The 144,179-nt window shown below is 41.1% G+C and overlaps 1 protein-coding gene across 1 annotated transcript; it reads right to left on the minus strand.

The window, feature by feature from the left end:
• Positions 1-16,495: 16,495 nt before the first annotated feature.
• DTWD2 (DTW motif tRNA-uridine aminocarboxypropyltransferase 2) lies at positions 16,496-115,261 on the minus strand. Its single transcript, XM_075410725.1, has 6 exons — positions 115,131-115,261; positions 82,733-82,823; positions 77,178-77,272; positions 53,452-53,641; positions 21,562-21,690; positions 16,496-17,715 (listed from the first exon to the last, which is right to left on the minus strand). The coding sequence occupies exons 1-6, from the start codon at positions 115,259-115,261 to the stop codon at positions 17,545-17,547; spliced, it is 807 nt and encodes a 268-aa protein (XP_075266840.1). The 3' UTR covers positions 16,496-17,544.
• Positions 115,262-144,179: the final 28,918 nt, after the last annotated feature.

Genomic DNA, 144,179 nt, shown 5'->3' on the forward strand with positions numbered 1-144,179 from the left:
TGGGTTAAAATTTTATGTGAAATAAAATTACATTGAAGAGAATGTCTGAATAAATTTTTCTTTTGGCCATCACGCTCATTGTCTCATTGTCCAAAGAGGCCTGACAAAGACACAGGGGGAAAGTCAGGAGAAGAGGAGAAACAAGTGTTCTCACACATCATCCATGTGTTGAGGTAGCTGGATCCTGTTATGCACATCAGTAGGGACAAGTATTTCCTACTGTACTGGGTATGCGCAGCAAGTGGAGTTGGCCAAGCCCAGAGAGGACCAGCAGCCACAGCAGGAGAGCTGAGGCTTTCACTGACCTCACTGAACAGACAAAAAAACTACCTCTCAAAGACTTTGGTAAATATCTACACTCCTATATCTAAATTCACCAAGTACTGTGCATACCAGTTGCATCTCCACTGCAGTGGACTTGGGCTCCTTTAGAGTGCACCAGTTGTGTCTGTACTGCAAAAGCGAAAGCTTTTGTCCAATTTGTCTGGAGCTTGTGAGCTTGAAGAACTTCCTCACAAAGGGAAGCAGACACACACCAAAGCCAAGGCCTGATGTTCACCAATATACAGATGACTGAGGGACAGGGTTTAAGAGAGAAGACAAAAGAGCACCAACACGACCTTACAAACTCACCCACACACATCTATAACACAGCTAACAAATCCTGAGCTGGCTCTTCTGTTTTATATCACAGTAAGTGGTCTATAGAAAGTCATAATCTGATAAAATGTCAGTTAACATACATGAAGGCCAGAGGTCCACAATGGCAAAATTAGTGAGATCTTCCTGAAGAGCAAATTTAAAATGGAACAGCTTATAGAAAACAGATGCCATGGCAGCACACAATTGTATACTGCGGTTTTAGTTTAAGATACAGCCTTATGAACTACTAAATGTTGTAATCTCATACTAAGATGTGAGGTCTTTGGAGCAAAGAAAATGGATCTTTGAAAGCAATGTTAATAGAAAGCGGTTAGCACAGTAAGGCAAATGAAAGAACTAATTTATAAGCAATTAAATTCCAGACATTCAGAGAAGTAATTCTTAAGCCTGTCCAATCAAAAACTAGGCATATAAAAATAAGAGAAAGCATCTGATAATTTATTAGTTGGGAAAACTGGTACTCTGTTTTTTAGCAACTCATCAGACAAAAGCCAAAGGAAAGATATTTAAACACTGCCTTTCAGAGAGGTGGGTCAGCATATGCCCCAATTTGGGAAGAGGGTGTGTCAAGAGAGACACCATGGGGGCTAGCACGTAATTTCTAGCACAAAGGAGATGTTGAAAATCAAGGAAAAGACAACAGTGCAATTTGAAAGGCTCAGGAAACACAAGCAATCCTGAAGGGGTAACTGCAATATCTCATGCTTTTGTAAAGCATAAACTATGTTTGCAATTCATGATAATCAAAATTTTGCTATGGATAAATTGTGGCTTGAGTGAGAAACCTCTAGCAAGACTTCAGACCTGATCTCCGTTTCAGTGAGAGACAGAAGTCTATTAGGAGAAAAGGAAAAGGCACTGGTAAAAGTCACATTTTTTAGCGCTGAAATCAGTTTGCTGGCTTTTTTTTACTTCCCTGAGTAGTTTCACAGCAGCAAGCTGAAAGACGAGTATGACCTACACTACTCCACCAAGCATTTGCGGCTAACTGGACAGCTTACCAACTTGAAAAACGTGATCACAAAACAGTAGCATAGTAACGTTCTTTTAAGTTAAAAACTCTGTGTTGCAGCTTGTCTGAAGGACACACATGGCCAGCTACCACATCTCACCCATCAGGAAATACTATTAGTCTAACTAACCCCTTTGTATGGAGATGCAAGACACTCTGCTTCAGTTAATTTAGACAACAGATAAACACTATCAGTTTTTTAAATGCACAGCAACTATTAGGTAATGCCACTTCTATTAAAATCCCTTTTAACCCCTTCCTTCAACATTACCTGAAATCCTTTTGCTCATACCATTAACTAAAATCATGCTCAACCATGTACAGTTTGAGATTTAAGGACTAAAACATATTGACATCTTTTGTTCTAGCCCATATTTCCTAGGTTTTATTTGGTGAAGTTGGATCTGACCTGTTATCAGGAATTAGTATTTTTAAAATTAAATTCCTTAAAGGAAATCAAAAGCTATAGGGAGTCTGAATTACCGCTACTATTACTAAAACTGTGATTAAATTTCAGTGGGATCACATCTGCTCTTCTGAAATTGTGCCATACTGTTCCCTGCAGCCTTAAGAATCGATCACCTATGTATCACAGCATCATAGTGTCATTTTTTGTTAAAACAGACATTTGATCCAAGGAACACTGAAATATAAACATATCACAACAGTTCCATGTGTCAATGTGCTCTAAGTGCCATTAAATGTAAAATGTCTAGCATTACAGAGCATCATTAAAATATTTCTTGTCATATTAAGCACAGTTAATTAAAACCTATTATATCCAGGAAGGCACACTTCAGAAGACAAGCATAGTATGCAATAGCTATATACAATTATTTCTATTCCTAGCAAAAGTTGCCAGCAGAAATTATCAGCTTGTTTAAAAACAGCAAGCTGTTAAGACTGCAAGTGACGGGGAAATAGTGTAGTGGCATTTCAACCAGTTACCTTAGACGTGTAGTAGAATCAGAGAATATCTCAAGCTACAAGGGACCCACATGGATCATCAAGTCCAACTCCCTGCTCCTCACACGACTACTTAAAACTAAATCATATGACTAAGAGCTATGCATCCATACGTCCTTGAACTCTGACAGGCTTGGTGTTGTGACCACTTTGCTGGGGAGCCTGTTCCAGTGACCAACCACCCTCTCAGTGCTAAGGTCCAGTCTGAACTCCCCCTGACGCAGCTTCGTTCCATCGCTTCGTGTCCCATCACCGGTCACCAGAAAGGGGATCAGCACCTCGTCCTCCACTGCTCCCCTTGAGGAAGTTGTAGACCGCGATGAGGGCACCCCCCAGCCTTCTCTTCCCCAAGCTGAACAAGTCAAGTGACCTCAGCCGCTCCTCTTAAAAGTCTTGATCGCCCTCCTCTGGATACACTCTGATGTCGTTCTCATATTGAGGTGCCCAAAACTGCACACAGTACTCAAGGTGGGGCCACACCGGTGCAGCATCGAGTGGGACCATCACCTCCCTCTCTAGGTGAAACAGTCCCAGCTGTCTCTGCCTTTCCTCGCACAAGAGATGCTCTAGTCCTAGACAGATTTCTCCAAGGGTGACCCTAGAGGTGGAGGACAGCTGTGAACTCAAAAAGCTTAGAGAAAACCACTGCAGGCACAAACCACATTTTTCTAGCTTCACTGGACAACAGGCTTTAATCCCAGAAGGAACAACTGGGCCTATCATGCCATTTGGTAAAAGGTGGCGGTTGGCAAAGGGGCTGGCCTGCCTTCTCAGGCCGGCTTTTCTTCCCAAGGACTAAGGTCTCAGCGTGGTCCACAGCATGAAGCTTCACTGCAGTGGCATGGTCTGTGGTCTGTTGCTTGAAGCATTGCAATGAAGTGTAGCAGCCCTCCACGTGCCAGAAGCACTGGCTGCCCTCTCCTGCAGAAGCCCAGGCCATGACCATTGCTCGGGAAGCTGACTCTGAAGAGGTACAAGGCAGGATGGGGTGTTTCCCACACTCCCTGGGTCAGTCACTGACTGAGCTTTATGAACAAGACTGGATCGACGGGGTGAGGTCAACTGTATGAGTTTCAACAAGGCCAAATGCCGGGTCCTGCACTTGGGTCACAACTACCCCATGCAACGCTACAGGCTTGGGGAAGAGTGGCTGGAAAGCTGCCGAGTGGAAAAAGATCTTGGGGTGCTGGTTGACAGCTGGCTGAACATGAGCCAGCAGTGTGCCCAGGTGGCCAAGAAGGCCAGCAGCATCCTGGCTTGGATCAGGAACAGTGTGGCCAGCAAGAGCAGGGAGGTGATCATGTCCCTGTACTCAGCATTGGTGAGGCTGCACCTCGAGTACTGTGTTCAGTTTTGGGGCCCCTCACTACAAGAAGGACACTGAGGTGCTGGAGCATGTCCAGAGAAGGGCAACGAGGCTGTTGAGGGGTCTAGAGAACAAGTCTTACTAGCAGCAGCTGAGGGAGCTGGGGCTGTTTAGTCTGGAGAAGAGAAGGCTGAGGGGGAACCTTATTGATCTCTACAACTACCTGAAAGGAGGTGGTAGCAAGGTCGGTGTTGGTCTCTTCTCCCAGGTAACCCGCGATAGGATGAGAAGCAATGGCCTCAAGCTGTGTCAGGGGAGGTTCAATTAGATATTAGGAAAAATTTCTTTACTGAAAGAGTGGTCAGGCATTGGAATGGGCAGCCCAGGGAAGCGGTGGAGTCACCATCTCTGGAGGTTTTTAAAAAACATGTAGGTATGGCACTTCAGGACATGGTTTAGCAGGCATGTTGGTGACGGGCTGACAGTTGGACTTCATGATCTTCGAGGTGTTTTCCAACCTTCATGATTCTATGATTCTAAGCTAAGTAGAGCAGATGACAGTTGCAAGGGCTTAATGCCACAGCAACACTTTGGATGACATCCTCTGCTCATGCGAGCCCTGGGGAGCAAGTGTAGATTGCAGCAGGAGTGCCCAAGCCCTGTGCTGATGAAGGGGGTCTCCCTCGGTCCTGGTGGGGAAGGGCTCTGCTGGACCCTTCCAGGCCAAGAACACAGGCAACATGGCCCTCAGCTAATGAGCTACCCAGCTGCTTCTCGTGCAGCCAGAGAAGCCCCTAGCCAGGTCCAGGCTGTGACCTGACCCTTCGCCCTGTCGTGGGGACACTGGGTGCCTGCTGCACAGGGTCACAGGGAAGGAGACCAGCAGGCTGTCCCAGCTATGCCCACAGCATGACCACCAAGGGCAGGGACAGCCCCTGGCCCCAGTCACAGGCACCGCCACAGGGCTAGCATCCCAAAGGCCTTCCTCCTGTGTGGCCCCCCACTGTGGCACGGGGGGCCCTGCCACCCCCATGTCACATTGCCACCAGCCGCAGTGCAGTGTCACCACACCTGGGCAGGATCAAAGGGGCATCCTCCTGTGCCCCACTGCCAGCCTGCCTGGCTGTGCCATGGGGTCAGGGTGGGCCAGGGCTGCCCCACGGCGTGGGAGAGGACATCTTTGAGGGGCCAGAGGGATTAACTGGAGGGGCTGAGGGGGCAAGACGTGAGGCTGGATGAGGCTGCTGGAGCTTCTTTGCCGTAGCCCCAGCTCCTGGCAGGGCCTCGTTCATAGATGCATCTGCTGAATGGAAATCCTTCTTTGTCCTTCCTTTGCGGAGCAGAAACAAACTCCTGGGGAGACGAGAAGTGCCACAAACAGCTGGAGGCGCCCACCACTGTCAGGTCTTTTCATCTGGGGCAAAGGTTGGCTTGGTGGCCTGCGGAGAGCATGGGAACGCATTCTCGGTGCTTGAGGAGCACTGCAGAGCTCGTAGTCCTCACCCCCTGCAGAGTCAGTGGCAGTGGCACTAAGCAATGGGCTGCAAAGGTCTTGCAGGGGGTATCAGAGCCAGACTTTCACAGGGCTTTGGAGCACTGGTGTTCTGGCAGGCACAGGATCGATTCTTGCCTCCAAGGTCAATCTGGAGTCTTTTTGCCATCTCCGAAGACCCCAAGATGGATCCGTTGTGGGGTGGAAGGGGTCGGGAAGTGGTGGCATTCATAGTAGATGTGACCACCCCACGGGGCCAGGATGCAGGTCTCGCTCACATGCTCAGGGAACAGCTGATCACCAGCTCTGGGCTCAGGAAGGAATTTCCCCTCCGGGGCAGATTGGCGCTGGTCCCCAGGGTTTTTTTCCTTCCCTTGCAGAACTGAGCAGAGCCCCTTGCCAGGGCTTCTCTGGGCCATTTTGGCCAAGTGACAGCCTCCTGCTCTTGTAGCAATTAGATGCCTCTTTTACAGGATGAAGATGCCACTGGTGTCCCGGTCGAGGGTCAGGAAGAAATCTTTTCTCCTAGGGCAGACTGCCATTGAGCCCTGGAGGGGTTTTGCCTTATTCAGCCACTTTGAGCACAGCCCCTTGCCAGGGATCCTCTGGGTCATTTTGGTTAAGCTCCTGCCCGCTGTTCTTGCAGGGCAAAGACACTGCTGGTGCCCTGGATCTCTCAGGAGCTGCCACTTTTCAGCTGCCCCTCAATGCAATAAAAGAGCAGTTTTCTCCTGGATCTGTGTTCGTATCATGTGCGCGCTGCTCTCAGCGCAGGAGCCTTGTCCTGCAGCTACACATCTATGCTGCATTGGGTTTAGAATCACAGAATCATAAAATGCTTTGGGTTGGAAAGGACCTTTAGAGGTCATCTACACCAATCCCCCTGCAGTGAGCAGGGACATCTTCAACCGGACCAGGTTGCTCAGAGCCTGAACGTTTCCAGGGAGGGGGTCTCCACCACCTCTCTGGGCAACCAGTGCCAGTGTTTCATCACTCTCATTGTAAAAAATTTCTTCCTTATATCCAGTTTAAATCTACCTTGCCTTAGTTTAAAACCATTACTTCTTGCCCTGTCACAACAGGCCTTGCTAAAAAGACTGTCCCCATCCTTCCTATAGGAAAAGTACTGAAAGCAAGTTCCTTTAAGTACTGAAAGTCCACAATGAAGTCTCCCCAGAGCTTTCTCTTCTCCAAGCTGAACAGCCCAAACTCTCTGAGCCTTTCCTCATAGAAGAGGTGTCATCACAGAATCACAGAATCATAGGTTGGAAAAGACCTCGAAGATCATCAAGTCCAATCATCCACCCAACACCACCATGCCTACTAAATCACATCCTGAAGTGCCATATCTACACATTTTCTGAACACCTCCAGGGATGGGGACTCAATCACCCCCCTGGGCATCCTGTTACAATGCCTGGCCACTCTTTCAGGAAAGAAATTTTTCCTAATATCTAATCTAAATCTCCCCTGATGCAACTTGAGGCCATTGCCTCTCGTCCTATCGCTAGCTATTTGGGAGAAGAGACCAACACCTGCCTCACTACAACCTCCTTTCAGGTAGCTGTAAAGAGCAGTAAGTTCCCCAACCCTCTGATCATTCCTGCACCCGTCTTCCGGACCTGCTCAAACAGCTCCATGTCTTTCCTGTGCTGAGGGCTCCAGAGCTGGACACAGGACTCCAGGTGGGGTCTCACCAGAGCAGAGCAGAGGGGCAGAATCACAGATTGGTCAGGGGTTGGAAGGGACCTCTGTGGATCACCTAGTCCAACCCCCCTGCTGAAGTAGAGTCACCTACAGCAGGCTGCACAGGACAGCGTCCAGGTGGGTCTTGAATATCTCCAGAGAGGCAGACTCCACAACCCCTCTGGGCAGCCTGTTCCAGTGCTCCGTCACCCTCAGAATAAAGAAGTTCTTCCTCATGTTCAGACGGAACTTCCTGTGCTTCAGTTTGTGCCCCTTGCCCCTTGTCCTGTCACTAGGCACCACTGAAAAGAGTCTGGCCCCATCCTCCTGACACCCACCCTTGAGATATTTGTAGGCATTTGTAAGGTCCCCTCTCAGCCTTCTCTTCTTCAGGCTTAACAAGCCCAGCTCCCTCAGCCTTTCCTCATAGGAGAGATGCTCCAGTCCCCTCATCATCCTCGTAGCCCTCCACTGGACTCTCTCCAGTAGCTCCTCATCTTTCTTGAACTGGGGAGCCCAGAACTGGACAGAGTACTCCAGATGGGGCCTCACTAGGGCAGAGTAGAGGGGAAGGAGAACTTCCCTCGACCTGCTGGTCACACTCCTCTTGATGCACCCCAGAATACCATTGGTCTTTTTGGCAACCAGGGCACACTGCTGGCTCAATCCCCTCCCTCGACCTGCTGGCCACATTTCTCTTGATGCAGCCCAGGATACGGTTGGCCTTCTGAGCTGCAAGCGCACATTGGTGGCTCATGTCCAGCTTTTCATCCACCAGTAAGCCCAGTTCTTCTCAGCAGGGCTGCTCTTAAGCCCTTCATCCCCCAGCCTGTATTTATAGCGGGGATTGTCCTGACCCACGTGCAGGACCTTGCGCTTGGTCTTGCTGTACCTGATGATGCTGCAAATTTATGTTGCAAGTTTGAGGGGGTGGGGGGGACTGCAGGGATGGCTTCTCTGAGAAGCTGTCGGAAGCTGTCCCTGTATCCAACAGAGCCAATGTCAGCCAGCTCCAAGACGGACCTGCCGCTCGCTAAAGCTGAGCCCATCAGCGATGGCGGTAGCACCTCTGGGATAACATAGTTAAGAATGGGAAAAAACGCTGCAGTAGCTATCCAGGTACTGCACTGACATTTTGAATACCACTGCATATTAGAACACTTTTTAAGCTCTGCGACATTCACACAAATTTTACATGCTGCAGCAAAGTCCTTATGCCAGTGTACAAAACCATCATGATGGCAAGGCATAACCAAAAGGAGCAGCCTCTAGTTCTACCTAAGAGAGGCCTTCAACAGCCACAGTTGATGCAAAGGACAAATTCTAGCCTTATCAAACAGCACTAATGAAATAGATGAATAGGAATGGCAGAATTGATCCATTAATTTTTCAAAAACTCCTTTCAAGCATAAAACAAGTATGTTAGCACCACAACGAAAATGCAGAAAATAAGCAACCTTTCTAAACTCCTCAAAGATTCTCAGATAACGGTCATTATCCTCCGTATAAGTCTAGCAACTAGAGGCTGCATTCACAACTGCAGCATATTTGCACAACAAATATATTTGTTCAATAAATATGGAAATTAAAACACAACAGTTGGTATTTGCTATGCAATTCTTACACAAGCTAACACAGTTCACCCTTAAAAGATACTGGATTTCTATTAAAGCTTGCTTCTGATCCTTTACAGACTATTTGCACAAAGAAGTTTAACTCTTCAGGAAGCAGAGCAACATGGAGTACCTGCTTCTTCCCTATAGTTTTTCCATTCCTATCCATAAAATTTTGTCACCATGCTCTCTTTTGAAAGCCTGTTCAGTTTGCCAGGGAACTGGAGCCTGGGACTACTTTAGGCAGCAGTGACCATCCACTTGGTTCCATTTTAAAACACAGCATTTGTGACAGCTTCAGAAGCGATATACACAAATGCTCTTTGGGGTTCAATCCTACTGCACCTTTGGCTATCCTACAGGATGAAACTTATTAATACTTAAACATCAGCATTAAGACTATCATGCATTTTACATAGGATGTTTTGGTTCCAACGCGATTTCTTCATTGAGTCACTGGCCAGCAAGGCACTTGCTTCTGTCTCATCTGAATTATTCACAAGGCGTTCCCCGGCAGAAATCATCAACTCAACTGGAAGAATCATTCAACAGAACACTCCTGTCATATTTTATTTCTTCCCCTTTATTAAGTTCCACTGTTAATCAAAAGCACTGCATTTTTTTCCCCAAGAAAGAAATTGTATACGAAGCATTTATTCATGAACTCCCATCACCTGCCACACACTAGAAACAGCACCTTGGACTAAATGGTAAGAAATCTATTGTTCAGATGACAAAGTTACTAAAAATCAGTGAATAAACACAAATAGGTAGATACGAATAACATTTTGGTATAAATACAATTTGATATAAATAACTACCTGCCAAACATCTACTTCTAGGAAACAGTAATTTTCTCAGAATAAAGTAACTAATTGTAACTTTAGATCAACTTATAAAGGGGACAAAAAACAGCTGTTGCCATTGAATAGACACAACTCATAAATTTCAGGGGGCTGATGTTTCATTATGAAAGCTGGAGACATACAAAGTGCTGTAATACTACAACTAGGTTTCCGTCTTCTATGGTTGCTGGAGGCAGAATATACTCAGTATTTTACAGGCAAAACACCAAAGCTAACTGTAAAACTTGCAGTGAATTCAATCCAAATCACTAAAACTTCACCCAAAGCTTCACAAAGTCGAAGTTCATACCTCTGCAAAGGGCAGTACAGGACCTTTTTTTTGAATTTCAAGAGAATATGAAGACTGACTTAGTTCTCTGAAAGGTTATAGCATTCACATCACAATTTTTCTGACTAGAAAGTGCTAGGAAGTCAGAGTGGACGCAAATTACAGGGTCTAAACTCTCCGATTCTCTAACTCATACCTCTTTCCATATCCAGCCCAATTCCTCCAGTAATTACTCCCCCGCTTTTGAATTTTAGAGCTACCTCAGAAAAAACAAACAAAACCAGAAACACCCAATTCCCTGTCCCCATACTTTGTTATCACTCTGAATTAGGTATCATTTTCTCATATACACGCTATGAAAACAACAGTAATTCAGATCAGTTCATGTTTGAGGTAAACAATGCTGCCAGGTAAGTGAATGCTTCTTCTGTTTGATTTTTAAATATGTTTAACTTCCTCTTGCTGTAAAGTCCTTAAAAAACTTAAAAGAGGACATCTCCTAAAGAAAAGGCTGCATCCATCCACAGATTCACAATGGTAATACACAGTATTACAAAAATTTTGAGCTATACAATAATCATGCCCCTTGCTCTCTGTCTTTGAAGTGATACATGCCTCTAGAGACAGAGAAAAGGATCTGTTCTTCTGTTCCCTTGAACAGAAGGGCTCTGATTTCCCTTGCATCTTGTGAGGGGCACATAAGCAAGGACCTCCCGTTACCTGCTCTTAGGCAAGGTGTAAAATCTGGTCCTTGAAAGTTCCCTTTCATATTTGGTCCTTTATCATTGGACAGACAAATACTGACTTTTTTATTTTCCGCATTTCAAATAAACCCCTAGTGAACAGTAACTGCAACAGACATTTATGTTCATGCTGTATTCTCCTTCCTCATACCAAAAGCACATAATGCCCCAACAGTGCCAGAACAGTTCTGCAAAATACCACCTCCATGTCACCAGAGTGACGACAGGGTCAAAAAGGAAACATGACTGCTGTCTGAACAGAGAGGCAGGGATGATTTAGTTGTGCAGACAGAGGTGTAAGTTCAGCCTGCACGGCTAAAGAATGTGAAACTCTGGCTGATCACAGGGAGACCAGTGACACAAACCCCAGAGGGGAGAACTGCTGTCTGCCTGCAGGGAGACAGGTGAACAAAGCCAAGCAGACTAAGAATCGCACAACTGTTGCAAGATCAACCGAAGTATGTAGTATGTAGTATGTATTTTGTCAACTACAAATACCTGTTCAAAGAAAAAGAAAATGTCTTTTAATAAGACAAGAGTCACAAACTGTAAAGTGTTCAATTATTTTTACTAACACCTGACTACAAGCACTTTCCATTAACAAATCCATCATCAATACAATCCAGAATGGAACAGAATGACCAGTAAGATTCCAGTTCTGCATAACTTTATTACACTCAAATAGAAAAAATCATAGACACTACTCCATAGACACTCTTAGTGAAAAAGAAAATCTACATAACCTTTCTAGGGAAAATTATATAAATGATCTGTTCATCTAAACTTAGTATTCCTTACAACACTGATTCCATATTTGGCATACACCAGCACATCTAGCACTGACCTAAGACATCCTATGTAATCCCTGAAAAGAATAGGGAACTTGATCTTGTGTAAAATTAAAATCCCTTAGAGGACTACTTCAAGTATAATAAAGTACTGTAAGTTGATAAATTCATATACTACAGTATCACTTTTTCCTCATTACCTTCTGCTAGTAATTACAGAAGAGATTCAAATGTAATGTAAGTGACCTCAATTCTGCAAAAGCTTAATCACAACCAGCATATGACCCATTTCTCAACACATCCATTTAATACTGTATAAAAAAGGCAGATATAAAAAAAAACCACAAGAAATTTACTACTGCTTTTATGTACACATCTGCTATACATATCTAACCCTTTTGGCAACAAAAGGAAAATACAGAACTACAATCACTGACTTTTTTTCCATAGAAATTTAATTTTACTTTCAAAACCTATTTAACAGATGGTGATACCTTATAATAATTACTTATGTATTTTGTAAACACAGTATCTATATTTACATGCTTTTACATATGCAAATGGTTTATATATTATTAACTTGCTAAATATTCTAAGTTGCTCTGTGCCACTAACACACAGACAAGTAGATAAGTCTTAATGTGTTTTAAATTTTTTGTATATACTCTTTGATACACCCATTTATTGAGAACAAATCCCAGTATTTAAGCCCAAAAGAAGATTTCATATGCCACATAAAGTTCCAATTTCAGTTCAGCTATAAAAGCTAAAATATGTTACCTGTCCTTACAGACACAGTAGGCCACAGCATAGCATACGGTCTGTTACAGCTAATGAGGTTTTTAATTATTACTTACATGGGCAGAGAGAACTCTGAAAGCTACTTCCATCTGAGCATCTGCTGCCTCTTACATCCATGACAGAAGATGTGCAGTATGCACGGTCCAGCCATATCAAGTGGTGAATATACATCAACTTAAGCCATAACTCTGCTGCAAGCATTGCTGCCCCACAGGTATAGCAATTTTTCTGTTGCTAAGCGATAGAAGTACCTTCTCACACAGAAACTAGTTAGCATCTTCTATGAAATACAAAGGGATCCAAAGAAATGTTTAGTCAATCTTAAACCAGTAAAATAAAGCAACTGCCCTAGGACATACTCCACAAACAAGTCAAACTATTACAACAACCCTGGTATTAAACAAACACCAAGCCATAGTGATGAATATCAAGCTTTATAGCAGCCATACCCTAGCAACAGGACCAACTTTTACCTAAGTCTCTTATTCAACTTCTTAAAACACAGACCTTTCTCTCCTTCTCCCCTGTTTCTTTCCCTGGCATCTGTCCCCCTGTCCCCCACCACAAAATCGGGAGCTCTCAGGACATGAAGAGCCAGGGCTTTGGACGGACTGTGACAAGGGAGACAAGGAACAAGCCTGATACCTAAGGGTGTACAGAAGTCTCTAAAGCGCAGGTTTTGTAGCAGGGAGATGAGGAATGCCTGCTTGAGAACAGAACCAGCTTTCATTTTGGCAGATGGAAAAAATGTGGGCGAGGTACAGGATGTTCAGATTGTTACTTCTAGTAGGGTACTGAGCTGGAGATTCAGCACTTGAGGGATAACAGTGTGGGAAGATGTGCATGTCTGCGGGGTAGCAAACAAGCATCAGCCACGACTGCAGCAAGGGATTAGAAACCTCTGAAACTGAAATGCTTGAGAAACTGCCACAGCAATTAGTCTTCATGCAGATTTGAATGGATAACAAAGGATCCTTTTCCTTCAAATGGTGTAAGAAAAGCAACATCTCTTCATTAACTGACAGAATGGTGTTAAGAAGGCACAAAAAAGGACTAGGCTTACCTCTTTGCGACACCAGCACATACAAACAAATTCAGCTCTGTAGAGACACAGTGGCACATGATCACAGTGAATCAGATCTTTTATTGCTTCGAAGCAGAATCAAATATATAATTTATGTGCATTCATGTATGTATGCATAATAAACACAAACCTCAGGAGAAATGTGTGAACCACTATCCCTTTTAACAAGTTGCTTTTAATTAAATTTCAAAACAAGCAGGGAAGTTGTAGAAAATAATGCAGCATAAGCAATTTTTTATCTAGTGTAACAGTGGAGAAGAAAACCCTTGGTCTTAAAACAATATTTGCCCCTTTTGAAGTTAGTTGAAAAATTTTTCTTTTTAGTTAAAGAAAAACAAATAAAAGAGTAATTTCTCGGTAGTATCATAGAATCATAGGCTGGAAAAGACCTCTAAGGTCATCAAGTCCAATCATCCATCCAACACCACCATGCCTACTAAAGCATATGCCTAAGTGCCACAACTACACGTTTTTTAAACACCTCCAGGGATGGGGACTCAACCACCTCCCTGGGCAGCCTGTTCCAATGCCAGACTATTCTTTCAGTAAAGACATTTTTCCTAATATCTAATCGAACCTCCCCTGATGCAACTTGAGGCCATTGCCTCTCGTCCTGTCGTTAGTTACTTGGGAGAACAGACCAACACCGACCTTGCTACCACCTCCTTTCAGGTAGTTGTAGAGAGCAATAAGGTCCCCCCTCAGCCTCCTCTTCTCCAGACTAAACAGCCCCAGCTCCCTCAGCCGCTCCTCCCAAGACTTGTTCTCTAGACCCCTCAACAGCCTCGCTGCCCTGCTCTGGACATGCTCCAGCACCTCAATGTCCTTCTTGTAGTGAGGGGCCCAAATCTGAACACAGTACTCCAGGTGCGGCCTCACCAGTGCCGAGTACAGGGGCACGATCCCCTCCCCTGCTCCTGCTGGCCACACCATTCCTGATACAAGCCAGGATGCCATTGGCCTTCTTGGCCACCTGGGCACACTGCTGGCTCATGTTCAGCCAGCTGTCGACCAGCACCCCAAGATCTTTTTCCACTCGGCAGCTTTCCAGCCACTCCTCCCCAAGCTTGGAGCGTTGCATGGGGTCGTTGTGACCCAAGTGCAGGACCCGGCATCTGGCCTTGTTGAAACTCACACAGTTGGCCTCAGCACAGGAGGTGTGTGGAGGGCTGTGTACTTATTTTGAAGGACTTCTAGCTTTGTCTTTTTTCTCAAGCTTTGTCTTGCAGATTATGAAAACATGGAGACCTAACAATGCCCACTTTGTGGAATTTTTACATATGTTCACATGTTCAAAAGCCTGCTATCTACGTCATCAGTTCCCCAAAGTATGACATAGTGGCACACGGAAGACAGATTTCATTTTGGTAGCAATATTTGGAAGTCCAAAGAGGACAAGGACAAAGGACTAAACATCAGAAGCAAACACATCCCTTTCTTTTTAATCAGTATCTTGTTAGACTGGTGTGTTTGACTCATTAATCTTTTGGTAAGTGAAAAATGAAACAGATTGACCATCACAGCAAAAAATAAAATTGCAAATGAAACTCATTCCAATGAAATTGCTTGCAAAGAGTACTACTTCATCACGCACAACTTTTGTCGAAAGTGTTTGGACTTTGAAATACCCATTTCTTCGAGGTAATGTATTTAGAGGTAAATTCTGAATCCAGAAGACCTGAAAACAAACTTTCTAAACTCTTCCTCTTATATTGTGTATACTTTCAAAGCCATGCAAGCTGCACCAAAAAAAGCGTTAAAAAGAAGTATTGTCTTCTGTGCTTAGTAGCTTTGAACAACTCTGAAACTGAACTTCATATGACTCCTGTGTTGCATGTAAATTATCACTATCTTATAGCCGAGATGTGACATACAAAAAACTCAAAAAATAAAATGCCTGTAGGTTTGCAATGAACTGTTGTTCGTCTCTTCAGCAACTGGTGTATAGTGATTGATCTAGTACTGTACAACACAGGAAATTAGCAATTAAAGGCTTCCATGCATCCAGCATTAGATCCTACAAACCCTGTTAACCACTGGAGCAAAATCAGAAGAGCCAGAGGAATCAACAAAACTAAGAAGTGCTTATTGTAAGTTCTATGGAATTTGTCCTTTGCTGAAAAACATGAGAACTCTGCACAGATTGCATGCACAAGAGTATTTAGTGTAGGATTATAACTCAATTAAGACAACTGTTTCTCTGATCCAGTAATTCCAAGGCATTTTGCAGATGTCTGAATCCCAGGCTGCAATACAAATTTCCTTCTGTTCTCCACAATATAAACTCACATTTTATGAAAAGACACATTTAGACTTCTGTCTAGGAAAATAATCTTCACAATGTAGGTTGAAAGATACACTACTCTTCTAGATGAATCTAAAATAATGTAAACTAAATTAGCACACACAAACATGAAATATGAACATTGTCTGTATATGAAAATATGGCACTAACAGCAAAGCCTGATACCCTTGTTTCCTTAAGGAATGCTTGGACCAGAGCACAGGTGAAACAGATTCCCAGCCCCGCACGAGCCAAGCCACCCCCAGAACCAGAGATGCCGTCACACACGAGGCTGTGCACACAAGCTGCACGAGACTGCAACTTCAGACTCCAAGCCAGCCTGGAGATTGCTGCACTGTGCTTTGCTACTGCAATAAACATGCCCTTTCGCTGTTCTAACGTGAAGAAAAATATATCTATACTAACATTAAGCACATAAGACTGTTTTGCTTCAGATCTGTCAAAACTAATTCAGGTTTGCCGAATTTAGTGACAAGATACAGGATTTATCTAGGCCAGGAGAAGAGAAAAAGGTTATATAAACTTTGCTAACATAGCCAGACAAATTAAATTGTTAATCCATGCCTAAACAAAAGTTCACTATTAACTCAGGGTTAACTAAGGCTTTTTAGCTAATCTCTGACCTAACTTTGACCTCTCTTGTTAATTGCAGAAATGCTTTCAGTTAATGTATTGGTTAGCTGTGTTTGCACCCCCCACTTCTGCAGTTTCTTGCCTTGCAGCTCATAAATTAAAGACAAAATATCTTTTTCTAAGACTAATTAGGACCCAATCAGCTCCATGCTGTTACCTAGAGTGGAACTGATAGTAAAGACAAACATCAAACATTTTAATCTGTTTCATAAAGGAGGCATTCATGAACATGAAGAAAGGAACATCAAAACCTTTATTTTTTTTCCTCCAGATCATAAAATCTTACTTCACAAAGATTGTAAAAATACCCAATTCTTCTGCTGTCAGCGATTCCCATAAGAAAGAGGTACAATTATATCACTGTTAGAAAAGAACTAACTGAAGAACACATGTAAATCTAATGGAACCGCAATCATGTTAGTAGGTTGTATCCAGACATAATCATTTCTCATTGCATCATACTTCTTACAGGGCTGTTTACACTGAGCTTGTTTAATTCCTTTAGTATCATAACCATTGTACATCAGGGTATGGGTATGACATATGCATATCCATGAAACGTCCCCTTCTGTTAAAGAGTAGTTTTTGCTCAAATAAAATGAAGCACCTGAGTTATAATTCCAAAACACATTCCTCTACATTCACTTTTTAAAGTCAGAAGTGTTCAGGTTCTGGTAAAAATATATGCAGGCTTAACTTTAAAACTAAGTCTGGGAGAGAAACTAAACCCAACGGCATTGTAAAATGTATATAAATTTACAAAAAGCAATTCTAATAACGTAAGAAATCAAAATCTCAAAGTTAGAAAGTACTATACAAATAGCATGTCCTTAGTTCGTCTGAACTAAGTAATATAAGGAATTACAGTTTGAAAACCTACTGTAATTAGATTCTGAAGTTAAAATGCTCAGCAGAAATTCAATGTAATTCTAAATGCTGAAGCCTTACCGTTCCATTACATTCATATTCCTGTCTTCTCGTACTGATAAAAACTTCTCCAAAGTAAATTTATCCAGTCATATTGAGGATCATACTTGTCACCCAAGAGATAACACAACTCTAAACTACGCTCAGAGTTTTCTTCTTCTTTTCTATAGGAAATGAGAATGATCTTCTATCATCTGAACAAAGGCACCTGGCCTACTGCAAAAATGAAAAAGCTTGTCCATTACTGCTTGTCACATTGGCAGATAAACTCTTGCTTATGAAGGGCCTAAAGTTGTTTTATTACATTACAGTCAACCATTTGGATTAAATACAGATTCATATTGTTTTGCTAGCTGCAAATAAATTCCACTGTACTGTCAGTACAGTTTTCTTATATTTTGACATTATTCACCAAAAGCTCCATTCTTCTGAGTTTGCGCTTATTCTTTGGTATTGGTTTGTCATATAAGCCATTTTTGAGAAGATGCTCCTTGCTGTGATGGATCTGGGCACCATGCTGAAGCTGGAAAGAGCATAAAGCTTGAAGTGGACGGAGTATAGTCTGCAGAAAGATGAAGGGGTGGGGAGAGACAAAAAGCCCAACCTTTTAGTAAGATATTTTAGAGACATCAATTGTCCCAGGTTGGTATTCAAGGACTACTTAAAAATCATGACAAAATATAATTTTTATGACAGATGCTGATAAAATATAACCTTTGGAGGCACAGAGGGCACAGCTGAATAAAAGATGTACTAAAAAGAAGCCACTCAGTAGACATTAGTCCACCTACCTGCTGTTGTCCCTTATTCCTTCCTTGGACCCACTCAATCCTGACTTCTGCCCCAGCTACATTACTGTAAGTTATGGCTTTAAATTGACTTTAGCAAGGACTACGATCATTTACTGCAGCTCAGCCAACAAGCTGTAATAAAGTACCTAACAATAACTAAGCTATTTGTGCTTGCATGAAAATACCCTGAGGCAGCGTTTTAGAAAGAGAGGAAGGACTCACGACCAAGGCAGCTGGACTGCTCTCCTGGAGACTGAACCGTACTACTGCTTCTGCCCAGAGATATTATGCAGGACTAATGAAGCTACACAAATCAAATTTATCTCAAGTTGTTCCTAATTGGAGGTTCTTCATTTTCAGGTTGCCTGACTCAGTGTCACGGGGCCTCATGTTCAGATGCAGTCAGCAGGAGCTGAGTTTCTAACAAGGAAAATGTGACTCTTCAGAGCGCACAGGAAGATAAAGTGACTTATAACAGGCATCAAACTAAGTGCCCATTTTTAAGTTCCAAGTTCTTGACTTCCATTTGCCATTTTATATGCTGGGAATAGCACTCAATTAATTCAGAGAGGGTATAAAAAAAGTGCACAAATGTTTGTGAAACTCTTGGCTATAGCAACACTTATAGAAGCACCTTTGAGAAACTAATGATTTTGTCTTTGAAAAGTAGGCTGGGACAATTCTGACTAGTAGAGAATAAACAGAATCCAGGACTGGGAATTAGTCTAAGGAACTAACAAAACATTCACACTGGACCTGAATAAGACAGAAGTCCTAATGAAAGAAAAATATGCCAACATTGTCCTAGCACACTAAAGGAAAAAGTAAACATACAAAACCCACTTTAATTTCAGTATTTCTAATTTTTTCATGGGTTTTACTTCAACAATAAATAATTACCTTCTTTTAACATAAAAGCATATGATAGCTGCACTGTCATAAAAGATACACAAGTTTCTAGAAAAGTTTCTTTACATAGAGGTGCAATTTCTGAGCCATATTTTCTTGTGTGCATACATACTTTGTCCCAGTCTGGTTCTAAATGCAATTGATTTAATGGTGGGGTGACTCTCTGTTGTCACAGAGGCAGACACGAGTGTGGCATAGTCTACATTATGCCAACTGCAGAAGCAATTTTTGACCTGAGAACCTTTTTTAGTAGGTGGAGGTCAAGTATCAAAATACTCATCTGATGCAGAGGTATATGAGCATCCCAGGGTGGCCACTAGAATGTAGTGAATACATGCATGGACTTTAAATCTCTTTTACAGACCCTTCTGTACTACATCCTGGGCACACAATCAGATTGCAGACCTGGGTCTACGTTGCAAATCTACTCGTAGGTCTTTTTCAAAAAGCTTATTAAATTGATATTACTAATGTCAGCAACAAAAGATTAAGAAGGACTTGATCTTAATAACCTCTTCCATCATAGACTAGTGGGATCACAACTTGCAAGGAAAAGGCTAATGTCCAATTAGTATTCGTTGACCTGGGATAAGTCCCAAACTCCTCCAGTGACACGTAACAGTTGTGGGCTGGCTGGTAGGAAGACGTAACCCAGTGGGTTGCATTCCATGGCTGCAGGAGTGCGGGAGGTCAGTGGGACAGGCTTACAAAAGCATTTTATCTTTGAGGTAGCCATGAGGGGGTACTCAGATCATCTCTGCCACCTAGTTTTTGCAGAAAACAACTTACTACTTTCCATGCAGTAATATACTCAACTGCTTGTCTCAGGATTAGATTTTGGGGTTTTGAGAGTCAAAGATCACCTTGCTGCGCTTTGACATCTGAGGATCATTTAAAAATACGGATCTGTTACAAAAGATAACTGTTATTTAACTCCAGATAATATTTCAAGACGAACCTATGCTAAAAGGAAATCAATCCTACCTGACTGCTAACTAAATGAAACTTCTTGTAGTCTAGCATCAGTTATTCTCAATGGCATTTGTCAGTCCAGTAACTTTAAATTCAGACCTTACCTGAAGAAGTTCATCATAAATTTAAAGGTAGTTAAATACTTTAATATCCTATCTAAGAGAGATGGAAACTTTACTGATAATAATCTCCAACTGTTCTTAAGTTTCTCACTTCTTAGAAATACTTTCCCTTTTTACCAAGTTGTATCCAAAGGTATTTTACAAACTCTTATGAGCCTCAACTGATAGTACCTGTAGAAATACTATTCCCCACTATTAGAATATGAAAAGACTGGTGAAAAATTCTGAATGTTTCTATGACACTTTTATTCTCAACTGAAGTAAACAAATATTATAAGGTGTGTACACATATACACCACCTCATAACATCTATTATATGATGTACAATTTAAAATTAATAAACTCTCCTGACTTTAAGTGGCTTCAGGTTTTATATATTATTAGGAAAAAGCACAGGAAAGTCAACAGAACAAAGCCTTTGAGACCTACCATAAGAATTTCATCCCAAACACTGCTTGCTTCGTTTTTCAGTACCAATGAATCACTAATCGACTAAACAATCATCATGCTTTTCTGACTTCATGAAAATTAGACATCAGAGTGTTCATTGGCTATAATCTTTGCCAAGTTTACTAATATCTTCATTTGCTACAAAATACTAATTACACTTTAGACTAAGTATAATGTCGGTAATGTAAGAGTGCAACATGTAAATTCCATACATTACAGCAACTGAACATTTGTTAACAGTCAACTGTTAATTGCAGTTAATTAACATAGTACACAAAACAAAGTAGTTTTCAACACAGTATACTTAAGAAATACCCAAAAGAAAATTGTTTAAAAAAAGAAACTCAATCTAGCATGTTACATATGTACAATTTAGTATATTACATGACCTGGTACACAGTCTATGACTTTAAGTTCTGCAATAAGAAAAGTCAAGTGAACTTAGACAAACAACAGGAACAGATAACTACAATAGTTCATCTCTGCATTACTTGCCCTGCAATATGCACAGTAGTGCTTCTGTTCGTTTTGGGCTAAATCCTAAACTGTCATCTCTACAGATTTTTATTCTGTATTGTGGCAAGCAGAGCATACATTTGGTGCCTTATAAATCAACTTTTTTAAAAAAAGTAATGTACTTTTACATTGTGCAGGTGAAAAGAATCTGAGACACTCTTCTCCACATTTAGAAGTACAAAAAGAAGTGTGCAGAAGATTTTTAGCCCTGAATCTTGCCCAGGTTTATCTTCAGACAATTCTTTGTGGCAAAAGAGCCAATCTAATTCCATTACAGGATAGAATAAGAACCACTGTATTAGAATTCAACATACTGAAAAGAGGAACAGCAAAACAATCATTGAACACCTTTGCATCTAACACGTTCCCTCAGCAATCTTACAGCAATGTTGAATAAAGAATAGGAAAACTATAGAGACCTTTGGAACACGACAAGAAAGAGTCACAGCAACATGAACATACTAGAGCTAACAAATATCTGAAGAAAAATAGTTTCTATAGGTACATTCTTGTTTTAGTTTGCTATGCAACAAAACCATTACAAGGTTGTCAAGATTTTGACTATCAAATGTGACATTAATAGCAAAGTACCTTCGCTGTCCCTGTACTATTCATGAAAGAAAAACTCAGGTGTTTAAAATTACATACCTCTTGTATACTTTTATTTTTTTCCATGATAGTAAGAGCAACAGCTGCACATTCAAGTGTAGACAGACAAGTGTTTGTTGGCTGTGTACGAATTACGTATTGACTTGAAATGTTGGTTTTTAACTGCACCTGAAAAATAGCAAACTCTACTAAAATAAACAGGTCATTATAGCACAGAGGACACTTTTTCCGTACACTAATTTTAGCAACCACTTTCAGTTGCCATAGATATCCTATAACAAAACCAGAGGTTTTCACCTATTTCACCTTGTTTTACTGCACACTCTAAACACACATATGATCCTGTACAATGTACAAGGACTACACAGTCACTATTTACCTTGGCTAAATATTATTTGTCAAGTTCTGGATGAAGACTTTTAGAAACTGCATTTATTCATACAACGTATTAGATCACTGATTAGAACTATTTGCTTACCTAATTAATGTTTGAAGATGATTTATTGGCTCTGCCTCAAGTGATAACTACTCTATACTATCTCACAAGTTCAACACATTTAAGAAAAAAAAAAATAATTCAACCACTACACTGCCTGTTTTACCATCTCCAAAAGTTTTTCCTCAGTTTATAAACAGCAGTTGAAACATCATGTAATTTACATTATTAGACCTGTGTGAAAAATCAGACGTTATTCCTTTATTCGTAAAATTTCCATCCCCACATATGTTTAAAATACAATTTGCCAAACAAGCTAATGTTTTAGCAACACTGTCACTATTCTCAATCAAAAATTATCAGTCCCTTTTTCAAAAAAGTGCAGTACAGTACAATTATTATAAGGAATTATTATAAAACAGCAAGAAAATTTTCTCATTTTTTAATCTCAGGCCAGAAATTGTCATTTATTTTTCCTTCTTCTCAAAAAAAGTTAGTCATTGTTCCCCATCACCATCATAAAATTGCTCCCATCCTGCTTGCCAGAGGTCTTTCAGCATTCACAGAATCACAGAATGTTCGGGGTTGGAAGGGACCTCTGTGGACCATCTAGTCCAACCCCTCTGCCGAAGCAGTGTCACCTACAGCAGGCTGCACAGGACAGCGTCCAGGTGGGTCTTGAATATCTCCAGAGAGGAAGACTCCACAACCTCCCTGGGCAGCCTGTTCCAGTGCTCTGCCACCCTCATAATAAAGAAATTCTTCCTCATGTTCAGACAGAACTTCCTGTGCTTCAGTTTGTGCCCCTTGCCCCTTGTCCTGTCACTGGGCACCACTGAAAAGAGTCTGGCCCCATCCTCCTGACACCCACCCTTGAGATATTTATAAGCATTTGTAAGGTCCCCTCTCAGCCTTCTCTTCTTCAGGCTGAACAAGTCCAGCTCCCTCAGCCTCTCCTCGTAGGACAGATGCTCCAGTCCCCTCATCATCCTCGTAGCCCTCCACTGGACTCTCTCTCCAGTAGTTCCTCATCTGTCTTGAAGTGGGGAGCCCAGAACAGGACACAGTACTCCAGATGGGGCCTCGCTAGGGCAGAGTAGAGGGGGAGGAGAACCTCCCTCGACCTGCTGGTCACACTCCTCTTGATGCACCCCGGGATCCCATTAGCTTTCTTGGCAGCCAGGGCACACTACTGGCTCATGGTCAACCTGTCATCCACCAGGACACCCAGGTCCGTCCCTCTCCACAGAGCTGCACTCCAGCAAGTCCGCCCCAAGCCTGTACTAGTGCCTGGGGTTGTTCCTCCACAGGTGCAGGACGTTGCACTTGCCCTTGCTGAACCTCATCAGGTTCCTCTCTGCCCATCTCTCCAGCCTGTCCAGGTCTCGCTGAATAGCAGCATAGCCTGCTAGTGTATCCACCACTCCTCCCAGCTTTGTGTCATCAGCAAACTTGCATCCTGAGCAGCAGAGCAGAAACATAGCCGCACTTTTTCTTAACAGGTGACAGCCACATTCTTCATGAGTCTCTCTGCAGAGGCTGAGAGAAACCACCCCACGCACTACCTGCAGGCACACTGGCATCCTTCTCGGACACAGACAACAGTGCCTTAAGGATGCTTTTTGCAGGAGCTAGGAATAATTCTGTCTGCTTGTTTATACCCTTAATTTCTTGGGGCTGATGCTGAAAAAGTTTTAAGATCATCAGCATTCTAGAGAAAGGAAAATTATTCACGACTGCAAGACAACTAGTATGGAAGAAAAGCTGCTTGCAGTCTGCCTTACACCGTGGAGCAAAAAAGTCTGTAAGTACAGCTCTCAAACAGCTGACATTGTATGAAAGGGCAACTTTCTATTTCTAACAGCAGCAGTAACCAAATTTCTTCATTCCCGGGAAGAGTGAGAGAGGATAAAAACAAGTGACCATGTCCATTTTTCTGAAAAACGGCATGTTTGCTGGGATAAGATGAAAATACCACAGACTCACAGCACAGTGTTGGAGATCAGAGGAAGAATACCGGACCAGGACAACTCCTTGCTAGTTTGTCTCTTAGGCTTCTTTCAACAAACATGCTTTTTACCCTACTCTTTACTCCAGAGAGGCACATTATCTAAAAAAGACATCCTTAGTCACCTGAAATACAGTCAGGGTAGCCCCTGTTTATCACAAATTGGATAGACTCACCAAATGACTGACTGTCTATCATAAACTGGGTACACCTACTTAATCAATAAAACACACAATGAGGAGCTCTACCAACTTAAGAGCATAAACTGAATGGTAAGACAAAGCCAAAATAATGCAGAAATCAAAACGAATTAATACAGTTAATACATATTTCAGACATGGGAAGAATATATTCTTGAAAAAAACACTGCCTAGATATACGAAATATTTACTGTTCTTGAAGGTGATTTAGTAGGAGGACAACTTCTCTCATTTTCAGGCAACAGGCCTCAAGCTTGCCTTGCCTTTTATGGAGTTCATAATTTCAGGTAGAATATTGCAACTGCCTCACCAAAGGTTCAGAACTACCTAGACAGATTAATTCTTTCTCTGTCACCCGAGTATCTCAAATCCAGCTGTCCCTCCACAGTTAATGTAAACAAAATCAGATTGTCTGCGCCTGACATTACACTTCAAAACCTCACAACCAGTATGCATAAATACCCTACTTAAGTACATTTTAAAACAACAATCCTGATATTTTGTAACCACATCTCCACAAAATGGTAAAGATACTGTGACACAACAATTAACTTTTTTTTTTTTTTTAGCAAAGTAATTTGCAAATTTGGAATACACTTTGGAATAATTTCAGTTATTAACAAAATACAGCAATGTCAAGTTGAAAAAACATCAGCCTATTTAACATCACTCACCAAAATAAACAATAGCATAAGACAGCAGATGGAAACTATCTCAACCAATTCAAGCTAGAGAGAGGAATTTAGATAAGCTTAATGCAATTACTCACTGGAATTTAGCCAAGACACTGAAATGAGCCTATCTATTCTCTTTAGAAGTGCAAGGGAGTTTGGGGGCTTAGTTTCAAGCCTTTAGAAGCATGAAGCAACACATACAATCATGCTTCATCTCTGTGTGTAACTCAACACCCAAAGTTTCCAAAAGCCTGAATGTCAGCAATTCTCAGAAACTGTTACGTTAACTTAATAAACACTGGTTTCTCTGCAAAAGCACTGCCCTCTTAGCAAATGCTATAGCCTCTGAGCACTTACAAAGGATTTGAGTCACAGTAAAAGAAGTGACCCTTTAGTATTTCTCAGGGCTGAGTTCTTCTTCCATGGCCCTCTTTGGAGATGCCTGAGGCAAGTGACGACCCAGCTCATCCTGTTCAGCTGTTCAGAACTGATGGAAGCAAAAGTGTTGCCTTGATGGAGCCAAACACCTGCTGTTTGAAAATTTAAAAACTTACGTCACTAAAGGCAGGCAACGTATTTCTGCTCTTATATTAAATATTAGGACTGGAGTTCTTGCAGAAACCTCTAAGTGTTATACTCAGTTCCCTCCTTAACATCCTTACCTTATCTTTTTACCTTTTCTGCACTGATTTCTTCATCCTTACTTTTACTAGCGTTACTCTCCAAACAGAATCCAGCATTATGCAAAATTATATTCGGAAAATAGTGCCTCCCCAAGAACACAGAACAGCTATAAAATATAGTACACCTGTCTCACAAGGCACACTCCAGAATTCTGTAATTTGTTTCCTGCAATTAGACTACAGGTACCTCGAAACAGCCAGAGGAACAACATATCTTTCTGTGGCTTCTATGGAACGCCTAGTATTTATTTAAGATCCCTTCCTTTAAACGTCACTTCCTCCACGCTCAGGAGCGGTGCATCCCCCTGAGAAAGAAATCTAGCAAAGGAGGCAGGGGACCTGCATGGTTGAACAAGGAGCTTCTAGCGGAGATCAGGTGGAAGATAAAGGTCCATGGAATGTGGAAAGAGGGACAGGCCACTTGGGAAGAGTACAGGAATGTGGTCAGAGCGTGCAGGGATGGAACAAGGAAGGCCAAGGCCCACCTGGAATTGAAGCTGGCAAGGGATGTCAAAAACAACAAGAAGGGCTTCTTCAACTACATCAGCAGCAAAAGGAAGGCTAGGGACAATGTGGGGCCGCTGCTGAATGAGGCGGGTGTCCTGGTGACGGAGGATGTGGAGAAGGCAGAGCTACTGAATGCCTTCTTTGCTTCAGTCTTCAGTGCTGAGACTGGCCCTCAGGAATCCCAGGCACCAGAGGCAAGAGAAGAAGCCTACAGAGAGGACAACTTTCCCTTGGTCGAGGAGGACTGTGTGAGGGATCGCTTAAGCAATCTGGATGCCCACAAATCCATGGGCCCCGATGGAATGCACCCACGAGTGCTGAGGGAGCTGGCGGATGTCATTGCTGAGCCACTCTCCATCATCTTTGAGAGGTCCTGGAGGACAGGAGAGGTGCCCGAGGACTGCAGAAAGGCCAGTGTCACTCCAATCTTCAAAAAGGGCAAGAAGGAGGAGCCAGGCAACTACAGGCCGGTCAGCCTCACCTCCATCCCGGGAAAGGTGATGGAGCAGCTGACTCAGGAGTAGTCAGCATGGATTCACCAAGGGGAAATCATGCCTGACCAATCTGATAGCTTTTTACAATGGCATGTCTGTCTGGATAGATGACGGGAGAGCCGTGGATGTTGTCTACCTTGACTTCAGCAAGGCTGTCGACACAGTTTCCCATAACATCCTTCTAGGGAAGCTCAGGAAGTGTGGGCTGGATGAGAACTAGCTGAATGGCAGAACTCAGAGTTGTCATCAGTGGCGCTGACTCTGGTTGGAGGCTGGTAACTAGTGGTGTCCCCCAGGGGTCAGTACTGGGCCCAGTCTTGTTCAACTTCTTCATCAATGACCTGGATGAAGAGTTAGAATGTACCCTCAGCAAGTTTGCTGATTACACAAAACTGGGAGGAGTGGTAGATACACCAGAAGGCTGTGCTGCCATTCAGCGTGACCTGGACAGGCTGGAGAGATGGGCAGAGAGGAACCTGATGAGGTTCAGCAAGGGCAAGTGCAACGTCCTGCACCTGTGGAGGAACAACCCCAGGCACTAGTACAGGCTTGGGGTGGACTTGCTGGAGAGCAGCTCTGTGGAGAGGGACGGACCTGGGTGTCCTAGTGGATGACAGGTTGACCATGAGCCAGTAGTGTGCCCTGGCTGCCAAGAAAGCTAATGGGATCCTGGGGTGCATCAAGAGGAGTGTGACCAGCAGGTCGAGGGAGGTTCTCCTCCCCCTCTACTCTGCCCTAGCGAGGCCCCATCTGGAGTACTGTGTCCTGTTCTGGGCTCCCCACTTCAAGACAGATGAGGAACTACTGGAGAGAGAGTCCAGTGGAGGGCTACGAGGATGATGAGGGGACTGGAGCATCTGTCCTACGAGGAGAGGCTGAGGGAGCTGGACTTGTTCAGCCTGAAGAAGAGAAGGCTGAGAGGGGACCTTACAAATGCTTATAAATATCTCAAGGGTGGGTGTCAGGAGGATGGGGCCAGACTCTTTTCAGTGGTGCCCAGTGACAGGACAAAGGGCAAGGGGCACAAACTGAAGCACAGGAAGTTCCATCTGAACATGAGGAAGAACTTCTTCCCTCTGAGGGTGATGTAGCACTGGAACAGGCTGCCCAGGGAGGTTGTGGAGTCTGCCTCTCTAGAGATATTCAAGACCCACCTGGACAAGGTCCTGTGCAGCCTGCTGTAGGTGACACTGCTTCGGCAGAGGGGTTGGACTAGATGGTCCACAGAGGTCCCTTCCAACCCCGAACATTCTGTGATTTTGTGATTCCTCTTTTACATATGGTGATAGTATACTTAGAAAATCTGAATTTCTGTTTGGGAATTAATTTGATCAGCTCTCAGAGAGTGAAGTAAGCAAGTACCATCCGTCATCCTGCTTAACATAGCCAGTAGTCATTGTTCATATGTACTGTCACTTCAATAAGTACCTTCCAGAAAAAAATACCATGAGCCATTTTTTAAAGGAACTCATAAAGCACAAAAAAACCCAGAAAGAGTACAACTGTCATCTCTCCCATCATTCCAGAAACTAAGAAAAAAATGCTTTTAAGATACTGAAGAGGAAGATTATTCTGCACAATCTCAGACACAAAAGGAAGTCAGGCATGGGAAAGATCTTTCACTCAGTATCCAGTTGGCAGAAGCACCTTTTACCTGTAAGCCAAAACAAACTATTTTCTATATCCTATAGAAATTTCATGCAGTTAAATAAAATTACCTTCGTGACAGAGAAGACAGCCTGAGTAAATTTAGTCTCAGCATGCCACTGAAATTTAAATCAGGAATATAAATAAGTTATTTTGTTCAAAATCTTGGCTTTAATCTAGAGTGACATCTTAAGAGCACTCTGTTTCTAAATACTAGAGGGAATAACTGCCATGCAACTGTCACAAATGGATAGCATGAAAGAGTACACAGATGTCACAAAAAACTCTGTCCACTGTGCATGTCTTTTGATTAAATATTTAGACATGCCCATGACATTCCTGTGTATGTTCCATGTAAAATGGTGGAAAAAGTCGTAGGTCATATTGTGACTTTCAAGTAAACTTGAAGCAATTTGTTCAATTTCTATGAAATTACAAGATATTTTGCACATTGTCTCAGAAAATTTCCAATGAACCGCAAAACCTTTCTCTTTGGGTATCCCACAAACGCTTCCTCTCAGGCATTTTATGGCCTCAGGTTAGACTCCAGAGTCTTATCACCACAACAAGTCTCAGGATATCTCACTGCTGCTGTGATGGGAACTGCATTAAATATGTAATGTTCCATCTTTGTAAGAGAAGTGTAATTGCTTCTGCTGCACAGCGGCTGTGTGTAGGTCCTACCTACTTAGGCTCCTTTCAGCATGTGCAGAAGAACTCTTTCACAGGTCAAAACTAGAAAGCTTCTTACACCCTTATAAAATGCAGCTGTGTAAAAGCAGCACCCAGAATTTCTTTCATCAAATATGCCATTAATGTATGAAAATGCATTAAATGTCCATGCACTTTCAAGAACAGCCTTTCTTTGTTTCTGGAACCAAAACAATTTAAGACCCAGATTTTACTGCTGTGCGGTATTACAAGCTAAAGATAAATGGTCCAGAAGAAATCAGTAAAGCTACTCACTGAATGACATAAATGTTCATCCCCTGAATAAGATCCTACATGATGTCTTTTTGTTACTTGACTATGCCAAATGACACCTCTTTCAAAAACAATAACTCTGTATTTCATTATGTCTCTTTCTTGTTACTGTATAAACAAGTTTGAAAGAAAAATGATAACCTGTAATTTGATATATAGAAAAATATTTGAGAATGCCACAAGTACATTCTGGGAAAAAAGTATTTTTTAGTGTTTCATAACATTCTGACCTTTCTTTTAAAATATTTTTTTAATGAGGGTAACTCTGATCGTACAGAGTATTTCTATTGTGTTCCTTGCTTTCACTTTTACACATAGTTGATTGACCGGGAGAGAAATTAAATAGCAAATGGAATGTGTCCTTCACAGACTGAGATTCTTACATAAGATTCCTACAGAAAACTGGGGGGGGGGGGGGGGGGACACGGACACGCAAAAGAAATTCAGCAAAAAAACCTGCAGAAGTATATGCACTTTCTCCACCCAACTGCTGCCAAACTTTAAGTTTCTAGAGTGCTCCTACAGTGCCTCAGCCAAATTGTTCAATAGAGATTTTTTCCCAAGAGTTGGGCAAGGAAGCAATGAACATAAAAAGGAAATACTGCCTTTAAAAGTAAACCAGAATAAACAGAAAGCTCTTATGATCATACAAGACAACATTACGTTTTCCAGACGCAAAAAATTGTATTAAATGAATCAGCGCAGAAATAAACACTGTAAACAAAAAACATTATTGATAGCCTCATTTATCTGCAGAAGACAAGTTTCTCACATAGCAAGCTTCCCACTTTGTAATCTAGCTTGTGTAAAGACTGGAGAATTTGATACATAAACATGAAACTTCCATTTATTACACAGTCGAAAGAATTGCAACTGAAATACCTACTAAAGTTAAAAAATAGCAACCAAAATAGACATCTCACTTTTCTAAAAGTATCTGTAATCTAATGTATGTGCCTGAACTGATCACCTTTACACATGATACTCTATGAAGTTAAGGTAAAATTCAGGTTCCAAAGCACAAATTTTCTTGCAGGAGAACTTGCTAATTCAAAACACTTAGTGTCACACATGCAGATTGTTCTGAGAAAGTCCAACAATTACCTAAGAATTCCTTAGGCTACGTATTCCTCTCTTTAATGCACTATGACATCAAAGATCTACACAAAAACAAGGAATAGTTCGCAGTGGCCTCCTTAGCACCTCATTTGTTTTATAGAACTATTTATAACAGGCCCTTCTTCTGCATACACAATCATGTCTGAATTCTTTTTACCAGGAATCTCATTACAGTTTTTGTAAGAACTCAAATTTTTAGCATCTTCTCAAAGACGCTAAGAGAATTCAACAGTTTAGCGCCTGTCACATCTTGCAAAGTCAGTAAATAGGTCTCTTCTTTAGATTGTCAAATAAGGTAGTAGAAACACCTGCAAACTTTAGAAGTATCATCAAAGTAAACATTGCTTTTGAAAGTTATTTCAGATGCTTATGCCCACTTGCACAGTTTGAATCCTTAATAATACATACAACATGGAAGGGGTAAAATTACAGAATCACAATGCTTCAAACCATTTCCCACTATGTTTGTCGTCACTCACCCCATGTACCCACTTACCCCCATACATACAGTATGAAATAAGTGACCATGCCAAAAAGAAGTTTGGAAAATAAACCTATGTCTACCTAAGAACCTCTTTTTCCAAAGAAGAAAACAGGATTTTCAGGCCTAATAGAAAAGATGTAAACAATAAGTGTATATATATACATAAAAAAGAAGTTCTTTCTTTAGTACTGCTGCTCTGCGAAAGTATCTAACTTACTACATTAGTAACACGAACTTTTACATTCATGAAAATTGTCATCAGTAGAAGTTATCTAAAACGGCACTTTCTAAGATGCCAAGACCAGGCTGCTGACAGTAACAGATAAGTCATCAGCCTCCAGTGCTGGAAGGAGACTGAGAAAGTCTGTATGTATTTATCCTGCTTCCCTGAAAGACAAGACGCTGAACCTGATGTCGGGAAACAACCTGAGCTCGTTAAATCACAGTGCAACTTTAGGCAAGTCACCCTCCTTCCATGAGCTCCAAGGTCTCCGTCGGTAAGATGATATTTACCCAATGCTGCAAAGCACTTTGAAGGCTGAGGGAACACATGATGGAGAAGCAGGAGACAAACCAGAAACAGTTAAGTGCTGTTACTGAAGATAAGAAAAGCTTCGTCCTTCTGATATTTTTGTGTGATATATTTCCAAAAAAAGCTACGGGAATGACAAGGGGAAAAAAGTGAACAAGAACTATGCCAACCTTTCTTACATATAGGGATGAAATAAAATCAAGGTTCCCTTCACTATTCCCCCTGTTTCCTGTATGAATATTCAAAAGCACAGGAAGCACTAAAAAAAAAAAAAAAAGGCCTTCCTATCACTAAAGAAAGTAAAAAGTAAAATAGTATGGTCAACAGTTAAAATATATAACTGAAATAAAGTCCAAGTGCAGACAAGTTGTAGTTCTAATCGAAAATAGTAGTTCAAATTCCTGTAAAAGAAGGCAGCATAAGGCTGACCCAAATGGCTTACATAAAATTAAGAGCTAACAAACAGTGAAATCGTAAGGAAAGCAAAGTCCTAACAGCGAAGGCAAAACAAAAGATAGGACAGACCTAGTAATATTTGGACTATTTATTCTGCACAAATAATTGAAATACCATCTGGTTATGGTCTCCGGTTCTGAAACTCCAGGTTTTTTGCCTATAATTAAGCAATGACATAGTACTGCCATGATGTTAAGTAAAAGTAATTATATTTAAGTGTGAGTCATACAGGGCATGCCTGGCACTTCATAAAATGACTATGCACTTCTAGTTAATTTCATGCATTGTAATGTTTTTTTTTATTTAGAGAAAGAAAGATCCAGAAATTGTTTCTGGTAATACCTCTCTTACTCTGTTTACATTTCAAAAATGAATGTCAGGTAACAGATCAATATTTTATGCAGCACTATTCTTTTAATAATTAATACAACAGGAAAGTGCTGCAAGTAAATTCAGTCAGTGAGCAGAGTACAGATCTAGAGAATGGGGTCATGAAATGAAGTAAGAAAATTTAATTACTTGTATTGTCACAACCATTTAACTTTTATTACCTGCAAATATCAGAAAATTGAAAAGGAAAATGAAATACTTCAGTGTCAAAAAGTAGCATCAATGCAATGACATTGTTCTGTGGAATCTACCAATTAATTATGCTTTCTCTGGTTTCTTTTTTTCTTATTACATGTGAACAGTAGTAAGCACTTTCTTGGAAAGGGAAAAGGCAGTGTAAGCAGCCCCTGAGAGGAACTTTGGCAAGGGCAGAATGGAACATGTAAAAGAAAGACTAAAACAAGGAAAAAGCCTTCAATTAAACTAGTTATTTGAAAGCAAGTTCAACCACAATGAAAAATGTTTCTAGTTTCCTTTTTATCAAGTGTTCATATCCCACAAGAACCTCAGCATGTGCACAACAGTCAAAAACCTGCAGTTGCTCCTGGATTGTTCTAGTGGCAGGATATTCACATATTCAGCAAAGAGTTGAACACGAATTACAAAAGAAATTGCAAAGAAATAAACTAAAAACAAAGTTTCTGCCCAAGAGTGAAAACAGCATACACTTCTGACATCTGGCAAATTGCCTGAGACCTTTCAGTCACAAAGAAAATGTCACTGTATTGAGAGGTAATAAATACATACTTATGACTAGAAAAATGTCAAAGTGGACCAGTGTCACTGAAATTAACCTAAATGTCAGAAGGACAGACTCCTGTTGATTGCTCAGCATCATATCTCAACTGTACATGGCATCTTGACCCAAGGTAATTTCCATTTCTCTCCCTCTGATCTCAGTCTTCTCAACAGCAATTTCTGCCAGTCCTAACATAAACTACTGTGCTCTTTAGGGTCCAAAATATTTCCTTGAGTGTTTCAGGTGTAATGAGACAGCAGCTAAACATCAAACATTTCAGAATAAGGAACAGATTTTAACAATTATCTTTACCTTTCAAGTCATTATACAGCAGAAGATATGAGCTACTTACTTCATGAAAACATTTTCTTGCTACATCAAAAATTACTCGGTTTAAAAACTCAACTCAGAAACAAAGACTTACTATCAAAGTTCTGAGAGAGTTCTACACCCTGCAGATAACTGGGTTCTCCTTTGGTTATTAGTAAAACCACCAGTGTCACTCATCTACAGATGAAAAACATTTATGGAACAAGCCAGTGGAAACAAGGCATTTTTATTCCATTAGTATGAGGATGCGTGGTCGAACACCTGCCACTTTCTGGGGCCTGCATTACTACTGCTTTCCCCACTGCAGCCACTGTTGGCTGGCCTTCATTGCCTTGGGTTCTGATTTGCCTCCTGCCCACCTCTGATTCATCACCTCTTTCCCTTGCAGAATTAAACCGGGCATTGCCCATTCACCTAGGTTCTATGACAAAATTTGGTATTTAATCACTCTCTTTTGTGCAAATTGGAAATTGTGGCAAATGAAAACAGAGATAGGAAAACAGAAAGCTAAAAGGGAGGACAAAAAAAGACTGTAATAAAATGTATTTACTACATGGCACTGCTTATTATTTGGTCCTCATATATTCTCTTGGCTAAGTCCCATAGCTGTGTAGGATGAAAGAGCATATTTTCCTCTGCATTTCCTCAGCTCACTGAATAGGAGATTTTATAAACATAATTCAGAGAGTAAATATCAGACGAGGAACCAACTAAGACACAGCCAGATGACAACAGTGATTCCTGCTATGTTGCTTGCTCTTTTGTGCTAGGTTCTTTCTTTATGCAGATGAATGGATGTTTTTATACTTCTGTTTTTACATTAAATGTAATCTTCTCTCAAAGTGTTTAGACAGTTGCTTATACTTCTTAAATTGTATTAATTAATTGCACTGACTATATTAGAAGTAAGTTTTTAACCTCCTCTAGAAGGAATTTATTTAAATGGCAGAATACATATTAGAATAGCTGTTTGCCCCAGCAAAGAAATTCTTCTGATTTTTGGACATGCTTTCAGAAACAGACTGCTACTCCTTTTTTAATCCTCTAGGCTTGAAAACAGCAAATCCCCCAACAGAGTTTTATTATCTAAACATACCAGAGACCACAAAACCCACTTTCTGCTGAAAAGCACATCAATATAACTATTCACACACCTTTAATCATTACAGTTTGTCTATCAACTCATTCATGACTATCCACCATTACTGGAAAAATAAGAGACTTAATTTCAGCTTCTGCTCAACTGTGCATGTTGCGCATTTTGTATTGATAATTCCAGCATTGCTGCAAGTTGACTTGCTGGCAGAAGACCCCACTGCCAACTACAATTCAATGTCCTACACCTGTTGACACTTAAACCAGATGCCAATTTATCTTTTCTTGTCTAGCATTTAATCTCTCATTTTTCCTCATGGGCTTCTCCTATCTGGTAACTCCAGTGGCAACACTAGAATTGAAAAGCAAGTGGATCCCTAATAAAACTGCTTTTTAAATTTTGTTTTTCTGTTCTTTTAAACAAAAAGAATAGCAAGAGTGTTCTGAGCCAGCTTGTTTGAAAAAAGATCCCTTACCTTGCTTTCCATACTCCAAGTGCAGTGCCTTTATTTCCTGCTGCTGATAAAGTGCTCAGTGAGGTCCTGCCAATAGTTTAAGCAACCCTTCACTGACTCCTGCAGAAGAAGGATGAGATTCTGTTCCAAAGAGTCCCTAGGATGAGAGCATTTCAAGCAAGTTGCTTGACAAAACTTACTCTTCAGCTCCCCTAAGCAACTATGAGTCCATGCTCGCTCAATAGAGGCAGCACAGAAACCATGAAGTCAATCCATTAAGTGCTACTCACTTTGCACAGCGTGAAGTTTTGACGTGAGCAACTAGGTAAATTGGCAAAGAATTCTTAAAGCAGATGGTGACATGACTGACTTTGGTGAAAGATCAAAACCCTGGAAACTCAAGCAGCAGTCTGTGTTGACAACTGCCCAGGCATATTACAAGACGGTCAGCGAACAATGGGAAAAAAAACAGAAATGCAGAATTGTTTCTTAAATATTTCATCACATTCCCTCCCAAATCGTAACACATGGATTTGGCTCACATTTCACATATACTGAGAATAAGGAACAGCTCCCCCTGCTCGATACATTGCCAAAATTCTCCTTCTTTGACTGGAGCTCAAGATAGCATATAACCTCGACACTGCAAATTTCTAGGACCTTTTTAGAAGACAGCACATCAACTATGAACTGCTAGTAACACTTCTAATTAACCAGTTTATGAGGTCATAGATCACAGCTTGTTGTCATCAGTAACACCTTCTGTAAACCTTTTCTTCTATTAAAGACTATGAAGTATTTTGAAGTTTTTTTTGAGCACTATGGTATTTTAAATCACCAATAAGCATTCTTAACAACCTGATTATATTGTTTGCAAATTGAAGTGTATTTAGCAGACTGTGCCCATCTTATGCATGGAGTGAGAATGTTATACAAAGGTCAGACAGAAGGGAGTAAATAAACTCAGCAGGAATGATCCTTCTATAAATGCAGTGCTGAGTAAGAATATTTGTGTGGTACCTGGAAACTTTGCAGCTTATTGCCACAAACGAGTTCATAAACAAACCGCCCTGAGGGTCTTGGCTCAAAAGCATTACGTTTATCTGCAAATGTGCAACCTATTTTAGTAGCTTTATGACGATGAATTTTACCACAGGATTCCTAAGATCCCATACAAACATAAGTAATTGGCTGTAAAAACAGGGTTTAAAAAAGAAAGCATTTGGTAGCATTTACCTCACCTATTAGTATGTCACACTTTTTTTCTAGTCTATTTATCAGTCCATTTCAAGCCCACAAAGCTGCGTAACAAAGAACACTTAATTCAGTTGGAAAAATGGGGGAAATTGAATTTAAGAGAATGTTTAATTACTCTGGGAAGAATTTGGCTAGGATGTCAGAGCTAACAGCCGATTTCTCATAAGAAGACATCCATAAAAAACCTCAGGCATTTTTTTTTATTTAAATGAGTTGACAGCACTTTAGTAAAACATTTCCAGCAACAGGGGCTCCCTAAACTCATCTTCCCTGGCACAGAAGTGAGAATATGTGCATGGACCTAAAAACCCGGTACCATTTCAGAGTAACCTGCTGACTGTTTTGTGCACTCAGCACCAGCCACTTGGAACAACCTGTCTCACAGGGAAAACCCTACACCTCACAGCTTGCCACTTACTACACATGTCTCCTCAGTCGTTCCCACCCTGGTTGCCTGAAGCAGTCTAATGAAGTTGGGGAGGCACCTTCCCACTTCACCCACAGGACAGAGGCACACCCTCGCGCTGCTCCCTGAGGCTTTCTGAGCTTGTCTGGAAGTCCTTACAAAGTGAGGTCCCAGCACAGACAGGAAGACCTACAACTTCAGCATTGTGCATTAATTGCCAGGGTTTTGGTCGCAGTTTTTTGGGGGGCAGCAGGGCACACCTCAGTGGGAGGAGGTGCCCTGTGCCAGACACAGCTGATTCCAGACAGATCCACAATGGACAGGTCCTGCTTCAAGCCCATGTCCTTGCAGTGGCCTGTAGCCTGGACCATCACTACAGGAAGACCAGGACTACTTAGCAGAGCCGGGGAGTCTGACAAACAGCCTCTGCTGGAGTAGTACGGCAGGGTTCTGCTTCCTGAAGCTTCCTTTTTCTCAAAACTTTTTTAACAGCATTAGCTAACAGTGTGGCTCCAGCTCACTCTTAACAGCTATTTTAAAGCAAATACGTCTCCCCTCCTTAAATTAGCCACAGAGCGCAGTACCAAAAGAATGAGAGCAATTCTGCCATCTGTAGACCGTCAAGCATTGCACAGAAGGTCCAGCCTTGCATTGGAAAGTCTGACTACACATTATTACCCGTAATACTTGTAAGAACCATTGTCTCCCACCTAATCCTCAGTTTAAGAATTCTGCAAAAGCTGAAGCACTCATGGCTTTGTGTTACTAAAATCAGCGATGAGGAAGATTTTACTGTTCTTCAGCCGTGTAAGAAAATCCACATAACTGGATTTTCCCAGTTATTTAGATGTCGTAATTTAAAAAAAAAATAATATGAGAAAACTTCTATATAGATGTAGAAGAGTTCTCTAAAATAAATCCATGCCAATCCACCCGCAGGGTCACATCAAGGTCATTGAAATGAAGTTGGAAACTACTTCAAAATCCCTTTTATTTTATCTGAGATTAAATGATCAGAAATTCCTTTTATTAGTAGAATGGTTCTGCATTTTAATGAAGAAATCTGTATTTAAAAAAGTTGAAATTACTTTTCTGAGACAACAAAACCTTCTAGACAACCACAGATCACAGAGTAAACCGTGTTTTGCTTTTGCTCCCATATGCACCTGTCTACCAGGACTTATGAAAAGCTGCTGTAATAAAAATAAAATTCTCCATACATAATTTTGTATATGAACTAAAGAGAGAAAATAAGAGTGATAGTCATCTACTCCCTGTTTCAGAGCTACAAGCATTTCTCATTCAAGGGACTTCAGCCTTTCAATTCCAAAGTTATCTGTTTCGCTACAGTTATGTGCATATCTAACTGTAGTAATTGCTACTATAAAAATATAAATGCTTAACCAAGTGCAAGCAACGAAACTGACCACTGTATGAACATGAGATTTACAACTTCTTCAATGCATTTTATCAACTCCCCTGCTTGCTTCTGACCTTGCTGAGGTCCATTCATTCTGTGTAACTCTTTTTCCCAGTCTACAAAGTGACACCGTCTCTCTCCCACTCTGAAACAATGAGCTGTTTGGACAGAAAGCAAACTCTGGAAGCTCACAGGCAATGTAAGCATGGATCCTCTGGTTTTAGTAACAAGAATTTTCTCTTGAGGTTCTGGAGTTAATCATGTATTCTCCCACTGCCTTTGGCACAACAAACTAGGAGCTGCTGCTGCCTCTCATTTCATGCTTTCTCACAAAGAAATCTGCATTTCAGCATTCGCAAGAGAAATTTTTGTATATTTTGTAGAAGATCTCAAACTGATCGCCAAGGCTGTAAAATACAAACAGGTAATATTTATAGTTGAGCAGGATAAAGAGACCACTCAGCTGGAACAGACTCCAGTACAAATAAATTCTGGACCAGGTATTACATTACATGTCATGGAAGTCAGTCTACTAAGACTGAATGTTGACAGTCCTGTATGAAGTTCATCTATCATCACATTTGATTACTACTACTCAACAGAATGTCAAACAATTGAAATTCCACTTCTAATTACACCTCAAAAAGGGAAAAAATCTAGTATTTCTGCACTGGACCTGCAGACTTTTTTTTCTTTTTGTAAAGACGTGTTCCAGGTGTTTTTTGTGATTTCAAAGCAGAAAGTATCTCATCCACAACAGTATTGCCTAGGAACATGCCAATTTAACAATTCTAAAGCTGTTCCATGCAAGAATCTGGTAAATGCAAGAACTACTATCTTATGTCCAAGTTCACAGGCTCAAGGACTGCAAGAAGGCCACTACTTACACTACTGAGCAGTTTCTTACATGAATATTTAGTAGCTGCTCAGTGGAATGAGAAAGACCATAGAATGAAATTTTAAAACTAAGGACCAAATTCTGCTATACTTTATTTGCACTACAAAATAGTAAGTAAACTCAAATAAATGTAACTGGTTTTACATATGAACAAAAGAAGCAAATTCCAGTCCTAATTTTTCTTCTTACGTGCTGAGAGCTACCTTTAAAATTTTACTTTTAAAAATGAAGCACATGTAGTTGTCTCCTTGATTCATAATTAACCCTGTAGAATCACCACTCCTGCAGAATGGCTGCAAACTGTCTTATCAATAGCAGGAATTTTCATGCAAAAATCTGAAACAAAGGAGTTTCTGTAGAGGATTTTGGCCTTATGACTTTCAGATGGTGAGGTCAAAAAAGTTTGCCTCAGCTTTCTCATAAGCTGAAGATAAAAGACTAATAAAATAAATAATTTTTCTAAAAATACAGTGATAAGGGAAGAGCTGGTGAAACACAGCTTGCATTGGAGTGGAAAACTAAAATAAAAAGAGGAATGTGATCAAGTACAGAATCTGGGAAATGACAGAAGTGACTTTTTAACTCAAATAGTCCAGTTGTCAAAACAAAAAAAAGACAGGAGACCAAGTAACACAAAAGACCATTGAGAAGTTTAAACAAAAAGAAAGCCCGGTTAAGAAGAGTCAGAAGTGCCTCTACAGATAGTAAACAAGAAAGAGCAAAATATTGGCTTTTTTTCTGTCCTAGACATAGTTTATACCAAACCTATATAAAGACAACAATAAAACAGAAAGAAGACAGAAGCTTCAAGTACATTAGCGAATCTGCAGAAGTGAGCTTTACTGTGCAGAAAATCTAAAATAAAAAAAAAAAACCAAAAAAAACAACAACAACAAAAAGACAACAGACTGTTCATTTTAACAAGTTTTAATACTGAAGGAGCCAACAGTAGTTGTATTTACATTGCAAAATGATGCAATTGGAGCCTCTTGGAAAAATGACTTCTTGTCTCTCCTCTCTATTGGGGTTTGGGCTATACTGTTCTCACCATCAATTTCTACTTCTTATTTACACTGACACCACCCATTTCAGGCCCCATTAAGTTTCAGGGCCTTGGTGTCAATCTCCTCCTGGCTCACTACCTCCTGTGTTATTCCGTCTTTTTACCCAATTTTTCTTTTTTTGCTTCCTCTTTCGGAGTACACATGGGGCAACAGAATATTTAATTTGCCAAGTATGGATTTATATCTGTCCCTAATGGGAAAAAAAACAACATAAACACCAGAAGCCTATAATAAAGTACACACGGAAATATTTCCTCAGAATGTTTTTCTAGCCTCCAACAGCTCAGGGGTCTCTAAGACTGGAAGGGACCCCTTGGCATTTAACAACAATTTAATCCTTGATGGATTTTTATTCCATGCTTTTGTCCAGTTACTTTCCAAACTTCAAAAATATACAAATTCCAACTGTAAACAATTCCACTGCTTCAATACATATGTGATAAACTACCATTTTTTCATCTGAATTTCTCACTACTTCTTTCTTCTGATGCCTTTTATTTCATGTACTGGCAAGCACAGTCAACAATTGGTCCATATTTACCCTTTGTGTGTCCCTTGCATTTATAAATCTTGATCATGCTGGACCAGTTGTCTTTCCAGCTGAAGTACAGCCCACTTTGCTGTTCCTATTATGCAACCCATCCCACACTTTTATCATTTGTTGGCTTTCTTTGAATGTCTTCTAGGTATTTGTGAATTTTTGAGGTGTTTTTTTTTTAATCAGAAGGGCTGTGGGCCTGAAAGAGACAGCATGCATGCAAGTAAGCAGATGTGCATCTAACATTAAACTTAATTTTTCAATGCTCTTGGGCACTGAACTGAGGTTTTCATGGAACTTGTTATTATAATCACAAAATCTCACTGCTGATGAGTATAGTACCCAGTTAAGAGCTTGCTTTTTAGAATTGCAACATTAGAATAATTTTTGGTGTATGCTTTCATTATCACTGATCTACAGTGAATTTCCTGTGCTATGCTGATGTCCAGTTGCTAAGCTTCATCGTCTTTCTACCAGTCTTCACAGCTGGGCCTTCTCAGTACCACTCTAAATAACATAAGTGATAAAATTTCATCATGACTTTAACTAGTAAACTCTGTATTACTTCAGAATATGCTGAATAGCATGGATTCACTGGGGACTCCACTGATGACATCTCTACAAACTGTAAAATAAGACTACAATCCCTACAAAAACACACCAGTAACTGCTTCCCAGTTTAATACTTTTTACGAGACAGTTTTTTCTTATGACACGTAGATTTATTGAGGGTATTTGGTGAGGGCATCTGCCAAAAGCAACCTCCGCACACTCCTTCAGTCAGATTGCTTCTGAAGGAGCCATGAAGCAGGTGGGTAAAGAGCTCCAGTAAAGTCTTGAGATGTGTCATATGTTTTCAACAGCTGCACTGGGCTAGCCCAATACTCCTTATTTATCCATGGATTGTCTAATTCTGTCCTTTATCATTTTTTCCATTAATTTATTTGGTATAGGTATTACTGCAGCCTCCCTAGATATGTGGAAGGATAAGCAAAACCATAGCCAATTACATGCAGTCCTAGTGGAATAATCAGGGACTGTGACAATCTTCTACCGTGGAGATGTTCAAACTTCCCGATGACCACGGTCTCGAAGTCTTCACTGTTGACTAGGTGAGATGGCAACAAGGCATGATTGTCCTCAGAAAATTGATGATTCTAGAACTGAACGTAAGTTGTGTGGCCAAAAGATCATTCTGGGATACCTGATCCTTTTTTTGAGACCTTCCTCTTCATCAAGTGTCCTGGAAGTTTAAAGCACTGGTAGGAATGACTTTGCCTCCTTAGAAGTGGCTGCCTCCACACATCATGATGTCTAACACACTGGAGATTAGCACTTTTTCTGACACAGATACGTTACTTGTATGCCAGGCATTTATAGGCATCTAGATCAACAACATAGATCCATGAAAAGTCTTTAAAAGTCACACCCTGGGCTCCAAGGAAGCTGGTCAGGAAAATAAATCCCATCTCATGGATGGAAAGGTGAGGATGGAGAGAGAGAGGAACAGCAAGAGAGATCACAAGCATAATCTTAAATCAGATATCAAAATCTCAACTCACTGGAGGACTAGTGCTTGGATCAGCACAAGCATATGCTCACAAACACTCACCACTACTCAAGCAAATCTAAGCACACAGTGGAAGCTGAATTGAACAGTAAACCTCATAGGTTAAAAATCTGCTGTAAGAAACCAGATTCTAGCTGACAATACCAATTTTCATGTAGCAAAGAAAGTATAAGGAAAATAAAATAGATGTGTCAGAAATTGTGAAGGCATGATGGGAAAAGAAAATGAGGTGTTGAATATTTGAATAACAGCAATGCTGTGGTGAATGTATAAACAGACAGGATGATTTGCTGACATTATGCTGCTGACATTATTATGCCCATTAACTAGTAGAGCAGTGCATCAACAAAGAACCAACAGCCCCAAACCATGCCCACTCCTGCACAAGCACGCATACCATCCAGATTTACAGTGAATTAAGCTAGATGCAAAAATTACACAGCCTGTGCAGATGGTAATATTACAACTGGAATACTCTAATTTCATGAAAATATACTCTACTCTTCTGAGATGTTTATAAAGTACTTTTGACTACAAAATGTCAAGTAATTACAGATTACTAGGTATAAATGTTATGAATAACACACGAAGAAAAAGCAAAATAGTTAAAAATGAACTACACTTTATGCCCCTTCCTGACTGTCTGAAATTGTATTTCTCTTCACTGTTGGCTAGATTGATGTCAGCTTAGAATTACAGAAAAACACCCACAGGTTTCACGCATCACCGTACATTCAATCTGAGGGTTTTTTTGATACTTGAATACCAACATATTAATACCTCCCCCACCTCAATTCTCAAAATCAAGTGTGGAACACTTTTCAGTATTTTTTAGGGAAGGGTAATTCTTTTTCTCTACAACTATACAGCATAAGCATAATGATCCCCAGGAGATTTTAACTGACTATTTAAAAAAGAAAAACAAGATATCAAGTGATAGAAGTAATCCATTCAGGTTTTGGATAGCAGATACTTGGATTTACAACAGCCCAGAAACAGTTATACATAAATAAAACTGATTCATGTTATTACCTGCTTCTGATAAGACAGTAAGTACTTGGGATAGCTTGCCTACATTTTTATATGTGTGCTTGTCACTAGGTTAATTTTTTCAGCCTTTTTTTGGTGCTGAAGGAGTAGACGGTCAAATGGGTTTATTTAGCCATCTGTTCCCACTATGCTATGCTTATCTCCCCATAAACAGAAGTAACTTCACCCACAGAGCTGTGATTGCTTCGTATAATATACCACCAGCCTAACTGTGCCAAGCACACCTGCTGTGCAAACCAGTTCGTTCTTCCCTCTGAACTAATTGCAGCCACTGCTCCAAGTTAACTTATCACCTTTGCAAACCACAACAGCTGTTGCAAGAAAACCTGCAGTGCTTACTCTACTGCTTGCGGCCTCTTCCACAGTTGTGGCTATCCAAAACATCCTGGGATAATGTGCTTCTCTAGAGGGTGCCAGCTCACCAAGTGCAAGACAAAATCAATGTAATCATATTAAAAACATAAAAGTCACCTTAAGCCATGCATCTCATAAGCTTCTGCTATAAAGTTTGTCCAAGCTCACGCTTTGTCATTTGTAAAAAATTCAGAAAATAAGAATGATTTCAGATCAAGGCATAAATTTAAATCCTTCTGATAAGGTCAAATATGTTAGATTCATAAATGTATTTCCTCTGGGACTTTCCCTAAGATCTCAACTGATATTTCTTCAAAGATTCTTTTCAAAGAAAAAAGTTCTGCTGACTGTGCTGTTGATTAAAAGAGCTTTTTATCGAAAATCTTTAGATTTTAACACTAATTTAAAGCAACAACAAAGTTTATTAAAATATCCTACAGTATCTTTAAAATCATTCAATATAGCAATTTGTATTACCCAAAATCAGTGAAGCTGTGAAGGAACACAATTAAATGTGATCTTCTAAATGCCTTCAATTTATTTTATCTTTGTAGTATATCTTGCAATTAAGAACTGCTGATCTCTTCATTAACAAAATAGCTCTTTTCTACCTAAAGAACATTGATTAAAAGCTCAAATCACCATTTGTTGAAGAACTTCAGTTATAACAGTTTCTTTTTTATTTACAGAAAATCCCTGCAGGAATCTTTTTCTCTCTTTTCCTTTAACACCCCCTTTCTTTAAATATTGTCTTCTCTACCTCATTGCCTTTCTGTGACAAAAACATGCCTTTTTAAATTCCAAATATAATGACATTCTACTCATTTTCCTCTTCCAAAACTGCGTTATCAACCCAAAGTTTCAAAACATGAACCAAAACCTCCTTATTCAGGCAGGGAATCACTTACAGAGTATTTCAGTATGAACTATACTGTAGGAAAATAGGAAATAATGTAGAAATAGGAAAAAGCCAGAAAAACCCTAGTGTTGGCCATGGTGTCTAGCTCAGTGAGAAAGATGAAACAAAACAGTCACCATGTGAATAAAATTTAATCTGTTAAGAGTGCTGGTGTTTGCTTAGACAGTTTTATTGTAAACTTTTACCACTTAACTGCTGATTTTACTTATTTAGAAGTCATAGTGGATTGTACAAGTACCTCTAGTTCATTTCAGCACAAATAAAAGCAAACTTAGTTTAATACACAGTTGTGTAGACAGTGCTTAAACGCAGCCTTTGCACTGCTCCATGCTCAGCTCGTGTCTTCATTGAGCACTACCTGTCTCATAGATGACTGCTTGCAGTTACAGCACAAGTTCTGACTGAGCACTGTACTACCACGATGGCACAAGCAAAGCTGAAATAACCCTCAAACCACTAAAGATAACCTTTAAAATTGATCTAAGAGACAAAGCCGGTTAGGTCAGACTTCAGCGTGAGCAAACATTTTTTAATTCCTGCAGGAAGCTACTTTTGCATTTGAGAACTCCAATAACATCATTAAAACAGCTCTATGTGATTTGTATAACAACAGGTATCAACTCACACATAAAATAAAAATCAAACTAAAGATTGATTTTAGCTCTGGTATAATTAATAACAATCAAACTATCCATCATAGTTCAAAAAAATTAATACACTTCTCAAATTAGTACTTCAAGAGTCACTAATTTTCATGTTGACTTAGAATTTAAACCCTTTAAAATAAGAGCTGCAATGCAATTCCAATAAAAATAAGGGTAGAGACAGCAGAATATTATTTTCCTTTAAAAAAAGATCAGTTAACTAGTACAGAGTATTAATACAGACGGGCTGTAACTGCAACTGTTGAAGGCTGCGATCCATGCAATGCAGAATTCAAGTACGAACAAAGAAGCAAATGTGCTAGGAATGCTTTTGATATTCCTGCTGTCTGCTCATATTTTTCCCCAAGAGCTTAGAGTATGATTTGCATCACTGCTTCATAACTCAATGTCTCAGAACTTTCTCAGAAACAAAGGCTGTGGCTCACCCCCGTGATAAACAATATCCGACAATTCACTTTTATGAAGTCCTGAAGCCTCTACATAGGTGCACACTGCAAGGGAGTGAAGGTACACAGTAGCCTGCCAACAATTAGCATCTGCAAGACTGATTCTTGAACGTTCAGGGCTATTGTGTAGTTACATGTTTTAATCCATGTTCATGTACAGAGGGCTCCAGATTAACACTGCCATGCTTACCTTTGCTCCTAGAGCTACAAAATTTTGTGCAAAACAAAACACTTTAAAATCCATAAAACCGTTATGGGCAAATTAAGTTTCTACCAAATCACATGTAGATGCAATTTATACCAAATCTTTCTGGTCTAATAACCTCCTACAGTAAGAGTACATATGTTTGTAAACAGCAAATGTTTTTTTAATTTCCTGTAGTACACAAATACATTTTAGTATCTTAGTGAAATCCAAATAGTCAAGTAAATCTACAGTACAGTAATAAACTGGGTTTTACTGGATTTTTTTAATACTTATTAAATATCAGTAGTTCTTACAAAATTATGAATGTTTTGGAACAACACATTTCACACAAAATCAAAGAACGAAAGAAGAAAGCTTAAGAAGACTATTAATTCTAATTGGACTTTTTACAATACCTATTCCAAACATGTAAAACACTAACATTCTCTCTGCCTGCCATTTTGTCATTAATATCATTCCCCCCTTAAAAAGCAACTCCTAGTCTTTAATGAAGAAATACTACCATTGTTTTAGAAAAAAATATGTATCCAGACAGATATGTAAAGACAAGTATAAGTATCAACTATAGTGGGAAAGATAAGAATATCCAGCAAATGTTTAATATATCAGTTTTGAATATTGAAGCTCATCTCTACAACCATCTAGTGGTACTACCTCACAAAGCAAAAAACACTTTGTGCAGCACAGTCAATATCGCTGCTCACTTTTCCAACAGTTTGTTGGCACAGTATCTTACTTTACTGTCACTACTTTATTTACTCATCCTACCACTTCAAAGTTGTTTTCAGTTCCATTTTGCATTAGGCAGGATTTCAGAATTTCAAAAGAATCAGTTGCATTTTAAATCATACATAATTTTTCTGTCTATTAATTTAAAAAAGCAAACATTTTATCAGCCTCGGGGGTATTAACTACATTTTACACTCCACTACAAGGCCTAAAACAATTTAGGGAGGTAAAATGACTAAATGCAGATGTATTTAGTCCATGTCCCTTTGACTTTCAGTAAATGCTCAGACCACATGAACATTTATATAGCTAGGTTCAATCCAGTTAGTACTTAACAGCATTGGCTTAAGCCACTGTTTGTCAGGATCATAACCACACTTCTACAGCACATGCTGTGATCACACACTGCTGTGGTAAGATTGCTCCTGAGATTTATATAAGACAGACTAGTTTAAACCGATTGCTTCAAAACAATCTCAAGGACATAAGCACATTCAGGAAAACAACCCTCTCAAGTGTAATGCAGATATAATTCTAAGACTCAAAGTGTCAACACTTGAAAATGGAATTAAACACTGGAGTCTCTTCAGACTTGAAGGGTGCATCATCTTTAATACTTGACTATCGTCTCATCTAGCACTGCAATACTTCTTGTCTTTTCATTCTGGAGAAGAGAAGGCTCAGGGGGACCTCATCACCGTATTCCAGTACTTGGGAGGGCAGTTACAAAGAGGAGAGAGGCTCCCTCTTCACAAGGAGTCATGTGGAGAGGACAAGGGGCAACAGGTATAAGTTGCACTCTGAGGGGTTTCATTTCAATATAAGAAACGTTTTTTACAGTAAGAACCACCAATCACTGCAATAACCTCCCCAGGGACACAGTGGAGTCCCCATCACTGAAGGTTTTCATGGTGTGACTTCACAAGGTGCTAATCTCAGCCAGGTTTTCCTTCCCACAAAAGGGTGGACCAGATGATATTTTGTGGTTCTTTCAACCCTGGGCTGTTCTATGATTCACAGAATCACAGAATCACAGAATCACAGAATAGTAGGGGTTGCAAGGGACCTCTGTGGGTCATCTAGTCCAACCCCCCTGCCGAAGCAGGGTCACCTACAGTAGGCTGCACAGGATCTTGTCCAGCCGGGTCTTGAATATCTCCAGAGAAGGAGACTCCACAACCTCCCTGGGCAGCCTGTTCCAGTGCTACGTCACCCTCAGAGGGAAGAAGTTCTTCCTCATGTTCAGACGGAACTTCCTGTGCCTCAGTTTGTGCCCATTGCCCCTTGTCCTGTCACTGGGCACCACTGAAAAGAGCTTGGCCCCATCCTCCTGACACCCACCCTTCAGATATTTGTAGGCATTTATAAGGTCCCCTCGCAGCCTTCTCTTCTTCAGGCTGAACAAGCCCAGTTCCCTCAACCTCTCCTCGTAGTGGAGATGCTCCAGTCCCCTCACCATCCTTGTAGCCCTCCGCTGGACTCTCTCCAGTAGCTCTTCATCCTTCTTGAACTGGGGAGCCCAGAACTGGACACAGTACTCCAGATGAGGCCTCACCAGGGCAGTGTAGAGGGGAAGGAGAACCTCCCTTGTCCTGCTGGCCACACTCTTCTTGATGCATCCCAGGATCCCATTGGCTTTCTTGGCAGCCAGGGCACACTGCTGGCTCATGGTTAACCTGTTGTCCACCAGGACACCCAGGTCCCTCTCCGCAGAGCTGCTCTCCAGCAGGTCCACCCCAAGCCTGTACTGGTGCATGAGGTTGTTCCTCCCCAGGTGCAGGACCCTGCACTTGCCCTTGTTGAACCTCATCAGGTTCCTCTCTGCCCAGCTTTCCAGCCTATCCAGGTCACGCTGAATGGCAGCACAGCCTTCTGGTGTATCTACCACACCTCCCAGTTTGGTGTCGTCAGCAAACTTGCTGAGGGTACATTCTAACTCTTCATCCAGGTCGTTGATGAAGAAGTTAAACAAGACTGGGCTTCTATGACTCAGGTCCAGCAGACTTTTGCAGGGGGTCCCAAGTGAAAGAAAATAACCATAGCATGAAGAAGTAGTCCAATACAGAGAACTGAAGATGTTAGTTATAAAACGTAAGAAAAAGTCTGAATGGAACACAGTAAATTTTCAAAGGTATGGTAAGGTCTGAGTATTAGAGACTTGGCAGTTTTCACAGTCCTTACAAACCCCCGCTCCAAATAATTACCTTTTATGATCCCATAAACTTTACCCATGGATACTTTCATTCTTGCTATAAGATTAAATCACTCAGATAACCCGAAAGGCCTAATAGAACATTACATACTTCTGAAAACAAAACAAGAAGTTGAAACCATCTGGATTTTGAAAAACAGAAGAATTTTAATGAGTTTATTTTTGAGTTTTTCTGTAATGATAACATACAGACCAGATTAATGGCTTCAATTCTAAAGGGAGCCTATAGGAAAGATGGTGACAATCTTTTTAGCAGAGACAGCAGTGACAGGATGAGGGGTAATGGTTTTAAACTAAAACAGGGTAGGTTTAGGCTGGATATAAGGAAGAAATTCTTTACAATGAGGGTTGTGAAACACTGGAACGGGTTGCCCAGAGAGGCAGTGGAGGCCCCATCCATGGAAACATTCAAGACCAGGTTGGACAGGGCTCTGAGCAACCTGATCTAGTTAGTGGTGTCCCTGCTCGCTGCGGTGGGGTTGGACTAGATGACCTCTAGGGGTCCCTTCCAACCCAAAACTTTCTATGATTCTATCCTCTCAGACACCTTCTGCAATCAGAAACAGGCGAAGAAGAATCTGGATGACTAGCAAGTCAGCAGGGTGTACTTTCTTCATAGATATGTTTCTTGTCAGGTGTTTCTGACAGGCATCTCAGGTGATGTTGTAGTTAAATCAGTGTGACCAAATGAATTTATTTGTAACAAAGAAGGTTAAGTAAGAGAAGAACTTACTCTGAAGTACTGTATATTTTCTGCACCTTATTTACTCAATGCTGTTCTTGGCAGGTTAAAACAAATATTTTAGTTCTACACATAATATAGATTCTTTTTATGCCCCCGCATTTCCATTATGAATATATAAAATTGTGCTCTGTGGACAAAACTAGATTTACTATCTCTCTTTTCATTTGTTACTACTAATGCATTCTGCTGGTTTATGCATGGCTATCTTCTTTATACTCATTTAAGTAGAAGTATGGTTCACAGGCAAAATGGAACCATAACACATGGAACAAAATTTCAGCATGAAGTTGTTTAAAGAAGGTATCTGGAAGATACTTTATTTCTAATACCTTTCCCATATGGAAATGGGACTTCACCTCATGTTACTTAATTCCCTTCATTATTCTCAAGAGTTATCTTGTAACCAACCGCTGTTTCACTAGCTGGTTAACTCCTGATTTAGTATTCTCAGTAATAATGAGCAAGGGTGAAGCAGAGAGAAATAAGTGTTAATAAGGAATAAGCTGAAATGAGACAAACACCATGACCAAAAAATCCAGTAATCATAGTAAAAATAAATGCAAAATATTCACTTTTTCTAAACACAGAAATACTGTCAATTTCTTTTATGTTCAGCTATTTTTGTTTCAACAGGTCATCAGAATCCGAATTTAGCTTACATGTTAACAACTGATATGACCAAAATTAATTTTTATAGCTCATAATACAGGATAAGAAATAGGTTCTACTACAGCAATTATTATTTGGAAATAGCAGTAACCTGTGCTAAGTAACAGCCCAGAAGCTACATCAAAGATGATGCCATCGAGGCGAAGAGACAGATAACAAAATGGATTATCTACACACAGTCCTCTCTCGTATCATAATGCTCTCACTGATCTGATCTGCCAAGAACACTAACTAGGGGCAGGCAAGAGGCAGCAGTTAAGTGCCATAAAGCAGCAATCACCTGGAATACACTCAAATAACTGATCTTTCAAAACATCAAAATCCACTACTGAAGACAGTCTTAAATGTCAGCAGAAAAAAAAATAAAACTTAAAGCAATGCTCAGGCTTCAACTTTATAGAGGAAAGTAGCATGGACGTCAAAGTTTAATTACACAGAAGTAAATAAGTTGTCAGTTTTAAAATGACTGGACAAAAACCCCTACCTTTAAAAATATGCAATACACTTCTGCTTGTTCCAGGTTTTGCAGAGACTGCCTGTCTTACATGTACCCAGTGAGACAAAGTTCTGTCAGCATCAAGTACGTAAGAGAAGGGAAGCAAAAAGAAAGGCCATGCAGAACACGTAAGCTACTCCCCAAGTTAATTTTCAAGAAAGGGACACTAAGAACAGTAGAAATTAACAGAAAAGATACAAAAGGGTTGTTGTGGAATGGTGGGCTGGACTTCAGGTGTAGCCATTGGATTTTATCTTTAAAGGTATTACTCTGTCTCCCCCAGCCAAAAAAAAAACCACAAAAAAAAAAAAAAAAAAAAAAAAAAACCACAAGAAAAAACCCAACACGGAAGCTGCATAAGAATAGGAATAATCAGTGGCTTTGGCTAATAAAGCTAAAACTATTTTTGCAAGTTTTAAAAGGAATAGACAAGAGTGATGACCATTTTTTTTCCCTTTATCTCCCCCTCCCTCCAAGCAAATAGATTAGGAAAAAGCATTTTATTCTGCTTTTTCTAACTCAGGAATACACTCTGCAGTTGAGAACAGCCAGTTTACAGAATTTGTGACTTTCACTTTTGCTGGCAAATTTGTTAGGGCCTAACTAAAGAGACTGTGAATGGAAAAGCTTTCTCACTTGAAGACAATTCACGTATCTGTTGTCAGGTGCCTCAGTGCAGGACAAATGTTCTGCAGAATTTGAAATGGATTGCAGTGAAATAAATTCCCTAAAAACTACTCATAAAGTTGCAGTTGAAATGAAATACACCTGAATGAACCCCGTAATTTCCTTGATGCAAATTCCATCTGTTTCACCATATTCCTCTGAAGGCCAAAATCATTTGACTAAAACCTATAATCTACACTGCCGTTTCACCTACATCACTATAACCTAATTGCTATACTATAGTACGATTCTAAAAGCAACTCCCAGATTTGATATAAAACTGATTTCATCCCTTAAAGCAAACTACTTATAAAACTTACAGTGGCCCTCTTTTGAATTAGCAGCATGTTGTCTAACAGTACTCCATTTAAACTACTCTAACATCATAGTCTTCAGGCTTTGGGTTTTAAGTTTGCAAATTGACATCTCCTCTCCCCTCCTGAAGGGGTTGTCATCTTTTCACTGCTCAAAAGGTGATCCAATGATGAAGAGAATTTTTTTCCATTAGTAAAACTGTTGGTCTTAATAATTCTTCCACAAAATACTTTCAGTAATGCCCCTGAATGAAAAAGGCAGCTTTAACAATAAATTATATATGGACAAATAACCCTGGTCTTCTGGAAATACTTAAGAAACAGCAACAAAATCCTTGTTTATAGCACCCAGTGCGGAGTATTTTTTGTATCTGGTGAAAAACTTCCCTCTAATACACACTATTCTAACAATACATTGGTAGAAATATCTTACAGGCATCATGCGATCTACAAGAACCCAAATGGTAAGGACAAAATGCTGCCCCATTTTGAACTGTAGCAAAACTGCTCCTATATGTGATTTTAGACAGCCAGATTCAGCTAGCTGATGGAAACAAGCATTTCAGAACACTTACACATTTGTGAATTCACATCAAAGGCCTGCAGTCCCCAGAAGTTTCAAAAAAGTACAATAAAGGAGAAACTGTGAACGAGTTATAAACTAGAACAAAAATTGCAGTCAAGACAGCTACTTACACAAGAGCTGTGTTGGCCGCATTTGACAGTTCAAGGAGGTACGTATCTTTTTTTTCAAAAGGGCCAGATGCCCTTCACCCTTCAAGGAGCTGTGTCCTCTGCCACACCCCAGCCTCCTACCAGTAGGGGAACTGGTCAGGAGCATAATCAAGAATGTCATTGTAAGAAGCAGCATAAGAGGAAACCTAAAGCAATAGCAGCACTAAACTTTAGACAGCAATTTGACTTCCAAACAAATTCAAACTTTGGTCTCACAGACAAGTTCCAGCCACAGAAAAAAATTAATGATCAGTTTTTCCATGCTCCATTGACAAGCATACGACAAAACTACAAAATCAAAAAGTTCTGTTTCCTTTCAAAGACTTCTGAAGAATCCAACCAGTAACATTTTCCAACTTCTGGATTTAGAAGTTGGCTATGAATGATGCACAAGGCAGATACAAAACTGCAGTGTACGACATCAGAGCTTTTAGACACACCATTGTAGTACACAAAGAAATACCACCTGGTGTGTTATATGGCATAAATATAAATGAGTTCAACCTAATAACAGGAGAAAAACCTACTCAATAACAGCAACTGAGTCATACGAAATTAACTTCTCCTGTGTCAAAGCCACATTCAATTATTCACTAAAAAAACTCACTGAAAAGTAGCATCATACCATTCACAATGCAGCAACAGGAACCTATGTCCACTAATGTTGTTTACACTGTATTACAATCTAGTGTGTTTTCATTAGGGCAGGGATAGCTGTAATAACTGTATCACCACAGTTTAAGTCTTACTGGCAGGTTCAGGTGGGTGGGTTTTGATGTTCCTAAAGGGAGTAAGGTAACCAAAAAAACCCAAACCCTCAAACCACGTGTCCATTATTTGTTCTGGTTAAATCTAAGGAACATCTGCCAAAAGTCACAAAGTTTTTAATATGGTGGAGACCAAAATGCGGGAAAGAGTGTGACGCTTTCATAAGGTGCTACAAAATTCTACTTTCATCTTTCCTATTACTGCAATGCAACATACTTATGCAGGGGGAAGAAAAATGCTTATCTCATTGTATATGTTCTAACATCTTTGGTAACCGGCAAAGATTTCCTACACTAAGAAGTCAGATGCATTAACTCAAACCAAACTAAAACAAATTTCAAGTGACAAAGTGAAAACCCCCAATATTTACAGTCATCTTTCTCACAGTCCTATAGGTTGTTTTATTAAATTGTTCAGGTTTTCCTATCTTGTCAGCTGGTTACAGCTGTGAAGGAAAAAATATTTCCATAATTTTCATCCTCACGAAAACACTACCTTCTGACTGGTCAGAAAGCAAGCATCTATTAAGACACACTTAAAATTTTTATTTTACATATTAGAACTCACCTGCTTGGGAAGCCGGAAGAGAGAATTTTTATAAAATACATCTTTAGCCTGACTCCATGTTCCATCAATGATGATCATAACAGGTGGACAAGAAGACATCATAGCAACGTCTTCCAAATTGGTTGCTTCAGCTCCTGGATACAGAATCAAAGTATTGGGATTTCTGCACACAGCTGCTAATTCAGGATACCTTCAATGCACACACACACAAAATGACAATAATTATTAAAGAATTCATGACAAATACATACTTCCAGATATTCCATGTAACTGCCACTCATCTTCTCCAAATTATACTTAAATTTCAGAAAAAGTCCATCGCTCAGCTACCACCCAAAAGCTGTTGGTTCTCTCTCAGCTCCTAAGGGGGAGGAAAAAGCCACCCACAAAAGTGATCAATGAAAGCTTGATAAAGCAATATATCAGGAATATTTTCCAACGGTTTAATCATATAATTCTCTAATGTCTATTTGAACCAAAGATGTTTTGAATTGTTTACCAAAATTTAACATACGTATTCTAGCAAAATTTGTTCAAGCCATTTGTTCACTTGCCACAAAACTACTACAATCACCCCATTTTGAACCTTGTACTTATAAAGAACATCAGCAATTCATGGTCCACAACTACAGGACATTATTGAAAATTTTACTGTGCATTTTCTTCTTCCTTCCTGTTGGGTTCTACATTTCGCAATGGTACCAGAGGAAGAACTGTCTATTAAGCGTTCACTTAATGAACATGGAAATTCTTGAGGTTTTTGCAGGACACCACTGTAAGTTAGTTTATAAAAACCTGTGAAAGGTATTGTCATTTAAGTAGTATTGGAAGCCTCAAAAACTACCTAGTCAAGTATGCTGGTAAGGAAGAATCTGAGAAAAAGCTGGCCTTGTAACAAAGACTGCATTACTTCTCTTGAATCAGTATTTCAGCAGTATCACCACGTAGTCTTCAGAACTGCCTCCATCAGAAAGCAGGAAGAAATACAAAGCAAGGGCTGACTGTCTGAAGCATGTGACAAAGAAATTAATTCTGCATAGCACCTCAGAGGTTATGAAGAGTAGCTGATGTGGCAGACAAAGAGCTTTATGTAGGTGAAACAGCATGTGACTATTTGTGCTCTGAAGTGGAAAGGGAAGCCAGTACAGCTTGTCAGAGAAAACAAGGTGTGTGAGAATGAGGTTAACAACAGCCAGTACAGAACGTGGGCTCTTCACGCCACCTATCAAGAACCACTAGGTGCAAGAGCACAGACACAGGCACAGGCATGATATAGGTACTTAAGTTCACACAGAGAAATTCCTGATGCCACTGTGACCCCACACCTTTTAAGCCAGGGGAGCTGGGCACCTGCACCACTCCTCCAGAAATCAGGCAAGAACCTTCTTTCTCAAGGGGAAGGCAGGGGGATAGGGGAAAAAAAAAGGGTTAGGGAAGAAAAAAATTTTTAATAATGGGTTTTGAGTAGATAAAAACTAGGTGTACTTCAAATCTGTGCACTCCATTATCACTCACTGGGGATACATCTAAAAATACAATTTCATCAGTTAGGTTCAGTCAGAATTGTAGTGCTGAAGACATTGAGATCCTGAGCTTAACACTCATACAGGACTATACGGGAAGTATCTGAAATGAAAGAGGAACTGAATCCAGTGCACCAATAAGCCCAGAATTAGTATTCCAATATTTGACTATCCTCACCCCCCCACACCCCCCCAGCAAACTGTCAGAGAGCTGGAGTACCTCTCCTACGACGACAGGCTAAGAGAGGTGGGACTGTTCTGCCTGGAGAAGAGAAGGCTGCAGGGCGACCTTACAGCAGCCTTCCAGTACCTGAAGAGGGTCAACAGGAAGGATGGAGAGGGACTTTTCACAAGGGTGTGTAGTGGTAGGACAAGGGGGAATGGCTCTAAACTAAAAGAGGGCAGATTTAGATTAGATATTAGGAAGGAATTCTTCACCATGAGGGTGGTGAAACACTGGAACAGGTTGCCCAGAGAAGCTGTGGCTGCCCCCTCCCTGGAAGCGTTCAAGGCCAGGCTGGATGGAGCTCTGAGCAACCTGGGCTAGTGGAAGGTGTCCCTGCTCATGGTAGGGGGGTTGGAACCAGATGATCTTTACGGTCCCTTTCAACCTCTACTATTCTATGATTCTATGATTCAACACTACATGGATCCGTACTGTCAACATTATTTACTAAGAACAGAGTCATGATCTTTCCTTCCAAAATGAACATTAAAAAAAAGTGTAAATAGAAACAGGAAATTTGTAAGGTTAAGTCTGTGGCAAATAGAAGTACATAGAAACTCCTTTGTCCACTATTTTTTTAAACCTTACTTACATTATAGTAATTTGGTATCTCTTTAGTTTAACCAAGAATCATTCTACACAAAATCAAAAGCAAGGGGGTATCTCGCTACAGACTACCTCCCACTCCAGGTTTGAATCTAGGAAATTGGTCACTGTTGTCAGATGTTTGTCTTAAGATCCCAACTCCTTGATGAGTAAAGTATCCTAATTCTGGGATGGCAGAGCTTTCAAATCATTTGCATCTCTTCAACAATTAAAAAATAATAAATTTTATGTATTTCATATTCTCAAAACTAATTCAAAACCATAATGATTGTGAAGCACTACAAGTTCACTTTACGAACACTACAACTGACATCTTAGAAATACAATTGAAAACAACCATTTTCAATGCACATTCATCCAAGAATTTCAGTTTACAACAGTTTATATGCAAAAGAAAAGGCAGGGGGAAGGTTCAAACAAATTTTGTAAATTTGTCCCACAAATTTAACCTACGATTTGAGGGCTGATGATGCATACACTGACATAAGAACTCATCACACTTTACAAACTAGTAGGAGTTGCTGCTATCTTCAAAGGAGTTTACCATGCAGAAACTTAATCCCAGAGTGACACTGAGCAGATACAGAGAGCTATTTAGCACTCTTTACTTTCACAGGAACAGGTTCTCAGTAATATATACTGAGCAGCCCCTTCTAGGCTATGGCTCACACCGACAGTCACCATCCACATTAGCAGCTTTATTAAAATGTGTGTCTTTCACTCATAAAACATGCTTGTTCTTCCTTCCTCCGAACAGCACAGGAGGAATGAGCTAAACATGAACACCTAATAATTTGCTTAGAAAAGGATATAGTTTGTATAAAACAAGTTTAAAAAAATCTTGGTATGCCTTTCTATACAGGTACATCCTGTTAATTTCACTGCCAGTTCTGTACTTGCTGTGGTTTAAGGCTTTGCTTCCTGTTAGTTTGTTGCTGACACATAGTGCAACTAGACTTTTTCTACCTACATACTTCCACCAATAAGAATTTGTCCCCCCAAACAATTTTTATGTACAGCCTTCAGCTGCATATAATTAGATATGTGAAAGAAATGAAAAGTCTGAGTAAAAGACTGAATTTGTATCTGGTAAATAAAAGTTAATCTGTTAACTAAACAAACTGATAAGGCATTCAAAAGGCAAGCACGTATCAACAATATTACTTCTCACAGCCACTTAGCAAGAATATGCTTCTGATGTGCTTGCTTTGGGTAAACATTGTAATACAGTGTACTTAATCATACACTACTTACAAAATACTGCTATAGGGCAGGATTTTCTCTACAAGAGTCAGATGTTTTTAAAGGAAACTTAGAGGAAACAATTATGAAAATTAGCCATTTAATGCTGAAATAGAGTTGTGGTGTGCTGTAGCTCTTAAAAATCTGATCCTCAAGCTACGGTACAACTTTTTTCTACATAAGCTTTCAATTGTATGCCTAGGCTTACTACAGAGTATAAGTAAAAGGACTAGGAATTAGATTTCATCTTCACAGAGCTTTACTTCTAAAAGTAAGTGCATATAATCCCACTATAAATACACATTCAAACTATGTTAATATTGATTTTTTTTAATACCAATGATTTACTCCATCGTTTAAGTACAAGAGTGATTTGAGACAAGTAGTACGGTTTATTAAAAATACAGGAGACAATTTCATTAAGGCTGATGTTTATATTCATGACTACTCATAAAATATTAAAGGATATATGCCAGTTTTGAAACTCTCCTCTGAGCCACAGCAGAAGCTCAGTCCTGTACTACGTAGGAAGATGTATTTTTGCTTTTTAACCCTGTCTAAATTTCCCCTGCAAAACAAGGGTAGAGTCAAAACCTCAGTACCAGGTCAGTCAGCAGTCCAGACTGCCTTGTTTAGAATGACTAGACAGAAGTTTCAGGCCAAACACTAGATCACTGCACTAAGACGTAGACAAGCAACTTCTTAGCAAGACACATCTCTGATCCCAAGTCCTCCAAACTGCTAAAAGCTGAGAAAGGAATTGAGTAAGTCTTACCAGGCTTGTAATGACTTTTCTGTGACCTCTTTATCCTTTGGGATGGTTTTGCTTTGTTTTTCTCTTTTAAATTCAAGCCGCTTTTATTCAAATTCAGCAGCACAATTCTGTAGTCCAGCTAGACTTGTATATATGGGGAAATTAAACCCAAAAGAAACACAGAGCTAGGCTGGGAGCAGAAGGCAGAGTTAGGATAAGCACAAGGACAAGCTAGGCGCACAAGCACAAGTAGTCACACCAGAGTAAGGTCGCCCAAGCTAACAAAGGAAGAGCTGACTATGGGGATGGAAGAATTTCACACCGCAGCTGCCAGCAGTCAGAAACATGGTCGTCTTGCTTTTCTTGCCCTCTTGTGACATACAGTAGCACACAGTTTCACAGAATTTGTGACTCTGAACATGGCAAAATACAACATGCCTGTCATCAAGACATCTAGCTTCGTCAGTGCAGATGCAGAATGAGGGGGGATGTTCGTGCTATCTTGTCCAGAGTTGCTGTAGACAAGATAACTGGACTGCATACCTCACTACAAAGCATCTCCGCAAATAAGTTTGCCTGCTAGTTTATGACAACCTGTATTCAGAAAGAATTCAGTGAAAGAAGTTCCTCCTCTAATTGTGTCTCTTCTCATGAGTGTTCAGAACACTGACATTTCCTGCCATCTTTGAAACCTCAACCTCATCTGCAAATGCTCCAATGTGACTGTGGCCCAGTGCTAGCAGACAGATCAAAGACAACGTCAAGGCTGAGCATGTGTACACCAGTAAGGTCAAAACGCTAAACTGGGTGAGGAAGAAGAGGGTAAAGAGCAGTGTGGTTGCTGGTCAGTGTCGGAGACTACTTTAAGTTACATCTTATTCCACATCACAGTCCTAGATCTTTACAAAGGACTTCTGTAGAAGCCTTACTTAGTGTGAAGCATGACTAACTTCAGAGAATTAATGGGGACTTCAATTTTACCTTCCATTTCAGTCAGAACAGACATGCTGATGGCAGACTCTTTGAAGCCACCAAATTTCAAGAGGAGACTGCGAAGCTGAATTTCTAAACAACAAATACTTTCCTTCCTACAGATCAGAGGTTGACTTTTAAAGAATTCACAACTCTGTCTGTCACGGCAACAAAAAACCATAACGTTGCTACCTCTGAAAAAATAAAAAAATCTCTTGAACAGTCTGTACCTCCTTGGCCTTTCTCAAAGACACTGCAAAGGAATGGTATAAACTCCTGACTGACAATAAGAACTTACTTCTTAATCTAGGTACTGTGCTTTTGTGAATTACCAGACTTGGCAGGCTTTAGAATTACTTCGTTTTACACGCTACTTTACAAACAACTTTTCTCATTAAAGAAATGGACCAGGTAAAGAATTTCAAATAGAAAATCATTCTATGTTAACAGCCATGAAGACAATCAGTTAAGCAAATCCTTCATTTATTTCAGGTCACACGTATTCATGCACTATTAACAGGAGTTATCAAAAGCTTCCTGTAGATTTGTTATGATCAGGACTCTGAAGCTGTGAATCTCAATCCTTACATGAAAATCTCCCAAGAACACATTATAGTGAATATCTGATGAAGTTACAGATACACACAATTCTCTCATATACATGTAACAAGGAAAAAAGATGTGCACCTCCGTAACATTCCACTCTAGCCAAGGGGATTGTTTAACTGAGTTCTTAATTGTTGGAGGGGCGGGGGAGGAAGAATACAGCTTGATTTTTCCTTTTGGAAATATTACAACTGGAAGAGTTTATAACAGTTTTTAGTTGACGTTACCTGAAAGGGCCGGATTATGAACATGGCTTGGTTGCCTGTAAGGCATGATTTAAGTTTGTGAAATACTGTAAAGTGAGTATTAAGTAACATAGTTATAAAAATGAGATTTAAGTAATAGAAGTGACTTCGTGGGAACTGAAGGGACTTTAAATTCATAAGTGTTGGATGTTAATGGAAAAAGAGTTGGCTTGAAAAATACATTCAGATAAAAAGAGGTGTTACTATCGCTGAAGACTGCAAGGCAGAGCAAGATCTGTTCTTTCCTTTGTGGGTGTCTAAGTAATGACTAAGGAGGAAAACAATTATGTGGAGGCATATGAAGGATCAGATGGCTTGGAATTTTCTTTTCTGACCATTTCTAGGTTGCTAAAAAACTAGCAGAGACTCTCCAACAAGCTTCCCAAACAAATACAACAGAATTTAAAAAACCCGTTCACAGGATTGGTGGACAATACTAAGAATAAGTATGAAAGGATCAAAAAAAAAAAAAAGCGCTACTATTTCAACAGAAGAAAGAAGTACAAATTTACAAATCAAGGGACAAAATACAAAGGATGGAAAAGAAACACGTCACTGACGTCATAAGCCATATGAAATATAGGAAGTATAAGCAAACATGAATATGGACACAACAGAGACTCAATAAGATACTCAGGATGGTTGTGAAAGTATAGCACAAGTCTAAGTGAGTACCACAAAGACTAGGTAAAAAATAGGCACATTGATTAAAACCAGAGGGAAAAACGAAAACCATGAATCGCCACGCTAGTTTGCAATACAGAGGAAAAATTAGTAATTAATAAAATTAGGAATAAATAAAGCCTCAAAAACTGAATTTCACAGCTGACCTTTTCAACGGAATAATGCAGGCAACACAACGTGTGTCAACAAACAAGTCAGCTCTTACATTAGAATACAGGCCACCTCACAAACTACTCCACTGCAGTTAAAACACAGTGTCCTTTCTCATGGAAAAAAAAAAAAAAAAAAAATCAGAAAATGCAACACCACAAATGTATAGGGGTGAACTAGCTGGAGAAGGTCTATTGACAAGAACAGCAAGAAGGATAACAGTCTTCACAGAGAAGCTGAATAAGCTAAGGTTGTAAATTGTAGAGAAAATGTGGCCAAAGGGAAACCTAGTTCATAGTCTCCAAAACCACAAGAGGAAGGAAATAACCATTCTCCATGTCCGCAGAGGACACGAAAAGAAATAATAACTGCAGTAATAAAGATTCAAACTAAACAGGGACAAAACCTTGCAAGCTTCCTACTGGTAATAAGCTGAGTTCACTTGTTAAAACAGACCTACTAAGAATTCTGCAGACTCTCCTGTACGTGGTATTAATACTATGCCTATATGCAGCTGATGTCACTTTTGTAGGGGAGGAACAGTGGCATCTTGAGGATCTTTCTATCCCTACTTCTCCAACTATGCTGCTACGTATATATGTAATGAGCATCAAATGTCAACACTGGTCTTTAGTTGATCTTACTTTTAACCATAATGATTTCCAGCAATGGAACTATGGTGACGGAATAAGCTCTATATAAACATGATGACTTTTCGTGTGTTCTCACATATGTACTTAATAACACATGATTTTCCTGTGAACATTCATTCCTGGTGTTACATCTGCTGTATTTGTATTTATTACTTAGCTTCAAGTTATCATTAGTAGTTTGTGCACTTTAGAAAATGCTGGAATTACAAAGAAAAATCATAGAATCATAGAACACTGTGTTGAAAGGGACCTTTAGAGGTCATCTATTTGTATCATTTACAGTTGCAGTATTCCACTTCAATCCAGGTAACATTTTATTGCAGTAATTAAAAACAAGATCAATCTGAAGATAATTACTTTCTCATTCTATAAATACATCAATACGAAATTATTCTCTCTTACCTATCTTTCCATGACTGACAGGTAATGTCAAGCTTAAAGAGATGATGTGATTTAAAAGATATGTTTTAAGGTGCAGCTATGCTCTTGAACTCTGTAAAAGAAATATTTGCAATACTTGCTTCTCATACAAACCACTGTTCAGCCTTAGTTTTGGTATGCAGCAAGCATCGTAGGCCTACATAATCCATTTAGTCTGACAACAATCTCTGCTAAGCGGAGCTATTCATTCGTGCCTGAATTATATCCAACCACTTTGTCACAGCAGATTTATATGTTCCTGTGATCGTACTTAAGACAAGTAGCATTTCATTATATATGCATGCTCGAGATGTGTAATTTAAACGCTATCTTATCTCATTATAATCCAGTTTTTGTATCATAAACATTTTATTGTACATCTACACTCAGTTTCTCTCAAACTCTCTAAGTAGTTTTAATTCAACAGGGATCTATTAAACTTCACCAGTGTGAAAGGCAAGTGTTCTAATTTTAAAAATCCAACGTTGCCATTTAATAACAAATAGTACTAATATTACAGAAGGAATGCTAATTTCTTATCTGTGGAAAACCATCCAGTTAATGGGAATTTCTCAATTTTCTCATCCCTTTTACTACTTCACCTTAGTCATAAGCAGGTGTGTCCGCCTCTCTCAGTACTTCTGCATTTGTAGGAATGCTGACCCCCATAATTCCCATAAGGTAATAACATGAATAAAAATAAAAGCAACAACCTTCTATCATCTCCACACTCATAAACAGTCCCTTAGGATCAGGACTGTAACATAAGAGAGACTCAGCAAGACAAAAAAACGTGTCTACATACTAGATAATCTACTTTTTTGTAGACATTTAGTATCTAATACAATTTGGATGTTTTTCTTCCCTTTTAAACAGATCAGTCATATAATCAATTATCTTTTGTTGAAACATTAAGGTTTGAAAAACCTTAAAACTAAATATTAACTGTTAAAACTAAATATTAACTATTAAGTATTTCACCGTTGACTAGGGGAAAAGGTAATAAATACATCTTACTAAATAACCCTTTCTAATCTATGAAAACCTGCATACAAAATACTTTGTTAGCAAAAATTGTTAAGTTCCCCAGTGAAAAAACATCATTACCAATGCCTCCAAATAATGTTAGCTTTTACAGCATAAACATGTAAATAAAACAAAGGTGAGTTTGCCTGTACCGGGACTCTAGTACGTGACACCAAATTTCTTCTTATTGTCACAAGTGGAGCTGGTCTGCAACGTTCAATAAAACAGAATAAAAAGGAATAACGGGAAATAACGGGTTGTTTTTATTGTGTCTTCTGCTATTCCAATTTTAATTTATTCCTCCTTTGTTGCCTTTGTTGGCGTGGCGACCTGGTTCAGGAACGGCACGGCGACCAACCCCAGGCCGCTCGGGCCATCAGCTCGCAGACACCAATGTGGTGGACGGCAAATGGCGTTTATTGACGGGTAGCACAGTATTATATAGCTTAGGTTTACAGCGTCACTTCCGTCTGCTGACACCTATGGGCTAAACGCTACTGGTTATCAGGAGAGGAGGGGGGGGGCCTACCTTTCCGTACAGCACGACATCTTCCGACCGCCAGGCCCTAACTATCCACATTTCCCCCCTCCTTATGCTTAACTAAATAGGTTAATATAAAATATAAAAGTGTTAATACTTAACCTTAAGACTTAAACTTAATATCTGGCCAGACTTAACCTTACTTAACCTGAACTACAATTTAAAAAATGTAAATATTAAAATCTTACGATTACAAAGATAAGGTACCTTAGACAAATGCATTTGTAAATTAGCTAAAATATAATCTTAAAAATTCTATTGTTATTCTTATTCTATATTGTACAGTAGTGTTAAAAAGTATATGCTATAAACTTGAATAGAAAACATAAGGCACAGTAAACAGGTAGAAGTTAACTTTTAGGGACGATTGAGGGTAACACTGGGTAGGTACATTTTTAAAGCAGTTGTTGGTGTTGTACGAACATGATGTTAACTTTCTCTAGCCGACTCTTGACGAATGACACGATCTTGTTCAGTATACAGGGTCCAAAAATTAGTGTCATTACGATCATCGCAATCGGCCCTATCAAGGTGGATATCAGGGTGGTTAACCATGGCGAATGGTTAAACCACGACTCAAACCATCCTTGTTGGGCTTCTTTGTCTCTTTTTCTTTTTTCTAGACCTTCTCTAAGTTTGGCCATGGTATCTCTGACTACTCCGGTGTGATCAGCATAAAAACAGCACTCTTCCCCTAATGCAGCGCAGAGGCCTCCCTGTCGCAAGAAAAGAATATCCATTCCCCTCCTATTTTGTAACACAACTTCTGATAGTGAGGAACTTCCAGGCTTGGACAGAACGTTTGCTGACTTGTCATCTTCTTTGGTCACCGGGGTATACGGGTTACAGGGGTGTCCGATGATCCGGTCCTGTGAACAAAAACTCACAGTTTTCATTAGTTTTATTCTGGCTAGTATGATGCGAACAGCCACCTGGATCGGGGTTAGATGCTCTTCCTTCGCGACATGCTTAATCATGTCTGCGATACTCGACCCCGCTGATAGTGATCGCAGGATTTCTTTGGTTGTTGAATTACACTGCTGATGTAAACATTCTGCTACGACTGGGCCTTTTGCCTCCACAGGCAAGGCTGATGAATCGACCGCTGCTTGGAGACGATCCACAAATGTTGTGAAACTCTCACTTTCACTTTGCTTAATTGTGGACCATGGCGATGGTTTGGCAATGACTCTAGAGGCTATGCGAATAGCTTCTCTGGCCGCACGAGTAGTTGTAATGACTTCATGGGCCCGCAGGCCCTGGGCGTGTGCCTGGGGAGTAATCATTGTGGGATCTGTGCCCATTAACCGCTGCAGGCTGGAGCCATGCAGTGGATGGTCTGCCCCAGTTACTTGGGCCAATTGCCTCGCACAGTTGTCCTCCCATTCTTGTTTAAAAACGATCATCCCTGCCCCGTCAAAGATCAATCTACAAGTTTGTTTTATATCGAACGGGAGCATATCGTCTCCCCTGAAGACACCATCTATGAGGGCGGAGACAATGGCAGAATTAAGGCCTTTATCTGCGATTGCCTTAACAATCGCTTGTATATCCTTAGGGTTTATCGGTGTGTGGACCCTCTGTCCCCCATCCGTCACCCGGACCGGGAACGCTAGTGCGGCCGATGGGGTCCAGTCGGCGCACGTAATCTTTATTTTCCTCCAGTCCGTGAGAGGGATTTCTCTCCCTCGCGGTTTCTCTTTAATTTGGATGGGGATATTTTGGCTCTTGACTTTATTTATCTTTGTTTTCTTCTCTTCTAAACTTAAATTAGTTACGAGCCACTCATCCCCGCTAGTGTTTGACTCGGAGTCGGAACTCGACTGACTGGTTACTTCCGGTCTCCAGTACCTTTTTGCCGAGCTCTGGCCCCCTCCCCTATGGGCGGGCCGCTCCTCCCCCCGCCCGGGCCCGCCCCGCCCTCCGCTCGGCGGGGTGCCCACCTCACAGGCGCACCTTTTGAAATGCACGCTCTGGTTGGCTCTCTGCCCCCCGCTGGCCCCCCTTTCCCCTTCTAGGTCGCTCCTACCGCTCCTCTCCCCCCTGTTCTCCTCCGCCTCCCCTTTGTGTGCGCTTGATAACTTTAGCGCTTCCTCCCTGTTATCACCAAAGGAATTTTCATCCCGCCTTTCCCCTTTGTGCTCGGTGCCATCTTGGGGCGCATAGGGCGGTGGTGTGGCCCAGACTTTATCAGACTCTGTTTCTTTCGCGGCGCCCCTAGCCTCCTCGGCTAACCCGCCCCAGAAGGATTTAGCTTGTTTCTCTCCCTCCGTAAGCGGATCAGGGTCCGGGAGTTGAGGGGACGTGTCGCCCTCTTGCTGATTTTTAGGTTCAGCAGAACCGTTATCGTCTGGGGGGTGCGAAGTCTGTGTAGCTGCCCCGATTCCCAATTTTGGGGTAGCTAACAAACAGTTCTTTGCCGCCTTCCAGGTCTCCTGCTCTTGTATAGCTTTCTGCAGGGCCTGCACGACTTTCCCCCACGACTTAAGCTTTTTCCCACAACCCGAGGACATCGTTTCCTCGGCTAACGCTTTAGTGCACTTATCCCACACCTCAGGGTGGAGAATATCCACCGGCTGGTCAATGACCCCAACTTGCAAAAGCCTCGCAACTGCGAGCGTAAAATCTTTGGGCTTACAATCAATTCCCCACTGCTTATGTAATTGCGATACGACCTTCACAAGGGCTTCCATCCTCCTTGTTGGTCTGGGAGCGTCCTCCCCGCCGGGCTGGTCCTGCCGCTCCGGCCGCCGTTCACCCGATTCCAGGCGAGTCTTTTCCCGGGTTTCGGCACCACTTGTTGCCTTTGTTGGCGTGGCGACCTGGTTCAGGAACGGCACGGCGACCAACCCCAGGCCGCTCGGGCCATCAGCTCGCAGACACCAATGTGGTGGACGGCAAATGGCGTTTATTGACGGGTAGCACAGTATTATATAGCTTAGGTTTACAGCGTCACTTCCGTCTGCTTACACCTATGGGCTAAACGCTACTGGTTATCAGGAGAGGAGGGGGGGGGCCTACCTTTCCGTACAGCACGACATCTTCCGACCGCCAGGCCCTAACTATCCACACTCCTTTCTCATATACTGTGCTTAAATTAAAAAAAAAATAGAACAAAAGCTGGTAATAAAACTTCTTCCTGTCTGTACTATTGAAGTAGTAACAAATTTTTCTAGACTAACGGATTTCAACCAATCTCAACATTTAGAAAACTGACCCTTCCAACTAATATGTCAACAGTTGTATTTGGTAACATGGGCAGATTAGTTTCGCAAATGAATGCAATGGCAGCCAAATGTACAGACCTGTTAAGATATGAAACCCAGAGCCATTACCTTGCTAAGTTTTTGCTTTGTTAGTGGACCTCAATACCAATTCCTTCAAATATATCACATCTTCCTCGATGAAAAGAGTTTACTGCAAATCTTCCCCACCCACCAAAAAAACAAATGTCAACACCCCCCCACGCCCTCCCCCAAAAAACAACAACAACGATGACAACTGATTCTTATGCATTAAAACACAGGTCTCCACATTCTGCTGAAGAACACTTTTTTCCTCTACACCGCATTTAGTAAACCCTCCCTATCTACGCTCATACAACATAAAACTTACCAAAAACATCTTATGGCTTATCTAGCATCATGAAAAAAGTAAGAAAGCAAATACACAGTTTTCTTATGAAGAAAATTAATACTTTCTACAGAAGAGCAGCAGCAATCATTTGGTTAAGTTCTTCTTTAAGCAATTAACTGCAGAGAAACCTAGACAGCAGTACTTAGCAATACCTAGAAGTCATAATCATAGGCTAAACCACTTCTCTACGTAACTAATACACTCAGACTAAGAAGACCAATTGTCTTTTAAGCAGCATGTAGGACTCTTACAGAAAGGCAGGCAAAGAAACTGCAGTAATTCTAGCAGACTTTTACGGATCTTTTACTAAGTCTTAAGACGTCTTTTACGTAACATAAGCTAGCCAACCATTACCATCTGTAAACATCTTAAAACCTTAACTTCTTTAACAAGATTCCTTCCCCCCCCCTCATAAATCTGTAAAACTTCAGTTAAACCTTTCTTTTTAATAATACCTGTAGCACAATATTTGTAACTTGTTTGCTATCATTTAGGATGTTAACCACATACATTCTAACATCCAGTGCTTCTTCAAAGCGCTTGTTTTGGAGAGAAGGGGACAAAATTGAAATAGAATCTAGGAAACGGACAAAGAATTCTTGAAGTGCCACCACCAGAGACAAAAATAATCGTCCACTGCTTCTGGCAGAGAAAGAATTCTCCAAACATACCCTAAGCCCAAGCACGGGGTACAGGAAGGAATTTCTAAAGCTACAGTCCCAGAATAGGAGGAAACATCACACCATACCTTAACTCTAGATCAAGGTATAACAAGAAAACAAACCAAAGAATTGCACGGAGAAAAGACTTCAGAACAAAACTTGGAAACACAGCAAAAACATCCAAGCAAAATAGACACTGAAGCCCAAGAAATAAAGCACATATTTGAAATGGCAGCAGCAATTAGTATATCTAGAAATGTCACATCCCTTTAAAATAAATATCATCCATTACTGTTCCCCTAAAAAAGTTGCAAGTTCTGCTTCCAAGAAAGTAAGGCACTTGTTTCTCATCTGTAACTTGGGTTAATGCAATTAATTTCACTACTAACATGAAGTGTTCAGAACAAATTATTTCCAAGTAAATCAAAAGAGAATAAATTACTAATGCCATGTAACATCTACTTTTTACTCCATGTGAAACAAGAAAAAATTCAGTGCAAATTTTGGCACTAATTCACATAGGCCCAGAAGCATCATCCCACTAATGTAAATCCAAACCACCGCATTACTCTCACATAGCTGGTGAACCAGCTGCTGGTCACTACATTCACCTGCACAGGTCTTTCCCTGCACAAAGCAATAGTACGCATTTTAAAACAGAAAACCTCTCTTTCTCTTCTGCTACTGTGACGCATAATCCTTAAGAACAGAAGCTTCAGCAGAAGGATCATATGCTGTGCTGGGTTCACATGGCGAGGTTTCCATAGGGAGAGGGAGCTGCAGGTGCGTTCCCTGCGGATACATCCTCAAGGGATCTGCAGACCGTTGGGAGGACCCATGCTGGAGCAGGGGAAAAGAGTGAAGAGGAAGGAGTGGCAGAGAGAAACTGCTATGGACTGACCACAAAGCTGAAGGCTGCAATATTCAAAGAAAAAACAGCCAGAGAAAATGTTATCCAAATTATATTGAGGAATCTGAAACCTGACATGGTAAAGTACAGTTCCAGACAAACAGAAGCACATGTTCAGTTAGTCAGCGTCAATTTCTTTCATACACACAACCAACAAAAGCTGTTACAGACTGATCTATAGCTGCATCTGGTCACTGTTGACTGAGATAAAGAGTAAAAAGGTGTCAGTTTGGTTTAATAAGCATGATGACACTGAAACACACGAGAAAAAGCTTACAAGAAAGTTACCTGAATACAGAACCATATCTTGTAAATAGTTTTAAATTATTTGGTAAGTGGTAAGACTCAGTTAGTTGATGTTTGATACAGGAAGAATATTTTTTATTTGTGAATCAGTAACAAAAATGTGCCATGCCTAGAGTATGTAATTGCTACAAACAGCTTGATAAAATTAACAGAAACAAGTTGCATTTTATTACTTCAAAACTGGTTGAAGTTACGAATTATCCCAAGTGGCCCAATTAATTTCTGATCTAAACCACTGAACTGTAGCAGAGCTGGCAACTACACTGTACAGAACGTACTGGAGATTTGTGTAGCTTGATTTCAGACAGTAATGCAAATAAACTTGTAATTGCTTCCTCACTGTCCTAAATAATAGGATGACGGATGCAGAGATATTCGCATCTGTTTTCTGGTTACTGATGGTTCATTAGAGTATATAATTTTATCATAGTGCACAGAATTAGCAAACCACAGAAGTGTGAATATTTGCAAGGAGTGAAGGTGTGAGAAAAAGATTACCTGTTCACAGAAAAAAAAAAAAGCCACCCCTCCCAAACTGTGACAAAGTATAAAATGAAACTTCGAAGCAATAGTGACAAGGCTGTTTATATAACTATGACATAAACTTAAAAAATGTTTGACATGTTAGACTTTAGATATAAAGTTGCTATCTCTGTTCAATACATGCCAGAAATCCCTGTTAAGCAGAGCAAACAGTATTATTATTCAGAAGCAACCATGTGCAAAAGGTTTAGTAGCCTAAAAAGAACATGAATCCCGCAAGTTATAGTTTATTCATGAATATGAGACTACAGTTGTTTTCCCCCTAATATTTCCACAGTGAATAGCAAACCTACTGCTCAAAGAATGTACTGCAATTGTTAGACAGTCCTAGGAACGATTCTAGATGAAGACACAAGCACAGTTTCCCCACTGCCCCATTCCCTGTTTTTGAACTATCATCTCTTTACAAAGAGTATCTTAGTAGACATCCTTCAAATGTAAATGCTTCTGTAACTGCAGTTTCAGAAAACCATACTGCGCGCTGTATGTCCAACTATATAAAGTACACTTTAACTCCGTATTCAGGAAAGAATACCTAGACAAACTGAGACAAAAAATGCCCTAGCTACCCCTCTGTCCTCCCCCACACCTTTTGATTTTTTAATTGCCCTTGCCCACTGTATAGTGTGTACTAACAGTAATATTTGATTTTCAATGCAGGGCTTGAAATTTAGATCGTATAAAGCAAACTTATTGTTGAATATATTTCACTGGACAGACTTTGGGATTTGATCTTCCTTTCAGGTGTGCTAGTATTGTGACCAAATGGGCATCTTGGTTCCCCCTTTATTGCTTTAAACATTGCTACCATGCCACCTTCATAATCCACTGGCAGTCCAGTAATCTCTCTTTCCTGGAGTACTCCCAGTGCAGACATAAAACGCAAGAAAGAGGCTCTGCCAAAAGGGATTCTATACCCTTATACAGACTGCTGGCAATGACCAAAGTCAGAACTTTCGGATCTAGATTAAACATTTAATGTGCAAGTCAGACCTCTCTTATGCGATATTCAATAAAAAGTTCAATGAAGTATTTTCCAAGTGACAGCACTGGATCACAGAATGGTAAGGGGTTGGAAGGGACCTCTGTGGGTCATCTAGTCCAACACCCCTGCTGAAGCAAGGTCACCTACAGCAGGCTGCACAGGACCTTGTCCAGCCGGGTCTTGAATATTTCCAGAGAAAGAGAATCCACAACCCCTCTGGGCAGCCTGTTTCAGGGCCCTGTCACCCTCAGAGGGAAGAAGTTCTTCCTCATGTTCAGACGGAACTTCCTGTGCTTCAGTTTGTGCCCCTTGCCCCTTGTCCTGCTGCTGGACACCACTGTCAAGAGTTTGGTCCCATCCTCTTGACACCCACCCTTCAGATATTTATAGGAATTTACAAGGATCCCTCTCAGCCTTCTCTTCTTCAGGCTAAACAAGCCCAGCTCCCCCAGCTGTTCCTTGTAGCAGAGATGCTCCCATCCCCTCATCATCTTCGTAGCCCCCCACTGGACTCTCCCTCCAGTAGTTCCTCGTCTGTCTTGAACTGAGGAGCCCAGAACTGGACACAGTACTCCAGATGGGGCCTTACTAGGGCAGTGTAGAGGGGAAGAAGATCCTCCCTTGACCTGCTGGCCACACTCCTAATGCACCCCAGGATCCCATTGGCCTTCTTTGCAGCAAGGGCACGCTGCTGGCTCACGGTCAACTTGTCATCCACCAGGACACCCAGGTCTCTCTCTACAGAGCTGCTCTCCAGCAGGTCCACCCCAAGCCTGTACTGGTGCATGGGGTTGTTCCTCCCCAGGCACAGGACCTTGCAATTGCCCTTGCTGAATTTCATCAGGTTCTTCTGCACCCAACTTTCCAGCCTGTCCAGGTCACGCTGAATGGCAGGACAGCCTGCTAGTGTATCCACCACTCCTCCCAGTTTGGTGTCATCAGCAAACTTGCTGAGGGTACACTCTAACTCTTCATCCAGGTCATTCATGAAGAAGTTAAACAAGACTGGGCCGAGTACTGACCCCTGGGGGACACCACTAGTTACAGGCCTCCAACTAGACTCAGCACCGCTGATGACAACCCTCTGAGCTCTGCCATTCAGCCATTTCTCAACCCACCTCACTAACCACTCATCTAGTGCACACTTCCTGAGCTTCCCTAGGAGGACAGTATGGGAAACTGTGTCAAAAGCCTTGCTAAAGTCAAGGTAGATAACATCCACTGCTCTCCCCTCACCTACCCAGCCAGTCATGCCATCATAGAAATCTATCGGATTGGTCAAGCACAATTTCCCTTTGGTTAATCCATGCTGACTACTCCTGATAACCTTCTTTTCCTCCACTTGCTTACAGATGACATCCAGAATGACCTGTTCCATCTTCTCTCCAGGGATGGACGCGAGGCTGACTGGCCTGTAGTTCCCTGGGTCCTCCTTTGAATTATCTGAATACAGTTCATCATTAAATAATTCTACGTAAAAGCACAAGTTTAGCTGGCATAGTAGAAGGAGAATGAAAAGGATAGATATTCAGTGTTCCCATGCCAACGTGATCATGACCAAATTTCATTCGGACTATGTCTGTTCCTGCATATGTATTCACACACTGTTGTGCTTAGAAAGCCTCAAACATGTGATATACTAAAAATATTACCCGCTATATTAGCATAACAAATACATTACAATACCACAACTGCATAAGCAAGTGGTAGGTACAAATTCTAATGCATTAATTTCCATTGTTCAAGCACTGAAGACACTCACTTTTTGAGATGAGACATGAGTTCACTGAGGAATTGTAAAAACAGAACTATCTAGTCCCTATCAAATAGTTGAAAATCTAGATGTAAAACAGATTAAATAAAGGAATAAAAAAGTATAAGAAGAAGAACGGGGAGCACAAACCTCAAGTACTCTCAGTATATCAGGAGCCTGACTTGCGATTCTGCATGTACATACTAAAATTTACGACAAACAGTTTTTCAGACAGATAAAACAGAGATCAATTACCTCTATAAGTGTTTCCAGGACAATCAACCAAGCCTGAACAGACACATGAAACAAATTCACAGAATCATAGAATTGTTTGGGTTGGAAGCGACCTTTAAAGGCCATCTAGTCCAATCTCCCTGCAGTGAGCAGGGACATCTACCACTACATCAGGTTGCTCAGAGCCCCATCTAACTTGACCTTGAATGTTTCCAGGGATGGGGCATCTACCACCTTTCAACCAAGAATCAAAAAGAAACAGGCATCTTTGAGTAAAAGGAAGTAAAAGCACACATTTCATGAGTGAGCGGGATGATAGGACACCAGGCAAAGGAAAGCTGTGAAAACGACATACTTATTTTCAGTCTGATGACAAGAGATAGCATCCTGACTTGTCAAACAATCAGGACAAAGTAGTTCAACAAGCTGAAGAAACAGTTGTTCAGCAGAATTCCATACGGACTTTCATGGGATAAGACTTATGTTTATCAAGGCCAAAGAAAAGCATACTATAATACTTGAAACAGATGAAAGTCAAGACAAGAATTGTAAGCTCAAGCTTAACAGTCACCAGAACACATAAGAGCATTAGGACCTCTCCTTCTATTTCAGAGCACAGATTTGCAAGTTTTCACCGTCTGGGCAAGACATGATCACATGTCTGTAGAAAAATCAGTAAAAATCAACTGCAGAGAAAAGAAGTAGGTCTCTATGAAACCAATACACAAAACTGAACCAGAGAAGAATGGCATTCTGAAGACAAAATTCTGATAGAGGGACACAAACTAAACAGTAGGAGAATATAAAAATGTAGATTAAAACAAAGTTCTGAAAGATGCGTAATAGAGGAGATGAGACTAGGCCAAGAGGAATCAGAGGATAAAGCATCACTAGGTTAAATACTTCAGGTAGAAGAACAGAAGGGATGAGAAAAATATCCTCTTTTACCAGTGCAGAGCAGAATGAAGGAAAGCCAACACGGCAAGAACAAAAACCACATTACTACATTCTGTCAATATTATCCCAGAAAAATCATCAGTATTGAGGAAAGACAGCAAATGAGTTGGAGGAAGATCTGCATGTTTCTAGAAATTAAGTCTTGATGGTGGCAATGTAGGTTGCAAAGTACACTGGGTTAACTTAAATGAAAATTTAGAATTGCTTAGCTGCAAAGATAGCAGAACTGAAGGAGGAGAGAATAAGGTTCTGACAGAACTAAGTTCTGTCCCAGACTGGAAGGTCAGTTGTACCAACAGAGACCAGGAAGCAGCTGTGTGGCTGAATCTCGCCAATGCACACTGATTAACTGGAAACCATCTGACAACTGTGTAAGAGCAGAAAGGAGGAAGCTGCTGGAAATGACTCAGAGGGAGGTGGGAGTATTTAGAAATCTAAGAGAACATTACATTTGAAGAATGAGATATGCCTTTGATAAGCAGAAGCACTGAACTAGAGATGCTGATTTAATAAAAATAGGTTTTGATCAAGAACTATGAAGCATAAGTTATCCTAACTACTGCTACAGAATTTGAGATACCATTAACTACATAAGACCTAGAAATCTTAAGTCAAACACAAAAGGGCTTGGATAGGTGGTAGCTAATGAAAACAGGAAGAGATTTGTAAAATAATCAGATGAAATAATACTATACGAGGGGGAAAACTGGGAAATGCTATCCGGATTTGTGCTGTTAGAAGACTTCAGCAAAGAATGGAAAAAAGACAAAAGACGTCTGTAATTTCTAACATGTGAATGTACCAAAGAAGGAAGGGGAAAAGGGAAAGGAAATCAAGCATACGTTTTGCATTTTCCTTTCTAGAAGGTTCAAAATTTAAGGTACAGGCTGTTAGAAGAGTGTCTGGTCAAATTTGTTGGTAAAAGTTGTTTTGTCAAGGATATAATCATCCTATATACTCCTGTGTTCTGCAGCATGACCACCACAAAAACAGCTGCCTTTTAACAGAAATGAATAGAAATAACTGAAACTATTGCGAATTTAGAAATTAACCAGAATCCTACTACACTGTTTTGGTAGGTCTGGCTAACTCTCACTATCAGTTTTTCAGTGTCTGCTACGTGATACACGGTCACTTCAGAAGTCAGAACTAAAAACTCCAGTCACCATGGAATCAGCCTGACCTCATGCAAGTAAAGAAGCTCACTTTGCACAACAGTTTTGAAAATTTCAGTACAAGTGATTTGAGCCCTCTGCTTGCTTATGCTGTCATCCTAGCTGTGTCTCAAAAGTTCCTGTATTCAACAAATTTCAAATCAACCCAGTTACTCTGTAGTACCCAATTCTATGTGGAGTACCTTATGAAATCGCTCTGTGCTCCTCGTTAGTTTTGGTCACTGACTACAAAGCATAGGAAAAATGCAACTTCGTAGTGCTAGGACAAGTGAGGTAAACTAACCTACACACACTCGGGTAAGAAACTTGCCTTCCCCTTCAAGGGAGGTGCACTGAAGACTGAAAGAGCTACCCAGCTCAGGTGGTATGCTTGTTCTCACCTGAAAGTAGATGCCTTCTGATAGCTGCAGATGAACAACTGTCAGTTTGCTGGTTGGTATGCTACTGCTAGAGCTGTTGTGATGGAGACTTTAACAAAAATCAGATGCTGCATATAGCTTAATTTTCACTCAAATCCATAATGACAATTATTTTTGCTCCCAAAGGCTACTGTGAAGTGTTCCAAGTTTTCAGAGCTGTTGCCAAGAGCTGCTGGATCCTGCAATAGTATAAATATGTCCACTACCATTCTATTGCAATAATTTACAATGTATGGGCAACCACCAAGGACATCACTTTCCCAGGTATGCCGTATGTTAGGGCTTCTGTATGTATGCAGAAAAAGAAATGTGTGCACCACATTAACCCTCCATCTGCAGGCACTTCACATCCAAGCTCAGTGCAAGCACAGATTTAGAGTTACATTGTTTCTATTCTCTTACAACTACGCACTTCTGGTGGAAGCTGCAAAGGACATCAATAATATCACACAATTTCAAAGAAAGCAAAGGTATGGCCTTAGTGTGCTTCAAACCAATGATACTTACAAAATGTATCTGCAAGCACTCTTTAGTAATTTTTTTCTTCAAAGTAACAGACAGAAGTCTTCCCTCGACATGGGGCAAGGTTAAATTGCTTGTACCGCAGCTATCAAATTGCTTATAGACAGTGTGGCTTTTAAGAAAACCAGAAAAAAAAAGAAGTAGTCCTGTTTAATTTAATATGCCATAACACATGAGCTGAACCACTGCAATTTATGAGGCTTTAAAAGCCCTGTTAGAAGAGATTTTCACTCTCTTAAGAGGAGGGCAGGGACCAGCACAGCTACACCCCTCCCCATTCAGTAAACACTGAGTTGTTTCTACCTCTGTCTGCAGATGCCTGTTCCTAGAGCATACCACAACAGAGAAGGAACTTAAGTCATTCCAGGTGATTAATGTGAGCTCTCTGAACACATCTACCCAGTTCATGGACTGAAAGGATGCTAGAAGTCCAAAATAAAACTGATATGATCCTCCAACCAGCTATTCAAGTACTGAGTGCTAGTAACAAATAAGGATATAGATTAAAACACTGGCAGAAGGCATATACTACTAAGAAAAAAAATATGTAGAAATAACACATGGTAAAGCTGGAAAATAACTTTTCTCCCCTTCTCAGCCTTCCTCCTCCCAGGAAGGTGGGAATGAGCTCCATGACTGAGCACTTCCAGTTTCCGCAGTCTCACTTACATCCACAGTACAAAGCAGGCACATTGCAGATACTTGAGAGCGGAGCCATGAATACTACCTAATTACTTTTAGCGCTGCATTCAGGCAAGTCAGATCAACAAAGTTCATATTAACCTAAGGAAAACTTCCACATCTTTACCACCTCCAGTACGTTTTATGGCAAAAAATCTCATAGAAACTAGGTAATTACTAATCTATTTAAACTATTTTGAGGCTGAGATGTTCCATAACTGGTTTTGACCTAAAGAGTATCCGTTAGGTTAGAGAAGTATCTCTGGATTCGAACTTGAAGCAGCTTTAATATCGTAATCACCACTTCTAAAAAAAATTCTAAGGAGATTTACTAGAAGCAGACTGTATTGATAGTGTTCCACCCTGTGCACATCAGTATGAAAAGATGCATAATTTTCAGGTTTAATGGGAAGAGAATACAATTTTCTCGTAGCCTGGAACTTCTTAGATAATTGTTATAGCTATTATCATAGAAGGCTAATAGAAAAGCAATGTATTTCTAATGCTCTAGTTACTATACAGGCAGCACAAATGTGTGGGAGCACCGTTCTGAATTGCTTTCCAATATTTTTCTTCACTGAACTCTACAAAAAGTTTTCTCCGAAGATTAAACTGAATTTTAGAGTTAATTTCCTTCACCAGTATTCATTATTTTTATTTGCTTTTATTGAAAATGTATGTAGTACAATTTCACTGGCATTTGTACCAAGAACCGGTAAGACTTGGCTACATCTAATAAAGATTAAAGACATGACCTGGGAGACCAATATTGTCCCAGGTCTCAAAATAATTAAAAAAACAAAATCTGGAAGCTATGCTTTCTTACAATTAATGTTAAGAGAAAGAGAAAAGGATTTGAAAAAATACTTTCTCTAAGAGTTTGTCATCACTGGATTCCCTTTCAAGTACAATCTCCCACATTCGAGTAAATTTCAGTAACACCAAATCTTTTGTCAGACAAAGCAAATACAAAAAGAACCATGGAGAACAGCAAGACAAACTTAGTACCAGGTAAGAACAGAACTGCAAAAAGCTTAAGAGTTGCTGAGTAACCACCTGAACTTTCCAAGAGCACAAAGATGAGACAGTAAAAGCTACAACCTAGATGAAGACATATCATGTGTTTCTGACTATTATACATAATTTATCTTTGCTGGAAATCAGAAGCTTATATCAAAAGTGAATGTGCACACTTGAAACAGAAATTAAGAACACTGTTGGCTATTAATAAAGACATGGATAAATATCTCCATAATCTACAGAAGACCAGAAAATGCACAGGCAATTCCACTCACCGGTCTTCACTAAAACGTCGACCAACCAAAATTTTGCACTTGTCTGGAGGGAGACAAGCTGCTAGCAAAGGTACCGTCCTTAGCACTCGACTTTCCTGTAAAAACAAGAAGTTACTTTTGAGTAAAATCAAGGAGGGCTTCTATGAATTGTTAATGTGTCCATTTACCTTCAAGTTCTTTTGACTACAGACACAGGAAAAAATCTGACCAGATAACAGAAAAAAAAAAGTATCTACAAGAAAAAACACCCAATTCTGATGCATTCAAACCATCTTGTTTTGATTAACAGTATTAAATGTAGTCTTAACTAACCTATAATCATCAGCATAAATTTGAACTAGGCTATCAGTATCAAAACCAACAGTGAAACTTCACAAAATAATAAACAGTAGGCAAAAAACAGCCTTAGCATTACTATATTGGGGGGGGGGGGGGGGCGGGGGGTGATGTCTCTATGTTGGAAAATTAGTGGAAGCCTTGATTTCCACAAACAGGTGCTAAAAATCAAGCACTGTGTGTATCAGAACAGACAGCGTGAAATACAAACATCCCCACTCTGCTGCCACTTCGCAGTAACCAGGACAATGGGACCACCCCTGACATGAGTCCTCCATCTCCTGCCACTCAGGCTGTGTTGACCAGGCACCTGCCTACATCTTTGAGCCAGAGATGAGGAAGGTGACTGCCACACCTGGGTGAGGAGCAGGGGCTCTTCAGATCTCAAAGAGCATTAAAGAAAGCTGTGTTGGAGCAGGACTTCAGAAAGTGGAGGGAAAGGGAAGTATTGCCAGCTGAAGCAAACTATCTACTTATCAAACAGAAGCATTTGTCTCTGTCCTTCACACAGCTGGGAACACACTAGTTTTTGTCCAGACAGGAATTATTGCAAACTGAGATGGATTATTTAGGATGTCAATTTTTGTCTTCCCATCAGGGAAGAGGTAGCATAGGTTTATCTTGCATTTAATGAAGACAGCAACCCAACACCAAAAACTGAATAAAAGTTTCCGTTTATTTATTTATCACAAGTGTGACAAAGGAAGGTTATTAGCTGAATCTAGCAGGAGGCAAGACACTAGAGGTCAGGTGAGGATTACGAGAGCCCTAAACCCAGCAAGAAATGAGTTCTTACAATATTCTCAGCCTGAACGTCTCATGATTCAGACAATGAAAATCCCAAAGTCCGTCCCTAAACCACAGGATTAATTAACGAAAACCCAGGGGAGGTTGGTTTGTCTTTTGATTTATGAGCTGTATATCAACAATTCAGTATTTGTGAACATGTAAGACCTTGATTAGCTCTCAGTTCTCTCTGGGCGGCTGTTACCTTACAGAAATATCAATGTGCAGCTGCCTGTGGCTCTCACATTGTCTTGCTACCAAACTCCTGTTAAAATCAGTTTTGTGAAGACTTTTATCACCAGTGGCTAACATCTTTGTTAATTTTACTTTTCCTGACCCATATCTACTGATCTTCTATACATAAATCATGGAGTTGAAGGAATAAGTTGTCCTGATACATCCACCACCACTTTGCACAGCAGCAGCAGCATGATGTCTCCTAGGGATAGATGAAGATCAAAGTATCTAGGGAGTGAAGCGCTAGCAAGGGGAGAGAGGAATATCCTTCAAGCTACCATTGATTTCTTCTATCTCAGCAAAGCAAAATAAGCCATTAACAGTGGTATAGCATTACTCGTCTTTATTTCATCATAATTAAATAACATTCCAATTCACTAGTCAGAAGACTCCCCTCATCATAAGAATGTAGAAGTGGCAGTAAAGGAACTGGAAAAATATGTTATTTGTCTCTGATAAGCAAAGTCATAAGAGCTACCATCAGTCAAGCAAAAGTCACTCCACTGTTCCCTCCAATGCCATATCATTGTTTCAGAATTACCTTTCATATCAAATAAATACATTCTTTAACCAACAGGGAAAATGGAATTTTCCATCAAAAAAACAATCCATGTTTACAGGAAGATAAAACATAGAATTCAAAGCTGAAAGGAACTGCTTGAGTATGGAAGCTTAAGAACAGTTAAGTACAACTAACATTAAAAGAGGTTTCATTTGTTCATAATTTTCTTCATTATAAACCATTTGTATTTAACTTAGACTACGTATAATCTATTTGTTATCATATTGGCTATTTCCCATCTATTGGTTTGACAGTGAAGAGTTACTTTCTCCTTTGTTCTTCTCAGTGTTCTAATAGTGATTTGCAACTCTTTGTTTACTCATTATTTGACCACTGAAGTACAAAAATAGAAATGAGACTGGAGGACTTCTGTGGTGGGTTGACCTTGGTTGGCCTCCAGGTGCACATCAAGCCGCTTACTCCCCCCCTCAGCAGGACCGGGGAGAAAATAAGATGAAAATGAGCTCGTGGGTTGAGATAGTTTAACAAAGCAAAGCAAAGGCTGTGTTCAGAAGCAAAGGAAAACAACAAGTTTTTACTCTCTACTTCCCATCTGCAGGCAATGTCCAGCCACTTCCTGGGAAGCAGGGCCTCAGCACGTGCTCCGAAAGACAAATGCCTTAATAACAAATGCTGCCTCACCCCCTCTTCCCAGCATTTGTTATGTTACACGGTTCAGAACATCCCTTTGGTCACCTTGGGTCAGCTGTTCTGGCTATCTCCCCTCCCAGTGTCTTGCCCATCCCCCCGGCTATGGCCTTTGGAGAGGGGTTTGGAGCCCTGATGCTGCATGAGTACCACTCCGCAGCAGTTCAAACTCTGGTGTGTTGTTAACGTTTTCTAGCCACAAATACAAAGCACAGCACTATGAGGGCTGCTATGGGGAAAGTTAACTCCTTCCCAGCCAGAACCAACAGAACTTACTTTTGCATTTGCTCTTTTTTCTTTTTTTCTGGGAATCAGTGGTACTTTTGCTTAGCATAGCATTATCCACCTACAAGGAACAGGACAGTTCTAACTAATAAAAGTATTAAAGTCAGTAGACACATATTTCTTCTATTACTGTTTATGAATTTTTAGGACAACTAGAAAAAATTTTCTCCTTATATTTGATTCTTACTGCTCAATTAGGAATACTATAATGAAAAAGTATTATAATGACCAAGTCAGAGTTAATTACTGGCATCAGATCAGTATATAACTTCATTAAATACACACAATTTAAGTTTTCTTCTCAGAAGCTTAACATTCAAAATTCTTACATTTATGGAAAGAAATAAGGCAGGGAAGCAGAACAAGCTAAACAGAAACCCTCTGCTATGCTTTGAGGGTTCTGTCCCAAGTTACACTTATCACTCAGGTTTTAAAAAGTACGTAATGGCCTACACTCTGGATATCACTCCAAGGATGATAAAAGACAAAAGACAGACAAATGCGTACAGGGGTTTGTACACCTAGCTATGCCACTGACCTGACAAAAGGTTCATAACAGTAGGAATGAGAAGGGAAAAATGACAAAATTATTTTATTTACTTTTATATATAATCTGTACACAAAGAAGGAAAAGAAATTAGGCTAGGCAAGTAACTCCTTCACCTTTCCACTAGTCCTCATGCTGGGTTTGGGATACTAGGTTTTCACGTACTGAACTTTTAAATTACTCTCATTATGAACAACAGTACACTAACACTATTCAGAAAACAAGTATTTACACCATGACATGGCATGCTGAATTCTCTTCTAATTCCTTCACAAATAAAAATCTAATTAATTCATGAATGTATCACGCAAAACTGGAAGCTGGATGGTAGGATTCCTCACCTGGCACCCACTGCTCTGCAATAAGCGATCCCTCTTTCTTTCACAGTACCTGATACCTGCACAGGTCTATCTGGCAGCATGGCCTCCAGATAGTAAGAATGTGGAGACATAGTCACATTAACCTAGCACAAGAAATGTTGCTCCTGACTTCCTACATTATTATCTCGCCTGAATACAAGTCTCAGCAGCATCATTTGACCATAGTTGGTGGCTTACTTCATTGCACTGCAGACTTCCAAAGCCACTAAGTAATGAAGCACATGGAGGATGACAGTCTGCTCTGACGTGCAGTAGGGGAAGACCTTCACTATGTGGTTAGTTTAATGAGATACTTTTGGAATAGACTCTTAAGAGTGTAGCTGTAATGAAATGGCAGACTGAAGGGTCAGATACAGTCCAGAAGGCTTAACTGCCTTTAAGACTGATTGTATTTGGAGTATGACCAGCTGCGGCAAAGGGAATCTATCTTTTTTCAGGTATGCCTCTGCTGTTCTGCAGTCAAAAGCATCACCTGTGATCATCTAAGACAAACACTTTCAAAGATCATTGCCAGATACTCTTAGCTTCCCACCATTTGTGTGGATTTATCTCTGATAAGCCAGGTGCCCTTGTAGAGTCAGACAGCTAAATTTTTCCTCTCAGATGGACTGTCTTCACATACAGTGGTGTTCCAATACTACGTCATGGTGAATTATCATTACATACCACATATTAATGGAAAAATTATATCCCATTGTAACAGACAGCTGTTGTGATTGCTGGTTAATAAAAAGTGTAGACAGCCTTTCAGAAAGATACAGATATGGTGTATAAAATCTAAAAAGAATCTGCAAACTTTTTCTAATACCTTCCACCTTGAGTAAGAAATTCAACACAATTCAAATGCCAGTACAAAGTTCTCTGGGACATTTTTAAACCTCTTTGTTCCAGTAAGTCACTTAAGCATATACTTCAGTACTTTTGAAATAAGAAGTAATGCAAAACAGTATTCATATTATATGTAGCCAACTAAAAATTGCAGCTCTTCCATTTAGGGATCAAATACGTTCTCTCTGTGAGAGAACACTTTTCTCTAACTTGTTCTTTTACATTCTGCTAAAGTTCCTTCGGGCAGGGTCTCTATGTGCTGACTGAGCTACTGCATAATGCTAAGTAAACAGCTAGACCAGAAGAGTACAGGTTTCTGAACTTCAAAGTCTAATTTGTAGGCCCACCGTATACCCAGTTCTTCGTAACTGCAATCCAAATTCTAAACCCCTTATGACCCACCATCATATTCCATTGTTGACAGACAGGAAAACATTAACATAAATTCTCCTATGAGGTAAACCAAAACATACTGTTCTGAAGCTGAATTATAGTTTTTCATTGGCTAAACAGCTTAGGTCATCACTAAGATGAATTGCTTACTTCATATTTTTAATAGAGCACTAGCATCAATAAAAGACCACTGCTGTAACCAAAACACATTCATCCCTGGATCAACTCTGAGCACCTCCATGAGTCACCATGTCAAGATTAATTCTTGCAACTTGTACCAAGGCAAGTAGACTTCAGGTTCTAGCAGGAGTATTCAGATAAGAAAAGCTGTCTGGCATGCATGGAAGCTGCAGAAGGTGTGATTTCAGAAGATACAATAATTTGGAAGAACTGAATAAAAGATACAATAACTCAGGTAAATTGTCATTTCGATCTTCAAGTTTAGAAAGAAAAATCATTATATGATGTTAACAGCATAGCTGTTTCCTCTTGCCTACCATTTGCTGCATTAAGATTTTAGCTGAACTCCAACAGTTACCACAGCCTTACTCACCTCTGCTGGATGCTGAATTATATACAAGCAGGTGGAGACCTTTAGTGGATGTATTGGCAGGAATGGACATAAACACACCTTCTGAGGACGGCTACATGACAGAAGGGAGTGAGAGAACAACAAAAGTAATCAGCAATTTATGAAAGATGGCATAAATACATTGCACAAATACATACCACATCCCAAGAGGCACACTAAGAACTTCCCCTTACGACATAGTGTACTAAACCTAATGTAATTGTCTGTTTGACTCCTTCTGCTTCTAAAAATAACACAGCAAGGTTTTCATTGAAATAGAGTTTTGAGAACCATGTTCAGAACCCTCTTGTGGTCTGGTTACGATTAAAGCACTCTAAAAATCCTTTCATCATCTTCAAGAGGAGCAACCTACTAGTATCCATATCAGAAGCCTGTTACTGCTTTTCATACCAAGTTACTGTTTCAACAATTTTATAAAATATTATAAGAGAATATATAGTATTTATAATTGATACAATATTTATTATACATTAATTACAATAAAAATTTTATAAGTATACACACACAAAACTCTAGACATGCTATATTTATGACTGGGTGCATTTTTAATAATTCTGTCTATGCTGAAATATGTAGTAAACATGTAGTATGAAAACAAAAGATCCTTATCAGGCACATCTAATTTAAGTCTGGAAAAAGCAAATAAAAATTATAATTATTTTATGTATTTCATGTAGCTGTTAAAACAGCAGAAGAACTGTATCTAAAGAATTGAACTTAAATATTGCCTGGCTTGAAGCTAATATGCTGAATGATCAAGAATAAGCAGAAACAAAGATCTAAGCTCAAAATTATACACAGAGTAATTGCAGTTGTTACACCAAAACCACACATACACACATGCATGTGCACGCACAGAAGTCACTATAGACACTTGCATACATTATTCAATAACTCAGAAAAGTTAAAGATTTCCATTCACCACTTCAAATCATACCTTCCATGCAAACAAAGCTCTCTTAGCTCAAAACATATGAATTCCAGATTTTTCACCAGAAAGGGGTCTCTAGCACAACTTCATCTGCATCCCCCTTGTAATCTTTATTGGTAATAGTTTATGTATTGGTCACATTTGAGAGACAGTAAGCAGTCACTGCAGCTGCTGCAATTTACAGAAGTGAATTCCAAAGACGTGTCCAGATCAAGTTCGTGGTGAGCCCGACAGACACTGCATTTGCACTGCCTGCCTGCACTGCGCTCCAGCAGAGCACACACCCAGCCCAGTGCACCAAGTGATGCTACAGTAGCCCAAGCCAGTGTAACTGTACCCCAGTCAAACAGTAGTACTCACCAGGAAATGGTGGCATTATAAAAAAGGCTAACAATAGATAAGCTCCTCTTTAACAGTTGATGGGCTGTGTTAATTTAAACCACCTACTTCTAGCCCTACTGCTGAGACACAGAGACTATTCCCCTCCCCACAGGGTATACAGTTCAAGGTTACCCAACAACATGCTAAATTCAAAGCAGTGGTGAGGAGTGTTGATGCAAGGAAAGGAATTGATACTGATCAAAATAAGCACTGAAAAAAAGTATTTTAAAGTATTTAGACTTAAAGGCCTGTGGCCAAGAAGTCAGCCCAATGATAGAAGGAAAATTATTCTCATACACTTCTGGTATACTGTTCCAGTGACCTGCTGTCTGTCTTTCCTTCACACTTCAAGTGCTGTCATTTTCCTGCTGCTAATCCTGCATAAATGTGGCATATCCTGTTGTATTAATGGACAAGCTTTCAGCCTAAAATGAAGTACTCATTAATTTCACTCTTTGGTGGGCTATTCCACAGACCTTCACTGTGAACGAACAGAAAGCAAACTCCCAGGTCTGGTGGGTCTAATTTCAGAAGTTCTCCAGCGCTGTACAACTGCCTTTTTTCCAAAATTCTCTCATGTGTAACCAATTCAAACAGAAATTTATGAAAACAGTTTTGTTAATAACCTGGAAGTAGCAAATACCCCTGAAGGCTGTCTGTTGCCTGTACCCTGACTGTTGAATAGAAGCTCATCTTCTTTTTCATCATCAGATTTGGTGGAAATTCAATTTTGTACTAAGTGTGAATTCTTAGTTTCTCCTTATTATCAAATGGCTGGTTTTATTAACAAGAGGAGTTGTTAAAGTTCTCCCCAATGCGGCATTTTCTACTGAGGAGATACTAAGGCACACAAAGCTGCTCCAAAACAGTTAGCTGGGACTTCAATCCAAAGAGCTGCATTGTTCACTAGCTTTTATAAGCAGATGGAAACAGTTTCTGGTGATTTCTGACCTCAGGGTGTCTAACAAAGTTGGCTAGATATAACTTACTTATTTTCAGCTCTTCCTTTTGTATACACTTTTTGTATTTTCCACACTGGCTTGGATTTTTCATGGGTATTTTTTTAAGCTTTGTTAATCTCACAAAAAAAAAAAAAAAAAAATAAAACAACAAACCCCAAACCAAAAAAGGAAATTACCCAGGAAACGAGAACTTTCAAATAGTTACAGAATAAACTCTACCTGTAATTTGATTTGTAGGGAGCAGAGCACAAACTATGACAAATAAAATACTTTCCAACATAATTTAATTACTTACATATGTATATACATTGCTTAACTTCAAGCACCCAATTAGGTACCTAATTATGTTGAATACATACTTTTACAACCCTATCCCAGGGGCACAAGACTTACTTCTGTACTTTTGCTCTGGTACACAGCGGTTATTGTGCCAGGACAAAAAAAAAAGTTTTTCCTACATGAAACTGACATTACCAGCCTACATCAGTCGGGTATGAAGCACTGCAGAACAAGACAGGTTCTGTTTTCCACCACCACATAAGTCACCTTTGCTCTGAGAAAGGCCACCTAGGCAGAAAAGGCTTTTTGTTTTAAGATTCTCCTACAGTCTTGCCCTACACATGCAGCTGATGTTACAGAAGAGTAGTGGCAGTACCAGGGAAATTATTTAAGGATGAATATCAGTTTTCTCCCATTTCTGTAAATGAAAGTAGCAATCTGCTTCAGACAGGAACAGCAGTACTCAGAATATTAAGGAAAAGTTTTGTGGGTGGGGATTAGGATATGAAGGGGGATAATTTTTATATTATTCACCTGTATGCAATTTCACTACAGCTCAAAGCTACCCAGTACCTTCTTACCTGTTTATCAATACAGCATTTCTAGTTTAAAAACTTATGACAAGGTAATCTGTCATAATGGTGGGAGTAAAAAAAAAATTCAAAATTAAAAAAAATTTTACAGTGCTCCATACCAAAACACATCCACGCACATGCACAGACTTCTCATAACTTTCCTTCCATTATTCACATCTAAATTAATGATGTTCAAATTCAGAATAACATTCAGCCTATCTTACCAGAAGAACTGAAACTGAACAGTGGACTGTGCTGTACTGTGGTCTCAGGTTTAGTCTGATTACCAGTTTCTGGGCAGAGATGCTCTAAAAGTGAGTATGCAGCAGCCTGGAAAATAGTGAGCTAATCTCAAAACCCTTTCCAAGTCTCTATGATTTTTCCACAAATACCAATGTCCTCACTTGCTTCAGGACTTTTATGTTGTCACAACATGTCCAAAGGGCTTCTGAAAACAGACACCATTCTGGGAATGCAAACAAGCATACTCTTTACACCCTTACTGAGAAAACTAAAGGTAGGTATTCCAAGGATTTAAACTCAGAGTAAAAGAATAACTACAATTTTACAACTTTATGGTCAGCATTTATAGATGCTTCTAGGGAAAGATACAAGGAGGTTAAATGTGCCAAACACTTGCTCTGGAAACAATGCCACAATATTAAAATAAAGAGGAAGCTGATGTTTTTAAACTAGTATCACTTGTGGCAACATTTTTGTGTTCCAACACATATTGCCAAGGTCAGGCCCCAGACTCTGTATTTTCAAAGCAATGTGCCTGCCCAAACAGAAACTGCTGCTTCAAGTAAATTAGATTTCTCTACTGTTTAGGTCAAAACAAGGGTTTCAAGGTCAAAACCCACCTGAGAAGTCTGGAGAACAGCCACAAAGTTACCATATGTTTGTTTTACACTAATGATTTAACACTTGTTTTATACTAACATAAGTCCATTACACACATGCACTAAAACAATATTCAGGATTTTACAAACCTGTGTTAGAAGTTTAAAGGCTCAAGCCTACACATTTTATCAAATTTGAGAGCAAATTATATTTTTACTAGTTTTACATTACAGGACAAACACAAACCAAAAATGGTTTTAAGATTACGTTTTGCATCCTCCACCTTAACCACTACAGCTATAGAAGTGCCTTAAAAGAATGAATGGATTATGTTAAACATAGATAAACATAAAATTATGCACTTAGGAAGAAACAATCCTAACCTAACATACAGAAGACCCCCAGGGTCTGACGTTAATATGGCATGACATGCAGGAGTAAGACCCCATGACAAACAGTTCTGTGAAAATGGCAGTTTAATGCCTGGCAATTCTCAAAAATGCAGATCAGATGTAAAGTGTTACTAGGAAAGGATGAAAGAATTAGAGAAGATTATTATGCCACTGCATAAACATCTGGCTTAGCCCCATCTTGCACTCCAAGTGCAAAAAAACATCTGAAGACAGACAAACAGAACATCAACGACCTGGATGAAGAGTTAGAATGTACCCTCAGCAAGTTTGCTGACGACACCAAACTGGGAGGTGTGGTAGATACACCAGAAGGCTGTGCTGCCATTCAGCGTGACCTGGATAGGCTGGAAAGCTGGGCAGAGAGGAACCTGATGAGGTTCAACAAGGGCAAGTGCAGGGTCCTGCACCTGGGGAGGAACAACCTCATGCACCAGTACAGGCTTGGGGTGGACCTGCTGGAGAGCAGCTCTGCGGAGAGGGACCTGGGTGTCCTGGTGGACAACAGGTTAACCATGAGCCAGCAGTGTGCCCTGGCTGCCAAGAAAGCCAATGGGATCCTGGGGTGCATCAAGAAGAGTGTGGCCAGCAGGACAAGGGAGGTTCTCCTTCCCCTCTACACTGCCCTGGTGAGGCCTCATCTGGAGTACTGTGTCCAGTTCTGGGCTCCCCAGTTCAAGAAGGATGAAGAGCTACTGGAGAGAGTCCAGCGGAGGGCTACAAGGATGGTGAGGGGACTGGAGCATCTCCACTACGAGGAGAGGTTGAGGGAACTGGGCTTGTTCAGCCTGAAGAAGAGAAGGCTGCGAGGGGACCTTATAAATGCCTACAAATATCTGAAGGGTGGGTGTCAGGAGGATGGGGCCAAGCTCTTTTCAGTAGTGCCCAGTGACAGGACAAGGGGCAATGGGCACAAACTGAGGCACAGGAAGTTCCGTCTGAACATGAGGAAGAACTTCTTCCCTCTGAGGGTGACGGAGCACTGGAACAGGCTGCCCAGGGAGGTTGTGGAGTCTCCTTCTCTGGAGATATTCAAGACCCGCCTGGACAAGATCCTGTGCAGCCTACTGTAGGTGACCCTGCTTCGGCAGGGGGGTTGGACTAGATGACCCACAGAGGTCCCTTCCAACCCCTACTATTCTGTGATTCTGTGATTCTGTGAAACAGAAAGTGTAATTCCTCATGCCAAGGGCCACAGATCTCCCTGCTGACCAACGACGTGGATACAAGAACTTTACGTGGCTTCAAAGGAAACTGAAAACTTGTGTGAAATAAAAATCCATCAGATATAGAAGCACTGCCACTGAAGGTACAAAGCCACAGTGAACTCTGAAAGTCCGCTGAGCTAAAGGCAGTTGGAGAAAGGAGAGAAACATCAGCATATGCTTACCATTTCTTTTTTAGGTATATGTATACATTCTTTACTACATCTGTTCATGGCTGGTGACAGCATGCTGTACAAACGGACCTTTGATATGCTCTAGTATGAGCATTCTTCTATTCTCAGGCACTCTGCACAATTTAAAATGAATGTATACAATGCCAGTTGCAGTGGCTTGAGATCACCTAGCTGTAATTTTTTACTTTTTGTATTTTAGCTGTAAAATTTGTCTGTACATATTTCTGTATTTCTCTGGGCAAACACTTCCAGCTCCTTTGGGGTAGCCTTCTGTAATTGACAGGACTTACTGCCATCTTCACAAGAATTCGCAGAGTGTATCATGTTTCTGCTTTCCCTCGCACTGTGACTACACAGTGTGTGATCTGATGAAATTGCCACAACTTTCATTGAATATAAGAAGCCACCCCTACTAAAAGAAAACCTCTCTCTCTTGCACTGAACAGAAGTGAAATAATGGATTACCTCATCCTCTACATGGTCGAGGCCCATCCGGCAAACCCTGGGCCACTGCAGCCAGAAGGATTTGGTATTCCCTGTCACTCTGCTGATAATAAGCACAGATACTGCAAGAACAGCCAAACTGCCACAGTCACCAGCTGAACTGTATGCTAAAGGCAGGCCTAAAGTTCATTCTAGCTAAGTCCACACAGTAGAATTGAGAATTCTGAAAACTTGCTCATCCTCTGATCCTAGTAAATATGAACTAGATTTAAACCAGAAACTCCGTAGCTCGTGTCCCAAATACACAAATACAGCTCTGCTGATCTGCTTCGTTAACGGAAGTTCACATACACTTTTTAAACAACTGAGTAAGAGGGAAACCGTGAACTATCACACTGAAATAATAAAAGAAAGAATTACTTGGAGTGATCACTCTTCTTTTGTTTTAAAATTGAACAGGATGAGCCAATTCAATCATTACCACTGCTTCAATTACTATGAATCGCCCTTATGTTCTCAGTAGCAGGTAGTTGTAGGCAATGTGGCTGCGCAATTTTAGGGCACTCCAAGATGGCTGTGTAATATTACCAAGTAAATACTTGTCACGGTTGCAGTGCTAGTCATCCTGCAGTCTCACGCTCAGTTGCCCTAGAGCACAGAAATAAGCAAGTACCATCTCTGCCATACTTCAGATTTAATTGTGAAACTCATGGTCATCATATTTTGTTGTTTTAACCCTCCTGCTTGCACCACCATACTTGTAAGATGTCTGCTACTATCCTGATAACCATTCAGATCAACTAGCCTACAGAATACTGACTCCAACAAACATGATCAAGAAATAAAAAATTAATAGAAGTAAAATGCAAGTGAAATTCTCCCTTTTTTAGCCTCAATTTTCTAATCACATGCCTACCAGCTCTTCAGTTTCTCTTTAAAGTAAGTTTTGGAAAACCATCTTTCTGAGAAGTGCTACAATTCTCATCGAACACAGAGAAACTCATAAAGCCATACGTACTGTTTAGGTTTCTTCTAGGCTTATTTTGAACATTCTTCACTCAAGCAACATTCTGGAACCTTAGTTTAATGGTGTTTCCTGACAAAAATTAGGCATAGAGGATTATTCTAACTCCAACGTGTTCCAGCTTCCATCCTTTCCTTCAGACTCTTTCAAAAGACTTTGGAATTCACTGGTCATGAGGCCTAAAAATTTCAATTAAATTCTTATAAACTTCATTAAGAGTCAACAGCCACATAAATTAGAAACAAAGTATCAGAAACACAGGTGGAGAGAGTATTGAGAAAAATCAACAAAGCACTTCCTTTTCCACTTGGTAACCTGTATAGCATCGGCTTCCTGGCAAGAAAATAGCAAAAACAAAAAAGAAAAAAAAAGAAAAAGAGGCATATTGCTGAGGTTTTGCTTCCCACGAGAACTCGAAAATAAAGAAACAGGTGTATGGTTTTGTTTTGTTTTTTTTTAAATGGTGCAGCCAGCAGATTTAATGGAACATATCCCGGTATCCTGAGTAAAATGATACATTTCAATGGAGAAGCATCTAATAGAACCCACAGTGAAAACTATTTGTGCCTTTTGAATTTCAAATATATAACTTAAAGGGTAATTAATTACATAGAATCATAGAATCATTAAGGTTGGAAAAGACCTCTAAGATCATCAAGTCCAACCACCCAGCCAACACCACCATGCCTACTAAACCATATCCCAAAGTGCCACATCTACCTGTGTTTTGAACACCTCCCAGGGATGGGGACTCCACCACTTCCCCGGGCAGCCTATTCCAATGCCTCACTATTCTCTCAGTAAAGAAATTTTTCATAATATCTAATCTAAAACTCCCCAGGTTGCCCACTGTTCTCCAGGAACAGCTGATCACCAGCTCTGGGCTCAGGAAGGAATTTCCCCTCCGGGGCAGATTGGCGCTGGTCCCCAGGGGATTTTCGCCTTTCTCTGCAGAACTGAGCAGAGCCCCTTGCCAGGGCTTCTCTGGGCCATTTTGGCCAAGTGACAGCCTCCTGCTCTTCTAGCAATTAGATGCCTCTTTTACAGGATGAAGATGCCACTGGTGTCCCGGTCGAGGGTCAGGAAGAAATCTTTTCTCCTAGGGCAGACTGCCATTGAGCCCTGGAGGGGTTTTGCCTTATTCAGCCACTTTGAGCACAGCCCCTTGCCAGGGGTCCTCTGGGTCATTTTGGTTAAGCTCCTGCCCGCTGTTCTTGCAGGGCAAAGACACTGCTGGTGCCCTGGATCTCTCAGGAGCTGCCACTTTTCAGCTGCCCCTCAATGCAATAAAAGAGCAGTTTTCTCCTGGATCTGTGTTCGTATCATGTGCGTGCTGCTCTCAGCGCAGGAGCCTTGTCCTGCAGCTACACATCTATGCTGCATTGGGTTTAGAATCACAGAATCATAAAATGCTTTGGGTTGGAAAGGACCTTTAGAGGTCATCTAGACCAATTCCCCTGCAGTGAGCAGGGACATCTTCAACCAGACCAGGTTGCTCAGAGCCCCGTCCAACCTGGCCTTGAATGTTTCCAGGGATGGGGCCTCCACCACCTCTCCCCAGAGCCTTCTCTTCTCCAAGCTGAACAACCTCAACTCTCTCAGCCTTTCCTCATAGGAGAGGTGCTATCAATAGAATCATAGGTTGGAAGAGACCTCTAAGATCATCAAGTCCAACCATCCACCCAACACCACCATGCCTACTCAACCATGTCCCGAAGTGCCATATCTACACATTTTCTGAACACCTCCAGGGATGGGGACTCCACCACCTCCCTGGGCAGCCTGTTCCAGTGCCTGACCACTCTTTCAGTAAAGAAATTTTTCCTAATATCCAATCTAAACCTCCCCTGATGCAACTTGACATCATTGCCTCTCATCCTATCGCTAGTTACCTGGGAGAAGAGACCAACACCTGCCTCACTACAACCTCCTTTCAGGTGCTTGTAGAGAGCAATAAGGTTCCCCCTCAGCCTTCTCTTCTCCAGACTAAACAGCCCCAGCTCCCTCAGCTGCTCCTCATAAGACTTGTCCTCTAGACCCCTCAACAGCCTCGTTGCCCTGCTCTGGACATGCTCCAGCACCTCAATGTCCTTCTTGTAGTGAGGGGCCCAAAACTGAACACAGTACTCCAGGTGCGGCCTCACCAGCGCCAAGTACAGGGGCACGATCACCTCCCTGCTCCTGCTGGCCACACCATTCCTGATACAAGTCAGGATGCCGCTGGCCTTCTTGGCCACCTGGGCACACTGCTGGCTCATGTTCAGCCAGCTGTTCAGCACCCCAAGATCTTTTTCCACTCGGCAGCTTTCCAGCCACTCCTCCCCAAGACTGTAGCGCTGCATGGGGTTGTTGTGACCCAAGTGCAGGACCCAGCATTTGGCTTTGTTGAAACTCATACAACTGACCTCGGGCCATTGATCCAGCCTCTCCAGATCCCTCTGCAGAGCCTTCCTACCCTCAAGCAGATCGACACTCCCACCCAGCTTGGTGTCATCTGCAAACTTACTGAGGGAACACTCAATCCCCTCATCCAGACCCTTGATAAAGATGTTAAACAAGACCGGATCCAAAACTGAGCCCTGGGGAACACCACTCACGACCAGCCGCCACCTGGACTTAACTCCATTCACCACCACTCCCTGCGCTCGGCCATTCAGCCAGTTCTTTATCCAGCAAACAGTACACCCATCCAAACCATGGGCAGCTAGTTTCTCCAGGAGGATGCTGTGGGGAACAGTGTCAAAGGCCTTACTAAAGTCCAGGTAGACAACATCCACAGCCTTTCCCTCACCCACTAGGCAGGTCACCTAGTCACAGCAGAAGATCAGGCTGGTCAAGCAGGAATGTATGTTAACTAATAAAATACAACTTTCAAAATTGATGATGATCTCTCCTGATTAGTCAACCTGTATTCCTGGATAAATCACACAAATACTCCTCATCAATCTCAGCTCTTCAATCTCTTCATTGGCTTTAGAATCATTTGAAGAGCACAAGAGTAACCATTCTGCTAACCTCCTCTGTAAAAATGCGCAGAAAAGACATTCTATCCAAAGAAAACATCACACACAGCAAAAAAATACTTATTCCCCTGTTACCCGCAATGTTCATCAACTATTTTGCAAACAAACTACCTTCAGGAGTAAAGAGATAACTATTTAAAGAAATTTTACAGTTATTCTGCACAAAGGCTTTTTTACCCTTTTCAACACCTTTTAGGTAACTTCAAGCAACCTGACACAGGAGTATATTAACTCAGCTGGTCACAAATCTGGAATATGTTCTAATTCATACAAAAGCTCTACCACTATACCATGAGAGCAGTATGAAGTCATTAGGTGTCTTTACATTTCGTGCAAGATCATTTTCCGATGCATAGGGAATGAGAACTGTACTGATGAGCTAGAGGCACCGAGTTTGAATGTCAGGACTCTGTATAATGTCTACAACTATCACCTTCCTCCTTTCATTGCTTTGGAGTGCCAGGCAAAAACACCAAAGCATCCTCCTAGAAACACTCATTTACGGTATTATCAGACTGGATCAAGTCGAACTGCAGTGTATTCTGTTACAGGTTTCAAAACTTTTACATGTAGTTCCAGGAAAAGCCACTACAGCACTACATTTGAAAATCATTAAAATATACAAGATTCAATTTAGCATTTTGTACCAGAAGAGATTCAAGGCAGTAGCACGAATTTCCAAACCAACATGACCATAAAAGTGGCCAATTAAATACAGGTTACCACTGTATTTGACAAGTTAGTTTCCAGAGGACTGTTCTGATAGTTGTACAGTTGACAAAACACAGCATTTGTTCTTCTTGTCACTAGACACTACGAACACAGCAAGCATGGTCGCAGTACAAAGAGTCATGATATACAACAGAGGCACCCAAAAAGCAACACAACCTTTTTAGACAAAAACTGCCTTTGAACCAACCTAGCATTCTACCAGTGGAACTACCAGGGGCAGGAAATGCAGCAATGGGAGAAGGCAATGGGATGGGGTCAGAGAAGAGATTCAGAAAGAGGTTCAGAAAGGACAGGGAGACAGGGCCATCTTCCTGCCTCTCAACAAGGCATGCACTACTAGTGAGCAGGTAAGAGATCACAGCACCATTTCCTAGCATTCAGATTCCCTTCACACCAACTCTCAGCATTACTCCTGCTTCTACATGTTACGGTGAGAAGATACATCCCTTGCCTTTCCTTCTGTTTTCCACTGTGCTCTCAGCAATGTGTGCTACATACCTCATGACCAAAACCCTGATTAAGTTTTCCATCATATTCCATCAAGATTTCTCCATCAATTTGAAAACTACTGCTCTCTTGCAAATTTCAAACAACCCTGGGCCATTACCCAGAGCAATGGACTTCAGAAAACCCAAAGAATGAGGCAATTAATTGACAGAGAAATCAAGCAATACCAGTAGAGAGTAAGTTCAAAAAATTCACAGCAGGACAAAAGATATCCACCATCAAGAGCTACGAACGCATGAAGATACGCTTTTTGGTTCAGAAAATCCCAGAACCACTATTCCTATCAGTCACGAAATATCACTCTGCAGTGGCCCTGTATTTATGCTGATCTGCAGGCACCTGTTATTCACCACTGTTCAGCTCCTCCACCATGCAAACCTTGGGTCTGACCCATTTGTTCTGAGTATGGTTTACTGGCACAAGTCAGTATTTAAAAGAATACAGCTGTAAGGACATATGCAAACAGCTCTCACGTCTTTCAGTCTTCATGGGCATGCTAAACATGAATGCATGCTTTACTGTTACTGAACAACAATATAAACAAGTTGTTGAACCACAGATCTCAAAAAAAATCAAGCAATTGACCATATCCAGCTCCTACACTCAACAGAAGAAAATAAACTGCAGCAAAATAAGTACTCAGAACAAGAGCATAGACTATATGTGCTCCCATTTTAACAATTAGTTTCAGAGTAACCCAACATATTCCAGGAACTATGTCCTCAGCTCTTACTGTAAAATAGCGATAAAATCTATCTCAAAAAGCAAAATCACCAAAAAACTATCCTCAACACAAGTCTTAAAGAACCTGTTCTGTTAGTGCTGTCTTTTAGCTTGGAGTTTTCTGTCATTCACACTCAGCACTGGAAACAGGATTTACATCACCAACTCCTTTCTTTTTCCACACCAAACAGCTGTCAGTTTGAAATTAGTTTCAGCCAAAGCTCAACTGGTCTGCATTTGAACAACTGTAGAAAACATCTGAAAAGCCTTACTTACAAAGACTACAAGCTGTCATTCTTCCTAGATTTAAGACTAAAATTGGACAAAAAAGGCAACTATCCAGAGGTGAGGGATGGAAGCAGTCACTTATTTCACGACAAGCTCAGAGATCTCATTAAGGACAACATTCCTGTCTTTTGGCAAATGACATCAGCTAGTGCATTTCTTGAAAAATTAGGCAAATAAGTAAATGTACATATATATTTTTTTCCTCTCCCCAGAAAAATGTGTATTTGTAAAAACATACAAAATTGGTAAAGAAAAAACCCTTTCCTTTCATGTATTTCGTAGTTTATGTATAATTCCAAACTTCCCTTCTATTTTGCATTATTGTATTTTTCATAGTGGTTTTGAACACTAAGTAAACAGTACAAGAGATTATTATTATTATTTATCAAAGAGACAGTTGTATCTAGAGAATTACCACTTATGGATGAACCAGGTTTTACAGACAATTTTAAAACACAATAGTGACAGGCAATTAAATTAGAAATATTTGAAATTAATTTGGATATTTCCTTTAGGCTTGGACATTACAACAGAAGGTAACAGGTTACCCAACAGAATTATTAGATTCATTAGTACAGCTTTTGTATGAATGCTATATGTTGAGTGTAAGCTGCCCTCAAGGAGTGTTGTTTTACATGTTTTCATACTGAAAGGTATACAGACAAAAATCAATGTATTTCAGAAACGTTGACAAGCTCCACGCTGCCTTTATTAAAGGCTCTAAGTTGTGCAGTGTCCTCACATGACTATTTCCCAAGGCAAATACCTTTCTGCCTGACCAATTAAATCATAAATAAAGGATAAAAAAGTAAGGTTGGGATGTTTTTAGCCTGAAATGTTTATGGCAGCTTTATAAGGCTAATCTGAACTTATTAAAAACAACAAATATCTTCCAATGCAATAAAACAGAAAAGATACGAAGAAGAAAACAACAAAACATCCACCTTGTATATCTGCCTAATTTATTATATGGAAGCAGACCTTGGCAGGCAGATTTCCTTGCAAATAAGTGAAATTAACAAAACAATAATAGAACAGTCTTTCAACTATTCCAGCTGTTTACATTAAAGTTGGCCGTGGTTTCTACTGTAACTAATAGGACTAAATAAAAAAATAGCATTTAGCTTGTGCAGCACTGCAGTCATTACAGAAAGGCCAGGAAAGCCAAAAACTAATGAGCCTGAGATTGTTGACATTTTCATGCATCTTGGCCTCTACAGTCTGGCAAAACAGCTGGCACTCTGACAAGCTTGATGCCAGACAGCTAGCAGAGCTTTAAATTTGTTGAACAAGGTGAAGTGGCAATGGCATTTAAAGCGAGCCATTGAGACCTTACGATTAAAAAGTTAAAGTGAAGTTTTACACTGCCAGCTTTATAATTCCCAATCTGTCTCAGCAGTTTAGAGTCTGCCACAAGAAAAGACAGAGCAGAAAAATTCTGTAACCAAAAAAGTCTTGTGGAAAAGCTCAGAATTTCTCAGGGAACAGAAGAATCCACTGATCCAAGAAAGAAAGAAAAAAAAATAACAATATAGAATCAACATCTTGAATCTTTCATCCATTTGAATACATACAGAGAGCACTCCACTTAGCATAAAATAAAAACAGAAGTATATTTTTAAAAAGCATATGAAGTTCCTAAATTAATGTTTCTTAAGACAAATGAGGTCTGTGGATATCATTGGCTGAAGATAATTTTTTTGCAACACTACAGAAGTACATTTATTTGAATGTTTACTTCAAACTGCAGAGTTGTGTTCCCCCAAATGCTTGTTACTATTTTAGCCTTTCAAATAATAATTACAAAATAAGAAACTGTGCTGTTGGCTTTACGTGATAAAGCTGAGTCCAGACATGGTTTATTTAAGTTGACATGCAGCTTATTTAAAAGGTGCTTAAGAAGTGCCTACATCTGAAGAAGCTGCACCAAACCATTGCCAATGTAAAATTCAAAATGCTTACAAAAATAAAGACTCTCAAACAGACTCTCTTGAAGTTTTCATTTCTAACCCTTCCTCAATTTACATCTCTCCATTGATTTTAACTGAAGAGACACAGAATCTGAACTTTGTGGAGTCAGGATTTTATGAACTCTGGTTATACAATCGGATCTATTCCCCTTTCTGAAGATTTATATATGAAAAAGGAGTAAAGTTGTGAGCAGTTACCTGACTAGAATTAGAGCTATTGTCTACTTACCTGCAACAACATCATGTATTAGGAAGCTCTGTCCTAACCTGGCCTGAAATATTTCCATTCTCTGTTCATTAGAATCAGAAACAAAACGCTGAAAATTATCTTAAAGGCATGGCCTAGAACAGGTCAGAGGCCACTAAGCTATCAAACAGTCCCGAGAAGCAAAAAAGGTCGTAACACAGAGAGCACCCGCTATGTGGCTTCCCTAGCAAGCGCTGCTAGCCCGCAACCCAACCCGGGCTGCTCCTGGTAGGCACCACCGCAGGCTGTGCAGCATCCAACGGCTGCCCCTGCTTCTCAGCTGCTCCAATTTCACCAAGATTCGAAGCAAAAAATTCCATTCAAAGTTAAATCTTGGTTAATATTGTGGAGTGGTATTTTAGCGAGCGTTAATACACTCACCAACAACTAGCATTTTTAGTGATATTTCAGCTTCTGTTTAGGTTAGAGACAGACAATTACACAAGTCTTCATTGTATATATGCACAATTACTTAAAAATCTTATTACATTTTTATACAGGTTTGCAAGACAAATCAGTACTGGTCACATCTGCATCTCCACACACAAGTACATACACAACTGATAAATTCGAGAAGCATGAGCACAGCCTACGGGAAGTTTGCTTCTGCCTCCTGCTCAGCCTGTTTTCAGCAGTACAAGAGGGTTCTTCCAAAGCAATAAAAGACACCAGAGACAGAACTCCACGATGATCCTCTGCTGGCAGCAAGCTTTTGTTACAATCCAGAAGTGGACGAAAAATACATTACACATGGAACCTGGACTTCTGTAGAGCAGATGACTTCTTCTGACCTGCCTGTCTCTGGCAGGCTTGCCAGCCCCCTGCACACCTGCCCAAAGGTCCTCTCTGCAGAGGACTCTGCCGAACTGTGGCTAACCAGCCCTTCTCCCCCTTCTCCTTCTCAGTCAGGTACCTCAGTGTGAGGGAACACAGGCTCTTCTGCACCCTGTGTGGAATGAAGGGTTACAGTGAACACCGCAGCAAGCCAGGCGAAAGGCACCTGGACCAGTGGAGAGACTGCGAGGCTGCCAGCTGGAGTGAGTGACAGTATGTTTCGGCTGCATTCAGCAGTTCGAACAGCAGTCTCCACGCAGTCTACAAGCTGAAGTTAGATCACCTAAAAGCTTCATGCATTTTTGTTTTGTTATGGCTGGCTTCTTGATTAAAAAAGGATAATTACAACTTGTCGTTAAGGGTACCATTGCTAGAATCTACGAGAGAACAAAAACTTCTAACACTACATTTCCATGTCACAGTTCATGAAGATTTTCAGTTTTGATTTCAAGTTGAAGTTACATCTACAGCATTCTCTTGCTCCAAAATTGTCAATAAAACTGACTTTTCTATCTCCACATAAGCAACAGGTCTTTTAATATTTCATATTTAGGTCCACCTATCCAACTTTACCTTATTTAATTTAGTATTTTAAACACAGTCTGAGTATGAAGTCTGATTCCTAGTTTGAAACAAGCAGATGAGAAAAGGGAGTTAAATGAAAAGCTCAGTACTGCACCAAATTAAGTCAGAAGTGAATTCTGCTATTGATTTTCAATGAAAGCAGCCTCAGTACCCACACATCTTTCAGAAGATAAAAGAGCTAGGTTTTTATATCTCTCAATCCATACAACAATGCCATATCCTATCACTTAGAGCCATGAATTCAAGCTTTCTTACTTTCACAAATAGCAACACAATAAAAAATATATGCAATGAAATTAAGGTATTGCTATACTTTATTTTGGTAAAACAAATTAATACACAATAGCAAGCCCATTCTAATCTATATTTAGCATTAAAATAAAAGTGGATGTCTCCTATCAGACAAACTTCTTTAAAGAGTGCATACTCCTGTTAAAAGGAAAATCTACCATTCTCTGCAGTTTATCTTCAATTGAATGTAAGCAAAAAACACAGTTAACAGAGCTTCATATGATGAATAACCAATGCTTGGAAAATGGTTAAATATTAAATAGAATACTCAATTACAGTATTCTAGTGTGCTATTCACTTATGCCATAGATGGTAGAAGAATGGAGTTGTGTTTATACATTCAGAGAACTTCAGTATAACTTAACATTATAACACCATATGAAAAAAGGCAGCGTGAAAGCAATGTTCTCGTCAGGAGATTTCCTGATACCTCTTAGCTGTGAGAGTACTAGAAATGCTACACTACACTCTAGTGTCCGTTTTCTGAATAGCAGGCACTTCCGTCGAACATAGTTTGATTTTGATCTAGCATCAGTCTTATTTAAACAGCAGATAAACGGTTTCATGGTGCATTGCAATGAAATAATGTATGTTAAAATAATATACCTGTTATTAAACAGTAAACAGCTATTGTATTTCATTAAAACTTGTTGATTTTCACTGAATACCGGATATTTTATTTATTCAATCAGGCATCAAGTTCATTAAATTATTCTAAAGCTTTTTAGGCATCCTGTTGAGATAGATGCTTCTGTTAAAGGTATAGAACCAATTAAGTACACGTGATTTTAAATGCTGAATATAGCAGTCACCACATCAAACCCCAGAACCATATTGATTTGTACCTGATGACCACACAAGGTGCTTTGCAAGTAGCACTCCTGAGGAAAAATACCTTACAATAATACTTTGTTCTGAATAAGAAAGCTGGAAGTCTGTTGCATAGATGAACCTTTCATAACTAACGTACTATATGCAGCAAGCATGCTCATGAAAGCTAACAAAAATGAGGTTAGACTGCATCTGAATACTTCATTAAGAGACTAACTGGAATGAGATGGAACACAACAGTAAGATTTTGCACTGATAAAATAAGCCTTGCCTGGTCTGAAAGGCCACTGGTATCAACTCAGACAGAGCCCAACAGTACAAAGCTAGAAACAGACTCATGAAGTAATTCACATTGGAAGGGACCCCTGGAGGTCATCTAGGCCAGCTTCCCACTCGAAGCAGGAATAATTTCAAAGGCCTTTAGCAACCCATTCTGAGCATTTCCAAGGATGGAGACTCCACAGCCTCACCAGGCAATCAGCTCTAACATTTAACCACTTCCACAAAGAGTAGTTTGTTTTTTTCTTAAGCTGAAACACAGCTACACTCCTGTAGCCAGGGTACACTGGACTCTTCTGCCACCAGGACACGCCGCCAGGCCCTGTTCAGCCTGCTGCCCACCTTGGTGCCCTGGTTCTTTGCTGCAGAGTGGTTCCCTCACCGGCCAGCACGCAGGCAAGGGTTTGCTGCCAGGGCGTCTTCAGCACTGGGCACAGGCCTTTGAATTTGCTGAAGTTTGTGAGGTTCTTAATAACAAGACAGTTTGTCAACATCTCTCTGAATGGCAGCTCTACGCTCCTGCAGTACTTTAGCTGCTCTCTCCATGCTGGTGCCATCTGCAAGCTTTGCATACCTTACACCACACCAACATGGTCACCAGGAACATGGTCACCAGCTTTGCACACAGCATAAACGCCCATGGAAACCTCTCCTAAGCAGCTGTCTCATAGACTCTGAACTGTCAATTACTTGAGCTCAACAGTCCAGCCAGTGTTTTGTTCCTTTTGTAGCCCCATTCATCTAGTCTGCATCTTCTCAGCTTGACTCCCAGGATATTGCAGAAAATTGTCAAATGCCTCCCTAGCATTCTTACCCACTCAAACAAATGTAACCACCAGTATTTCAAAAGCTGTCATCACGGTTAGATATTATTAAATCTATTAACCAGCCTGGCAAAGAAAGTCTACATGCTATTCTTCCTTCTGTCCCCTAACCCCTGCTTGCTTTTGTGGTACATGACTTCACTAGTCTTCTGGTAGTGAGTGCCCGTATTAAATCTCTCCCCTGATCCCTCTCCAAACTACTACATAATCTACATCTGCAAACATTAACAGAATACAAAGCCAAAGCAGTGGCTCATAACAGAACGATATTAAAGGATAACTAACTTAATAGCGTTTGATTGATTATATCCATTGTACTGTCAGAAACGTCAAAGATGTTACCAAAGTACTTTCAGAGACTGAAGCTCTAAGATATTTAGGTGTCTAGATCCCTTTGAAACTACTTGAGTTTAGAACACACATAAATCTGTCAGAATATTTGCTTCGTTTTCATAAGGCACGAAGGGGCTATATAGATAAGAAAGTTGGTTGTACTCCATGGGGTTTTATTTAATATATTTGGAGATGACATATTCTGAAAGGCACTTAAAATCAACTTCATACTGCCTGCTGTAGCTGCCTGCTTTTTCATACATTAGGGTTTTTAAAAGAGCTTAGACATTCATGGAGAATTAGATGTAGGTCTCCAAGAGAAACAGCACACCTGGATTTAACTGCTCATCTCTTTGGTATTTTAATGAAGAAATTCCCTATTAGATGGTACAATTAACAAGCCCTTATATTAAAAATAGAAAAGCACATTTAAACCCTAATGATTTTACAGGCTCTAAACTCCATCTGATGAAAACGTCAGAGAGAGAAATTACCAAGTTTCTAAATTAAATCCTAATAGACACTGAGGAAAAAAATAAAGGCATTATTCTCAAATTGCACAGGTGTAATACTGAATTTAGAACTATCAGGAAAAACAAGTTCCACACACTATAAAACTGAAGTGGACCACTACTCTTGTCCCACACAAGCAACAAATTGTAAGAACTCCCAAATCACCCTTTTTGAGCATCCTTCTTTATAAAATACCACTCTCCTGATTTACCATTTTCTAGCAGTTAATACAATCCAATGTTAACAAAACCAGCCATGGTTAGTCACTGTCTGAAACCTAAGGAGCATGCACTCTGAATTTTATTTTAAACCTCTAGCAGTTGACTGACTGCTTAAAAACAAAAAAACCTCAGAATATTGTATTATTGATCATAATACAGAAACAACTAAGAAAAACGTATAGAAAGAAATAAAGATCAGCCACAGTAAGTATTTGGCTAGTCATTAGGTAAGAAAGAGTCCAGTTAACTTTACAGTATAAATCATCTACCACTGTTGTGCCAGAAGAGCCATAGGAAGAGGCCACCCGAATTCTTTTTAAAATGCTTGTTTTCTTTACACAGTGCCCAGCAAGTCCAAGATTAAGTACAGCACAGACACATTCTCCTTTACATGACTAAGCAGATACATCTGGACATTCATGAGAAGACAAGTTTGAGATTAAAAAAACCCCACCTGTTACAGAGAGTTTGCAGGTCTTCAATATTGACATAGATGTTAAATAGCTTTAGGAACTGAAGACAAAAATTAAAAAATGAACTCCTACCAGAAATTATAGGCATCCTTGGTGTAACTCAGAAACAGTGTGTAGAAAGACAGAGGGAAAAAATAGCTGGTGACTATGTCTTAGAAGCCAATGGAGAGCTGTGCTTCCATTAACAACACGGGCAACTCCTAGGCTGGAATCTCCAGGAGTTCAAAGTTGGTTTATCTGTTTCAAGCAGAAAGCATTACAGACTTCGACAAAACACATTTCAGCAGAGCTTGTGGAGCAAATGTACAATCCTAGTAAAGCTATAAAGGAGCCAACAGAAAACTGAATCCAGTCCTCAGAAGACAGTATCTGACTTAAAAAAATGAGAAAGTGACACACACGTGCATTGCAAGGGATAAGTCTGGATGGGAGATCAGATGGTGGAATGCAATACAGTCACTAAAAAGAAGAAAGAAGACTCTAACAACCACCTTCCACAAATGAACTTGAAGAAAAAAAAAAAATCATAAAATGAAAGGCAGTCAAAATACTAGAGGCAGAAGAAGTCAGACCACTCTGATGATTCATTCTCAGGGAAGTCAAGGAAAAAAAAAACTAAGAAATTCTAAGTATACAGATGCAAGAAGGGAGGGAGGTTTGAGTGGTGCATCTGAAGTGACAGGAAAGCTTGGTTTTGTAAAAATGAAACTCAACAGGCTGAGGCAAAAACAGAACAAGAAAAAAAAAGACAGGTAACTGAAGAAGACTGAGTGAAGTAAGACCACACCAGTCATAGGCCATTCAGACAAGCTCTATGGTACTTATCTGCCATAAACAACAATGGGATCTGTCAGGGCTGGCTTTCCTTAAAAGGAAATACTGTTATGTTTCATAGCACCACATTCCAGGTGAAATTCACCTATGCCAATCTTGGATGCAAGCCTCAGACATTACAGGAAAAAATCACAGATTTGGCTGCGCTCAAACCAAATCTTTTTTGGGTATATGGATAACAGTCTTCAGCTCTCACCTACTTTTGTAACCATCACAGCACGAAAAATAAAATACTTTTTTTTTTTTACGTTTTTGCTTTGTGTTAAGTTTATAAAAATCAATAATAAATCTTGTAAAGGAGCCACTGGTATTTTTAGTATTCCTTATGATTAAATTGGGAAGGTTTGATCAATGTTGAAACATCTTTGGCTTCTCTTACAATACACTACCATCCCCAAGGAAAAACTGCAGTTGGTGTAATTACAGAAAAGAAGCAGATCAAAGGTACTAGAGTTGCTTTAATTAACAAGATTATTCTCTGCTGCAGTTCCCATCTCCAGTTGTGCTACTACTAGCCTATAGTTGTCCTTGTCCACAGTCAAAAAGACATGGCCAGCCTGACATACCTTTGTGTTTGTTTTGTTTTGTTTTAATTTTAATGCTTGCAGATCAAAATGGATGCTAACCAAGTCACCTGAGCACAACGTGTGTGGCCTAAAAAGGTCACTATGCATTAATGTGATCGCAGTGTAATAGGAAATGAATAAATGTCTTTGAAGTCTAGCCCAGCAGAAAGAAGTAACATTCAAGTCACTAAAATTCTTAATTCATCAACAGTTCTGGCACCACTCATTACTTCTTATACAGGCCAAAGAAACAACAGCATGAGAAACTACTGTGGATACAGTAACTGCTAAATGCAGAACAAAAATAAACTGAAACCCACTGGCCAATGTTTAGCTTGATACTTATAACTCTAACTAACAGAAGCCACAGAATTTAGTGTGTAAACTACAATCATTTAAAGCAACACTAAGAAAAGTGAGTTAAGATTATAAAAGGCACTGAACTTCAAAACTAATTCTTGGTAATTTTGCCACTTACCTTTAGCTTCTCTTCCTAAAATGTGATACAGATTACACATAACTTGGTTCATCAATTTCAAACAATTTACAGCTTCATCCGTGGTTCGTAAATTCTACATCTATTTTACTATTAAGTATATCCAAGATTCCCTCCTAACGTTCTTTAAAACTCCTTGAAAATCTTCTACTGAAAAGAAATTAAAAACTCAAGAAATGTATGTGTTTACAAAGGAAAAAGGTAATTCTCGAATGGCAGAGACTTTCAGCCTATATACTCTTGCTTTCCACACCTCCAGCCCTATTAAAATTTCTTAGCCTCTTCAGAATAGCTGATGTATCACTGCACAAATATCTCTGCTGCTCCAGCAACAGGAAAATCTACATAACCACTTAATGCTGAAATAAACCTTCACAGTTTGTAAAATAACTTTTTACAGTTGCAAAAATAAGCATTTATTGTTAAATAATCCCGCATTCAGCTGTAAAAACCTCTAAGGAATGTTTTCCCCTTGATGCACATGTGTTTAAACATAAAATACACAACAGTAATTTGTTCTGTGGTCTTGCGACTGGACTCTCCGCTGGTCAGTAAAGTACAATCGACTCCAAGTCTGGGGGCAGACAGGTTGGCAGTACCTCCGTGCTTGAAAACTTAACTCATCTTCTAGATTTCTAAGGACGCTGCTTCAGAACTCTCTATATGAACACACAGATATCCAAGCTGGCTACGTACGCATAAAACAAGTGTTGAAAAGAATACAGTCATGGCAACAGAGCTCTTCTTCATGCCACCCATGTTTGCTACAGGGCTGACAAAGCCCCAAAGCAGGGTCAGACACCTGACTTAGACCAAGGTTTCTCTTACCTTCTTCGCTGCCTATATGCCTACGCTCGTGGAAACTGAAATACATTTACATCTCTACCCTTCTGTATTAAACTACATATATATACTTGAAATTAGTTATATAAAAACCACTAAATGTCAGGAACCAACACTTCTTTTACATTCACAGCAAGGAGATGAGAACTCTTTGCCAATGCTTCTGGTTATTTTTTGAAGAAATACAGCTTACAGGTGACAAGCCCTGTAACTATTTTATCAAGCTTATCTGTGTTGAAACTGCCTTTTACAAAACTCTTATGAATCCACCAGCTCAGGGAATGTTGTCCCCACATTTGAACGACACTTTGAAAAACCTATGCATGCAATTACCAGGCCAACACAAGGGTACTACAGAATTGCAAATGCACCATGTTTTTTTGAAAAGTAATAAATGAAAAAAGTTACAGGAAATAAAATTCAGTTCCATAGGCCAAAAATCCATGAAGAGATAAATAATCTCTGATACTTTCAGCTATCCTGCAACACAGAACAATTTACCCACTTTGCTATTAGCAGCAACAGCTGAAGACATCTCTTAAAAAACATAATTCCTCTCCCCAGTGTTTCCCTGCTAGACATTCTCCTTTTTCCCCAGCCTCAAACTGGAGTTGTGTCACTGACAAAGTCCTTCCACACAAATCCAAAGGCAGACCTAAGATTTAATTTCTTCAACATAATCACTCTTCACACACACTCTGTTAGACGTATCTGCAAAATACTGAATACTGCCTACCAAAATATCTTCTTCAGCAAACGCTGATGCTGCAGATACTCTTGATATACTGCCATGTAAACTACAATGCGTGGCATCTTCATAATACAACTTCTGACTGCCACGAAGAACTGGAAAGCCAGTTCCATGTTTACAAAACATTACTACTTCTAGAGGTTTTTACTCCATCTTTGAATTAAATTTTATTACCAGCTACTTGTGCTCCTCTGGCAGATCTCTAATCTGCCATTGTCTCACTCCTACCCTATAACTTCACCAAGACCACCTCCTCTGTTCAAGGCATTACTTCTTCCTCCCAGCTTTTGGCCAAATGGCCGGGAATGACAGTATTAATATCACCTCATCATCAATGGTTTCATTATTATCTTCTGTATCTCACAAGAAAGACACATATAATTAATTTTAATTTCTTTTGAATGGGGATACTTTTCATTTAGTAGTATTAAGTTACCTCAGTGCTCTTTTGCAGCGGTTTATCCAAGTGGAGCTTCCACAGTTCCACCTTCTACCTCCAGTCTGATAACACCACCCACAGCAGGCAGAAAGCTGGTAAAAGCCTGTCCAGCAGAAAACTCACTCAGAACAGCTAATTCAGCTCGGAGAAGAGCAGGTTGAGGGGTGCCCTCGTCACGGTCTACAACTTCCTCAAGCAGAGCAGCAGAGCGAGAGGTGCTGATCTCCTCTCTCTGGTAACCAGCAATGGGATACAAGGGGATGGAATGAAGCTGCGTCAGGGGAAGTTCAGACTGGACATTAGGAAAAGGTTCTTCACAGAGAGGGTGGTCGGTCACTGGAACAATGGGAAGTCATCACGACATCAAGCACAGCATCAAAGACCAAAAGAAAGAGATCAGCTGCATTTCTTCTGAGACCCTGATCCTTCAGCTGCCACAGAGGGCACGAACAGCCTGTGCCCACAAAGCTGGTAGGACAGAACTTCTGTTATAATGAAGGCTGGAAGGTGGTGACCTCTCACACCAGGAGGAAGGCTCCTGCCCCACACAATGACTTGACACACATTAGGTTCACTGTCTTTGTATCTGAGGAGAAGCTGAGAGTGCTGTCCAACGGAGCCTCTCTGATGGCTTGGCGTGACCCACTCAGGACCACTAGAAGGAAGGAGGCAGTGACAGCAGTAGAAGACTCCCTGCTGCAGGGATGAAGGCCCTCCATGGTCTGCCTTCTAGGGAACTTTTCCACTTGCTGGAGGCTCACATTTGGGATACTGACAATACTGACAAGTGACGAAGGCTCATCTGGCCCTCTGACCACGACTCTCTGCTGCTCTTCCATGTAGGCACCAACAACACTGTTGGGGTGACCTGAGAAGTATCAAATGGACTACAGAGCTCTGGGGGTGGCTGCCTAGGGAGCAGGTGGTGTTCTTGTCAATCCTGCTGGTGAGTGGCAAGGATCTCAGAAGGACTCGATGGACCCCACAGGTTAAAAATTGGCTGTGCAGGTGGTGTCACCAGCAGGATCTTGGTTTCTACAAGCATGTGATCCTCTCTGAGGGATCAACAGCTACTTGAAAGATATGGGATGCATTTACTTGAGTAAAATTATTTTTCCCAGCAGGATGGTGGCGAAACTATTGTTAGGGAGAGCTTTAAACCAGAAACTATGGGGAAGGGAGTGATTCAACAAACAAGTACAGAAGTTGGATAGGCAAGCCTCACAGTGATGGGAACAGAATGGATATAGCAACCAAAAAAACAGCAGTCAAGTGAGGACAGGTATATGAAGAAGGAGGTGCATGCAGAACAGCCTAATGGGGAAGGCTCTTCAGCCCGTACCAGGGAATCAGCACACCTCTCTGAAATGCATCTAGACACAGGATGGGAACAAACATCACCATCACTGAGCTGAGAGGAAGGATCACCTCCCTCAACTTGCTGACAATGACGTCAGAAGGCAAGAGAAGTCTGTGTGTCATTACAGGGCTACAATTTCACTGGGATAATGGAGACATGGTGGGATATCTTACATGACTGGAATGCTGTGACAGAGGAATATAGGCTTTTTAGGAAGGACAGCCTGGGAAGGCAAGGAGGGCAAGTTGCCTTTTATAGGAGACACCAGCTGAAAGGCCTGGAGCTCAGCCTTGGAACAGGACAGCGGTCAGTTGAGAACGTACAGGTCAAAATTAACAGGCAGACCAATACAGGTGTTTTGTAGTGTATATCTGCTCTAGACCTTCTGATCAGGTAGAATTAGATGAGGCTTTCCTCTCACAACTGTAAGAAGCCTTACGCTCACAGACCTTGGTCCTCATGGGCAGCTCTAACCATCCTGATATCTGCTGGAAGGACCGTACAGCAGGGCTCAAGCAGTCTAGGAGATCTGAGTACACTGATGACAAATTCCTGGCACAGGTGATTGAGGAACCCACAGGGAAAGCACAAGGAAAGTTGCTTTGCTGAATGTGATACTTATGAACAGCGGAGAAGCAGACCTTGGCATGACCACGAGATGGTGGAGTTCAGCATCCTAAGAAAGAGAGCAGAGCAAAAATTAGGACCATTGCCTTCCATTTCTGGAGAGCAGACTTCAAACTCTTCAGGGATCTGCTTTGAACAATCCCATGGGATGTGGCCAAGAAAAGAAAAGCAGTACAAGAGAGTTGGCTGATATTCAAGGATCACCTCCTCCAAACTCAGGAAACATCCATCTCAACACGCAGAAAATCAGCACAGACAGCAGGAAGCCTGCATGGATGAGCCAGCAGCTCGTGACTAAATTCAGACTTAAAAAAACAATTAAATGTGCAAGAGATGGAAGAAGGGACAGTTGACCCAGGAGGAATACAGAGCTGCTGTCCAAGCACGCACGGATGGCCAAGGCTGACCTGAAGTTTAATATGGTAAAGGATTTAAAGGGCAACAAGAAAGGCTTTTACAATGACATAAACAGCAATAAAGGCATTTAGGGAAAACACAAGCCCGCTGCTGAATGGGGCAGGGGAACTGGTGACACAGGACAGAAAAAAGGTTGAGGTGCTCAACGCTTTCTTTGCCTCTGTCTTTACCAGTAAAATCAGCCTTTGGGAATCTCAGGCCCTTGAAACCAGAGGGGGAAGTATGGAGCAAAAAAACCTTATGCTTGGTGGAGTGTGGTCTTGGCCTTGCTGGACTTGTCAATGACATGATCAGACTCAGGCACCAAGAGCCAAGGAGTTAATAAAAGGAGCAGGTGACTTGTGCTTATCAGACAGAACAGGGGCATAGCCCACCATTGTAAATCAAGTAATCTCCGGGACCTGACAGAGGCCGCGCAGCCAGAGGTTGCTTAAACATTTGGCCCCCCTGAGCATATACCAAGATGCCTGCTCCACAGGGCTGCGTCCGGCTTGTGACGACACAGCATTCCATGCCAAGAGCCAATAAAACACAATTGACTTAGTCCCACCTTGCAAAAAGATTTTCAAACATATAAAAACTGGCACTTGAAAACTCTCTGTGGGAGGAGGAGGCAAGCGAGAACTGCACCTGATGGACGGGTTGACGGGCCTGAACCTTTCTTCCCCCCCCAAGAAGGGACGCCTTTTTGGCAAGAGTCGCACCTCTGACTTTGTCAGAGGTATCCCCAGGAACACACGGTTAACTAAAGCCCTAGACCATTACCTCGAGCTCAGCTTTTGTAGACAGTGCATTTATCAATGGCAACCCCAAATCTGTGATACCTGTCGCTTGAATAAATTACCTATTGCTTTAACTTGAGAAACTGTTTCAGTGAAAGTCCTTGGAAAGGCTCTGGCAGGCAAGCTGAATCTGAGAAGTGGCTACACACTTAACCCTTTAGACATAAACCGTTGACCAAGTCTGGGACTAGGAGTTGATCCAGCCGCTCCTAGACTCCTCTCTGAGAGAGAGTTTAGAATGCAAGGGGGTCTTCTCTGAACCTCATGACTCAACAGGAGGGCTTTCCTTTTGTCACTTACCAGACTCCTTTTCCCCTTTAAATGCGACAGTGGAGGAGGACAAGGTTAAGGAGCACTTGAAGAAACTGGATGTTCAAAAGTCCACAGAACCTGATGGGTTGCATCTGTGCATGCTAAGTGAGCTGGCTGATGCCAATTTTGGTTATCTCTGGATAGTGGGAGATGACGCTGCAGACTTAAAAGAAGCAATATTGCTGTATTACTAGTATCTTGTCATCACTGCTGCACCTACCACAAATAACAGAGATCCTCATGGACTACACGACAGTTACTCTCATTCACAGTAGTGCAATACATGCACACACTGCCGAGACACAGCAATTCCCCCTGAAAACCTACAGAAGTCCTCCCAGTCACATGGTGAACCCAACTCTTTGTTACTGGCACAACTTGGCTTTTAGTCACTGCCAACATGCATGTGAATGGATGCTATTTTTGTTTCATCTGCTCAGCCTTTTCCTTTCTGTCTCTTGATGATGCACAAATGTAGCTCCTTCTAAACTCTGCAGAATACCTTATTCATCCATGTAATTTTTGCATGCAAGTTCTCAGATACACTTGTAAACCCACATTATGCATTTAACTGTATGAAAATGAGTAAAGTCAGCAAAAATATTGCTTTGATTTAGGAGTCTTCGAAAGTGCTAACAGTGTTTAAAAAACTTGCCTTTGATACACCACTTAAGAACATGGAATAATAAAATTCACTCAAGTGATGCTTGTCACTTAACCATGTGAGGTTAATTTTTTTTCCTTTTTTCAATGCAAACATAACATGAGAAGAACAAAACTTTCCAAAAAACACCCCACAGAACAGTAAGTCACCTCTTACAAGTCATGAATCATGGGGAAATATACAGTTTCAGTTACATAAGATGTTTATTTAGCAGTGATAAGGCATCAACACTTTCAGGGATTGAAAAACTGCAATAAACTTAGAGCAGTGAAAATCAATGCCTAGAATTAATTTTTAAGAACATCAAAGAAATTAAAGGCTATGAAGTTGTATCTTGCAGCAAGCATTGACAAAAGAATTAATGTACGCTTATGACACTTTCTCTGATAGTTAAATAAACTTTAAAAATTACTTTTACAATACCATAGCAAACTGCTACAAATTTACTGCATATATTTATTATGTTGAAGAAAGACCACATTGCTTCTTCAGACCCAGCCTTTATATGACTTAACAGGATTATTAACAAATGTGGGACACTTTCGTAAAAACATTATGTTTTTCCTCAAAATATGAAGCAGCACTATGCCATCACATGTCACTACCAATCTATCAACACTATCAAGAACACTCACACAGTACCAAGATAAAGTACACTATCTATAACACTTTAGATATAGGCAAAGGGAGTATTTATAATAAAGGATTAAAGTTATTCGGGGTTTTTTTTTCCCCTCTGTATAACGGCATATATCATAGCAGAACCTGAGAAAACACCGGTGGTTGTTATCCTAACTTTATAACATAAATTAGTCCTGCAAACGTAGATGACTTTCCAGTGGGGGTTTGTGATGGTCCACAAAACACATGTCAATGCCCCTCAATCATAAACGATACTCACAGTTAAAAGTCAGTTTTTCCTGCAAACATTCCTCAAAAGTTCTCCCACTACAGCAAAATTCTGCACATGCAGAGTTAAGATCTGAGGTAACAAGTCATTGAGTATTTATTGCTTTTGTACTACAAAAAGGCTTTTTCTCTAACAGCACATCAAGTATCTAGAATGAGTGAACTCTGACTCACACAATTTCAAAATGTTATATTGCTCTCAGAATGTCACACCACAAAATGAAATCATTGTCCTATATCGCTTCAGTTGTGGGGCCTGCTCTTTTGGTTTTCCGTGCTAACAGCAACTTGGAAACTATATTGAGCTTATTCCTAAGACTTAACATCTTCAATGTTTGGGTGTGGGACTTCAACTTCTGAAAGCAAGCTGAACATTTAAGTCATCTGAGAAAGCCTTAAGAAGTGACCAAATAACCATCAGCAATTCAAAGTTTATCAGCACTGACCTTTTGGTTTTGGCAGACAAATAGAGTATGTATTGAATTGTAGCATCATGAATAAAACAGCACAAAGTCAACTGCACTTATTTCATTTGTATCAGCTGCTTGCCATCTCAAACACCATCTATAAGTAGGATCATTTTCCACTTTTTTAAATTTTCTAAACTAGCACTTACACAAACAAAACCCCTCAAAATGTAAAATTTCATTACATTATTTCATTCAAATTCTCCACCATAAGCTATTGCAAATGCTAGAATTTTTTCTATTGCTTATGGTGATTGTGGAGAGTCTCAAACACATAACACTTAGAAACATTCTGCTCTTTCAGCACACTCAGGTCATTTACACGACCCAAAATGAAAACTTATTTACCTCACTCCCACATTTCTCTTTTACATCTTGACTGAGTACTCCACACAAAGCTGTCAATCAGCTGTCTTGCCATATGAAAAAAAAAAGCCAAAACCTCAAGTTCATCCCCATGAGGAATTACCAGATGATGCTAAAGAGAACCCATTCTTCTGTGCTTTTGTACTGAATTCAGATCATCACCACTATAAACGGTGATTCCAGATACTCTTATATCAGACTGATTAAGCCGCTTTACAGCAAAAATCCACTCTAGAAAACTGAAGGATTCAGTTAGATACTTGCCCCAATCATCACCATCATGATAATGTTCAGGGTAACAATCCAGTTTCGCAATATTCCTTCCCACGATGTTCCCCAAGTCACTGACTTATTTCAGTTTTGCTTCTTCAACTCATGCCACAGAATGCTGTACTCAATGACATGCATAATTTAGTTGTGAGGAAGAGAATGGAGAGGATACACTGCAGACAGACTGAGCATGCAATTCAGTCTTACATCGTAATCTTCACCAAAACTTCAGTTTTAAAAAAATTGCCACTTTCCCTGTTTCTCAAAAAGCAAGCAGCATTGTGGTCTTTTTAACCCCCTTCATTTCTCTGCCCCTACATTTCTTTCCGTGTTTGTCCTCACTGTACCCATGCTCTTCACAGCAAGTGTTCTTCCTTCAGAGCTCTTTAGTAAGCTGGTGGTTTAATACTACATGTTGATGAGGAGCCAAGTAAATGCTTTCCCTCAGGTTTTACTGTGAAAAAGAACAGGGAGATACCTATTCTGGAAAGCATTTTTGTAGGTGACTCATCAGAGAATCTGTCCAAAACTGAGGAAACTAGAGCAGAGGTTATAAAACACACTGACAAAATAAGCAACAATAATCAGCAGCACCCTGTAGGCATTTTAAAAGAACTCAAGGTTAAAAAGCTGAATAAGGAATGACAATTAACTCTCATCTAGCAGTTTCTTGGCACCTCAGGACTAGAAATGGCAAACATGAAACAACTTTAAAAAAAATCTGCACCAAATAAAACCGTTAATGTAAGCAGAAACTATAATTAAAAATATGGTTAATGAATACTTAAAAAATTATTTACATGAGAAAAATTGGCATGGCTTTTGCCAAAGCAAATCCTGCTTCTCAAAACTATTTAAGACCTCTGAAAGATTTGAGAAACAAAGGGGTGAGGGTGCTATAGTTGTCAAAAATCAACTTTGACTTCCCAAAAGATTTTTAACAACATCCCCTACCAAAAGTTTACTAGGAAACTAAGCAGCCATTGCATGAGGAAGAGTCCTTATAAGAACAAGCAGAAACACATCACCCAAGGCGTAAATCTCTGGCTTGCTCGCACCTTAAATACTACGTGCAGAAGAGGAAGGTAGAAGCCACAATCAAAATAAATAAAAAGATAATTCTTCCCACACGGGGTTTCTAGGCCTGAGGTGTCTTCTTGCCAGCCAGATACTGCAAGTAAAAGAACTTTACATGGGTTCAAGGTTTCACCAATCAACAGAAACAGATTAAAACAATACAGGTACTGGAAATTCTTTTGTTTGGTGGTTTTGCACAAAATTCTCAGTTCAGGAACAACTGACATACTGCCAACTCACTCCATTAAAAGAGCATATATACATAGACATATAATCAGGCCACGAGACATTTCTGTAAGAGAAAAAGTCACTATCTGCTTTAAAAAGATAACCTTAGTGCACACCAAGTTACAGCAACCCCTCCATTCCCCGGTGCCTGGTCAGACTCCAAGACAAGCTGCGAAGCTGCTAGATCAGGTTAGTTTCCTGTGTTGACCAAGCACCTGTCGCAGGTTAACCCAGCGGCTGGCAACTAAGCACCAGGCAGCCGCTCGCTCACCTCTCCCCAGCGGGATGGGGAGCAGAAACGGACAAAAGGGAAAACTCCTGGGCTGAGATAAAGACAGTTTAATACGGCAATAAAGGAAATACTACTAATAATAACCATAATACTACTAATAGTAATACTAATAATGAATATGCAAAATAAACGATATACGATTTTTCTCATCACCCGACGACCAATTCGCAACCCGTCCCTGAACAGCCACCGCGCAACCCCAGAAATATCAAATTTTTTCAAAACTCCCAAAAAAAGTTCGAACTCCCAGACAAGAGGGGATTCGACCTCATGGAAGCGACAGCCAGAGAGCGCCCTGCCCACCGGCCAGCCCCCATCCACGAACCAAGCACGGCGCCCAGGGCACCGAGCGCCTCCGCCACCCAGCCCAGCCGGCTGCTGCCCGCCGCACCCCCGGCCCGGTTCCCGTTCCCGTTCCCGGACCCGGGCCCCGACCTGCCGCGGCCTGCGCACGCACACGCGCCCCGGTGACGTAGGCGCACACGCTCCGGCCACGCTCGAGCCGCTGCCTGCGCCTGCGGCTTCTTTTCCCTGCTCCGTCACCGACACCCGTCCGCCCCGTCGCTCAGCGACCCAACCCCGCTGGCCCCGAGCTCTTGCGCCGCCGCCTCCGCCACGACACGACGCACCGCCCCGGGGCCTCGGCGCAGCCTCCCGGAGACCGGGGCGGGGCGAGGGGTGGCCGGGCCCACCGGCCCCGCGGCTCCTCCACGGCCCTGCCCCGCGCCGCGTGTCACCTGCAGCGCCCGCACTCCGGCCGCCTCTCGCAGCGCTCCACCGGCAGCTCCCACAGGCCCGAGCAGCCCTCGCCCTCCTCGGCCGGGGCCCGGGCCGCCCCGCTGCCAGCCGCGACGCTGCCCCGCTCCATGCCGCCGCGGCGGGAGGCGCTGGCCATCGCCAGGGGGCGCCCGCCGTCCCCGCTCACGTGAGGCTCCCCCGCCCCTTCGCGGGGGCTCGTCCAATCGGGGCGTGGGAAGCCTTTCACCTGGCGCGCTGGGCAGCGGCGTGGCCGGTGGGGGGCGCTGTCGGCGCGCCTGGGGGCCGCGTGTGCCGGCTCGGACCCGTCCCGCCGCCCCCGCCGGGGTGAGGAGCCCGGGGCGGCCGCGCCCTGCGGCCTGGCCCCGCCCCTGCCCGTAACCGCGGCGGTGTGGGCGCCTGCAGCCGGACCGAGCGGGGATACGGCTGGGCCCAGCGCCTCCTGGCAGGCCTCGGCCTTGCCCGCTGCGGCGGCTTTTTCGGCCGCTTTTCCCGTGACTCTCGGCCGTGCGAGCAGTACCGGGGCGGGACGGCGGGCCTCCGGCCCGGCTCGGGGCCTGCGTGGGTGCTGGCTGCCCTGCAGGCCGCAAGGGACTACTGCTCGAAGTACACATCCGACCACTTGAATTGATATTTTATTTTCAGTGCTTCAGACGTTTGGGCCCTGCCGTGCTCCTGGCGTCCGCACAACTGTAGCAGAGAGGCTGCAGCACAAGCTGTGCCAGCGGGAGTGTGGTAGAGTAACGGGTCAGCTCTGGCTGTCTTTTCCAACCTCAGCAGTAGTTGTTCCTAAGAAATAAACCAGGTTTAGTCCTGGATTCAGATTCAAGTTATCCTGACATTAATTCAGATATGATGATAAACAGAATATTTTGGAGTCTCTTACACCGGAAAATGAAATTCAGCTCCAAGGTGGCTGCAGTTTTACCTTACAAATCTACTGAAATAGAGTAACTAGTGAATCCCCACACAAGAGATCCTTACCTGAAATTAGCAGCTGCAGATGAGCTGACTGGTTGTGTTACTTGCTGTTGTCTGTTCTGCATCTTAAATAAAATGCATTTACATATTTACAACCTTCAGAGCCATATGATGTAATTTAGGCCTGCAGGTACTAGATACGTGCACAATATTAAGACGGTTTTGCACTTAATTTTGTATTTTTGTAATGTAGGTTTGTATTTGTAGCTCGAGGTACAAATGAATTAGTTTTTTCACGTAGCTGCTAGAATGCGTATTACAAGGTAAAATCAGAGACCAGTGATTCTGAAGCTGGCTGTAAAATTACACATTGTAAGTGCAAAAAAACCCAAAAAAAAGTAAGGAAATGGAGAATACCACTATGCAAATTTTAAATTTTGAAGTTATTTATTTCTAGTTTTGTATATCACCTAAATTAGGACAGGGGGACCAATGGGTGGTAGGGGCAACTTTTGCATGAAGCTGAAAGCCTTGTCACAAGATGAGTTGTTATGAACTACAAGGAGCTTCTTTAGGCTGATCATTAGACGTTACGCAGTTGTAGTGGACCGTACAAGGAGTATTGATGACTTAGCCCAGGGTCACCTTCCTGCTTCCACTTTACTGAAAGAAGTCCCTATGCAATGCTTCTGACAGGAGCCTGGGTATGCCTTCACATGTTCCCACGGGAGTCCATGAAGAGTGAGGTTTTATCTGCTCTGGTAAGAATAATCAGCTTCAGTCATAAGCTTAAAATAAACCAGTGTAAACTGTTCTGGTGTGACAACACAGAAGAAGGAAATTGATTTGCAGATAGATGCCTAAAACAAATGTAATAATAATGTGACGTGAAGTAATTTTGTTGTCAAGGGTGATAGGCAAATGTAGCAGGGGATAGCTAGAGGCTAAACGGAGAGAGTGCTACAGCTTTTGTCTGTATATATACGTGTGAAGAGCAAAGTGAGCAGTTCAAACTGAAGGAAAAGGTTGGCATGAGATCAGGTTAGAATAAACTGCCTGCGACTAAAATGTAGGCTTGAAGATAGAGGGTTCCTGTTATCAGAACATTGCTGTTCCGGACTACCAACAAAAACAGAAGGGATTAAAACCCAGCTCAGCCCTAGCGTTTTTTGGAACAGAACTAGTGTTTGCTATATGCATGTTGTTCCATAGCTTAACAGACCAGCAACTTCTCTCACTACAGCCCAGCAAGCTACAAATCTGACGGTAAATACTCATTTTAAAAAATTAGAAGCATGATTTCTAGGCTGAAAAGTCTTAAACAACAGAACAAGTTTAAGAAAGAAATGCCCGAACATTGAAGATTGAGGCAAAGATAAAATAGTTTTTATGGCAGATCTTAATAATCAATCTTTTGCAGGCTAATAGGTAAGTATGTCCACACTACCTATTTGATGCATGACTACTTTGTGAATTTGATATGCATACCTGAATCCAAGTTAACACCTCCACCGTCATATTAGAAACCTGCGGAACTCACAACATCTCTTTGGACCACTGTTTGTAATTCATATATTTACAGACCTAAATGATGGCATTGCTGGGAGCTTCTTGCTTGCATTTAATACCCTCTGATGTTCAGTGCTGTTCCCTTTTTGGGATCATGAATGATCACATGTTTAGTGACTAGCTGTAGATTCACTGTAGTGCGGAAAGTCCATTAAATTTTATGGAAAGTACCATTCCTTCGCACATCCAGTCTTTTCTGCACCCTTACATAAACTATTTCTCTTTTATTCTAGGATTAGCCCTGGTTAAGTAAGAACAAGTTACATTTCTTGCTGTTACAAGTGGAGTACCCAGAAAAGTTGTGTGTGTGTCCCCCTGAAGTTCAAATTTAATATATATTTGTCTTAGAGATGTGAAGAAGCGGTCAGGATGGTAGTTCTCAAACACATATATTCAAATGGCAGGTGCAGTTCCCCAGCAGCTTTAGCCAGTTTCATTCAAAGTGCCATGTTTCTAGTCCCTGGCATGACTCATGGTTTCAAATACCAACATAAGTACTTTGAAATCCTGAAATGTTTTTGCAAAACCTATATCCACATAGAGAAGAATGGTATTAACAAAGCACTTTCTAAGCTGGCAACGTGTGTGAACAGAAGCCTACGTGCACATATGGAAGCCAGCGTATTAGATAAGGAGATTCATGAGCAGTGTTGGTAAATACCACTATGGGTGGCAATAGAGCTCTGTGCAGGACAAGTTTTGGGGTGTCTGAACTCAGAACCAGGAACCGGTGAGTTTTGGGGAAGAGCTTGCTTTCTGTTTGATGCAAGCATGCACTGACCTGGTTTGCCAGCCCACTTGTTTCCCGATGCAGGCCTTTTTGAAGCAAAAAGAATGGTTTAGTGAGACAGGGTAGCTGGCCAGAATAACAGAGCTCCACCCTCCTGCCAAAGGCTTGGTGACTCTTGGGGAAGGTGCTGTATTTTTCCACATGTGCAGAGATGCTGTGAGGCTCAAGAGCAAAAGCTGTCTGTGACTGTCTCTGTTCTAGAAGGTGCCGTACTATAATTGATGCACAACACAAAAGCTGGGCGTAAAACATCCCGTCTTACTTGTTTGCCTGGGCAGCTAAAGATGGCAGACTACAAAAAAAAAAAAAAAAGAAAAACCAAAAACCAACCACCACACCCAAAAAACAGTGAAAAGGATTTAGCTATCCAGTGCTCAAAAACTGACTGCATGGTAAGAACAATGTAAGAATGATGTACAGTGCATAATATTGTCTCCTAATCTGTTGAGCCCGTGGGCTTCAGACATTACCCGCTCCTGTTAAAGTCTTTGGATTTGTCTGTCATTCATGGTAACTCACTGCTTTGTAAAAACTGACAGCAAGTGACTTGAAAACCACAGAATTTAAGATATTTCAGTCACTGCTGGGTGGTTGGAAATAACCTTTACATAAACTAGAGAAACAGCAGCAGCAACAGAAACATCTTGCTTGTTGCTTAATCTTCATCTGCATTTTTTCTGTTGACATAAGAACTAAAGTTTGTGTAACAGTTTCTAAAATTCTTTGCAGCAGTGATTCTGCCTTTATTCTGTCTGATAAAAATTCTTCTTCAGAGCTGACTGTTGTTCTTTAGTGCTTCTCTTCTACAGTGTTTGCCAAAAGAGAGATACTTTCAATAACATTGTTTTCTTCTCAGAATCACAGGATTTGGAGGATAATAATGTTCATTCATTAAAACAATTTTTTTCTCCACAGCCTGGAGATACCCTGTAAGTAAGCACTGTTAAGAACTATTTCCATGTGAAGAAATAGCTCAAAATAACTATTCCACCCCAGCAGTCTAATGCTAACTCCTGTATATACACTCTTATTTTTGGTTATAACTACACAAATGAGTTACCCTGAAGTAATGAGGGTGTGACTTTGCAAGGTAATTGCTACATCGCAAAACTGTCAGTGCGCATGCTTTCACATGCTGTTAATACCAGGAAATGTTCTTCTTCTTTCTCCTTTTCACTTACACATAATTGCCATTTTGAAAAAGTAATAGTGCAGACAGTGATACATACTGTGAGTAGAACCAGATTTCTTTACTCAGTCTCACAACACTGAAACCTTTTTGGGAATCTGCATTGGAACTTGTGTGAGCTGACAAAGGCAGGACGCAGGAACAACCACAACATGGACAAAATGCAAAGAGTAGATTTATTTTTGTTACCTCGTGAACAAGGGGATCTCTGCAGAAGCACCCGGGCAGAGGCACAGGAGTGGGGACGCAGGCACCACGGAGCTCGGTCCTTCCTCGAGAGTGTGCATTACTGGACCTGCTGCTTTCACCTACGTATTGGGGATTCAGGCAGGTGTAGTTTTCCACTGTGCTTTGATCTGTCCCACAGCAGGGCAGAAATCTCAAGCATGTTGGATAGGGTGCCTCTGAGTCTGTCACAGGCCTGGGTTATCTAAACACAGACATTCTACTTGTCAAGCACACAAGGCCAAACAATGATTAGTATGATATATGTGATTAGTATGATATATGTGGTTTTCAACACCTCAGCTGCGAGTCACTTGAGCATCTTTACAATCCTCCTCACCAATCTTCTGTTATTATCCCACAGAACTAATTTCAGCTAAGCTATATAAAGGTACTTACATTGTAGTGTCTTTCTTCCAAGCAGGTGGAAAGTACTGGGGCAGGACAAGTATCGATACAGATTGCAGCTTTTGAAGTATCACCCAGGTTAGTCTGAGTGGCTTAGATAGTTTAGTCCCATTTTGAAGAGAGAAACCTGGTGTGCAACTACAGACTTCTGCAGGCATCATTCATCACTTGCAAATACATTTTACCTGACACAGGTATACGAGCAGAGCCCAAAGCCTCTGGCGTAGATACAAGTATGCCACCAGATATTATTGAGAGGCAGCTTTAGAGCATTTTTATTGCATTTATTACTACAAAATGTTACTAATTAGACATAAAAATTGCTACTCCAAATGAATTTAATAAATACTGCAATGCTTGCATGGCTGTTCACAGTCTACCTGCGCTTGGAGTTCAGCATCCTGCATTTGACGGGCAGATGCCAATGGCTCTGCAGGCATTTGTGCCTCATAATGTAGTTACTTTTAATGGTGGATTAGCAATCCCTTCTCCTAACAAGAACTGTCAACAAACATGCACGTATTCAGTTCTCATAAAATAATATTTGCTTGTTCCAGCTCAGAAACTGGTAAGTGCTGGTGATGTAGCAGGTGTTAGACAATGCTGCTGCAGGCTGCCTCCAGCTAATTTGCATCAAGTTCAAATGAGTGTGTTGTTCAAGCCTACATATATTTAGCAAACTTTAAAAGTTGCAGCATATTTCTAAATGCAACAAATGATTTGAAGGTGTATATAAATTGTCACTGCTGCAGAAGATGGTTATCTTGCCTTTCTTCCCACCCTCCCCATCCGCTGGTGCTAACACAAGTCATCATGTGCCCACACAACCACCCTGCAAGTTTCTTTCTCTTGTTCATTCTCAGACAGACCATCTCACTTTACCCTGTGGTTAGCAAGGCACTAGTGCTAGCAGAAGCGTGCTGGAAGCAGGAATGCGGAGGAGAAAAACGTCCATCTTCCCATTCATATCTCTAGTGTCAGTAAAAAAGTAAAAGACCAGTAAAAATGTAAATGCTGTGAAAAAAATTGCTGCTTTCCTGGGTGTGCGCTGCTGCCCACGGGGGCTGGCCTCAGACCCCTGTCGCTGTCTTGGTGTGGGCCAGCCCCATGCAGGGTACAGTCATAATCTTCTGGTAGGGCAAATGGCAATATATCCAAGTATTGCCAGCTAAAAAATAACTCTTCGTGGAAGCTTCACTTGTGTTTTTTTCTGTCACCCTTTTGCGAGCTGCCACTTTTCCTTTCCCCTTGCTCTGCTGCTGCTGCAGTGTTTGTCTTGTCCATGCCATGGTGCATCATGAAGCACCGCACCAGCCTGCTGCTCAGGCTGTGCTCACTGCCAGCATGCTATACCACACGGTGCTGCGTTTCCATGGTTTAGCAATCTCTGTGTATTTGATCCATTTTTTCAGTGTTAGTGGTTAGTTGCAACAGTTGTGGAGGAAATAATAATCTATAAAAATATGCTAAAGTAATATTTTGGTTGCCAAAGTTGGCTCATGAGTTTGGTTGGCTTTATGTTTGTAAAAACTAACTGCTTTCTCAGTTGCTTTTGGTTTGATCTATTGCAAGTACATCTCATATTTTGCAGAAGAAAGTCACATGGCATTTCATAAAGGTATTTTATGAGGTCACATGGAAGTGTCATCTCCGTTTTTGAAACAGCTTAGAGCAAACATCTGAGGTGAATAAAATACGTCATGTGACAGATCATTCTCTTCTTTTATAAAACAAAAAGGGAACATTTGTAAAATGTAGAATCATAGGTTGGAAAGGACCTTCAGAGGCCATGTAGCCTAACCCCCCCTGCAACAGGACCAGGCTGCTCAGAGCCCCGTCCAACCCGGCCTTGAATGTTTCCAGGGATGGGGCATCTACCACCTCTCTGGGCAACCTGTTCCAGTGTGTCACCACCCTCAGTGTAAAAAAATTTCTTCCTTATATCCAGTCTAAATCTACCCTCCCTTAGTTTAAAACGATTACTCCTTGTCCTGTCACAACAGGCCTTGCTAAAAAGAATTTCCCCATCTTTCCTATAGGCCCTTTCAGGTACTGGAAGGCCGCAATAAGCTCCCCAGAGCCTTCTCTTCTCCAGGCTGAACAAGCCCAACTTTCTCAGCCTGTCCTCAAAGAAGAGGTGCTCCAGCCCTCTGACCGTATTTGTGTCTCTCCTCTGGCCGCACTCAACAGGTCCATGTCTTTCCTGTGCTGAGGGCTCCAGAGCTGGATACAGGACTCCAGGTGGGGTCTCACAAGAGCGGAGTAAAGGGGCAGAATCCCCTCCCTCGACCTGCTGACCACGCTTCTCCTGATGCAGCCCAGGGTATGGCTGGCCTTCTGAGCTGCAAGCGCACATTGCCAGCTCTTGTCCAGCTTTTCATCCACCAGTACCCCCAAGTCCTTCTCCTCAGAGCTGCTCTCAAGCCCTTCATCCCCCAGCCTGTATTGGTACCAGGGGTTGCCCCGACCCATGTGCAGGACCTTGCACTTGGCCTTGGTTGAACCTCATGAGGTTCACACAGGCCCACTTGTCGGGCTTGTCCATGTAAACACATTTTCAAACACAGTCTTTTCAGTGCTGATCTGAAAGTTTAGTAACAAGGCTTCTGATTGTGTCATGGCCTCACTCATGATACTGGGCTAATAGAGGTAATTCTAATCACTAAACCTGTAATTGCAGTCTATGATTGCAACTCTAGTGACTTGGAGCACATTACAGTGATAGCTAACTGAGAACTTCATGCTAATTTGAAAATCCTTGCCTAAAATCAGATCCAAAAGTCAGATCTACGCATGGTATAGATACAAGCATAGTTGGTCATATAATCTTGGTGTGCTGTGTACGTCATTTGGTATCTGTAAAATGCAGTTGAAAATATAAAGAGCAAAACAAAACAGGTGATATTCAGTGATGGAGAGAGAAAAATAAGCAGCAGACAGCTAGCCTTTGAAGTGGTATCAGCTAAAATGCTACGGGTATGGGTGAATATGTTCTCCACAATTGCGTAGCTTTAGAGCTACACTAGACAGTTTCTATTTTCAGGACTACCCAGTGGAGACTCCTGTATGTTACATGTCTCTGCGTAGTGGATAAACATGCATGGAGAATTCACTTGGATCACCTTGTACTGCTGATGTGGCACGTCACAGGGAGAGAAAACATTCTGAGTGCATTGGTTAAGGAATAGTAATGGAAATCTTTAACTGTGACCTCTATTACAGGCCTCTGGAAGTATGTGTTCCATTCAGCTCTGCTTTTACAAGATGCTCTGGGATGTCAGGGGCCCTTTTTCCATCCACTTTAGAAGCTTTGCAATCAGCAAGTCACTTCAAAGTCATAACAAAAAATATCATCTGAGTATGTTTCACAGACCTGTGCTGGGAATCTGGTCAAACATCATCATTACAGTATTTCTTTAGTGTTTCCTGCTCCAGTGTCACTAATGGTATGCTCTACCCTAGGTGGTTAAAGGAGGCAGGTTCCACATGTGTGGAAACTACTCCCTGTTCTTTAACTCGCCTCCCACAATAACTGTAGCTGCATTTCTTTTGGTCTTAACAAACAAACAAGCAGAAAGTTTTAAGGGTGAAAGAAATCCAAGCAGTACCTGTCTTGCAATGTAACATTCTGGTTGTTCACTGTTCCTTCCATCAGAATGGTGCATGCAACCAGCAGATATGACTAGTGTGAATTATTCTTGGCTACAAGAATGCAGCTCCAAAAAGGAGAAGTACCTCTCTCTTTAAATCCAAAAGGTTTAGGTCATTTGGAAAACATGACAATGCGGATGGGAAATGTCAGGGCAACTTTGCTCATGCCCACGTGCTTAGCTACATCTTGCCATTACTTAGTTTGGGCAGTTTCACAGAGCAGATGCACAATACATTCCATAGGATCTGTTTTTCTGGTTCTGTAAGCACAGTCCCCAAGACAGTGTACAACAAATGGAGTAAAAGCCTCAAGTAACAGCAATAGGACAGGAGATTCCGCTGAAATTTCTTGTAAAGAACAGGAAAATAACACTGTCAATCTGTGAAATGTGAGCATCTCATAGTTTCATCTCTAGACTGTGTAAGAAAATTATTGACAGATGTGAAAGCATACAGCAAGCCAGAAGAGCTGTCTTCTTCCAAAGCAGTATTCATACAGAACAACTGTCCTGGATTTACAGACCAAACCCTAAACTAGTATTAAATAGTCTATCTGTATATCTGCCACTCTACTGTAAGACTGGACTTTTGTCTGAATACAGGCCATGGTAGAGTGTGACGGGCAAATATTGAACCAGAAGTCACCCTGTGTAGTAAGAGAAGAGAAAATAGCACGTGGCGTGGAAAGAAGGTTGTGCTTATGAGCACATGTTGTGAGCAGAAGGAACTTTGAACAAAATTACACCTTAGACAGCAAAGCTTACAGAACAGCAGATCATTTTCTCCTCTATGCTAGCAAGTCCTGGCAAGTGCAGTAAGAGGAATGATTCAGGGTGCCACCTGGCCCAGGAAATGACCTTTCTGGATACTTTCTGCTCACTGTCACAGGGCAAATCAGTCCTCACACTCTGCACCTAACAGTGTAGATGTCCCAAATCTGATGCTGTTAGGTATTGCTTCTCGTCCTTGTCTTCTATGTTGAGACAAACTGCATCTATCACAGCCCTGTCTTGATTTTATGTTTATTCTTATGGTTAAGCCTGAATTGCTAACTGGATGCATAGGAACAGCTAAGATAATTTTTAGACAAAATGTTAGCAGTGATGCATGATGGAATAATGTCCCCCTTAGTTACCTCTGCTGACAAATCTTAGATTTTGTGATTCTGTTTTTGCTTTGCTTCTGATCATTTTGCTTACTCTAGCTTACTCTAGCAATATACTTGCCAATCCTTCATCATCCCAACAATATTTTTAATGATATCAGGCATTTAAGGAAGTGAATTTGAAGTTCACAGAATCACAGAATGGTAGGGGTTGGAAGGGACCTCTATGGGTCATCTGGTCCAACCCTCCTGCCAAAACAGGGTCACCCAGAGCAGGCTGCACAGGACCTTGTCTAGGTGGGTCTTGAATATCTCCAGAGAAGGAGACTCCATTACCCCTCTGGGCAGCCTGTTCCAGTGCTCTGTCACCCTCAGAGTGAAGAAGTTCTTCCTCATGTTCAGACAGAACTTCCTATGCTTCAGTTTGTGCCCGTTGCCCCTTGTTCTGTTGCTGAGCACTGCTGAAGAGTCTGGCCCTGTCCTCTTGACACCCACCCAAGTTTATTTATTTGTTTCCTGTACAAAGAGTTGTTTACGTAATAAAAAGTACTGTCAGGCAAAATATGCTCTTTCTTCCAGTAGGTAGCAAATCAGAAGGAGTACAAATAAACTGCTTTATTTATTTTAGAAATCTTTCTATTTTGCTAAGCAGTCATTTTCCTTTTTAATAGCCTAATTTGAATGCTTTGCCAGACCCCAGCCAAATTATTTTCCTTGGACTGATCTGAATCTCTTTTCCCAAGAAGTTTTCACTTCTAGGGAAGACCCTTAATAAAGCTAAATAAGCTAAATATGTAGTTCCATGGACTGGCTTTGCACAGTAAATAGCTGTGGTAGTGCAGACAGTTTTGTGTTACTGCAGCTCTACCATCTGCTTGATAGATAATGTAGTAGGAAAGATCAATGCCTAAAATAATTATGTCAGTAGAAACCTTTATGTGATGTAGACATAATGGTCCTGCAATATACTTCCTAGCAATACAGTCCCCAGACAATGACATGGCATCTATACTATCTTTCATGTGCAAACTTGGCCTGACTTCTGGCAGTCTACAAAACCCCTCTGGCCTTGCAATAAGTCACGAGAGGGATTTTCTTGAAAGGATACAGGGACTGTTTCTCCCTGACATTGTCTCTGCAAGGACGGCAAGCTGTGTGTAGGTTAAATGGAGTGACAGGGTGTGCTTACACACCTAAACAAGGCAGCCCCTCTGCAGGCACTAAATGTGTTCCTTCAGGCATGTGACACAGACGACTTCAGTTGTAAGGCTGCATAGGAGGGATGGGGAAGAGAGAGAAGGAGGGAAAGGCTATTTTATATAGCACTGTAGATGCCAGGCCAGCAAAATCATTAAAAATGGCATACGGACACAGGAGGCAGGGGAATAGGTGGTTATTATAGGGTAGCTCCCTGCTTAAGGAACACCCTGGCTGGGACTTTAAGGTGTGTGATTGCATTTTATAGTACCACCCAGTAAGAGGGAGAATGGTCACTCATGGTGTTGGGCAGACGCTCCACTAACGAACGTGTTCTTGGGAGAATCGGAGGCAGCTTTGAAATCAGTGGGAACAGTGAATCCCAGAGACCCTATGGGCATCATTTTCTTTCCAAGACCAAGACCTGGTTTTGCCCTGAACTAGTCATTTGACATAGTCTGAAAAGCCACTGTCTCAAACTGGCTTAAAACCACTATGAGAAGAGCATGTGTAAGGAACAGGCTGTCACAGAGCTGTCATAGGCTCTGTCACCTGTGTAGATTTTGGGAAGGCTGGCAGTGGCCCACATGTACCACCCTCCTGTTTGAATATAATACCATTAAGCCTTTCCTAATCTACATCCCTATTCAGCCCTCAAACTCTGAGGAATCCCAACCACTGTTCACTAGCAGCAGTGGGATCCTCCAAGAGGATTTTCGGGATTAAAAAAAGAAAAAATTAAGTCTTGAAACTTGCTTACAATGTTGTGGAATCCTGGGGAAAAGGTAACAAGCTGGATCCAAGGAGGAAGGAGACTCACAGAATCATTAATTTTCTAGAACATTGCTGGAGGTTTGAACAAATCAAGATGAGAAGGCTGTCCTCCAAAGGATGAGACTGTCCTCCAAAAGAGGAGCTTGGAAAGGTGGAAGAGTTTTCATAGAGAGTTTAGAGTGAAAACATGAAGTATGCACAACTGCTAACAATGTCCAGCACCTAAAAAATCCTGGGACAGCTGCAGAAAGATGTAAACATTTTGCAAGATTGTGTTGTCAAGAGAAAAAGCAGCAAAAGAAATAGTGTATCTTTACAATTATATCTTCAGTAGCAGAATAGAACTGGCTGTTGACCCTGTGGAATACCAAGTAACTGTCCAGGGATTCTTCATCTCAGAAGCATTTCTCTAGTCATGAAAAAGATGCTCAAAGCACAGTGTAAAAACCCACGTACACTAGAAGTAATTAGTAAGAACAGAATATCCTAGTAGTTATGGTATGTAAAAAAAGAGGACGACAGATTCTGACTATTCTATGATTCAATAATAGGGTGTAAACAGGGAAATTCCAGGGAAACCACTTCTCACTGTGGTTTTAAGCTCACCATGACCTGGCAATGTGCGCTCACAACCCAGAAGGCTAACCATATCCTGGGCTGCATCAAGAGAAGCATGGCCAGCAGGTCGAGGGAGGGGATTCTGCCCCTCTGCTCCACTCTGGTGAGACCCCACCTGGAGTCCTGCATCCAGCTCTGGAGCACTCAGCACAGGAAAGACATGGAGCTGTTGGAGCGGGTCCAGAGGAGGGCCACAAAAAAGATCCGAGGGCTGGGGCACCTCTTCTGTGAGGAAAAGCTGAGAGAGTTGTGGGTGTTCAGCCTGGAGAATAGAAGGCTCCTGGGAGACCTTATAGCAGCTTTCTGGAAACCAAAGGGGTCCTTCAAGAAAGCTGTAGAGGGACTTTTTACAAGGGCATGCAGTGATAGGACAAGGGGTAATGGTTTCAAGCTGAAAGAGGGTAGATTTAGATTATATATAAGAAAGAAATTCCTTACTGTGAGGGTGGTGAGGCCCTGGCCAGGGTTGCCCAGTGAAGCTGTGGCTGCCCGCTCCCTGGCAGTGTTCAAGGCCAGGTTGGATGGGGCTTTGAGCAACCTGGTCTGGTGAAAGGTGTCCTTGCCCATGGCAGGGGGGTTGGAATTAGATGATCTATAAAGTCCCTTCCAACCTAAACCATTCTACAGTTCCATGGCTCTATGAAATAAAGATTGCTAAGGCATCTGATAAGATGAATGCTTTCAAAAGTACTTGATAATTGTATTTTAAAATGATAGGCTTTTACAATCTAAGTAATTTTCTTAGATTATCCAGTCTCAGAGATAAGGAGGAATAACTTTGCAGCAATCACAGCAAATATGAGACATTGCAGAAACTCGTTAAGGTCATTGCAGTAAGGCAGCCAGGGAAATACCCACTGAGCCCCTTATTACCAGCTCAGTTCAGAGATACATATCATTGATGACTTACTTACTACTTAAGGTAATAAAATGGTGTCAGTGCAAGTGTTCTAGCAAGCTTCAGAAAAATATGTAGATGTCATATGGTATAACAAATTGTAAAAGAAAAGTCTGTAGAGATAGAAAAAAAATATTAGAGATACAAAACCTGTGAAAAAGAGTAAAGTGGACAAATGCAGTTCACAGAATCACAGAATCACAGAATGGTAGGGGTTGGAAGGGACCTCTGTGGGTCATCTAGTCCAACCCCCCTGCCGAAGCAGGGTCACCTACAGCAGGCTGCACAGGACAGCGTCCAGGCGGGTCTTGAATATCTCCAGAAAAGGAGATTCCACAACCTCCCTGGGCAGCCTGTTCCAGTGCCCCGTCACCCTCAGAGGGAAGAAGTTCTTCCTCATGTTCAGACGGAACTTCCTATGCTTCAGTTTGTGCCAATTGCCCCTTGTGCTGTCACTGGGCACTACTGAAAAGAGCTTGGCCCTGTCCTCCTGACACCCACCCTTCAGATATTTGTAAGTATATATTAGGTCCCCTCGCAGCCTTCTCTTCTTCAGGCTGAACAAGCCCAGCTCCCTCAGCCTGTCCTCATAGGAAAGATGCTCCAGTCCCCTCGCCATCCTTGTAGCCTCCGCTGGACTTTCTCCAGTAGATCCTCATCTTTCTTGAACTGGGGAGCCCAGAACTGGACACAGTACTCCAGATGAGGCCTCACCAGGGCAATGTAGAGGGGAAGGAGAACCTCCCTCGACCTGCTGGCCACACTCCTCCTAATGCACCCCAGAATGCCATTGGCCTTCTTGGCAGCCAGGGCACACTGGTGGCTCATGGTTAACCTGTCGTCCACCAGGACATCCAGGTCCCTCTCCACAGAGCTGCTCTCCAGCAGGTCCGCCCCAAGCCTGTACTGATGCATGGGGTTGCTCCTCCCCAGGTGCAGGACCCTGCATTTGGCTTTGTTGAACCTCATCAGGTTCCTCTCTGCCCAGCTTTCCATCCTGTCCAGGTCACGCTGAATGGCAGCACAGCCTTCCGGTGTATCTACCACTCCTCACAGTTTGGTGTCATCAGCAAACTTGCTGAGGGTACATTCTGACTCTTCATCCAGGTCGTTGATGAAGAACTTGCTGGACATGCAGAAGCCAAACTCTAAAGTAACTACATTCCAGAACACATGAGGTTATAATGTTGTGTCATTAGCCTGAAATTACATTATCAGAAACTCTAATAATCATTCATGATAGATCATAAATCTCTATTTGTCAAAGATAAAATGTTAAAAGTTGATGTGTCTACTAATAGTTCATTTTAAGTGGCCAGGATTTTAAACAAATAGTGGAGGATTAAAGAATTAAATGAGAAACGTACGTTACCAGATATTATCCACTGAGCTGCTTACTGGAAAGTGCAATAAAAGAGCAAACAAACTTTCCGAAGTTTAGCCGTTGACAAAGGATCCAAGCTTGGCTTTGCTGAAGTTCAGAACAGTGCCTTAAAATATAGGCAATCCCCAGGAGAGCTGTTAATTAACATGAAATAGTAGCCAGAAATCTTTCTTTAAATAAGACAGCAAAAAGCATAATTGATCCCAATTAATTAAAAACATTATAAAAATGCAAAGGAAAGTAAAATGGCTGGGGCTGCAGGTTGGTAAAGCCTCAAGGTGATATTTACATGCACAGCAGCATGGGGTAGGCTTAAAGGGCTACCATTACTGAGGAAACTGCTCCTGTCCCTGTGAAACAGACACTTTTGAATACAAACTTTCAAGAAAAAGTTGCCATTTCCCCTTTTCTTTATCATTAGTGGGAGATACAAAGGAGGAACTTGAAGCAGTGAAGTAAATATAAAGTGGAACAAGTATAAAAATCTGTTTCTGCCAGCTGTCACATGGAAAAAGGAGTCAGCGGGTGCAGCAAGTAGGAGGGAGGAAGAAGAGCCTCTTAGGGATCTGCTTCATCAAACACACTCTTGAAAGGGTTCCTAAGCACTTTCAAGATAGTAAATACTGAAAGTGCTTGTAATGTAAAAGGTTGTAATATAAAATTGCAACGTTAATATTTTTGCGATAATATCAAGGATAGGCTCACTGTCATTAAAAGCGAGCAAGGACACAGTTCAAAGCACCATGGTGCCATAGGATAATCTGTGTGAGGAGGGAGCTCAGAGGTGCCTGGTACAAGACATTGCTCTGAGCAGGGTCAGCCACGGGGTCAGAGCAGGCTACTCAGGGCAGGAGAGAGCCTGCACAGCCCCCAGGCAGCCGGTGCCACTGCTCACCTGTCTTCCCGGAAAGGTTTCCTTAGGGCTGGTCCCAGCCTCTCCCATCCCTGACCTGTCCACCATGCCACTCTGAAAGAGCCTGGCTTCCCGACAGCCCTTCACAGGCATTGCGGCTGCTGTGAGGTGCCCCCAAGCCCACGCCAAGCCAGCCCTGCTGCACCAGCCTCCGCGTACAGCACTGGAGCAAGCTGTGAACCCAGCAGCATGTCCTCCAAAGGTCCCATCCATGAGGTCTCTCCCATCTGCTCTAGTGTGCTCGTTCAGATTTAAAGTGTGAGTCCAGCTAAGGGTCTGCTTCCTTAAAAAGCTTGAAACATCCCCATATTTCCCTTCTAAATGCTGAAAGTTTTGTGGGAAAAAAGAAAATCCAAAGGATAAAAGTAATATAGAAAGCTGTATTTTTTTTGGTAGTATTAATTCTGTGCATACAGAGACTTGTATTTGAGGACTTGGAAGCACCTTACTAAACAGACTGAAAATAATCACACCCTATCATTTTCTGTGACAGGTATGATCTGGAGTATAGAGGAATTCAAAGTCCCATGCTACAACACTGTGGCCCAGAGTAAAGAACTGCTCTGATGTAATAGGAAAAGATGGCTCAGTGCTCTTCCACTGATATCAGTAAGAAAAATCAGCGTGCACTTCAGTGACGACTGGGAAATAGGCTGGAAGGAATAAGACTTCTGTATGTTTAAGGCCAGCTAAGGTGACACCTACGTGGTAGAAAAAAATCATAAAAGCAACAGCACTGTGTCTGTGCAATGCTGAAAGAAAAGCTACTTAACAGCTCAACAACACAAATACTGCAATTAATGTGGCTTGTGCCTGCACAATATTATGCAAAGCTGCACATTGTAGAGTCTTCTGTAGCTTGAGCTGCATCTGACACTGATTTTGCTGCCATGTATCTGTGTGATCACGTGCAACAAAGGTCTTTGTTACGGTACTGCCACTTAAAGTTACGAAACGAAGAAAGGGAATATAGTTGTATGTCAATTTTGTGTGCCCTTCTCAGAGGTAAAATTAATAAAACAGCCTCTGTGTTAAGAGGTTTGTGCTGACATGAACAAAGGTGACAAATTCATAGATAGCTTGTAAAGGGTTTGTCTTCATATTACCTTGGTGTTCACACAGCTTGTTTACCAGACTGCAACAGAAATTTTGTTTGTGTGGTGTGTGCACTGCAAAGTCAGAATAGTGTACAAATGAGTATGTTAAATTATTTGGAACATGCATTTATGCCACCTTCAGATGCTCAGTGTGTGCACTACACTGAATAAACTCCTTTATGTACAGGTAGAGAAGTGCAGGCAGTTTTTAATGGAGAGTAGCTAATTGTATAATAGTCTAGTTCTTATCAATCTGTACATCACCTGATTCGTCCTGTGGCCACAGCCCATTTGTGAGGAAATTGAAAGCAGCAGCAAAGGGAGCTGGCTATGAACCCAAGCAGACACGACAGGCAGGTCTATGCTGCTGACTGCTGCTGCAGTGGGGCCTGTCAGCAAAGCACTGGAAGATGTGTTTAAAAAAATTGGTATCTTCATAATGGCATCTGTGAATAAATTTAGTGTCCCAGCAACCTTAGGCCAAGAGCTCACAAATTTCATTTAACAGTGGTAATGGAAGAGAAGAGGCACACTTCTCTCTTTACTCAGTTAATTTATTCCTGTCCGCTGTGCCTTGTGATAGTCTCATGACGGGGCTATTGCCACATATTTGCAATAGACAGGCAACAAATACCATCTTCAGACGGCACTAGTGAGCTCCCTACCCCGCTCCATTGTTGGGCTCAAAGGCATGTTGCCTGGTAAGAGGTTTCACCAATATTTATATACCTCAAACTTCGACCATTTGCCTTAGAAAGGAATGAAAGCAGCGAGGAGGATGCGCAGCAAGCTCGCTACCCTGGACTTCAGAAGAGCAGACTTTGGCCTCCTCAGGGATCTGCGTGGTAGAATACCATGGGATAAAGGCCTAGAGGGAAGAGGGGCCCAAGAAAGCTGGTCAGTATTTAAGGATCACCTCCTCCAAGCTCAGGAGTGATGCATCCTGACCAAGAGGAAGTCAGGCAGAAACACTAGGAGGCCTACATGGATGAACAAGTAGCTCCTTGCCAAACTCAAGGAGAAAAAGGAGGCCTACAGAGGATGGAAGCAAGGACAGGTAGCTTGGAAGGAAAACAGAGAAATCGTCTGAGTAGCCAGGTAGCAAGTTAGGAAGGCTAAAACCCTGACAGAATTAAATCTGTCCAGGGATGTCAAAGGGAACAAGAAAGCCTTCTGTAGGTAGGTCAGTGATAGAAGACAGACTAGGGAAAATGTGGGCCCTCTCCGGAAGGAAGCTGGATACCTGGTTACCCGGGATGTGGAGAAAGCTGAGGTGCTTAACAACTTTTTTGCTTCAGTCTTCAACAGCAAGTGCTCTAGCCACACTGCCCAAGTTGCAGAAGGCAAAGGCGGGGACTGGGAGAATGAAGAACCACCCACTGTAGGAGAAGACCAGGTCTGAGACTGCTTAAGGAACCTGCAGGTGCACAAGTCCATGAGGCCTGATGAGATGCATCCACAGGTCCTGAGGGAACTGGCAGACAAAGTTGCCAGACCACTCTCCATCATATTTGAGAGGTTGTGGCGGTCTGGGGAGGTCCCCACTGACTGGAGAAGGGGCAACATCACCCCCATTTTTAAAAAGGGAAAAAAGGAAGACCCGGGGAACTACAGGCCAGTCAGTCTCACTTCTGTACCTGGCAAGATAATGGAGCAGATCCTCCTCGAAACCATGGTAAGCCACATGGATAATAAGGAGGTGACTGGGGACAGCCAACGTGGCTTCACCAAGGGCAAATCATGCCTGACCAACTTGGTAGCCTTCTATGATGGGGTTACAGCATTGGTGGACAAAGGACGGGCAACTGACATCGTCTGCCTGACCTTACGCAAGGCATTCGACACTGTCCCGCATGATGTCCTTGTCTCTAAATTGGAAGGACATGGATTTGACAGATGGACCACTCGTTGCATAAGGAACTGGCTCAATGGACGCACTCAAAGAGTTGCAGTCAATGGCTCGATGTCCAGGTGGAAACAGTGACGAGTGGTGTGCCTCAGGGGTCGGTACTGGGGCCGGTGCTGTTCAATATCTTTGTCGGCAACATGGACAGTGGGACTGTGCACCCTCAAGCAAGTCTGCCGATGACACCAAGCTGTGTGGTGTGGTTGACACGCTGGAGGGAAGGGATGTCATTCAGAGGGACCTTGACAGGCTGGAGAGGTGGCCCTGCATGAATGGCATGAAGTTCAACAAGGCCAAGTGCAAGGTCCTGCATGTGGGTCAGGGCAATCCCGAACACAAGTAGAGGCTGGGCGGAGAGTGGCTTGAGAGCAGCCCTGAGGAGAAGGACTTGGGGGTACTGGTGGATGAGAAGCTCAACGTGAGCTGGCAATGTGCACTTGCAGCCCAGAAAGCCAACCGTATCCTGGGCTGCATCAAGAGAAGCGTGGACAGCAGGTCGAGGAAGGGGATTCTGCCCCTTTACTCCACTCTCATGAGACCCCACCTGGAGTCCTGGTCCAGCTCTGGAACCCCCAGCATAAGAAGGACATGGATGTGTTGGAGCAGGTCTAGAGGAGGGCCATGAAGATGATCCGAGGGCTAGAGTACCTCTCCTACGAGGACAGGCTGAGAGAGTTGGGGCTGTTCAGCCTGGAGAAGAGAAGGCTCCGGGGTGACCTTATAGCAGCCTTCCAGTACCTGAAGGGGCCTACAGGAAGGATGGAGAGGGACATTTCACAAGGGTGTGTAGTGATAGGACAAGGGGGAATGGCCCTAAACTAAAAGAGGGCGGATTTAGATTAGATATTAGGAAGAAATTCTTCACAATGAGGGTGGTGAAACACTGGAACAGGTTGACCAGAGAAGCTGTGGATGCCCCCTCCCTGTCAGTGTTCAAGGCCAGGTTGGATGGAGCTCTGAGCAACCTGGTCTAGTGGAAGATGTCCCTGCTTGGGGCAGGGGGGTTGGAACTAGATGATCTTTAAGGTCCCTTCCAATCTTTACTATTCTATGATTCTATAAATTACTTGTAGACATTTTTCCCATTAGATTTCTCCAAAACTCATAAAATTAGCAGCTGATACATGTAGTACATGATTTGCATTTTGCTTTAATTTCCATTTTCTTTCCTGTCATCTGACCAGTAGACATTATACAATTGTGCAGGAAATCTGCTCATTTTCCCTTCTTTTATGTAACTTTAAATTTCTTCTAATTAAATGATTTTATTTAATGTAATGTTATGCAAAGTGGGCTTATAACAGTTACTGTTTCCCAAACCTAAATTGCATGTGTTCTTTATGCAATGTATCTTCATAAAAAAGAATGCAGTGAAAGCATTTAAGTTAGAACCCCATTAATTCAAAGTTTTCATAGCTAAAACCAGTTTAGAATTAACATGTAAATTACAAAAATATGAAATGTGAACACTTCATTTTTTCCACAAAAAAATATCTATATCCTTTCGTAAAGTGGGTACATTGCTTTGTTAAAGAGTTCTACAGGGGTTTTAATTTTTTTTTGAGCTCTCTTTTGCTTACAGTTTTCTAAATTATTGAAGATGGCAGTTGTAAAGCTATGCAAGCAGTACTGAAACCAATATATAATACTTCACTGACACTTTCCCGAGGACAGTTATTTTTAATTGCATGTGTATCAACCATTCAATAGAAAATTAAGTTGTCACAGTAAATTTCACCTAGCTGTGATCAAAACCAAATTAGTGATTTTAAGGGTTTTGATATATTGTCTCATATCTTCTGTTGCTTAATATATAGCACATTAAAATAATTAAATATTGATTTGTCAGATAGTGATTTGGTGTTAATTCAAAACTGTAATGCTACATCTAGGAAAAAAATCTGTTTTCTATTAGACAGTACTTCCTATGTAATATGAAAACAGTGTGAATTCTTAAAATGATAAAAATCTTGTAAACCAAAGGGTGATGAGCTTTTGGTTGAGTCATGTAGCAATGAAATAATTAAAGATTCGAATCTCCTCATATTTCAAGTAATCATTGCTGATTACTATGCGTTCTGAAAACATGTCAGGTAGCATGCATCAGTGATGATTCATAGTCTCTTTCTTTTCTTGTACAAAAACATAGACGTGTGGATGTGCACATACCCACACACATACTCCCAAAAAGGTAAGCGGGGCTGTTCAATGCTTACGTGGAAGTCAAGAGCAGCAAACAATTTCCTAGACTGAACTGCCAGGTTTAGGCTTTTCAGTGCTCATTATTTATTTATTTATTTTCACTATTTTCATTATGTTTGTTTCTGGACTGGTATATTTAAACACAGAACCTAATCATAGATTGCATCTGATTACTATAAATCTTATTTCTCTCTCCTCCTGAGGTGAGGCTGGGCCTTTACTTTTTTTTTTTAAGAAGACGACAGAGGAACCTGTAAAGACAAAGACAGAATGCATATCGGGCTTCTTTTTTGCCTTGTGGCTGTACTTGCTACCCGTTTCTTTGCAAAGTCCCCCAGAAAAAAGTAGAGATAATATAACTGGTGTAAATTCCAAACAAAAATTCCTTGTAGACATTGGTATAGACAAAGCACTACACTTTATTCATCAGTGCCACTGAATCCCAGTGGCCTTCACAATGGAAGTTCAGCAGTTAACATAGAGATTAGGACACTGAAATTGCAGAAGAGAAATTTGCTTCTCTTTCTCCAAAAGGGCATCACCTCTACCATACAGCTGTTTAAGGGCATCATCTCTACAATACAGCTGTCTACCCCAAACAGTTGCAATTTTTTTACATATGAGCTAACTGTATTTATTGAATAAAGCTTTGCACAGCTGTTTTTTATTTGCCCTACTGACATTTCAGTATCTGTGTGCTTCAAGCAGATTTTGTGGGTTTAAATCATTGCCTGAAAAACTGACAGAGTAAATGGCTTACAAAAAATATACCTGATGTGGAAAAAAAGCCTGAAACAGCCTTCCCTGGATCTAAGCCTGTATATACAAAATGATTTAGTGTATCATCGCAGAGCAGGACATCTGCTTCTCAATGGCTGTTGTTATTTCGCTTCTCTCTTTTTCTTAGGTTTGGTTCCTTCTCAGGTGTGTGCTACAGCAGGATCCCTTCTGTTCACAAGTGCCTGGAAAATATCCTATTACTTACTCCGTACTCATGGAACGACCACGTAAAAAATACACCTTCCAGGTTTTATACATGCCCTGCCTGCACAGTATTCCCCCATTGCCTGTCAAGTCCTACAGGACTATTTTACTACAAGGAACAGACAGTAATAACCGAGGCCTAGGCACATAAAATACGACCAGCTTCCTTCTCATCCGCCATCTGTATATGCCAGGAAAACCTTCCCTGCTGTCATCCCCACATCAGCTGCCACACAGGCAGCTGCCTCTGTGTCTGGTGCCCGCCGCAGTAAACATGACAGCACGTTTTCCCCCTTTCAGTGACGCTGCTGCCTGCTCCACCAAACTGCTATTGACGTGTGGTTATCAGCAACATCAAATAGCACTTTGTCTTATCAAAACACCTGAGATAATTCTCTGCCACAGTTATTCTGCGTAGTCCCTTTTTTTTCCCTATGCATTACATTTAAATGCACTTTTGCAATTCACCTGCTAACAGGAGCTAGGACAGATGGCGAAATCCAGCTGTTGCCAATGCCAACTCTCATCTGTGAAATCAAGTGTTTTATACAGCAAAAATATTTCCTGATGAATCTCTGCAATGAAATATTAAAATTCACATACAAACAAATATTGTTATGCTACAAGAAGAATCAAATTTTAGATGGAGAAATACATGACATTTCCTAGAGCTGCTCTGTTACTCATGGTTTCTGCGATCAGACTTTCATTCTAGCCATTTGGGGTGTTGAGCACCCTTAACTTTCACTAGAAACTCATTGAATATGACAGGATTAAGGCCTAAATGCTTTAAAAAGCTCCTGGTACCATTCAGTTGCTCAGACAGGGATTAAAACTACTGCAGGCAGTAGCAAAGTGGTAAATATTGACTCAGCAGTAAATAAAAACAGTCTGTTGAGGTGGAGTGTACAATGTGTGGTGGAGGAAGAGTCACGAGAAAACATTATCGCTCTGGGGCAGATTAAACAGCTTACATCACAAAACCGCACACTGTTTCAGGAAAGTCAGAGTCTTCGTAAAACACAGTGACACTACACTCACAGCAAAATTTGAACACAGAAATTGTGTGTCTTTTTTTAAAAAATCTAGTCAAAAAGTTATTTTCTTTAGTTGCAAATCAGATGAAGTCCAGTACTGATGGACAACATCCTTTAATATGTCTTAGAATGTGTATTTGTTAATTTTAGATCCTGTCAACAACTATGTTAAAAAAAACTTATAATTTGCTATTTGTAAAATGGAGGATGTTTCAATACTATTCTCTCTTAAAAAGCACAAACCCTTTGTCAACAGTTAAAGAAAAACAGATGACATACAGGTGATCAAATGATGAGAAAGACAGCAAGTTTAACAGCTCTTTTCAAGCCTCATTAAGTGTGGCTAGTTTCACCAAAATCAGTAACTGCAATGCCATTTTCTGCTCAGCATATAGCAGTCAAGTGTGAATCAACCACCAGGCTGAAATGTTAGTGGTTTATTAGTCTGAGCTCCTTTGTTTTTTATGTTTCTACAGAGCTATGAATGTGCCTTCAAACGGTGGAAGGAATCTGCAGTAACACAAAGATGAGCTCTCCTTGATTTAGTGAGTAATATGCCTAACTGGTCAGGCACCCTGCGTATGCGTGTGTGAATGCCTGAGCAGAAGAACCAGGCTCTGTTACTGAAATGTAGCAAGCAGAAAAAGAAACAACTCCTGAGCTTTCACTGTACACCACTGAAAGTGCTAGCAAAACAAAAAGTTAGGCTCCCTCATGAAGTGGCTGTGAGATAAGCGGGGCTGTATGCATTAGAGGGCAAAATGGTTTATATTTGAGTCATGCTGCAACAGGAGAGAACAACAGGCTGCCGCATTTAGTATTTTTCTTTCCCAATACTTGAATGGCCATCCTGCTTAAATCGGTGTATAGGTTTGCGGTAATAACCAGTCCTCTGTCACAAGCTCACACTGGCCTCCTATGAGGTTAAAACCTAACCATAAAGAACTTTAAAGAGCTAAAATGTTGAAAAAATAGCATAAAATCCCTTTTTCTTGTTTCAGGACAGCCCTTGACCGTCTTTAGCCATTTTAAAGGCCTAAATATATAAATATCTGTATGTGATAGACTTGTGGAGATATGCTGATATCGAATTTGGAAACATGTACATCCAAACACTTGACATAAACGTGAACAAAACAGTAAAGCGATTCCGTTATACCTCAGATAGTTTGTTAGGGACTCCTATAAAGGGTGTCACCCTTTTAAATGTGAGATGGAAAGCATATATGAAAGTTCAAAATATATAATGGAATATTCTTTATTAGAATAGACTGGCACTATGAATAGAATATTCATCACATGAACGCGAAGTCTATATATCTATTTACACATCATCTAACATTTCATAGTGAATGAAGAGATAAATATTTGGTATTATGCCTAACCTGAAATTGACAGTATGTCTGAGAAAAGAATAGACTTACTGAATAATTTAGGGTTTACATAAAAAGAACAAATACCTTCTGGTAAATAGTACTGCATAATGCATATTTCAATAGCCTTTCACGTGCATTTCAAGTCACAAACCATACATGAGCAGCCTAAGTAGAGTTCAGTGCTAGCAGGTGAGCTGTCAGATGAACTTCTCCAAGGTCAGAGTCTCTCAGGCCTACACAAAGAACAGACCAACTAAACAGGCATCTTTGCATGGCTGGAGAAAGCCTGGCTCAGTCCTTTCCAGGATACTGTGGCTACTGCCCATGGCACAAAAAGGACCCTGTACACGACAGGACCGATGACATTTCAAAATTGACTGATGCGTCTGGAAATTGGCACTTTTAGCATTTGCAGTGAGACCAGGGCTCCTACATGCCATGAAAGGCCACTCTGAACCACGCGCCGCAGGGTCCACCGGCGGGTATTCTGCACAGTGGCTGTGTGCCGAGGCAGCCTGCCTGGCTCTCCCAGGCCTGCAGCGGTGCAGCCCCGTGGCCTGCCAGCCGCCTGCTTGAGAAACAATGGAGGGATCTGCGAGAAACCTCCCCAGGGCCACCCCGCTGCCCGCGCTCGGGAGATGGAGTCCAGCTCAGCATCCTCAGCTGTCCTCGGCTCCAGCTCGCAGCCTTGCCCTCACCTGGCCCTGATCCTGCCAGTCCCTGGAGTGAAACGTCTCCAGGGCCTGAGACTTGAGCTTTCCAAGCCACGCTTTGAAACACCACTGCCTAGAGCTCAGGGGTAAAGAAACAGTGAGCAGGAGGTGGGAGCAAATGGCCTGGCCCAGTCTTCCTGCCAAGCTCATTGGGTCTAGGTGACCTGGTGAGCACAAGCTGAGCTTACTAATACAGGGGTCAGTAAAACATGCAAAGAAAAAAAAATCCTAATTTCCATTTCCTAAATTATTAGTGATCACAGAATATTTCATAAATACACACAGAAAAAGTGGACAGTTAATGTATTATCCACCAGCTCTTTCATGATTTTCTTCAAAAGTAGCTTTAATCTCTGTCTGTGAAATGAATGTAAAACTCTGAATACTAATAGAAATTTTAAAAGCTTATTAATTGTTAACTGTTAATTTGTAAGCCTGAAGGATCTAATAATAGTTGGCTTTTACCTTGGAAACAGCTACTGAACATACTACTAGCTTATAAAATGGAAGCATCACCCAAAGCCACATAAAAGATAAACTGAATAAATTAAAACAACTTTACTAATCTCTTGTAAGAAAGGATACCAGTCAGCATATATCTCCTTCACCAAGTAAAAGGTTAGATCAGATCACTGAAGTGAAAGAGAATGTACCGCACTGTACATATTCAGAGCTGAGACAGCAAAGTGAGCTGCTACAAAATGTCTTTCATCAAGCAAAAACACTACAAAAAAGAAGCAAATACCACTCTAACCTGCAGGCTACAGATACAAAACACAGTGTACTGAAGACGTGAACAAAGCAAGCCTTTTGCAAAGAAAGGTTTCACAAAGTAGTCAACTGCTTAGGACCACGCTACTAAATGTCAATGTTTATGTATTTATGAATTCCGTATTTTCTCAAGATGCCACGCTATATTTTGACTCTTTTTAACTGCTAAAAGTCATAAAACTTCAAGAAGAGAATCAAGTACTTCTTCAAGTGATTCCCAGTGTGGGCACAGAGGGGGAAGTCCAGATCTTGGGGAGATCAGTAAGAGTTTTTTCTCTTGACCTTGCTAAGGTCAGACTTTTGCCTCGGGTATTCACAAACCAAAGAAACCCTGCAGAAAGATCACTGGCAACAAAGACAAGGTCGGAGAGTATATGAGGTGGAACAGTTGTTCCCAGCTGCAGTGCATTGTTTTCATAAGAAGCAAGATAAAATATAATAAATTCCATATGATAAATTATTTCAGGGGGGTGATGGGGGGTGGGGGGAGGGGGGAGGGAGAATGCTACCTGCCTTTAGCTTACTATTAAGAAATCAGGGAAGAACACAACATTTTCTACTACTATAGACAAACTCTAAACATGCCACTTAAAATGCCAGCTTCTTTCCAAGCTGCTGGTGTATGATTGACACTAGCAAGCTCACTGCTGTTAATGAGTGACTCATGGATGTTTATTGTACAGAAAGAACACAAAGTATGTCATTGTACTTGTGCAAGTGAAACAATTCACAAATATACATCAATTTGCTACTGCATTACAGTGAAGAATATTGTTAATACGGATTTGCTTCACAGAGGTGCAATTTTGAATTTAGAAGCGACTTGTGGGAGTACAATTTAGAATTCTCATTTGGACCTTCCTTGGACATTATTAGGGAAATATAAGCAGGATTTACTAATGAAAAATGCATATGTATATACTTGGTATTGCTTTTTGGAGCATTCAAAGGCCTTGTTGTTACTGAAAAAGTAATGGCTTGGTGAACAACCAAAAAGCAGTAAATCATTCACTTCCAAGCCCTTCTGTGCATGCACTAAAGCTGAAGTTCTGGCAGACTTTCTGAACAGCCGCAGTCACTATACGTTAAAATATTGGGAAGTGACAGTCTTTCTTTCCTGTCTTCTGCTATTCTGATATTGCGAATGTTTTGTATAGTGCCCCTTCAAAAACCAAAGGCAAGAACTGAGTAAGAATTTTCAGCAGCAGTTGTGAATGACAGGAGTGAGCAGCTTGTGAGAAGAATTACAGCTCCTGAAAGACTCAGAGAAAGAAGACTTACTGATGTTAGGGGGCAAAACAATGGAAAGGAGTTTATGATGTTATTTTGTAACCCTGTAGGGCAAACTCACTGCCTTTTCTGTTTTTTAGCCGAGTGAAAGGTGAAACAGGGCTTTTTGGGAAAAACTGTTTACTGAGAAGGTGAGAAAAATACACAAAATGAACAAAAACCATGGGAAACACTTTTGTAGTGGTTATTAGCTTTCTGAGATTTTTTTCCAGTAACTGTCACGTTTTGAAATTCTGAGTAAAACCTACCTCTGTTTTTTTGTCAACAAGACAATGTATAAATATGCTTTTAATTGTATTGAATCATTTTAAGCTTTTTTTTAAATGGCTGCAGTATGAAATTGCACAGGCCAGAGTTGAGATGTGTCAGTGTCCAACAGTGCATTCACTTTGGTATTATGATAAAATGTACAGTACATAATTTGTCTGTAGCTGAATTCACAGATGTTGCAAGAGAAGTAAGAATGGGCACCAAACTGAAGGATGTACGCCCGAGTACCACTTCTGGTGGCTGCCCTTGCCATCCCCCAGGCTGCGAAGTGGAAGAGGCACAGCAGCACTGCCAGGAGTCAGCAACGAGGAGTGAGAGCTGCTGCTGACAGCAAATGTGGGAAGGGGAAGGTAGTTCCCCATGCCCATGCAGACAGGACCCAAGATATGGCTGCATGTACCCGGCATGTCATTACATGTCTCACTCTATCCACAGAAGAGAGGATAAAATATAACATCCTTTCTGTAACGAAGTAACCCAAACATATCAATCTGAGTAGTTACAAAGATCAAATCTAGTTAGGAAAGAAATGAGAAGTTCCGTATTTTCTTACCATATCATCATGCTAGGCTGTGTCAGTTGTAAACATATCATTGTAATTATCATGTTGTAATTAGATATTAGATATTAGATATAGATTAAAAAGCAGTTATCTATAAAACCCTTCCTTTCATTCTTATAGTTGGTGCCCTGATTTTCGCCTTCTTTCTGAATTCTCCCCCTTCTTCCTGAATTCTTCACCTTCCTCAGACTGGGGTCTGGAATTGCTGCCTGTTGTTACCCTGCTGCCTCATCATACTGCAAATGCTATGTGCTTTACACCTGTGAAGTGAGTAAGCCCTGAAGAACTGGTATGGTTCTGCAGGATCTCTGACCTATCCTGTCAAGTGTATTCCCGAACAGTCCTTGTGTGAAGAAGTATCAGCTGGTTGCAACGAAAGCCAGAGTGGTTCACAGTCTGAGCCTAGAAGTGTTTACAGCCATGCTGAAAGTCACAGAGAAGGGCCTCTTACTAGTTGCAGTCATAATTCACTTTCTTGCTTAGAACCCAATTAAAGTAATTTTTGTTGTTAAAAATCCACTAAGGTTGCTTTATGAGATTCTGCAGCTGGCAGAAAGGTAAGATCACTTGTCAGTGATCAGCACTCCTGGTAAGGGTAAGATCATTATTAATTGACAGGATCATTTCACCAGCTTTTTAATCCTTTGCAAAACAAACGTGATTTAAGGTGATAGCAGTTTATAACCAGTGTGAGAAAACCATGGCTCTTTGAAGGAATGTCTGCATGCATACAGTGCCAGATCTGATGGATTTTTCTCACATGAGAAGGCTTTAGAAAATAGGAGAAATCTTTCCTTCATTTGCATGTATTATTGCAGCAGCCAGTGTTCTGGTGAGATGCTTTTCAATTGGCTTTTAGAAGGATACGAGGCTAAAATCATGTGTGAGACACCGTGCCCAAAAGGGTATGAGGTTGACCTTCCTTACACAAGACTGGAAAAGCAGCACAAGAAGAAAAGGCATTGCAGTGTACAGATACGTAGTATCACCTTATAAATCTTGTGGGACGTGATACACAAAGTTCTGCCTATACATCATGAAATTATTTTGATTTTATTTTTTTGAACAGCTGGTGGGCAGAAAGAGGCTCGAATAGTCGATATGGGGATAATGTAAGAATGAAAATTGATACGGGAGCTGTAATTTACAAGGGAAAAAACAAGTAATGCTGAGGTTTCTA

Source organism: Opisthocomus hoazin, chromosome Z, assembly GCF_030867145.1.
Source record: "Opisthocomus hoazin isolate bOpiHoa1 chromosome Z, bOpiHoa1.hap1, whole genome shotgun sequence".
Lineage (NCBI taxonomy): Eukaryota > Metazoa > Chordata > Aves > Opisthocomiformes > Opisthocomidae > Opisthocomus > Opisthocomus hoazin.

Bases quoted from the DNA above. Each gene is read 5' to 3' on its own strand.
- DTWD2 (XM_075410725.1), bottom strand. From the start codon at position 115,261: ATGGAGCGGGGCAGCGTCGCGGCTGGCAGCGGGGCGGCCCGGGCCCCG. The intron at 77,273-82,732 runs GTGAGTAAGGCT...TTGTTTTTACAG, and splicing joins TAATTCAGCATCCAGCAGAG to GAAAGTCGAGTGCTAAGGAC. The intron at 21,691-53,451 runs GTGAGTTCTAAT...GCTATTTTTCAG, and splicing joins TCTTCCGGCTTCCCAAGCAG to GTGCAGTTAAAAACCAACAT.